At 41.9% G+C, this 144,179-nt stretch overlaps 2 protein-coding genes and 1 pseudogene across 4 annotated transcripts; 2 read left to right on the forward strand and 1 right to left on the reverse strand.

Moving 5' to 3' along the window:
* Positions 1 to 1,092: 1,092 nt before the first annotated feature.
* Positions 1,093 to 55,677, forward strand: LOC147004218 (palmitoyl-protein thioesterase 1-like). Of its 3 annotated transcripts, none has more exons than XM_085838397.1 (5): positions 1,093 to 1,318; positions 49,906 to 50,003; positions 50,626 to 50,741; positions 52,026 to 52,100; positions 55,367 to 55,677. In XM_085838397.1, the coding sequence occupies exons 1-5, from the start codon at positions 1,228 to 1,230 to the stop codon at positions 55,395 to 55,397; spliced, it is 411 nt and encodes a 136-aa protein (XP_085694523.1). In that variant the 5' UTR covers positions 1,093 to 1,227; the 3' UTR covers positions 55,398 to 55,677. The 3 variants fall into 3 exon arrangements, with proteins under 3 accessions (XP_085694523.1, XP_085694524.1, XP_085694525.1); XM_085838398.1 differs by lacking the exon at positions 1,093 to 1,318 and adding an exon at positions 16,682 to 16,803; XM_085838399.1 differs by lacking the exon at positions 1,093 to 1,318 and adding an exon at positions 40,787 to 40,908.
* A 46,327-nt stretch (positions 55,678 to 102,004) lies between these two features.
* Positions 102,005 to 103,775, reverse strand: LOC147004219 (protein regulator of cytokinesis 1 pseudogene; annotated as a pseudogene).
* A 16,304-nt stretch (positions 103,776 to 120,079) lies between these two features.
* Positions 120,080 to 137,648, forward strand: LOC147004220 (palmitoyl-protein thioesterase 1-like). Its single transcript, XM_085839518.1, has 4 exons — positions 120,080 to 120,212; positions 135,953 to 136,048; positions 136,715 to 136,835; positions 137,429 to 137,648. Exons 1-4 carry the CDS (start codon positions 120,080 to 120,082, stop codon positions 137,646 to 137,648), a joined length of 570 nt encoding a protein of 189 aa, XP_085695644.1.
* The last annotated feature ends 6,531 nt before the right edge of the window (positions 137,649 to 144,179 follow it).

Raw genomic sequence — 144,179 nt, forward strand, 5'->3', positions numbered from 1 at the left:
GAGGGGGAGTTGACTTGAAAGGAGTAGGCTTTTTTGGAGCCTAGTCTGTGAGAAGAAGGTGGGACTGTTGTGGTGCAGCTGGAAAAATTTTGGGAACCCATGGAGGCAGCTAGGTGGGGGAGGCTTGTGGGGCAGGTCACAGTAGCATTTCATGGCAAGGGGCTAGGAAAGCTGTAGTTCTGGAGGGACAGAAATGACAAGTTGAGGAGTGCTGGAGAGCATTGAGGCCTGGGGTCAGTCAGGGGTGGGAAAACCTTGGAAAGGAAGACTCAGAATCCAAAGGTTCCCCTTTGTTCCAAAACTGACAGGTGCAGCCATGGCTTGGCTGGGGATCCTAGGGGCCCTTGACCCCGAAGAAGCACCCGGTACCTCTTAGGCTATGGCTAGGAAATGGCTGTTTACTAGGAGCCAAAAGTTGATCTTGTCAGGTGAAGGGGGACGGAGAGGAGGAGAGGTCCCCACAAAACAGGTGAGGATGGGGGGGGACCCAGGCTTGGTGCTCAGCTCCTCTGGGGTTTCCACACCAACAAGATAAACTTTTTCTCTGGGTCTGTTATAGTACAGATTAGACCAGATTACAAGTAGATAAAGGCTGGTTTATTAGGAGGCAGTTCTCAGGTGGGTTTACCAATCTCACAGGTGGAGGTCAGTGAAGTCATACATCCAAGCTTAAAGCAAGGGAATTTTATGTGTCTTGGGTGCAAGAATAATGATGTGTGAGCTAGGAGCTGGGATTGTGTCCATATAGGTCAAAAAGTGAACTGCTGGGTAATAGAGGCAGAGAGAGAGAGAGAGAGAGAGAGAGAGAGAGAGAGAGAGAGAGAGAGAGAGAGAGAGAGAGAGAGAGAGAGGAAGGGAAGAGAAGAGAAGAGAGGAGAAAGAGAAAGAAAAAGAGAAAGAGAAGAGGAGTAGAGGCCAGCCATGAGCAACAGAGAGAGGGAGGAGAAAGGAAGGGGAAGAGGAGAAGGAAGGGAAACAGGAAAAGAGCCAGGGAGGAGCTAGAGACCAAGAGGGCAAGAGAGAGAGGAGGGGCAAACACACCTTTTATAGTGGATCAGCCTACCTTGCTGTTGCTAGGTAACTGTGGGCAGAGTTTAGACAGAGGCTGCTTGGACATGGGTTTCAGTCAATAGAAAGTCTTTATTAGCCATTCAGAAATGGCACTGGGTATTCAGGATGCGGTCTAGCCTCTAGCCTTTCCCAGGTTAGCTTTGAAAAACAAAAGCCATGCCCTGGGTTGACATACTTCAGTTAAAACAACAACAACAACAACAACAAAAACCAGCCAGAAGCAAAACTCCAGAAGCCAAAAAGCAAGGTTAGTACATGCAGAGTCTTTTTTTTTTGTAACTATGGACTTTGATGAATCAGGCCTTTGTTTTCATTTTGGTTGGTTGTGGGGCAATGAGCTATGCACAGACAGGTTGGACTCTAGTCGAGTTGAGGTCTTAAAGCCCAGTAGGACCCAGTGGTGATAATTTTCACCTACATGGGACAGAAGGCATTCCCTCAAGTCTCCTGGACCCCTGGCTCCTGTTACCGCCCCCACATCCCCCCACAGGAGAGGCTTGTGGCTTTCGTACACAATGTCCCAAGCTTGTGACTTTCATGCTAGACTCCTCCCAGTTACCTAGCAACAGCAAGATAAGACTCCCACTATAAGAGGGGCTGTTTGGCCCCTCCTTGCTCTCTTAAGCTTTTACTTTCCTTACTCTCTCTCTTACTCTCTCCCTCTTACTCTCTCTCTCTCTCTCTCTCTCTCTCTCTCTCTCTCACTCTCTAAGCTTTTACCCCTCTCTCTTTAAGCTTTCTTACTCTCTAGCCTTTCTTCTCTCTCTCTCCTTTTCCCCCTTCTCTCCTCTTGGCCATGGCCGGTCTCTTTCTCTCTCTCTTTCTACTTTTTCTCTTTCCCCCTGTCTTTCTACAATAAAGCTCTTAAACCATAGACTGTCTCTGTTCACCAAGACCCGGACTAAAGACTCTCACCTGTGTGGGAACCTCTCTCCCTCTGGGCCTAGAGTGTCACCCCAGGGTCTCTATTTTGTTTTTAGCTCCTCTGCAGTATCCAGCGTGGGATGCCAGAAACTGAGAACTTGGTACTGGGGGCTGCCCCTTGTCCACCTCCCTCCCCCGCCGTGTGGTGGTCAGTGGCTTTACACAGCCAGATGCCCACCTGGGGCCACATGCAAAGCGTCCAGCAGTCTTCCCATGTCCACCTGCCCAGAGCACAGGAAGTCTGGCTGGACTCGGGCTCTCTCACTTCCCCTTCTTTCCCCTACACCCACAGCCCCACAGTTGGTGGCACTGTCTACATGCTGAGTTTTACAGCCTAAAAGGTACGTCCACCATGGAGTCAGTTGTGTTAAGGTCTGGAGCCCTGTTACAAAACCCATCTACAAATACAAAAGAATAAAGTATGTATTTTGTCTGGTTTAGCCCTGGTGATCCTTCCTGCTTCTCAGTCTGATCTGGCTTCATATCTGTATGTCCCTTATGAGTAAATATTACTATTTTGTATTATAATAAGAAAACTAAAGTTCAGGAGACTAGGCCTAAATCTCTGTTTCCAAGAACTGGGCAAGTCCAGGCAACACCAGGCCTCAGAAGCTGCCCCACCACCTGGCTTGAGGCAAGGACAATGGGTCAGCAGCAGTTTCCAGACTTCCCCAGCAACAGTTTCCAGCCCGCACCCCCCTTCCCCCTGCCTGCCCCAGCAATGGTTCTGGAATATCCCTAGAGATAGAGCCAAGATTAAGATCGAGGCCATCTATCCCTCCACAGAACTCCCTTCATGTGCCTTAAATCTGGCCTGTGAGCTCACTTCAGGGTCTCTTCATCATTGTACATGGTAGACTCCAGCATGCTAGACTTCTGCAGAATAAAATGCTCTTTGCATTTACACACTGTTTTAGTCCAGGGTATCATTCTTCAGCGAATCATGGACCCACCCTTACACTTTGATAAAGGGAATCTTCCATTTTGTGCAAAGCTCAGAGAGCTGTTCAGACAATGGTAGACATCAACCTTAATTAACAGGGCCCAATAGGGGTCCTGATCCACAAGTTGAGAAACAGTGGCCTAAACTCTCATTCCCTGGTACTTTCTCCAAGCCTTTGCAGGGTGTATCAGCCCTCTTTCTCTGAGCTGTCTCTTACCTACCTGATTTAGATCCTGATTTAGTCAATTTTGTTTCAAAATGGGTTTAATCTTCATAACTTTCATTATATTTGTCATTGTGAAAGTCAGGACAAAAACAATTTTAAAATAAAAATTAAAAAAAATAACACCTCCAGAAAGCTCAAACGGAAAAATATTTCTTTCAAAGATATCAATGTTTTATAAAATCGAAAATGGCTAGAGGATTGCAAGTCAGAAAAAGCCAGCCTTTGCTCTCAGATTTGACACCAGCTTTCAAAGAACTGAAAAATTCTAGGAATTACAGCAATTACTACTGCTTGCAGTAGCTGGGTGGGTGACTGTAGAGAAATGTGTGGAGGTTCCTCAAACTCTCTTGTTTTCCAAGAATGGTCCCAGGAGCAATGCCATGTGGAATCTCCTCTTTTGCTTTCCAAATCTCATCCCTGATGCCTTTCACTGGTGGGAACTAACCCACACTCTACCCAAAACGAATTTTGGAAAATACAGAGCTTAAATTTCCAGTCATTGAGTAATATAATTAAACATAGAAAGGCTTAAATAGTACGGATTGTCAATACACACTTGATACAGACATTCCCTGTAAATGGAATAAACCATTCCCACCCTCCACAGTCCCCCCCCCCCCCGTGTTATATTTTTTGATACAGTGTGTATATATATTTTATATATTTGTTTTTTTTTTTTTTTGTTTATCAAGACAGGGTTTCTTTGGGTAGCCCTGGCTGTCCTGGAACTCACTCTGTAGACCAGGCTGGCCTCAAACTCAGAGATCCACCTGCCTCTGCCTCTGCCTCCCAAGTGCTGGGATTAAAGGCGTGTGCCACCACTGCCCAGCCAGTATATATTTTTTTATAGCATAGGTTGCTTGGAACTCAGCCACCCACATGCTGAGATTGTTGGGCCCTGACTCCCTCTCTTAAGATGAGTTGCTCTGCTTGCTTGCCGCCCAAGGCATCAGTTTTTAACCAAACTGCAATAGCCTTGAGTCATTTCCTGTTCCTGCCGGGCCCATGTAAACAGGAACTTGTTTACTGGACACTTTTCCACTGTGCTTCGGCCTGGAGATACACACACACACACACACACACACACACACACACACACACACATATATATATATATATATATATATATATATATATATATATATATGAATGAGTTGAGTTGAATTCCTAAGTAAAGATGGCATTCTCTTCTCACAAATGACCAGTGTCTGTGTTTTCTTTCAAATCCTCAGGTCTTTGCTCATTTCTTGGTAACATCGAAGGGGTGGGCACCATCAAGTGGAGGGTCTACTGAGATGGGGAAAGAAAGGAGTACTTGAAAGATTGCCCACCCCACCCTCCTGCCCCCAAGGCTGGCCAGCAGGTTAGGAGAACAGGGTGTATTTGAAGATGGGCACCACTAGCTCAAGTCTACTGCTTGTAAACCAACTAGTGGATTTATTAAAACAGCAAGGAACTGGTATTAAGATAAAAACAGCCAAAGAGTTTATTAAAACCTTGGAAAAGACAAGTCCGTGGTTTATCCGCATGGGAGGACTTAATATTCTCGATTGGGAACAGGTTAAAACTGATTTGCAAAAAAGACTTCAAAAGGAGGGTCCCGAGACTCTCCCTATAGCATCATTTTCTTTGTGAAGGATGCTTTATTAAGTGAAAATGAGAAAGTGAAAAAACAGATGGTTGAAATTAGTCGAACTTTTGAAACAGCACAGGATGACTGTTCTAAGAAGTCTTTACAGGCATCTGAGGACTCTTCAGACGAATCCTCCTCGAATGAGGAAAACAGAGAAGGAATTAGAGGAATTGTCTGAGAAGGTGAAAGAGTGTAAGGCGAGGAGAAAAGAAAGACCTCCTAAGACTAATCCCTTATACTCTGATTTAGAAAAACTGGCTTCTGTTCCTTTGGAGAGTGTTTCTGGGGGAGTAGTGTATCCTGTAATTGAGACTCAGAACCCCAAAGGACAGTTGGTAAGGGAGCATATGTAAGACCCCTGAAGCTGGGCCTCCGCTCAAGTCCCGGGATGAGCTGGCCAGCACCCCAATGACTGAAGAGAAAACCACATCTGATGCAAATTGCAAGAGGTTTTATTATCAGCTAGCTGAGGACAAAGTCCTCCTCGTGCAGGGGAGCGGTAACAGTAGGGGGCTTTTAACAGCTAGCTGAGGAATTGGGAGGAGTTGGGAGGAGAGTTGGCTACAGCTCCTTTTCTGGCGAGGGGTTGGGGGAGTGAGCTGTAGCTCCTCTCCAGTGTCTATCTCCATGTCCTTGTAGGTCTTCCTACAATTATCGTATCTCTGGCTGTAAGGAACAGAAACAAAAAGGCTTTTTGCTGGCTATAGAGAACAAAGAGCTTCTTTCTGGCTGTATTTTTAGAGACCAGGGAAAACAAACTTGGGGAGCATCCAGGGGCTTTACCTTCCAGGGAGAAACGCTCTAAGTTGGGGTTTCACACACACTCCCCTTAATTTTAGAGACATAAAACAACCAAAGGAGGCAGTGACTGCTTATGGGCCTCATGCTCCCTTCAATAGTGCTATTTTTGAATCCTTTGCAATTTTAAATTGTACTCCCTCTGATTGGCCACAGTTATGCAGAGCAGTGTTATCTGGAGAAGACTATCTTCTATGGAGGAGAGAATATCAAGAACAGTGTACTCAGACAGCCCAAAGAAATGCTGCTGCTGGATTCCCACAGAGAAATCTAGACATGCTTACTGGCACTGGACCATATGCTGCCTTGGCTGCACAGATTGTGTATGATCCTGCCGTGTATGGACAGATTGCAGCAGCAGCTACTTGTGCTTGAAAGGCACTTCCTAACCAAAACTGCTGGAGAGCCTCTCTCTAAGGCTTTACAAGGTCCCTCTGAACCATTCCAAGAATTTGTAGATAGGCTTATGCAATTAGCTAGCAGAGTATTTGGAGATGCAGATACTGTCATGCCTATAGTTAAACAATTAGCTTTTGAAAATGCCAATAAGTAGCCAGGCTTGGTGGTGCATGCCTTTAATTCCAGCACTTGGGAGGCAGAGGCAGGAGGATCTCTGAGTTTGAGGCCAGCCTGGTCTACAAAGTGAGTTCCGGGACAGCCAAGGCTACACAGAGAAATCCTGTCTCGAAAAACAACAACAACAACAACAACAACCAAAACAAAACAAAAAAACAAACCAAAAAAAAAAAAAAAAAAAAGAAAGAAAGAAAGAAAGAAAAGAAAATGCCAATAAGTATTGTAGAGATGCTATAAGACCTCATAAGGCTAAAAGTTTGAATGATTATATTAGGATATGTAAGGAAATAGATGGAAACTATGTTATGGGACAGGTTATTGCCTCTGCCATTAGAGGAAGCCCTAGAGGTTCTAGCAGAGAGTGAACCCAACCAAAGTCATGTTTTTGGATGAGGACAACTGGGACACTTTCGCAGGTATTGTCCTAAGGAGAGGCCACAGGGTGGGGGCCGTATTGCAGGATTATGCCCACATTGCCGTAAGGGTCATCATTGGGGAAATGAATGCCGTTCAAGAGCTGATGTTGAAGGCAATCCTCTCCCGCAGTCGAGAAATGGGGCACAGGGTCCGCTCTGAACCCTTCAAGCCAGAGTATACAGAGCCATGGATACCCCTGTGACTTTCCCTATCCAGTTTGTTCCACAAAAGAAATCCTTTAATATCGAAGACCTTGTCCGAGGTACCCCAGGAAGCGGAGGACTGGACCTCCGTGCCTCCTCTTGAGCAGTGCTGACTCAAATGAGACCATAAGCCCTTGGTACGAACGTTTATGGGCCCTTCCCTAAAGGAAGCTCTGGCCTCATATTAGGAAGTAGTGCCCTGTTGAGGGGCCTAAGAATTTTACCTGGTGATGTAGATGCTGATTATTCTGGAGAACTTAAAATTATGGTTAGTGCAAAACGTGGAGTCGTTGTTATTCCTCAGGGGGATAGAATAGCTCAGTTGACTTTATTACCCATGCTTCCTACCAATAATCCCAGTCTTAAATCAGAAAGAGGGAACGGAGGATTTGGGTCCACGGGTAGCAATGTTTTTTGGGTCTCTACCTTGGAAAGACGGCCTACTTTAACATTAGAAATTGAGGGAAAAACATTTGTTGGATTGTTGGATACTGGGGCAGACATATCGGTATTATTCAAATCCTGTTTGCCTAAATCTTGGGCATTGTAAAGATCACCTACAGAATTACGAGGTGTAGGGATTATGGCTTCATTGGAGTGCAGCAGCAAACTCTTTAGATGGGAAGATGATGAGGGTCATGTAGGGCTTTTTAGACCTTTTGTTTTGAACTATATCCCTGTTAATTTATGGGGGCGGGATATATTACATGATATGGGAGCTGTAATTACTACCCAACCCATCCAACATATGCTAGGGATTTGCTCCGGGGAAAGGCCTAGGAAAATATTTACAAGGAGATCCTCAACCCATATCTGATAAAGACCTTATTACCCAGGATAGCCAAGATAAAATAGGATTAGGAAATTTATCATAAGGGTCACTGCTCAATTGCCTCCTACTTTAAAACTCATACCCATCTTGGGGAAGTGATGATCTGGTGTGGGTGGGGCAGTGGCCTCTCTCTTCAGAAAAACTGGAGGTTGCACATAAACTTTTACAAGAACAATTATAAGCAGAGCAATTCATTTTAGAGAGGGGGTCAGGGCCCAACATGGGATTATGCAGTGTTGCTCCTGATTTACATTTTTATTTTATTTTATTTAATTATATTTCATTTTTTGAGTCATGGTCTCACTATGTAGCAATGACTGGCCTGGAACTTAGATAAGCAGACTGACTTTGAAATCACTTAGCCTTGGTGAGATTATAGGTTCAGCTTCCTTTCTCCAAATAAGAATCTGTCCAGCAAGCACTTGAAATTCCTGAAGTGCTTCTTCATGCAAATGAGGTACCCTAAGCTACAGCCAATGATATGTATCCACCCTAGAAATCCCTACCCTCAAAGACTGTATAGCACTTGATTCACCCTGAGTAAAGTTGAGTTGCCTCTCTGAAGCTGATCCTGAAATCTGTCTTCTCTATTGTACACATAGACTATCTGAGACCCTATTAATTGGCTCTGCTCCCTTTTGTCCTCATGGGCTGGTGGCCAACAACCTCAGTTAGAAGTAAGGACAACAGACCTTTTTGGGGTGCTTGAACAATTCTTTCACTTGGGCCACCTAAGACCATTGTAAAACACAGATACTTACATTACAATTCATAACAACAGCAGAATTGTGGTTATAAAGTAGCAACAAAAATAATTTCATGGTTCGGTGTTACCACAATGTGAGGAGCTGTATGACAGGGCCAGCTACAGCATTAGGAAAGTTGAGAACCATTGCTCCAGATTGAAGTCTTCTCAGTTTTGGTCCCTGTATTGTTTGCATAGCACAGGGTCATAGGTACTTGGAGTAGGCTAAACATCTCTCTATTGTGATCTGTCCCTTTCTCTGCACTTCCAATGCTTTTGGCTGTGATAATGCAAAGTCCAACTCACACTAGCTCAATCAATAAGGAGAATTTATTAGCAGGACATGGTAGTGTAAACCTAGACTCAGGAAATTGGGACGGAGGAGCACAAGGTCTAGGCCAGCCTGGTGTTTATGCTGATAGTGCACCTCAAACAAAACCAAAATAAAATAAAACAAAACTGGGCCAGCAAGGTGGCTCAGTGGGTCTAAAAGTAACTTGCTGCCTGAATTTGACCCCCAGATCTCACATGGTGGAAGGAAAGAACCAACTCCCATATCCTGTTTTCTGGCCTTCATATGCATGTATGTGCTGTGCCATGGATATATCACCCCTGACCCCATATATGCACACAGATTTTTTTTAAATGTAAGAAAAAAATAAACCAAACAATAAACAAACAAGTAGACATTATTACTTCGCAGGACTGAACAATGCCAGAGCTCTGTTGAAACTTGAAATTTGAGCTTTTGAGAAAGCTTGATCTAGCAGTTTAATGAGGATCTAGTTGATTTTCATCTGTTAACTGACTACTTATGTGATTCTGTGACTGATACACATACCATCAGGGATAGGGCCATCTTTCTTTCCTATTTTATAGCACAGATGTCTTTGGCATAGCATTCCCTTAGAAGAACAGAAAGTGCTTGGGTTGAATCAGAACACACTTACATGAACCTGAACCTATCACTATGGCCAAATATACCTGAAATAGTCTACCCTTGAATTAGAGACTGCATTCCCTGGACAAAATAAACACGATAAAGGAAACTTTTTTTTTTTATTTTTTTATTTTTTTGAGACAGGGTTTCTCTGTGTAGCCCTGGCTTTCCTGGAGCTCACTTTGTAAACCAGGCTGGCCTCAAACTCAGAAATCTGACTGCCTCTGCCTCCCGAGTGCTGGGATTAAAGGCATGCACCACCATGCCCGGACCTTTTTTTTTTTTCATTTTTTCTTTATATTTAAATAATCGATTAACTCAACTTTATTGCTAATTCCCAAGAAATTCACCTTTTTGAAATCTGATGGTTGGTCAAAGGAACCGCTTATAGTGAGATGACTGCATAGGTGTAAATTCCACAGTGAACATGGTAGTTATATTAGTGACAGACATCTCATTTCTCTCAATGGCAGGCCCTGGTTGTTCCCTGGAACTAATAAGGAACACTTGCAAGGAAGGGCAGATGGTGCTGCACCCAGGCAGACACATAAGAGACAGGGTGTAATTCTTTATATTTCTTGTGTTGGAATGGGAGTGTAGCTCAGTGGTAGAGCATACACTTAGCATTTACAGGGTGCTGGGTTTGATCCCCAGAACTGGGAGAAAAAAATCCCAGTGGCTATTGAAAAGATGACTCAAATTAGGAGGACTTATTTTTAATTCCTTCCCTCTTCTTTCCCTATAGATGGAGCACACTGGGTTAGAACACATACAAATATGAACCTATCACGATGGCCAAATACACCTTGCTTTCTTTCTCTGATCTTAAACATTCATTTCCCTAGAAGGACATGATGGCACACATCTTTAATACCATCACTCAGGAGGCAGAGGCTGGAAGTTCTCTGAGTTCCAGGACAGTCAGTGAGATTCTATCTCAAAAAAAAAAAAAAAAAAAAAAAAGAAAAGAAAAAAAAAAGCAAGCATTTCCTCTAAAGTAGATACATCTACAGTAGTAACCAGAGACACAGTTATTTTAACTAAAACACTCTGTGGGTCAGCTCTTTTAGAACCTGAGATGAGGATTCCTTGAGTCTAAGAGTCTACAGACTAAATAACATATCAGACTCTGCCTGTAAAAAAAAATTTAGAGGCTTTAATTAGTTACTGTAGCTGTGATTAAAAAACATGCCCAAGGCAGATGGCAGGGTTTATTAGGGCTTATGGTTCCAGTGGACGAGTCCATAATGGTGGGAGAGGCATGACAGAAAGCAGCTATAACAGGAAGCTGAGGAATTGCATCTTCATTGTGAGTCTTTTGTTTATTTATTTGAGACAGGGTTTCACTATGTAGTCCTAGCTGGTCTGGGGACCAGGCAAATCTCAAACTCACATAGATTACCTGCCTCTGCCTTTCAAGTGCTGGGATTAAAGGTGCCTGCACCAAGCCTAATGCTATCATGTCTTCAACCACAAGTGTAGCCTCCCCCTCACCCAGCCTGGAACCTGTCTGCTCAGGGGTGGAGCTTCCTGCTCATTCGTTCTGCCACGCCTACTGCTGGACCATGCCGCCGCTTGGAGACACACACACGTGGTCACCCTGTTACTTACTTGATCCTGAGATTGTTTGGAGGGAAATCGGGTTCCCTCCCCCTTCCTTTTATAACTGGATGTCGGAACTAGTAAAATTGGGCTTTGAACAGGATGATCTTGCCTTGGCCTCATTTCTCCTTCCTCCCCGTCTAGCTTCCTCTCTTTTCAGCTCAGAGCTGCCATCTCAGTGGAACTGTTCACGTTGCGGGCTGCTGGCTGGCCCCCAACAACAAGCACAAAACAGAGCTCAAAGTGGAAACAGGGCGATGGTTAACACACTTCCTCCAGCAATGCTGCACTACTTAAATCTCTCCAAACACTGCTGCCAACTGGGGACTACTTGTTCAAATATCCCAGCCTATGGGCGATATCTATCTATCTATCTATCTATCTATCTATCTATCTATCTATCTATCTATCTATCTATCTATCTATCTCTACAGGATCTCACTATGTAGTTCTGGCTGGCTTGTAACTCACCATGCAGACTATGGTTTTCTCAAACACACAGATGCCTCTGCTTCTTTAATGCTGGGATTAAAGGTGTGTGCTGCCAGGCCCAGCCTTGGGAACCTCTTTTTATTCAACATACTCTAAGGCTTCAATACTTCATTCTAAAAAACAGATAGGACTAAGCCAGCTGTGTTAAAATACACCTTTAACCATAACAGTTTGGAGGCAGAGACAGGTGAATTTGAGTTTGAGGCCAGACTGGTCTACAGAGTGAGTTCTAGGACAGCCAGGGCTACAGAATGAAAACCTGTCTCATATACATATACATATACTTTATAAATATATACTTATGTATATATATTTGTATATAATATATATGTATTTAGTTATATGTATATATACATATACATACATACATACACACACTAGAAGGTAAATAAATAAAGGTTTGAAAGAAGGAAGATATTCAGAGGCTAAAATTTGTCAAAAATGTACATATCAAACAATGACCTTTCTCAGTTACAGTTGAAGGGACTAATATCTACACAAAGCACCCTAAGACCAAGTTCTTAGCACAAAGGTGTTTTATTTGTCCCAGGGGACACAGGGCAGGGACAGACATAGAGACAAAGATAGGAGATAGAGGATATAGGAGAAGGGGAAGGGAACAAGGGGGCGGGTGAAGGGATATTTGTGCCAGGGTTCAGTGGACAGCACAGATGGACAAAGGACTGCCTCTGGATAGAGAGGAACAAATGGTTTATCAAGGTAAATGGGAAAACCCTGTGTTAGAATGAGGTGTTTGATTTTAATTTGGTATGTTAATTAGGGCAGCCAAAGGAGGCTTTTGATTGCTGGACTTCAATACTTTGATAGCTGGACCTTGGTAGTCAGCCTCAGGAGGAGGAAGTGGCCAAATAAGGAAATAGGCCTTGGTGGCTAGCTTTGAGAATGAAATCTGACAGTTTTTAGTAAGGCAGAAGGAATGGGGAGAAGGGCAAGACCTGCCATAGCCATGCTTGCCATGTTCAGGCTGGTTAGAGTTCCTTCAATAGTCCACCTATAAAGAATAGAGACAGTGTTGTCAAATGAGTTTCTATCAGCTTGTGTTTGAAGAAAACAAGAAAGTAATCCTTACTCAACCACAGACCACTGTGACGAAGTTACACATGCTGAGTAATGTTTTCCCTTCAGGCTCTGTCTTGGGGATGTTGGGGTTTCTTTACAGGGCATGAAATGTATTCAGCTGCTGAGCCATACCCTCAACCTTTCTGAAGAATGATTTTTGAGAAGGACAATTTAATACCAGAGACATGTTTTAGCACAGACAAGTTTCTCAGTGCCTGGAGGCACTTGCTACATAATTGATGATAATTTGAGTTTCATCCTCCCAGCCCATGTAAAGGTGGAAGGAGAAAACTGACTCCACAAAGCTGTCCTGCCACACGCACCCTGCTCCTTACCTTCATGATAATAAATAACATACAGTTTTCAAAAAGGATAACTGTTTTAGAGGGAAGACAGAAGCTTGCTGGGCTTAGAGGAAGGCGTGCTGATGGACAGTTTTAGGACACACTAATATATAAAGTAAGTTCTAAAATGGAACCCGCACTCCATCCTCCCTCCCCTTTGCCTTTAAGAGGGTGCTTCCTTATCCACCTATCCTCTCCCATCTCACCCCTGGGATTGCAACCCCATAGGAAGAACAGTATCAACCAAATGGATCTCTCTGAGCTCCCAGAGACTAAGCCATCAACCAAAGAGCATACATGGGTTGGTCTGTGGCTACCGCTACATATGTAGCAGAGAACAGGTCTTTTCTTAACAGCAAGGGAGGCTAGTCTTATGAAAGAGGACAAAACATTTTTTTTCTTACAGACTTGGGTTTAATTCATTTAGCAATAAGGTAGAATAATAAGGTAGAAGGTAGAAGCCGTTTCTTTCTCTAAGCAATAAAGACTGGAGCTCATTTTTCAACCAATTCTTTCTGCACTGGCACTTGGGTTTTTGCTCCATATGCATGTATATGGATGTGTGTGTGTGTGTAAGTATGAAATATGAGATAAGTAGGTAGTTTGAACCAACAGGAGTGCTTGAGAATGTACATGAATTTGTATATGAATGTATGTGAATTTATACATATTTGCTTGTGTAAAAGTTTTTCCTTTTTGAGTGTGACTCTCTTCTCCTTGTTCAACGAAAGTTTATTACCCCAAACTTCTCTCTTGCCTGAAAATGGAGAGATGAGGTATTGTTGACATCAACCAACCAGACACCCCCCCCCCAAAGCTCCCAGGGACTAAACCGCCAACCACAGAGTACATATGGGGGCACCCATGGCTCCAGTTGGATATGTAGCAGAGGACTGCCTTATGTGGCATCAATGGGAGGGGAGAACCTTGGTCCTGTGGAGGCTCAATACCCCAGTGTAGGGGAATGCTAGGGTGCTGAGGTGGGAGTGGGTGGGCAGGTGAGGGAGCATCCTCATAGAGACAGGGGATGGGGGAGGAGATAGGGGGTTTGTGGAGGAGAAACTGGGAAAGGGGATAACATTTGAAATGTAAGTAAGCAAAATAATAAAAATATGAAAAAATTCCACAAAACCCCGAAATTGAAAGGAAAGCCCAGGGCCCAGGAGTCAAAGCCAGTTGTCAACCCAGCCCTGTTCCTCACTCGCGGGCCTCTTCTTTTTACTTTCGGCATGATAGATGCTGCTGTGTCCTTCACCAAGAACTTCTGGGCTGGTGGAGCGGCCTCAGCATCTTCTTTTTTTTTTTTTTTTTTGATTTTTAATATTTTTATTACATATTTTCCTCAATTACATTTCCAATGCTATCCCAAAAGTCCCCCATAGCGCCCCCCACTTCCCTACCCACCCATTCCCATTCTTTTGGCCCTGGCATTCCCCTATATTGGGGCATATAAAGTTTGCAAGTCCAATGGGCCTCTCTTTCCATTGATGGCCGACTAGGCCATCTTTCGATACATATGCAGCTAGAGACAAGAGCTCCGGGGTTCTGGTTAGTACATCATGTTGTTCCAACAATAGGGTTGCAGATCCCTTTAGCTCCTTGGGTACTTTCTCTAGCTTCTCCATTGGGAGCCCTGTGATACATCCAATAGCTGACTGTGAACATCCACTCCTGTGTTTGCTAGGCCCCAGCATCGTCTCACAAGAGACAGCTATATTTGGGTCCTTTCAGCAAAATCTTGCTAGTGTATGCAATGGTGTCAGCGTTTAGAAGCTGATTATGGGACGGATCCCTGGATACGGCAGTCTCTAAATGGCTCAGCATCTTCAAGATGGTGGTAGTACCTATCAAGCAGGTTAAACTGTTACTGCAGCACGGCAGCAAGCAAATCATGGCAGATAAACTACAAAGGCATTATAGACTGCAGGGTTTGTATCCCCAAGGAACAGGGATGATAAGTTATTTCACACTCCTACCTGAAGATGGCCCCACAGCCTGGACAGCAGTGAAACAGCCAGCTCTTCCTGGACTTGGCCAACAAAGGAGTCCTGTCCTTCTGGTGTGGTAACTTGCCAATGTCATCAGATACTTCTTCATTCAGGCTCTTGACTTTGCCTTCAATACAAGCAGATCTTTCTGGTTTATAGAGCAAATTCCAGGACAGCCAGGACTACACAGAGAATCCTTGTCTCAATAAAAAACCCAGTCCAACCCAACCCAAAACGGAGAAAGAAAGAGAATTGAGTACCACACAGGGAAGACACATAAAAGGCCACACAGGTCTCCCATGGCATGACCTTTCTTTGTCCACCATACTGTGGTACCTCCAGATGATAGCATTCCAGAATCTTTTCAGTATCTATACTTCTTGTAGTGTATGTGTATAAGTGCATATCTCTATGCATTGGTGTGTGTGCAGGTATCCATGTTTGTGAAGAACAGAGGTCAACCTCAGATGTCATTCCTTAGGAGCCACCTGCCATCATCTTTATTATTATTATTATTATTATTTTTTTTTTTTTATTTTTTGAGACAAGGTCTCTCATAGGGAACTGGGGCCCACCAATTAAGCTAAGGTGGCTGGCCAGTCAACTCCAGGGATATTTCTGTCTCCATTGTCCTATCATTGGGATTATACAAGCTAGCAATCATATCAGAGTCCCTCAGTTGTAAAAACAGAATTCTTACGAAGTTTCGGCTGGCCTTACCCAACAGTTATCAGTCAGCCACAGAGAGGAATGTTTACTGAGACAGTCATTTCTCAAGATAGTCTGTCTCAGCTGATCAAACAATTCCAGGAAGAAGAGACCACAAACCTGCACATATCCTTTTATAGCCTCATCAACTTCCTTATTCCCTAGCCCCTGACCTACTCCTATAAAGGGTCCCAGCCAGCCTTTTCCCTTGGCAGAACCCCATTACCATGGGAGAGTGCCTGTCCTTTGCTGTTAAAAATAAACAGTCTCATCTGCTGTGGTCAGATTCTGATCTCCTGCTGCCTTCTGTATCTTTAGTCTACCCCACAGTCTAACACATGCTATCCAGTTTTTGTTGTTTTCCTCCATAAATGCTAAAGATGAAGGGAAGGTCTAAGTCCAGACTGAACTATATTTCCAGACAACGTTCTTGGAGTTTTAATGATTAACTCAATCTCCTCTCTCTTAACTACTTGTATTACTCCGTCTCCTCAATGTATAATTAGGGTGAGGCTGAACGTTCCAAACTTCTAACCATGGTTTGGTCTTTTTGTGATCATCCCCTCTGAAGGAGTTCATTAAGAATCATCTCATTAGAATCAAAGATGCTTCTTTTTTTCCCAATTTTTTGTTAGATATTTTCTTCATTTACATTGCAAATGCTATCCTGAAAGTTCCCTATACCCTCAGCCTGCCCTGCTCCCCTACCCACCACTCCTACTTCTTGGCCCTGGTGTTCCCCTGTACTGGGGCATATAAAGTTTGCAAGACCAAGGGGCCTTTCCTCCCAATGATGGATGACTAGGCCATCTTCTGCTACATATGCAGCTAGAGACATGAGCTCTGGGGGTACTTGTGGAGAGCTGTGCCGTGAGCAATTGCCATTATAAGATGGCGCTGGCCTCACTAGTAAACAAGCCTTGTACGCAAGTGCGAGAGTGAACTCACTCCTAGTCACTGTCCATTCTCGGGGCGTAATAGTGGGGTGATGGCCGAGCAACAAATCAGGAGCTGACACGCCATATCAGGTGCTGAAACGCCATGGCAGAGGGCTATATAAACGACTCCATTTTCTGGGGTCGGGGTCTTCCCTCTTGAAGAAGCAATAAAGCTTTTGCTGCAGAAGATTCCAGTTGTCCCGAGTGTGTTCTTGCCGGCGGGAACAAAAGCTTGGGATACGTGGCGTCGAAGGACCCAGGAACTACCATCACACCGGCGCAAGGGAGATCCCCCGTTCACGGGGCGGAACCAGAACTGCAGGACATTACAGCTCTCTGTAAGGTACGTACAGTCTTGAAATTTCTCCAGAGTTAGACGCCCTTTTGATTGTTTGCACGGCGATTGCACTTTCCCTTTCGGTTTCGTTTTGCTTCCACCACTGGAACTGCTGACTGGTTCCCAGTCACAGTCAGGCCTGGACAGCAGCAGTATGGGAATCTCCCACTCTGTAGTAGTGGCGTTATGGTCGGTCCTGAAGCAGTGTGGCCTGAAAATCGCCACTAAGACTATAGAGGGATTTGTCAGGGAAATAGACTGTGTGGCACCATGGTATGCTTGCTCAGGGTCGTTAACTGTCGCCTCTTGGGACAAACTGAAAGGAGATCTAGTTAGGGAACAGCAGAATGGCAAACTTAAAGCAGGGATCATGCCGTTGTGGAAATTGGTGAGATTGTGCTTAACAGACGAGGATTGTCAGCAAATGGTAGAAGCGAGGCAGAAAGTTTTGGACGAAATTCAAGACAGTCTATCAGAGGCAGAGAGGGGAGAGAGAGTAAAAGTAGAGAGGAAACAAAGTGCACTGAAGAATATAGGCCTTTCCACAGGCCTTGAGCCCGAGGAAAAGAGATATAAAGGAAAAAATGCCTTGAAAGAGATTAGAAAAAGGGATGGAAAGGGAGAGAAGAAGAGAGATCGAGCTGGGGAGGCACATAAGGAAAGGAGCCTCTACCTGCCATTAGATGAGTTCAAGGCACTAGCTGTCAGTAGCTCAGAATCGGATAAGGAACTTAGCAACTCTGAGGAAGCAGACTTAGAGGAAGAAGCGACAGGCTATGAGGGAGAAAAGTACCAGCCAGATGAAAGACGAGCTAATCAGTTACAGAATAACATGAAAGTAGCTAGAGACAAATGTCAAATTGCTATGTGGTCTTCGAGTCCGCAACCTCTGGGTCCTAGCACACCTCTGCCCTATGTGCAGAGGTATCATTCAGACTCATTCATTTCAAAAGAGGAACAGAGAAAAGTGCAGCAAGCGTTCCCAGTCTTTGAAGGCGCTGATGGCGGACGCGTTCACGCCCCGGTGGAGTATATACAGATTAAAGAACTTGCGGAGTCAGTCCGTAACTATGGAGTCAATGCCAACTTTACTGTAGCCCAAGTCGAAAGGCTTGGCACTCTGGCAATGACCCTGGCGATTGGATGACCATAGTAAAAGCCGCATCTCCTAACATGGGAATGTCTTTAGAATGGAAAGCTTTGTGGCAAGACTCCTGCCAAGCATAGGCAAGGGCCAATGCCAATGTTGAAGGGGACCAAGGAACATGGACTTTTGAGTTGCTTACAGGTCAGGGACAACACGCTAATAACCAGACAAATTATCATTGGGGAGTGTACGCCCAGATCTCAGCTGCTGCCATTAAGGCATGGAAGGCACTCTCTAAAAAGGGAGAGGCAAGTGGGCATTTGACAAAGATTACCCAGGGCGCCCAGGAGTCGTTCTCAGACTTTGTGGCTAGAATGACAGAAGTGGCAGGGAGAATCTTTGGGGACCCAGAGACAGCTATGCCTTTAATTGAACAGTTGATCTATGAACAGGCTACCCAGGAAAGCAGGGCAGCTATTACACCTAGAAAGAGCAAGGGACTGCAGGACTGGTTGAAGGTTTGCTGTGAGCTTGGAGGGCCACTCACTAATGCTGGTTTAGCAGCTGCTATTCTATAAGGGCAAAAACGCCCTGACATGGCTGAGCTCAAACTCTGCTATAATTGTGGCAAACTGGGACACTTAAAAAAGGATTGTAGAGCCCTTGTCAAAAGGAGAGCGCCAGGACTGTGTACTAAGTGTGGAAAAGGATATCATTGGGCTAGAGATTGTTGTTCAGTCAGGGACATTCGAGGCAGGCCCCTGCAGCCAGGATTCCCTCAAGCAGTAGATAATGAGACCATTCCAAAAAACCAGTACAGGGCCCCCAGGTCTCAGGGCCCAAAAACATATGGGACCTCGACAGGCAAAAGGTGGACCCCACAGTCTGCAGGCAACAGAAGGGTCAGCTGGGTTGGACCTCCGTACTACCACCCGATTCATGCTAATGCCTCAAATGGGGGTGCAGCCTATTCCTACTGACTATAAAGGACCTCTGCCATCCAGGAGTGTCGGCCTAATATTTGGCCAGGCCTCCCTTACCTTACAAGGTCTTATTGTTCACCCTGGAGTCGTAGATCAAGATTATGAAGGGGAACTTCAAGTTCTCTGTTCCTGTCCTCAGGGTGTCTTTTCTATTTCACAAGGGGATAGAATAGCTCAGTTAATAATTTTGCCAAGCCTACATGGCTGTTTTCCTTCCTCTGGTGTCTCCTGAGCAACCAGAGGGATTGGTTCTACTGGAAATGATTCTGCTTACTTAGTAATGCCTCTTGACTCCAGGCCATTCTTAGAATTAGTTATAGAAGGAAAACAATTTAAAGGGATTTTAGACACAGGAGCAGATAAAAGTATCCTGTCCCACTATTAGCTCCCATTCTTTGAGCTGGACAGCGCCTGAAGGTCAAACTGGACGATTCACTCCCTATGTTTTACCACTCCCAGTAAATCTCTGGGGGAGAGACATCTTACAGGCACTAGGACTGACCTTGACTAATGAATACTTGCCACAAGCTGTTCAAATGATGAAGAAAATGGGCTATAAAGAAGGAAGGGGATTAGGGAAAGGAGAGCAGGGTAGACTTGAACCTATCCCTCAAAAAGGTAATAACGGGAGACAAGGTTTGGGTTTTTCCTAGGGGCCGTTGAGGGCTCCACCATGGCTTACAGAGGAAGTTGTATGGGTTCCTCAATGGCCTCTCTCCTCTGAAAAGTTAGAAACAGCCACAAAACTAATTTCTGAACAGCTACGCTTGGGTCATTTAGAGCCCTCTACCTCACCCTGGAATACACCTATTTTCGTAATTAAGAAAAAAATCTGGCAAATGGCGCTTATTACATGATCTTAGAGCAATTAATGCACAAATGCACCTGTTTGGACCAGTTCAGCGAGGGCTACCATTGCTTTCTGCCTTACCCAAAAATTGGGAAATTATAATTATAGATATTAAAGATTGCTTTTTCTCTATACCTTTATGCCCTCAAGATAGGCAAAGATTTGCATTTACCATCCCAGCCATTAATCATGTAGAACTGGATCAAAGATACCAATGGAAGGTCCTATCTCAGGGGATGGTGAATAGTCCCACCATGTGTCAACTGTATGTGCAATTGGCACTTAAGTCAGTTAGAGAGCATTTTCCATCATTACAGGTGATAATTTATATGGATGACATTTTGATTTGCCATAAAAATACACAGTTACTGCAAGGTGCATACCCTATATTTATAAAAACGTTAGGGCAATGGGGATTGCAGGTGGCCACCGAAAAGGTGCAAATTGCTCCAATGGGAGCCTTCCTAGGGTCACTCATTTATCCTGACAAAATTGTTCCTCAAAAATTAGAGATTCGCAAAGATCAACTACATACCTTGAATGATTTCCAAAAATTGCTAGGAGATATTAATTGGCTAAGACCATTTTTGAAAATTCCATCAGCAAAATGAAAGCCTTTATTTGACATATTAGAGGGAGATACCCACATCTCCTCCCACAGAGCACTTACCCCAGCTGCATGTCAAGCTTTACAAACTGTAGAAAAGGCCTTACAAGATGCTCAATTACAAAGCATTGACGAGTCAAAGTCATTTGAATTGTGCATATTAAAAACTGCACAGTTACCAACGGCAGTCTTATGGCAAAATGGACCCTTATTGTGGGTCCACCCTAATGCTTCCCCTGCAAAAATCATTGAGTGGTATCCTAATGCAGTTGCTCAACTTGCACTTAGGGGGATAAAAGCAGCCATTACTCATTTTGGGAAAGAACCACATATGCTAATTGTGCCTTAACTTCTGCTCAAGTTCAAACCCTGGCAGCAACAACTAACAATTGGGCAGTCTTGGTTGCCTCTTATTCAGGACAAATTGATAATCATTATCCAAAGCATCCAATTTTACAGTTCGCCTTAAGCCAAGCCATAGTGTTTCCAGTAATAACAGCCAAACATCCACTTCCGAATGGGGTAGTAGTGTATACAGATGGATCCAAATCTGGTATAGGTGCATATGTAGTAAATGGCCAAGTAACATCTAAACAATATAATGAGACATCACCCCAGGTTGTAGAGTGTTTGGTAGTTCTAGAGGTCCTTGAAACTTTTCTGGGACCGCTCAATATTGTATCTAATTCCTTATATGTGGTTAATGCAGTTAATATGCTTGAAGTTGCTGGCTTAATTAAACCCTCTAGCAAGCTTGCTCACATTTTTCAGCAAATTCAGTCAGCCTTGTTACATAGAAGACATCTTGTGTATATTACTCATGTCAGGGCTCATTCTGGCCTTCCTGGCCCCATGTCTCATGGAAATGACTTGGCAGACAAAGCCACTAGAATCGTGGCTGCTGCTCTGTCCTTGCAGTCAGAGGCTGCAAGGGAGTTTCATAAACGCTTCCACGTGACAGCTGAAACATTACGCCGCTGATTCACTTTAACCAGGAAAGAAGCTCGTGACATTGTCACCCAATGTCAAAACTGTTGTCAATTTCTGCCTACTCCTCATGTAGGGATAAACCCCTGAGGCATCAGGCCATTACACGTCTGGCAAATGGATATCACTCATATTTTCTCCTTTGGAAGAAATCAATATTTACATGTTTTCATTGACACCTGCTCTGGTGTTATGTTTGCTACACCTTTAACAGGTGAGAAAGCCTCTCATGTTATACATCACTGTTTAGAAGCGTGGAGTGTTTGGGGCAAGCCCACAATTCTTAAAACTGATAGTGGGCCAGCATATACCTCTACTAAATTTCAGCAATTTTGTCATCAAATGGATGTCACTCACTTGACTGGCCTTCCTTATAATCCTCAAGGACAAGGCATTGTGGAACATGCCCACCGTACACTCAAGTCTTATTTTATAAAACAAAAGGGGGGAGTTGATGAGACTCTGCCCTCAGTGCCAAGAGTAGCTGTATCTATGGCACTCTTTACACTTAATTTTTTGAATCTTGACGAGCAAGGTCGCTCTGCAGCTGATTGACATAGCTCAGACCCCGATAGACCAAAAGAAATGGTCAAATGGAAGGATGTCTTAATTGGTCTGTGGAAAGGCCCGGATCCTATTTTGATAAGATCCAGGGGAGCTGTTTGTGTTTTTCCACAGAGTGAGAACAACCCATTTTGGCTGCCGGAACGACTCACCCACAAGATAGTAATCAAGGATGGTGTGGAAGATGCTGACCTCCCGAGGACTGCTCCTGATCATGACAATGCTGAACTTGTCTCAGGTTCCTAGTATGAGGGGTGAACAGAGATGGGCCATTATCTCGACTTTCCCTAAACCAATGCCAGTTCGCCATGATGCTATAGTTTTTCCAAAATTCTTTACTACTAATAAAACATTAGATTTACCATATCTACCCTATGATCCCACCTGAGCACCATTAGAAGAAAATCGCTCTTTATTAGAACATGGTTCTTTATGCTTTCAAATTAATGGACCAGGAAAATGTATCAACCTCACAGCCTGAGCTTTGGGGATGTTTAATGAGCACCGAGGAGGTTGGGTAAGCACAACCCAATATACTTCCAATGCAGATATAACCTTTACAAATTGGACCTTCTGGCAGGAGGCAATTTGGGTTAATGGTACATTTCTACCACCTAACTTTTTAGACAAAGAACGTCTCCACCAACCAAAAATAGCCCCTCATTGTAGCTTAGAAGATGAAGGGCTGATCCTGCCTTGGTCTGATTGTCAATCCTCCATCACTCGTTGGGAAGATCAGAGTAAAACCTTTTCCTTTTCTCCCAACATGATAGATGACCCAGAGAAGGAATTTGTTATGAAAAAGGGACTTTTCATACAGGACTTTAGAATGCATCCCTTTCACAGGTGGGTGTTTTGTGGAGTCAATGGCAGTTTACAGAACTCAATCCTTTGATCTTTATCCAGGGAGGAGCAGTTGGAAAGGCTTCTTTTACTGGCATCTCAAGATTTGCTCAGTATTGGGGAATACATGCTGCCTCCCAGGACTCTTATGGATATACTAATACCAGTGTAGAGATCACTGGGTTCAATAAAACTTTGGTAAACCAGATTAATTATCCACCTACCCCAGTCTGTGTTTACCCCCTTTCTTGTTTATTCTTTCAAATGATTCATTTGAAGTCTGTTCCAATGATTCTTGTTGGATTTCTCAATGTTGGGATGTAACAAAGAACATCCGTGCCATGGTGGCCTGGATCCCACATTGGATCCCTGTTCCGGTGGAAACACCCTCCACCTTATCCCTGTTTCGACAAAAAGAGAGATTTTGGCATCACTGCTGCCGTGATCATAGCAATTTCAGCCAGTGCAGCTGCTGCTACAGCTGCAGGGTACGCTATGGCTAGAGCGGTTCAATCAGGCATAAAATTAAATCAGCTTTCAGCAGATCTGGCTGATGCCATCACTGTCCAAACTTCTGCTAGTACCAAGTTAAAAGGAGGGCTGATGATTTTGAATCAGTGCCTTGACCTGGCGGAGGAACAGATAGGCTTTCTATACCAGATGGCCCAGTTGGGTTGTGAAAGAAAACTGGATGCTCTGTGTATTACCAGTGTCCAATATGAAAATTTTACTTATGCAGCTAATCTGTCTAGACAGCTTTCCTTGTATATTGCAGGAAATTGGTCCGAGGGATTCGATGAGACTCTTGAGGCCCTGAGGGTGGCAGTTTTAAAGATCAACTCAACGCAAGTGGACCTATCATTGACAGAGGGCCTCTCCTCCTGGATTTCATCTGCATTTTCTTATTTTAAGGAATGGGTGGGGGTAGGTTTATTTGGTGTTGCCACCTGCTGTGGACTTGTGTTCATGCTCTGGTTGGTTTGCAAGCTCAGAACCCAACAAACAAATGACAAGGTTGTGATAGCTCAAGCATTTGCTGCCATTGAGCAAGGGGCCTCCCCCGAAATCTGGATATCTATGCTCAAAAATTAGTTGACATCGGTGGCTGGCCTCTTTTGTAGAGTTCGCCCTAGGTCATTTAGTAGTTACTGTCACATAGCACTGTGGTATCCAGGGACGGGCAACTTTCCTCATGCACAGATCAACCTAAGACATGGGGCCCGGTGGTGATAGGGTTACTTTATGACAGGAAAGGCTGTGACATTGGAGGAATGACCTAAGACAGGAGCCACAGCGGATGGGCATAATTACACAGACCTAGTCCAGCCTCAATTTAATAAAATAAAAAGGGGGAGATGTGTAGAGTCGTGCCTTGAGCAATCGCCATTATAAGATGGTGCTGGCCTCCGCTGTGCCTAACTAGTAAACAAGCCTTGTACGCAGGTGCGAGAGTGAACTCACTCCTAGTCACTGCCCATTCTCGGGGCGTAATAGTGGGGTGATGGCCGAGCAACAAATCAGGAGCTGACACGCCATATCAGGTGCTGAAACACCATGGCTGAGGGCTATATAAGCGACTCCATTTTCTGGGGTTGGGGTCTTCCCTCTTGAAGAAGCAATAAAGCTTTTGCTGCAGAAGATTCCAGTTGTCCTGAGTGTGTTCTTGCCGGCGGGACCAAAAGCTCGGGATAGGTACTGGTTAGTTCATATTGTTGTTCCACCTATAGGGTTGCAGACCCCTTTAGCTCCTTGGGTATTATCTCTAGCTCCTCCATTGGGGGCCCTGTGTTCCATCCAATAGATGACTATGAGCATCCACTTCTGTATTCAAAGATGCTTTTATCTGCAGGAAAATCAGAGTGATTTAGGAGCTATGCCAGATACTTCTATCAGTCTAGAAATTATAAAGGCCTGAGAATATTTCTGTGAGAAACTGTGGTCAAAGACTAAATATGCAATTTTTAGGTTCTTTTAGCCCCCTTATCTCCTATGCTTGTTGGAGTTTTGTTTAGAGCTGAGGCAGAATCATGCATTCCATAGTATTTACAAAGGTTAATGTTAACCCAAACCAAACCAAACCAAACCAAACCAAACCAAACCAAACCAAACCAAACCAAATCAAGTGTTGTTGAGAATGTGGACAAACTACAACCTTGCATATTATTGGTAATAATGTAAAGAGATACAGAGAATATAGGAGACAATCTGGTACTATCCTGCAAAATTAAAAAGATTACAGGGCTAGAGAAATAGCTCAATGGTTAAGAGCACTGGCTCTTTTTCCAGGGGACCTAGGTTTGATTCTAAGTACCCACCTGTCAGCACACAAGCATCTGTAACTTCAGTTACAGGAGATCCAATTCCCTATTATTGCGTCTGTGGGCACTAAACACCCACATGGCACACACAGATAATGCAGCTACACGTAGATATGTACCCATACATGCAAAATGAAATAGAAAAGAATTTAAAAATAGAACCACTCTATGACTCAACACTTGCACTTCTTGGTATGGGCTCAAAGGCAGGTATTGAAGAAATACTTGGAGATACATATTTGTAGCAGCTTTCATATTTAATTTAACACTTCATCTCTATGAGGTACTTAACAGCAATCAAAATTATAAAGACAGGAAGTAGATAGAATGGTGATTGCCAGGGAGTACAGAGAGGTGGAGGGTGTCAGTTACTTTTCTCATTGCTTGAAAAAATACCTGAGAAAAACAAGGAGGAAGGATTTATTTTGACTCATGACTCCAATTAGTCTGTCTGTCTGTCTGTCTGTCTGTCTGTCTGTCTATCGACAGTCTCACTATATAGCTCTGGAACTCACTATGTAGACCCAGCTGGCTTGAACTCATAGAGATCTTCCTGCCTCTGTCTTTTGAGTGTTGGGATTTAAGGTGTACACTACCACACTTGGCCTCTTGGCTCACAGTTTGAGGGTACAGTCCATCATGGCAGGACAAGCATGGTGGCAGGAGCTTGAGTCAGGTTGTTTCATTGCATCCACAGCCAGTAGGCAAAGAGAATGATGAAAGCTGTTGCTCAGGTTTTTCTCTCCTTTACCCCCAGCCCATGAAATAGTGCCATCGACATTTAAGGCAAGTCTTCCAACCTCAGTATGCTCAGTCTAAAATCCATCTCAGGCATGGCAAGATGTTTGTCTCCTAGCTGAATGTAGATTCTGATGAGTTGACAATCAGTATTAACCATTACAGGGAATAAGGAGTCATTGTTTAGTGGAGTGTTAGGGTGACTATTGCTGTGATGACCAAAAGCAGCTTGGAGAAGAAAGAGTTAACCTTACTTATAGTTCCATTGTCACTGAAGGAAGTGAAGGCAGAAACTCAAATAGGGCAGGAACTTGGAGGCAAGAGCTGATGCAGAGACCATGGATGAGTGCTGCTTACTGGTTTGATCTCCATGGCTTGCTCAGTCTGTTTTGTTATCGAACACAGGACCACCAGCCCAGGGTGGCTGGGCCCTCCAATGTCAATCACTAAGAAAATGTCCTACAGGCTTGTTTGCAGCCTGATCTGATGGGGGCATATAGTCAGTTGATGTTTCCTCTCAGATGTCTCTAGCTTGTACCAAAACTAGTTAGCATAAGTTGGTACTGAGTTTGAGTTTGGCAAGAAGGACCCTGGAGGTGGATGGTGGTGGCAGTTGTACAGTGTGGACTCAAGAGCTGAAAAGATGTCTCAGCAGTTAAGAGCACCAACTGCTCTTCCAGGAGACCATAGTTCAGTTCCCAGTACCCATGTTAGGTGGCTCACAACCACCTGTCACTCTAGCTTCAGGGGATCTGACACCCTGGTTTCTGTGGGCACCTGAACACATATTTGCTCACTTCCACACAGACACATACAGCTGCTACACATAACTAAAAATAATAAAAATAAAATTTAAAACAATAGCATGGAGTCAATACCTCTGAGTAATACACTAAGAAATAGTTAAGAGTGATTCCTAAGCTAGCACAGGACCTGCAGAATCTACATAAAAGCTGCACGTGGTCTACACACACCTATAATCCAGTTATTTTTGGGGAAAGATTGCTGGGGCTTGCTGGCCACCAGTCTGCTCCAGATTCAAGAGAATTAGGTAGAATGTGATAGAGTGGAACACCTGATGTCCTCTAGCCTCTGCATGGAAACAGCAGAGCACACTTGCACACATGCACATACACCACACACACACACACACACACACACACACACACACACACACCAGTTAATTTTAGGTCAGTGTGATGCCATCTGTTTGTAATCTCAGTAGTGAGGAGACAGAAAGAAAAATAGGGTTTCTGTAAGTTTGAGGCTAGTTTGTACCAGGCCAGCCTCCAAACCACCCAACCACTTACCCACCCACCTAACCAACCAACACCCCGCAAAAATCAATGGCTGGAGAGATGCCTTGGTAGTTAAGAGCTCTGATCCAGATATCCCTGGTTCAATTCTCAGCACCCACATGAGTGCAACATCAGACCCAACTTCTTCATCTAGCCTCTCCCAAGCACTACACACACACATGGTGTGCAGTTATATATGCAGGCAATACACCCCCCAAAAAAACCCAAAAGAAAATATAATAATAATAATAATAATAATAATAATAATAATAATAATAATTATTTGTGTTTCTCTGTGTAACAGCCCTGGCTGTCCTGGAACTCACTCTGTAGGTCAGGTTGCCTTCAAACTCACAGAGATCTGCCAGCCTCTGCCTCCCTAGTCTGCAATTAAAGGCATGCACCATCAAGTCTGGCCTGAAAACAAACATTTATTTTTAAATGTATTCTTTCATACAATACATCCCAATGGCAGCTTCCCTTCTCCCAGATCTATTACCTCTCCATTTCTCTTCAGGAAAGAGCAGGCTTCCCAGTGATACCAGCTGAACTCAGCATAGCAAGATTCAATAAGACTAGGCACAAACACCCATATCAAGGCTGGACGAAGCAACTCATAGGAGGAAAAGGGTCCCAAGAGATGGCAAAGAGTCACTGATATCCTTTCTCCCTCTGTTAGGAGCCCTACAAAAAAAAAAAAAAAAACAAAAAAACCCAAGTTAAATAACCACAGCATGTATGCAGAGGACCTAGCACAGACCCAGTGTAGGCTCTGTGATTGCCACTGCAGTCTCTGTGAGTCCCTATGAGCCCTGCTTAGTTGATTCTGTGGACTGTGTTTTCCTGGAGTCCTCAACCCTTCTGACTCTTATAATCCTTCCTTCTCTTCTACAGGTTTCCCTGAGCTCCAGCTAATGTTTGAGTGGGTCTCTGTATCTGCTCCCTTAAGCTGCTGGAAGGAGCCTCTCTGATGTCAATTGGGCTAGGCACCAGTGTATGAACATCATTAGGAATCATTTCAGTGACTTTTCTCTCCCTTTTCAATTGTGTTTGGTTCTACCCTACGTATCTGAACCATTCAGTTTCCAGTTCCTGGAATCCATGCAGTGTTGGGCACGGTCTCCCTCTTGTGGTTTGGGCCTGGTTATACCAGTCTTTGGTTGGCCACTCTCACAAGCTTTGAGCCACGATCTTGCAGGCAGGACGGGTATGGGTTGAAGGTTTTATGGCTGGATTGGTGCCTGGGTCCTGCCACTGGGAGCCTGCTAGGTTGTCAAAGATGGATGATTCAGGCTTCATATACTCCATTACTAGGAGTCCTTGCTAGGGTCATCTTCATGGGTGAAGGAAGTTTCTGCTGTGTTCCTAGAAATGTTTCAGGATTCTGGTAATCTTTTCCTGTACTCCTTCCTCTGTCCCTCACTTCCTCACCCGATTCCCTCCTGTTTCCGTCCCCACCCACCAAGTCTATCCACAAATTATATTTTCCCTCCCCAGGGAGAACCCTGCATCCCCCTAGCCTTGTTACTTAGACTCTCTGGGTCTGTGGATTGTAGTGTGATTATTTTTTATTTAACATCTAATATCCACTTGTGAATCAAAATCATGTTTGTCTTCCTGGGTCTGGGTCACCTCACTCTGGATGTTTTAGTTCCATCCATTAGCTTAAAAATTTTATAATGTCATTTTTTTCTCTAACAGCTGAGTAACACTCCATTGTGTAAGCATACCACATTTTCTTTATCCATTCTTCTGTTTGAAGGGCATCTAGGTTGTTTCCAGTTTCTGGCTATTAGGAATAAAGCTTCTATAAACATAGATAAGCAAGTGTGAGTGTGGTAGGATGGGACATCTTTTGTGTATGTGCCTAAGAGAGGTAAATCTGGGTCTTGAGGTAGATTGATTCCCAATTTTTTCTGAGGAACAACCGTATTGATTTCCATAGTGGCTGTGACCTACCAGCAATGAAGGAGTGTTCCCCTTGCTCCACATCCTTGATAGCATAAGCTGTCACTTATGTTATTGATCTTGGTCATTCTGACAGGTGTAAAATGAGATCTGAGTAGTTTTGACTTGCATTTCTCTGATGGCTATGTACAATGGAATCAAACTGAAGCCAGTTTTGAATAGAGCTTCCATTTTGAATAGGAGTCAAATACATTTTAAGTTCCAAGACCTCCCTGGATAACAGACATCCTGCTTGGTAGAAAGAGACATTACTGTGGGTAGCTGAAATCACAGTTGGCAAGCTGAGATGAGACTGCAAGGCAAATCATCCTTCCAGATCTGTTGTCTTAGTTAGGGTTTTATTGCTGTGAACAGACACCATGACCAACGCAAGACTTATAAAGGAAATCATTTTAATCCTTTATAATCCTGACTTACAGGATTCAGAGGTTCAGCCCAGTATCATAAGGTAAGGGGAATGGCAGTGTCCAGGCAGGCATGTCACAGGAGGATCTGAGAGTTTTACATCTTCATCCAAAAGAAGCCAGGAACAAATTGTGAAGGGTCTCAAAACCCACACCTACAGTGACACATTTCCTCCAACAAGGCCACACCTCCTAATAGTGCCACTCTTTGGGCCAAGCATATTCAAACCAACACAGCTGGATAACCCAGCCAGTGGGAACAGGATAAGTGTACCACAAAGACATGTTCCAAAGAAGTCACCTATTCTTAAATCATGTTTGGTGGGATAACTTGGCACAGATGTTTGTGTATTTCGAGCTTAAACTCTGACTCAGGGTCGCAGTTCAGCTTCTGAGTCTATTTTATGGCTCTGATCAATTGCTAGTGGATTGAGTACAATAAAACAAATCAGTAGCCGTCCTTTATAGAAAGGATAAATGGGCTGAGAAAAAAATTAGGGAAACAATTCTCTTCACAATAGCCACAAATAGTATAAATATCTTGGGATAACTCTAACCAAACAAGTGAAAGACCTGGCTGACAATAACTTCAACTCTCTCAAGAAAGAAATTGAAAAAGATCTCAGAAAATAGAGAGATCTCCCATGTTCATGGATTGGCAGAATTAACATAGTAAAAATGGACATCCTACCAAAGGCAATCTATAGATTCAATGCAATCCCCATCAAAATCCCAACACAATTCTTCAAAGACATGGGAAGAGCAATTCTCAAATTCATCTGGAAAGGCAAAAAACCAGGAATAGCAAAAATAATTCTTAATAATAAAAGAATAGCTGCGGGAAACACTATCCCTGAACTCAAGCTTTACTACAGAGCAATAGTGATAAAAACTGCATGGTATTGGTACAGAGACAGACATGTTGATCAATGGAATAGAATTGAGGACCCAGAAATAAAACCTCACACTATGGTCACTTGATCTTTGACAAAGATGCCAAAAATATACAATGGAAAAAAGAATTCATCTTTAATAAATGGTGCTGGTCTAACTGGCTGTCAGTATGTAGAAGAATGAAAATAGACCCATATTTGTCACCTTGTACAAAGCTCAAGTCCAAATGGATCAAGGACCTTAACATAAAACCAGATACACTGAATTTAATAGAAGAGAAAGTGGAAAAGAGCCTTGAACTCATTGGCACAGGGGGAAATTTCCTAAACAGAACTCCAGTGGCTCATGTTCTAAGATCAACAATTGATAAATGGGACCTCATGAAACTGGAAAGCTTCTGAAAGACAAAGGACATAGTCAATAAGACAAATTGGCAACCTACAAATTGGGAAAAATAATCTTCATTAACCCCACATCTGATAGAGGGCAAATATCCAAGATATATAAAGAACTCAAGAAGTTAATCATGAAAAAAAACAAAACAAAACAAAAACCAAACAACCTAATCAAGAAATGCAGGATAGATCTAAACCAAGAATTCACAACTGAGGAATCTCAAATTGCTGAGAAGCACCTAAAGAAATGTTCAAAGTCCTTAGCGATCAGAGAAATGCAAATCAAACGACCCTGAGATTCCATCTTACACCAACCATAATGGCTAAGATCAAAACCTCAGGTGACAACACATGTTGGAGAGGATGTGGAGAAAGAGGAACACTCCTCTACTGCTGGTGGGGTTGCAAACTGGTACAAATACTCTGGAAATCAATCTGGAGGCTTCTCAGAAAATTGGAAATAGATCTATCTGAAGATCCAGCTATACCACTCTTGGGAATATACCCAAAAGATGCCCCACCATGACACAGGGGCACATGTTCCACTATGTTCATAGCAGCCTTATTTGTAATAGCCAGAAGGTGGAAACAACCCAGATGTCCCATGACAGAAGAATGGATTCAGAAAATGTGATTCATTTACACAATGGAATACTACTCAGCTATTAAGAATGAGAACATTCTGAGTTTTGTAGGCAAATGGATAGAACTAGAAAATATCCTGAATGAGATAACTTAGACCCAAAAGTAAATGCATGGTATGTACTCACTAATAAGTGGATATTAGCTAAAAAAAACCCCAAAACAAAACAAAACAACAAAACAAAAAACAACTCCCCCCAAACCCTCCCAAAACATACAGAATACCCAAGACACAGTTCACAGAATTCAAAAAGCTTCACAAGCTGAAGTGCCCAAGTGAGGATACCTCAGTCCCACTTGGGAGGGAGAAGAAAGTAATCACAAGTGGGGAGGGAGGGAAGGACCTGGGACGGGAAGTGGATGGGGGGAGGGGTGGGGAGGGGTGGGGAGGGGTGGGGAGGGAGGGAAACTTGATCTGGTATTGGGTGAGGGAAAAGGACTGAAGCCCTGAGGGCCATCAGAAAGAATGTAAATAGGCAACCTCAGAAAATAGGATGTTGGGGGGACCCCCCAGAATGCACCAGAGACCTGGGAGGTGAGAGACTCCCAGGACTCAAAGGGAGAGACCTTAGATGAAATGCCCCGCCTGACAGTAGGGAGAGGGAACTTGATAGAGCCCACCTCCAGCAAGAAGATAGGGCATCAAGTGCAGGATGGGGTTGCCATCCTATAGTCACACCTTTGACCCATAATTGTTCCTCTCTGAAAGAATTACAGGGATGGAAATGGAGAAGAGCTTGAGGAAAAGAAGGTCCAGGGACAGGCCCAAAGTGGGATCCAGGTCAAGGGGAGGGTCTATTACTGAGGCTATGAAGAGCTCACATAAAGGGATCTATCATGACTGCCCTCTGAAAGATCCAACAAGCAGCTGAGAGAGTCAGATGCAGATATTTGCACCCAACCAGTGGACAGAAGTAGCTGACTCCTGTTGTTGAATTAGGGAAGGCTGAAAGAAGCTGAGGAAAAGGGTCACCCTATAGGAGAACCAGCAGTCTTAATTAATCTGAACCCCTAAGATCTTTCAAACACTGGACCACCAAACAGACAGCATACACCAGCTGATATGAGGCCCCCAACACACATACAGTAGAGAACTTCTGGGTTTGTGTTCATTCAGAGATGATCCACCTAACCCTCAAGAGACTGGAGGCCCCAGGGAGCTTAGAAGTCAGATGAGGTTGGGGGTGGGGACATCCACGTGGAAACGGGGTGTGCTGGGGAGGAGGTCTGGGATATGGGGCAGACAGAGGATGGATGGGGGGGTAATGGAATATGGAGTTTTAAAAATAAAAATAAAATTAAAAAAATTTCTCATCTGCTTAAATAATAAGATGAACATCTGAAGATACAGTCAGCTCCAGTATCTGTGCTGTTTTCCTTGACTGGTCAGTTTTTGTGCCTAATTCAAATAAAGATCTTGCTTTGCTGGACTCTTGTGACTATTTGGGTTGTTGGTTTTTTTTTTTTTTTTGGACCCCCAACAGCTAAGGATGTTGAACACTTCTTTAAGTGTTTCTCAGCCATTTGACACTCCTTTATTGAGAACTCTCTGTTTAGCTTTGTACCTCATTTTTTGACTGGATTGTTTAGTTTGTTGATGCCTAGTTTCTTGAGTTCTTTATATATTTTGGACATTAGCCCTCTATTGAACGTAGAGTTGGTAAACATCTTTTCCCATTCTGTAGGCTGCTGTTTTGTCCCCTTGACAGTGTCCTTTGTGGAAGTTACAGAAGCTTTTCCATTTCATGAGGTTGCATTGATTAATTATTGATATTAGTGCCTGCATATGTATGTTGGGGGTGCACTAACCCCTGTCTTCAGAAAGTTGTTTACTGTACCAACGAGCTCAAGGCTGTTCCCTACTTTCTCTTCTATTCAGTTCAGCGTATCTGTTTTTACACTGAGGTCTTTGATCCACTTGGACTTACGCTTTATGTAGAGTGATAAATATGGATCTATTCACATTCTTCTACACGCAGGCATCCAGTTAGACCAACGCCATTTGTTAAAGATTCTTTTTTGTTTTCATTCCTTATTTCTGACTTCTTTATAAAAAAAATTGGGTGTTCATAGGTGTGTGGATTTATGTCTGGGTCTTCAATTTGATTCATTTGATCAACATGTTTGTTTTTAATGCCACTAGCATATGGGCTTTACTATAAAAGCTCCGTAGTATAGTTTGAAATCAGGGATGGTGATACTTCAGGAAGTTATTTTATTGTTAAAGGATTGTTCTAACTATCCTGAGCTTTTTGTTTTTTCTTATGAAATCAAGTATTACCCTTTCAAGATCTGTCAAGGATTGTCAGGACCCATTTGCTGCTTCTCTGAAGCAGAGGAAAGGGAGAGAGAGAGAGAGAGAGAGAGAGAGAGAGAGAGAGAGAGAGACTTGCCAGGCAGAGTCAAGGTTGGCCAGGGTCTGCTGGCAGATGGATGGACAAGAGGATGTGCATTTGAGGCTTAAGTCGAGGGGCTGAAGGTCCTATTGACCTTGGTGGCAGGAACAGGAAGGCTTTTGGATGAGAACAGATGTTTTATGTGTGTATTTCAAGAATTGTTTCTGTTAGCTTGTGGCTTTGCTTCCCATGGTAATGTGTCATATAAAAAGGCTAAGAAAAATAAACTTGAGGCTGATGTGGTATTGATCTGCAGTTCTTCCAATTCTATATGTATCTCTTGCATCTTCTTTTTGGCCTTTCCTATCATTAATCCTCACTCCCCCTTCAGAAGCTGTTTGAGCCTGTGCCAGCAGGCTCTGGTGTAGGTGGTGCTTGAAAGGTGGAGCTCTGTGATGAGGGCATTAAGTTTTGGACATTGTGGAAAAAGCAAGCACTTGGACAAGGTAAAAGTGTGGTGAAAAATTCTTGGGAGTAATAGACATAGGAAAATACAGAGACAGGAACTCAGAAAAAGTAAGGGAGCTTGGAAAAAGTAAAAGTTGAGAGAGAGAGAGAGAGAGAGAGAGAGAGAGAGAGAGAGAGAGAGAGAGAGAGAGAGAGAGAGAGAGAAATAAGAGAAAGAAAAAGAAAAAGGAACAAAGAAGAGAAATTAAATATAGAAAATGGAAACAGTGGTATGCTTTTTGTAGAAATGCTTAAGAATATGCTCCTGCTGGGCAGTGGTGGCGCACGCCTTTAATCCCAGGACTCGGGAGGCAGAGGCAGGCGGATTTCTGAGTTAGAGGCCAGCCTGGTGTACAAAGTGAGTTCCAGGACAGCTAGGGCTATACAGAGAAACCCTGTCTCCACACACCCCCCCCCATGCTTCCCTAAAGAAGGGCAACAACAATTACATAATTTTAACATTTTATAGAAAAGGTTTGTCCTTGGTTTCCTGAGGAAGGTATAATAAATTTAGCAACCTGGAAGAAGGCTGAGGGAAGATTTGAAAATTACTACGATGTTCTTGGACAATTGAGCATTGTCCTTTCAAGGTCTGTAAAGGATTGTCAGGAGACATTTGCCACTTCTCTGCAGCAGAAAAAAACAACAACAACAACAAAAAAAAAACCAAAAAACTAAAGTTCACTTAAGCTTCAGGGAATCAGAGTCCTAAGACTTGAACCTGCCTGTCACAGATCAAATGGCCTCCAGATATGTACACATGCCTGATCTTTAAAATGGAATTTCCCTTTGGTCTTGTGATTTCTTATCTTCCCCAGTTGCTAGACAATTCTAATTTCTATTCCTAGTCTATATTTTTCTGGTGGATATAGGAGCTCACCATTTTCAGAGGCCACCGGGACCCATGATGACCCAAATTACCCTAGTTAAGGTGCTACAGGAGCCAAGCCCTATGCCTGTACTACCAAGTGGTATGGGGACTTGGGCAAAAAGACTAGTACTCACTCTTTCCTGGTGATTCCTGAATGCCCTTAACCCCTGTTAGGAAGGAACTTCCTGACTAAAACTGCAGCTCAAATTCACTTCTAACCCGGAGGTAAGATAGTGGTCCAGGCAAACCCAGCTTTGGTCTATGTTTTCTTTTTGGAGGATGGATGTATATCTCCTGTAGCTAAGGAAAAAGAAACCTGACTCTCTACCATCCCTCCTGAAAAGGCATATTGCCCAGATATCTCAAGTATGGGCTGAAAATAACACCTCTGGCCTTGCTTCTCACCTACCCTGGTTATGGTAGATCTAAAAGGATGTGGGCTGCTATGATTCTAGGACAACTTGGCCAACCCTCTGCACAGAATCCAGTTTCTTAGACAAATAGGCTACTGGACATTGCCAGAGACCCAAATTTTGTGTCAAGACCCCTTTGGCAACACATCTGTACCCATCCACAAACAAATGGAGAGATTTAGTCATAAATCTATCCCTGTTAGAATAAGGCAGTACCCTCTGTCACAAGAAGCTCATCAGGATGTCAGGCCCCATATTAATCGACTTCAAGAGCATGGAATCCTAGTTCTTTGTCATTCTCCCTGGAACACACTTTTGTTACCAGTTAAAAAGCCAGAGGAAAAGACCATAGACCAATCAAGATCTGAGGGAGGTGAATAAGAGGATGGAAGACATTCACCAATCATCCAGAACCCATATACACTTCTGAGTTCCTTACCACCAAACAGACAAATTTACAGTCTTAGGTTTGAAAGATACCCTCTTTAGTAGTTATTCTAGATAAGAATAGCCAGTCACTCTTTGCCTTTGAGTGGCAAGATCTGGAAAACGGGTTCAATGGGCAGCTAATCTAGATAAGACTGCTACAAGTATTCAAGAAGTTGCTCACCATCTTTGATGAGGTTCTCCCCCAAGACCTATGAGAGTATGGACAGGCCATACCTTGAATGGACTAGGGAAGCTGAAAAAGCCTTAAATGGTTTAAAATTAACCTTTTTGTCTGCCAGTTTTAGAATTTCCTGATATGACTAAATCTCTCCATTTGTTTGTGGATGGGTACAGATGTGTTGCCAAAGGGGTCTTGACACAAAATTTGGGTCTCTGTCGATGTCCAGTAGCCTATTTGTCTAAGAAACTGGATTCTGTGCAGAGGGTTGGCCAAGTTGTCCTAGAATCATAGCAGCCCACATCCTGTTGGTTAGGAATGACTTTGTGACAATCCCTTACAGTCACTACACCCATGTTATAGAAGGGCTTCTCAAGAGCCTACCTGACTGGTGGACTTAAAATGCTTGGTTCTCACACTGTCAAGCATTGTTATTGAACCATCCTCAAGTGGTCTTAAATCCCAGCTTATCTCTAAAACCTGCCACCCTGGTATCTAACCCAGACTTGGACAATCCACCAACTCACGACTGCTTGGAGATCCTGCAGGATGTCTGTGAGATTTGGCTGGACCTGATTGACCATTCTTGGCCAATGTAGACTTCACCATGTACACTGAGGGAAGCAGAACAAGGCAGTGATGGACTTGAATCAGACATTGTGAGCATCTCTCCTCCTGAGTGGGATATTGGCCCAGAAGGAAGAGCTGATAGCTCTCACAAAAGCACTCAACCTGGGCAAAGACAAAGTGGTCAATGTTTACACTGAGAGCTGATATGCATTTGTTACTGCATATGTCTACGGAGCTATATCTCTTGAAAGAGGACTGTTAACAGCAGAAGAAATGACTATTAAAAGCAAGTAAGTGATCCTAAACCTCTTGACAACACAATGGTTGCCTAAGAAGATGGCCATTATACACTGACTAGACACCAAAAGGGCCAGTCACCAGAAGCCTCAGGGGACCATAGACCAGGCACGGAAGCTAAGGAAGCAACAAAACAAACAGCACCCATACTCCTTCTGATATCCTTGTTTGACCCAGTCTTGCCCAAAGTTCTGACTTATTCTCAGGAAGATGATAAGGTCTAATAAATTTCTACCCAAAGCCTACTTTGAAGATAGATAAAGACATGAGGAAGACTGAGGAGGAATCATAACAAAGGACTTAGGAAGAATCTTAATCATGCAACTCCATGAGACCATCCACTTGGGGATAAATAAGATAAAAGTATTGATTACCCCCAAGTTTTATGTTCCAGATTTGCCTAAAGAACTGCAAAATATTACTGGGTGTCATGCTTGTTAGATGACCAGCTCATCCCTGAAAAGGACACAAGCCAAAAGAGAAAGAGGAACTGCATCAGGTGTCTTCTGGGAGATGAACTTCACAGAGGTAAAACCAGAAAAATTCTGTTATAAATACCTCTTAATATTTGTTGATTCTTTTTCAATATGGACAGAGGTATTCCCAACCAAGAAAGAAACAGCCCAAACAGTATGTAAAAAACTTATAGAAGAAATAATTCTAGGGTTCGGGACCCCAACAGCTCTGGGATGGGATAATGGTTCAGTCTTTGTCTTGCAGGGTCAGTCAGCACATGCATGGGGATAAATTGGAAGCTGCATTGTGAATATAAGCCTCAGAGTTCAGAACAGGTAGAAAGGATGAATCAGACCTTAAAGGAGACCCTAACAAAATTAGTCCTAAAAACTGGCGATGACTGGGTATCCCTTTCCCTTTGTGCTCCTACAAGTCAGGAGCACCTCCTACATAAAGGGAGTGACCCCTTATTAGATAATGTTTGGAAGACCTCTTCTAATCCTCCCAAATACTAGAACATACCTATTAGCAGATATCTCTGATCATCCTATTCTTAAGTCAATCCAGATACTCCAGAAAGTCTAGATAGGTCTCTACTCCTATGTTCAATATTTGCACGAACTGTTATCCGTCAACCCCCGTTGGTTCTCACCTGGTGACCTGGTCCGGTCAAGAGATAACAGAGGCAATTTTTAACCCCTCAATGGAAGAGACCTTACATTGTAATCCTGATCACATTCACAGCTGTAAAGGTTGATGGGACCCGAACTTGGATCCACCACTCCCAGCTGAAGTTCACCCCCTGAAAACACCAGGACTCAGATTGGTAATGGATCACCAGGACACACTAAGAGTACCCACTAAAGATAAGGTTGATTGCTGTTTCCCTTGATCCTCTTTTCTTGCTTGTTAAATATGATGTTATTCCAAAACATAGGGCCTATAAAACCAGGAAACTATAGGCCAAGGACATGGCTATAGAGACTTTAAGACACAGAATTATTGCTGAGTTTGATCACTGCTTTTCCCACAAGCCTCCCCAGATTAAAATGTCATTTATAACCAGGTCTTGGGATGCTAGGGTCTAGACTCACCACTGGGTGCTAACTTAGAAACATTGAGGAGGAAAAATCTTGTGGGGACGATCAATATTATGTCTGACTGTCTGAGGGAGCTGAGGTAGCCGAGGTAGCCTACTGCCTTAGTTAGGGTTTGCATTGCTGTGAAGAGACACCACAACCAAGGCAACTCTTATAAGGACAATACTTAATTGGGCTGGTTTACAGGTTCAGAGGTTCAGTCCATTATTATCAAAGTGGAAGTATGGCAGTGTCCAGGAAGGCTTGGTGCAGGAGGAGCTGAAAGTTCTAAATCTTCATTTGAAGGCCACTAGAAGACTGGCTCCCATGTGGTTAGGAGGAGGTTCTCATTGCCCACCCCCACAGTGACACATGTCTTCCAACAAGGCTACACCTATTCCAACAAAGCCACACCTCCTAATAGTGCTTCTCCCTGGGCCAAACATATTCAAACCACAACATTAACTGTGAAGATGAAGAAGAGTTCTATTGTCCTTATTGGTCTTGCATTACTTGAGCTTAACACTGGGAACCTGATATTGCTGATGAGTACTTAGACATAAAATTTGAAAGAAATCTTAGTTGTAAGGTACCCTGTACTTGCAACTCAGTTCCTATCACCTTAAATGGAACCAGTTACCCCCTTATGCCTACTAGGATACCTTGACCTACTAGGACACTGGTGACTTAGAGCATACCTTATGGGCCAAGATCCAGGAACCATGTTCTCCATTCAAAGGTTAACCAAAGCCTATCTCTCTAAATCCATAGGCCCTTTGGTGGACATTCCCAAGGCTCTCCTTCCCAACCAGGGTTCCTTTGCACCCCCTGGATTAGGAACCACAAATTTATCTTCCATGACCCCTTCCCTAGGACTTCCCAGACTCCATTTGTCACCTCAGTCCCTGTTAATAGACACTATTTTGGCTACCTTCAAGTTCTTAAACAGCACCTAGCCCAATATGACAGAGGACTGTTGGCTCTGCCTAGACCCTAAGCCTCTTACTATATAGGCATAGCAGCAATAGATACCAAGCCTTTCCAGACCCTCAAGCTGATTACCCTCAATGATAGCATATCATGGCCTTGGGATATTTCCTTCCCCTTGAGGGGAGATACGGGGAACTGGAACTTGTTTTAGGTCAAATAGATATTACTTACCTACTTCACCTTATTCTCAAATATGTCACGATTCCAATATGCATTTGATACATGCCTCTAATACCATTAGGCTGAAAGAGAAAAGCCTTCTGGCTGCACCAGGAGGGTTTTGGTTTGTCTGTACTTCAGGACCTACACCTTGTCTCTCTGTTAGCTATTTTATCATTGAGGAAACCCCTGAATTGTGCACATTGGTACATATTCTACCCCAGCTTTCATATTATGAAGGTATTGCAGGATGCATTCACACAAGTCTCCTGCCAAACAGTGGGCAGCCACTACTCTGTTACCAGCACTAGAAGGATTGGGGATAGCAGGCTCTGCTGTGCTTGGTATAGTAGCTCTAGTGATGGGACATCAGCAATATAAAAATACCTCAATGAAGAAGTTGATAAAAAGCTTAACCCAGTTTCACTCAGCCACCTCCTTCCTAGAGAATCAAGTAGACTCCTTTGCTGAAGTTGTCCTACAGAATCGAAGGGCTCTAAATGTACTTTTCTTAAAGGAAGGAGGATTATATATGACCCTGGAGAACAATATTATTTTTATATCAATCACTCTGGGGTGATCAGGGATACCTGGAATTAGAAAGTAACCTCTTCCATAGGGAACAACAGTGAAAGCAGTCAATGAGCTGATATAAAACCCCTTTTAATTGGTTCCCTCGGTTAACTTCACTTTTGGTACCCTGTGCTTATTTTTGCTGATTCTAAGCTTTAGGCCCTGCATTATTTACTCCTTGGTTTCCTTTGTCAAGAAAAGAATTTCCACTGCACAGCTCATGGTTCTTAAGATGCAATATGATCCTCTGCTCAGGGTGGACACTGTGGAGTCAATGATTTAACCCTGTATGCAACTCAAGGGGTGAATGTTAAATATTAAAACTTACAATAGCTCTGCCATATTCTCTCAACCTTCATTTTGTAGCTAGTAACCTTAACTTGACCTATTGTTCCTTGCCATGCAAAATCAAATTTTTGTTGTACTTTGTCACAGAGCCTCATGAACTTTGGAGATCCTCCAGCCTTCTTGAATCCCAACTCTGGACTGTATCCCTGATTAATCAGATTTGGACTATGCTCTCAATAACCATTTATACCTGATTGGGATTGGTGTTTGAATGGTTTGTGTGGCTATTCCTGGACCCTAACATTACCCAGTACATGGGTGGTGGGTATTCTAGCTGGTGGAGTCTATGAAGAGGTGCTGGCTGGTGCAGTGGGTTGTTAGTCCGAGGTAGGTGGACAAAGGAAATGGTTTCCAGCTCTGGGGAGAATACATAGAGTCAGCGTAAAGTAAAGATAAGGATTCCAGTTCTTAGGCTGAGGAGTATAAGGGTTTTAAAGTGTAAGTTTAGAAGCTAGGTGTGGTAGTGATCCAAGTACTCAGGAGGCTGAGGCAGATGGATCTCTGTGAGTTTGAGGTGTTAAGATAAGCCTGTCTAGTTTCAGGTCATCCAGGACTAGAAGGGGGAGGGGGAAAGGGGAGAGGAGGGGGAAGGGAGAGAAGAAAGGAAAAAGTGTTGAGGTTAGGACTCATGTTGGGGATCATTTAGTCCCATTTTGAACATCTGATGTTTCTAGAATCTGTGAAACCTAGGTCCTATAGGTCTGTGCCAGGGACTAACCTTGGCTTGGAGAGGGGTTCTGAGAGAAAGGGTGTCTGGGAGAAACAAAAAGAATGACTCAAAGTCAAATCATGGATCCAAGCTGATAACCTGTGTTCTGCTTAATACAGCTTTTCCAGTCTGTTTCTTTCTATGTTATGCTTACTCTCCGGAGATTTTTCTGTCTATATTCTGCTTGCTTACTAGTCTAAAAGGTCTCTCTGTCCATGTCATGCTTCTCTCTCTCTCTCTCTCTCTCTCTCTCTCTCTCTCTCTCTCTCTCTCTCTCTCTCTCTCTCCTCCTCCTCCTCCTCCTCCTCCTCCTCCAAGCAGTTCTCTCTTTTTATCCTAAAAATTCTCTGGATAGCCCATCTTCTGCAGAACACAGGTCTAGTCTTTTACTTTACATATCAATCCAGCCATTTACTTCAGGTTTTCCTTTTGACTATCTTATGAATCAATGTCCCATAATCTCAGCCCTATGATTCTTAGAAGACAACAAGCATACATTATTTTTCTTAATGTTACAAAAGAATTCAGAGATGTGTCCGCCTTTGTTAAGCACAAACAATAAGCTAGTTGGGTGGGACTCTGCCCTGAAATTAACATTTCCACCATGCCTGAGCCTAACCTTGCTTTGTCCTATGCTGATCCTAAACTCAGGAATCTATCTGCCTTTGTAAACATAAACAAAAAAAATTTAGCTGGGTGGGATCTCATGTGGTCATCACTCCCTACATTTATCTCCTTCCTTAGTAATTTTCTAATAAGTTGCCTCATAGTGCAGCTGCTTTTGTTCCTTTAGATTTGTGAAGCCCCTCATAAAACTCATATTGCATCCTTATTTTTTGCATAGTTGAGGAGTTATATATTTTCAAACTCATGTTTTTAGAGTTTTTTTCCCACAGCCTTAAGGGCTGTCCTGAAGATCCCAGCATTTACCATTTTGCTGAGACAGAGCCACACCCTCAACTCCTGCTGTTTCTATTATTGCAAAGTCATTAACATTAATAGGGAGGCCATTCCTCAGGAGGAAAGAGTCCTCCACTGCTAGTGGGTTCAGAAAATATGTACATTCTTACACAAACAAACCTTTTGCCCACAGCAGCCATCAACACTCATGGAGGCTCACACTTGGGCCCTGTCTAGGGGGCAGAACCTTGTCACTCTGTCCCCACCAAGGCCATACCAGGTATGAAGGGGAATGAGGGACATATGCTTCTTTGGAGTAGAGTTCCAGGAGCTGTTTTTAAGGAAGATTTCAAATGATGCCAATGTAGCATCCCTTGTGGTAAGGATTACCTTGGATGAAAGGGACATGGGTGCTGGGGCAAAATTTTAGTTCTTCTGTTTGGAGGGGGTACAAACTAAGTAGGATCTAAAATCATTCAGACAGCTCTTCTCTGCTAAGACACAGCTGAGAGAAAGGGGCACAGTTCATTTCCTTGAGGATCCTAAAATAGTCACATTGATGTCTTTATATATAGAATGGAAGCATTGTATAAGAGTCCCTAAAGGACAGAAGAGCAGCTTCTGGTCTGTTGTAAGCACAAAATAAATACCTGTCAAATTGGTTTTGCTGTGGGGAATGCTCATGGCACCCGCCCTGCAGGGGCGTGGTCACCTGTGTCCCTGCAAGGCACCCTGATTGCCAGCCAGGGACACAAGCAATTGTTGGTATCACTGAGCTAAGATGATGTTACCTTGCTCCCTGTGGGTCCTGTCTGTCTGTCTTCTGTCCTGGTGCTGTGATGCCCAGAATCCAGAGCTTTCGGACCTTGAGTCAAAATCAGAGCCCATACCTCTGGTGTTCTGGAGTGAGATGGGTAAGTGAAGGGTAGATGGTCACAGGGCAGGTGATCTTCTTCCTTTTGTTGAGGATTCACGTCTGCAAAGCCAAAGATGGAAGGGACAGGATTTGGGATTTGGAGTCTGCTCTGCACTGTTGGGAATGTAATCAGGTGTTTCTGGTGAGCACTCAGGGAGAACTGTGTACTGCAGGGGTCATGCTATCTTTGTTAAAATTCTAGCAGCTGTGGTATCAGCCTGGAACATCTCACAGTCAGACCAGCCTGTCCCTGCAGAGCTGGGAAGTATACTCAGGCTTTCATTCCTTCACAACTGAATAGAGATCTACTAGGCACCTGCATGTCCTTCACTCAGTTACCACAGAGCAGCTGCTATACCTGAGCATGAAGCATTCTTCATCCTTCTGGAACTTGTTTTCCAGTGGGGGAAACATATTATAAAGAAATACGGGAAACTTGTCAAATGGCCATGGGTGCAGTGAAAACAGGCATAAAGCCTAGAAGGAGATAGAGCCTGAGGTGTGCTTGTGCTTCTACAGAGCAAGGTTAGGGCAGGATTCACCTAAGAGTGACAACTGAAGTGGACGAGGAAAGATGCCATATGGATGTGTGGTCAAAGGAACAGCAGATGCAAAGGCCCTAAACTTGGTGTTATCAGTGTGTAGATCAGTGTAGGTCCAGAGGGAGCAAGGGAAAAGAGGGTAGACACATATACTCGGGCTTTTAAGACTTGTGTCAGACTTGGAATTGGACTAGGAACTTGTGAGGAAATGAGTAGCAGAATGTGCCTACTTTTATTTGTAAAGAATTGTTCTAAGCCCATTGTGGTATCCAGTGCCTATAGAGAGCTAGTTTAGGAAAGCATTTCCCCATCACAAAGGAGTCAGAGATAGGATGGTCTCTGTAAAACCGAGGCCTGCCTGATCTTCACTTCGAGTTCCAGGTCAGCCAGAGCTACACGAGGAGATCCTGTTATATACAGTTCTAATTAAAATTAAACGTAAGGATTGTTCCATTTGTGACACTAGATGCCCATGCAGACCCTTCCAGTGGTTGCTGAAACAAAAGCTGTATCTTTGAGCTCAACCACCCATAATAAGATCTGATGCCCTCTTCTGGTGCGTCTGAAGATAACTACAGTGTACTTATGTATAACAAAAATTAAAAAAAATTATTAGATATTTTCTTCATTTACATTTCAAATGCTATCCCAAAAGTCCCCTATACTCTCCCCCTGCCCTGCTCCCCTACCCACCCACTCCCACTTCTTGGTCCTGATGTTCCCCTATACTGGGGCATATAAAATTTGCAAGACCAAGGGGCCTCTCTTCAATAAATCTTTGGGCTGGAGTGAGTGGGGCCAACTGGATCGAGCAGAGGTCCTAAAAATTCAATCCCAAACAACCACATGAAAGCTCACAACCATCTGTTCAGCTACAGTGTACCCATATACATAGAATATATAAATAAATAAAAAAAAGGGATTGAGGGACAGTCAACTGAGATCCCAGGGAATTCCAATGTTTGTCAACAGAGACAACAAAAGGCATTTTCTCATGTTTCTTGAAGGGCTCAGATTTATTAGCTATCAAGATTCATTTCTTCAAGAAATGAATCAAGGAGATTCCCCATGTAAGATTTAGCTCAGTGGCCTGTTTGTCCTGGAGACTCCCTGTAGCTAGTCTGTTGCTTTTCTTTTCTCCCATGACAGGTGAAGAGGGATCAGGGCCAGGCACATTCCAGGAACCTCAGAAATGGAGGAGAGAGACTGTGTAGTATCAGAATTTATGAGTTATAGGCATGAGAACCTGTCGGTTTTCTCACACTGTCCTTGTTTCTGTTGTAGTTGCTATGTTGAGAATAGATTGTAAATGTCACAGGGGGATAGTGTAGACCTTAAACCTCCTTATGACTCAGAGCTGTATGGTGACAGCTGTGTGGTGTCATGAAGTTTGGTAGAACTTTGACATACTTAAGGGTGGTATCAAGGAATTAGATATGCTCAGAGAGATGAAGGGGGCAGAGATAATACCATAGCTGTTTGCTTGGACAATTAGAATGTGAAGTTGTTTTAATCAAGATGGGCTAGCTTGGAGGGTGAGCACATCTGAGGTGTGTGTGTGTGTGTGCGCACAGATCAGCACATGTAGAGATCAGAGGACATTTTTTGGGGAGTCAATTTTTTGTTTTTCACATGTGGATCCCAGGGATTGAACTCAGGATATTATACTTGGCAGCACAAGTCTTTATCCACTGTAGCACCATGCCAGCCTTGCCTCCTGCCTTCTTAATCCCATATAGTCCATGGCAACCTAGAATTTTCTATGTAGCCAAGGATTCCCTTGAACTATTACCTCCCAAGTGTTGGGTTTAAAATCATATGCTACTATGCCTGGATAACTTGATTTTTGAAGATAGTGTTTCATGTAGCACAGGTTGTCCTTGATATATGGCCAAGAATGTCCTTTCCCCCTTTTTCTGTCTATTTTATTTGAATTTGTTATTTTATTTTAAGATAGGGTTTCACTGTGTAGCTAAGGCTGTCTTGGAGCTCATTATGTAGTCCAGGCTAGCCTCAAATCCCTAGTGCCTTCACCTTCTGAGTGCTGGCATTACAGGAACTATTAGTCCAGGGTTCTAAAGATAACTTTGGACTCTTGTTCTTCTTCTGCTTTCCAAGTTGTGGGGTTAAGAAAGTGTACCATTATGCTGAGATCATTTTATTTTCTGGGTAAGGGGCACTTTGTTTCAAAGCCAGGCTCACTGGTGTGCAGTCCAGGCTGATGTGAACACAGGATCCCTTTGTCCCACCTCTGGTGTACTGGGATGTAGGCATGTGATGGCACACCCAGCTTATGAATCAGTCAATCTGATTCCCTTTTCAGACAACTGGACAGTGTTATAGAGGTGTTTGCACAGTGGGGACTTTATTTCAGATCCATTGGCCTCTGGCTAATTTAAAGTCCTGTGGCAGGGTGAAATCATCCCAGGAGTGAATGTGCCAGGAGTAGGGACACCTCAGCTTCTGGAGAAGGAGTGGTCAACCAGGAAACAGCCCAGGACAGAGACAGTGAGGAGCTTCCTGACAGGTGGAGGGAGGTCAGGAGAGCTCAGTGTCCTGGAAGCCACTGAAGAAAATGTTCCCTGAAGAAGGAAACAAGCCAAGTCTGATGGCTCACACCTACTGTCCCAGGACGGGGGATGTGGAGGAAGGTAGTCGCCTGAAAGTTCAAGGCAAAGGTGGATTATCTAGTCACTAATGAGATTTTAGGGAGTTCCTGCACAGTACTGAATGATAACCCAACTCCAAAACTAACAACAAAACAAAACAAAACAAAACAACAACAACAACAACAACAAATCACACCACCACCATAAAAGGAAGATAGCAGGTCATCAGACCACATGTGCATAGGTCGGTTATAAGCAGCCTAGGAACTGATTACTGGAATTAGCCAAGTGAAGACTGGTGTCCATTTTAACAGAACAGTTTGAGGCTGATACTTTTGAGTGGTTTAAAGAAACCCCAGAGAAGAATTAGAGGCAGTGAATATAGACAGCTCTTACGAGGCTGCTTCAGATTCCAGGACTACTAAAGTCAGGCTCAAAGAGGATATGAGATGGATGCTCCCCTCTGCAGCACTCAGGCTGCCACTCACCAGATTGGTTTGTGCTGGGAATGGCCAGTTTGTGGTGCAGAAGTAAAAGAATTCACCAGACCAGAACTGACATGAAAGTTTTAATGAAGAATAGACACTATGTATGGAAACACAGAGGCTTATTTTTAAAGACAGAGAACCACATCCCAGCAGGAGTGGGGCACTTGTAACACAGTTAAGAGAAGTTATCTGGCCTTGCTTCATTTTGCATTTTGTGTGCTTTTTGAGCAGACAGAGTGGGCAGCTCACTATTTGTTAAGCAGTGACTCATGTAACAGCATTTGAGCTCCAAGAGGCTGGACCTTTGTGGTGCAGGCTCTTTAAGCTCTAGTTGTTTGCTAAGTGTCACAGGATCTGAAAATTAGGAGATCTTGTTTTTCATTTCTAGCCTTTGCCTGTGTGTGCCTCAGGCACTTCATGTACCTCCTCCCGCTATAATCCTCCTGCCCTCCTGCTTCAGTTTCCAGTGATGACATTATAGATTTGTGTCACCACATCTGCTCCTCCCCCCTTTTTAAAAATTTGCTAAATAGTGAAGAGTAATCTTGAACTTCTAATCCTTCTTCCCCTGTCTTCCAAGTCCTGGTACCATATGTGTGCACCTCGAGTGTAGGTTATACAGTCATGAGGCTTGGTGCATGCTAGGCAAATATTTATCAGTGGGGCTACTCTCCAGCCCCATGTGACCTTCTGAAGCTTGTTAGAACCTGATAGACAGAGCTGAGCAAGGAGTGCTCTTTTGTCTGTTACTATGAAGTTCATGTTACCTCAGGGTCACTGTTTTCAGTGTACAATTGGGGGCATTGAGCCTGTTCACAAGCTGAGGTATTCACAACTTCTCTCTGGTTTCTCTAGTTTGGGAAAACTGTCATATGATTTGTTTCCTTCCCTCTCCTCTCATTTCTAATAACCTCTAGGATATTTTTAATGCTTGTGGGGTGTCTAATTCTGGACACAACAGATAAAAGAGATACATAATTTACATGTTTTGTTTAGGGTTATTTTACAGAATATGCTTTGAGGTTCATCCAGGTTTTAGCATCTCCCAGTACTTTATTCCTATGTGTGACTAGTAGTATTCTATTGTATGAATGAACTACAGATTATTTATCCAGTAATGGACATTTGGCTCTTTTAAAACCTTCTGCTATTACCAACAATACTACTTATAAACATTCGTGTCAGGTTTTATAGGGCGAATGTCTTCATTTTTCTTGTGTGTAAAGTTAGGAGTGGAATTGTGGAGTCACCTGCTAATTTAATTTCATACTTAATTTTTAAAAAATTCACTGCTATACTTTTCCACAGGGGTTGCATTGCTGCTTGTACACCAATAGGGCATACGTGTTCTTATTTCTCCATGTCCTCAAAGTCTGTCTAGGTTTGAGTCAGAACGTTGCTGTTTCACCTTGCATTTCAGTAAAGACCAATGGTGCTGTTGGACATTTCCTGTCTTCTTGTAGACATGTCTCTTTTTTCTTTCCCATTAAAATGATTTTATTTATTAATTTTGGTGTTATATTGAGATTTACTAATTTCATTGTTTTATGTGCATGAGTGTTTTGTCTGTGCACCACATGCATGCAGTACCCACAGATGCCAGAGGAGGGGGATAGATACCCTGGAACTGAAGCTACAGACAACTATGTGCCACCATGTCCGTGCTGTGAAGAACAATCCTTGCTTTTAACTGATGAACCATTATTTTAGCCCTATTTATTTATTTATTATTTGGACTTGAATCCACAGAGAATTCCCTGCCTCTGGCTTCAGAATGTTGGAATAAAGGCACCCACCATCATGCAAGATTGCATTTAAAAAAATTATTGTTTTTAACTGACTCTAGAGTGATGGTTGAGTGGTTAAGTGTATTAGATGCTCTTGCAGAGGGTCCAGGTTGGGGTCTTAGCACTCACATGCGGGCTCATAACGGCTGGTGCCTTAAGCTCCAAATGATTTAGCACCATTTCCTTTACTCTTCAGGCACCAGGCACACAGGTAGTATATATATATATATAATTGCAGACAAAACATTTGCACACATAAAATGAAACTGAAAAAAATTAAAATTTATTTAGGTATATGTATTTGTGTGATTTTGTTGTGTGCATGTACCCCTAGAGGCTAGAAGAAAGTTGAACCCCAAGAGTCAGTGTTACAGGTGAGTGTCTGTCACCTGACCTTAGTGTTGGGATTTGGGTTCTCTGAAGAAGCAATACATACTATTTTAACCAGTTAAACATCTCTTCAGTGTACCTACCTACCTACCTACCTACCTGCCACGGCCACACATACACATCATTTCTTAATTATACTGTTTGTCTTGCTATATTGTAGGTTTTTTTTTTTAACATATTTTGGACATTGACCTCAGATATATGTTCCACAATATTGTCCTTTATTCTGAAGGATGGCCTCATCTACTAGGTTCCAGCTACATTTACTGTGGTATACAACCAGATATGGCAGGTCATGGAACTGAATGTGGAGCTTGAGAAAAATGTGGCAACACTATTCTGAATACACAGTGGAAAAACATTAATTCAAAATCAAGGGTTAAGTAAATGAAATTGTCCTGGCAGTGTGCGCATCTCCCACTCCATTGTAGCCTTCCTTCTCAACACCAAACATGTGCACTGGGCACTGTACGTGCTGTTCCATCAGGAACACTAAACAAATGCTGCCTCAGACCCTCTGCTCAGACTGCAGGCCCATGTGTGTTACGAACTTCAGATCTTTTATTGTGCATACAAAGTTCATGGTCTTATAGAAACAGTGGTTTAATTATAAGAATCAAGGACTTTTAATATTTTCTTCAGTGAGTAAACACCAAATTAACATCTCTTTCTTTTATATTGTGTTGCAATGTTAGATTTTAGAAATTGCTTTTTTTTTCATGGTTGGATAGATATAGCTTTATGGTTAGGAGACTAGAGGACCTGGGTTCAGTTACCAGCACTCACATGAAAGCTTACAATTGTTTGTGGCTCCAGTTCCTGAGGACCCGAGATCCTCTTCTGGCCTCTGTGGTTACTGCACACAAGAGATGCACAGACATACAAGTAGGAAAAATACTAATACAGCAAGATAATAAGTTAAATAAATCTTTTAAAGGTAACGTTTTGACTCATGTGTTTCCATCATTGATTTTGTTGGCTAGAAGACACCACAGTCGCGACTAAATTTAAAACGTTTATGGAGAGGACAGTACCTGGAATTTACATCCTGCCACTACAGATTGGGAAGAAAATGATGAAGGTAAGATGCCAGCTGTGGGGTTTGCTGAGGGCTTTGATAGACAGAGATATTCTTGCTGAGGGCTTTGATAGTGCTATTTGAAAGCTCCACCTTGCAAAACCCCACTGGTTTTGTTTCATTTTATTTTGGGATGCAGGAATTTTTTTTTTTATAGCTCAACCTCCTGAGTGTTAGGATTGCAGGCATGGAGATATGAGAGTTTCAGCCTTATGAGTTACTTTTCTGTTGCTGTGATAAAAACCATGATGAGAAGCAACTTATGTACAATTTATATGGGCTTATGGTTCAAAGGGGAAATAAGAGCTCATCATGGCAGAAAGGCATAGCAGAAGGTAAGAGAGCACAGCTTCAACTGTAAGAATGAAGCAAGAGAGCAAACTGGAAGTGAGGCAAGCCTGTGAACCCTTCAGTCCCACCCCAGTGATATATTTCTTCCAGCAAGGCTGAACTTCCCCATAACATTCCCAGAAATTACTGCCAGCTAGGGACCACATGTTAAATACCTGAGCCAATGGAGGACATATCATTCCAACCCCCAGCCACAGCTTAAGTCAGTTCTCTCTGAGAGAAGTTCCGGTTACCAACAGTCCCATTCTTTCATTTCTCACTGGTCACTTTTTAGGATTTGGAGAACCAAGCCCTGGATGCCACTTCCTACGTGTGTCAGATTCTTGCTCAGGATCCTAGATTGCAGGACGGCTATATTTCTGTCACATTCTCCAAGGGAATCCAGTTCCTGTAAGTATCCTTCTATGACATGCTAACAGTTACAAGGAATCACTGTTTCTTCTATTCACATACATTGGCTGTAATTATTTAGAGATCCTCCCATATCAATGCAAAGAAGTTATCCTTAAGATGTTCCTGCAACCCTATAGGTGGAACAACAATATGACCTAACCAATACTCCCAGAGCTCGTGTCTCTAGCTGCATATGTAGCAGAAGATGGCCTAGTCGGCCATCACTGGGAAGAGAGGCCCCTTGGTATTGCAAACTTTATATGCCTCAGTACAGGGGAATGCCAGGGCCAAGAAATGGGAGTGGTAGGGGGTAGGGGAGCAGGGCAGGGGGAGAGTATAGGGGACTTTCGGGATAGCATTTGAAATATAAATGAAGAAAAAATCTAATAAAAAATTAAAAAAAAGATGTTCCTGTAAGAAGCATTGTGGAGCTTAATTTATTTGTATGTGTGTGTGTGTGCATGCACTTCTCTGTCTCTCTGTCTCTCTCTGTTTCTCTCTCCTCACTCATTCTGTGTACATGTATTAATATTAGTGTGGAGGTCAGAGGTCAGTGTTTGGTGTCTTCTTCAACTGCTTGGTACTTTAAATTTTTAGAAATTTTTTTGTTTATTTATTATGTGTGTATGGGGGTGGAGAGTTGGCTTGAGCACCTGTAAGTGCAGTGCTCACAGAGGCCAGAGGAGGGCAGCAGATTACCTTAAGATGGAGTTAAAGTTGATTGTTAGCTATCCATTATGGTTGCTAGTCAGTGAACTTGAGTCCTATGCAAGAGCAGAAAGCCCTCTTAACCATTGAGCCACCTGTCCATCCTTCTACTATATACTATATAAACTGTATTTATTTACTTACTGTGCTTGCTGGACGGTATGATGAGAATGATAAAGAATGCCTCTCCATGAACCTTGAGTGAGCTATTGAGCCAGACTGGCCGACTGATGATCCCCAGAGACCCTCCTGTCTCTACCTCCCCAGTGCTATTATTACAAGATTGTGGCTGTGCCTGGAGTTTTAATTTTTATTTTTAAATTGGAACATGTAATCCAGGCTCAGATCCTTATGCTTGCATGACAAGCACTTCACTGACTGAGCCATAACCCCAGTCTCTCTTGATTTATTTTCTATGGAATTAGACTTGTATTCAGCCTCAGGGGAGGGATATCCTGTAATTCTATGGCTTGGGTACCTATGGTATATTAAAAACAGCTCAATCTATAGTATGAAAGTTGATAACATTCTAATCTGACCATCAGAGCTAACAGGCAACTTTGTGTTTTCCAGGAGGTCAGTAGTTCAGAGATGCCCAATCCCTGTCATGAGAGACATTATCTCAGTTTCTGCTAGAAAATTTTTAAGGTAACTTCTGCTTTTGAAAAAAAAATTGGTTTTTATTACTTTATGAGTATGGGTTTTGTTCATGTTATATGTATAAGAGAATGTCTGATTCTCTGGAACTGAACTTATAGCTGTGAGCTGACAAGTCAGTTTTGGAAGTGAAACTGAAGACCTGTGGAACTTAACTAACTTAAGAACCTCATTTCTCAACTGCTGAGTTCCTCTCCAGCCCCAACTTCCGCTTCTTTATACCCATTGTTTACTTTTCTAACCTGTATCCACCTGATATGTTGATTTTCTGTTTTCTAATTGAGATAAGTCTTGCTTTGTATCCCAGTCTTGCTGCAGAATCTAGCAATGCTCCTGCATTAGATGTCCAAGTGCTAGGATAAACATGTGTGATCATATCCAGCACCCACTCATTCAAAGGAAAACATTAGTGGTTTGATGTGTGCACTAATCACCCACCCCTGTCAGGTCCCATTGTGCATAGTGTAACAAACTATCCATCACTAATGGGGAAGTAGGAAGTTTCTTGGGATTATAAAGCCCTGTGTCAGAGGAGTATCATCAGGTAGCCATCTCTCTCTCTCCAAATTAATTGACAGGATTTCATGGAAGTAAGAATGTTCTGACCATGTGGTAGGTAGTATATGAACAGTGCATGAGTGTGTGCATGTGCTGCAGGTGCCAGGGAGGCTAGAAGAGAGTGTCAGATCCTCTGAAGCTGGAGGACAGAAATCCATGAACCAACTGCTGTGGGTTGTGGGGATCCTAACTTGGGTCCTCTGTAATAGCAGTGCACACTAAGCTAAACCATAGTTCCAGCTCCTAAAATTGATTTTCATTACATTTATGTGTTTGTTGTGGTGGTTACATATGTGGCATTGTGTGCTTGTGAAGGTCAGAGGATGATTTAGGAGTCATTTCTGTCTTTCTTCCATATAGTACTCAAGGAGTGAACCCAGGTTTTCTGTCTTGGCAGCAGGTACCTTTACCTGATGTATCATCTACATAATCTAGGAGATGTTCTCAAATAAACTCCTCTGGATACTCATGGAGGGGACAATGATAGAATCAAGGAGACTAGTGAGAAGGCTTTTTTTTAAATTTAATTTTATTTGTAATTCATTTTTTACATTCCATATTCCATTCTCATTCCCTCCCCTCCCATCCTCCAACTGCTCCACATCCCACACTTTTTCCCCACCACAGCCATCTCCAAAGATGCCTCCACCCTCCACCTCACCTGACCTCTAAGCTCCCTGGGGCCTCCAGTCTCTTGAGGGTTAGGTGTATCATCTCTGAATGAACATAGACCTGGAAGTTCTCTACTGTATGTGTGTTGGGGGCCTCATGTTAGCTGGTGTATGCTATCTGTTTGGTGGTCCAGTGTTTGAAAGATCTCAGGAGTCTAGATTATTTAAGACTGCTGGTCCCTCTACAGGATTGCCCTTCTCCTCAAATTCTTTCAACCTTCCCTAATTCAACAACAGGAGTCAGCTACTTCTGTCCACTGGTTGGGTGAAAATATCTGCATCTGACTCTTTCAGCTGCTTGTTGGGTCTTTCAGAGGGCAGTCATGATAGATCCCTTTTTATGAGCTCTCCATAGCCTCAGTAATAGTGTCAGGCCTTGGGACCTCCCTTTGTCTTGGATCCCACTTTGGGCCTGTCACTGGACTTTCTTTTCCTCAGGCTCCTCTCCATTTCCATACCTGTAATTCTTTCAGACAGGAACAATTATGAGTCAGAGGTGTGACTGTAGGATGGCAACTCCATCACTTACTTGATGTCCTGTCTTCCTGCTGGAGGTGGGCTCTATAAGTTCCCTCTCCCTACTGTTGAACATTTCATCAAAGGTCCCTCCCTGTGAGTCTTGTGAGTCTCCCACCTTCAGTCCTTTTCCCTCATCCAATACCATATCAGGTTCCCTCCTCCCCATCCACTTTTCCTCCCAAGTCCGTCCGTCCATCCGTCCCTCCCTCCCTCCCTCCTTCCTCTTTATGATCACTTTCTTTGTGAGAAGGCTTTTATAACACCTCAGGGTAGAACAGCAGGGAAGTCTGCTCTCAGCAAGGTGGTGAGAGGGGTCAGACTCCAGATGTATTTGTGGATAGAATGTCATAGGGAAAATAGAGGAGTCAATGATGACTCAAATTATCAGTATGAGCAACTGGCTGAATTGTATTGTCATTTACAGAGACAGGGAGCCACTGAGGAGGAAGAGAAGGTGTGTGTTCATTTGTTTAGGCAGGCAGTTTGACTCTGGTGTGAGAAGACAGGATGTAGAGTTCATTTGTAAGTACACTCATTGAGATGGCAAACAAATAGAGCTGTATGTCAGTCCATTGGAAATACATGTCTGATTTAAGATAACAACAGGGTTAGATGCACTCAGAAGTTTTATACACACACACACACACACACATATACACATATATATGTATATATATGTTGTTTACTTTAATGTTTATTATGGGAAAATTATAAATATTTGCAAAAGCATTGGACAATAGAGTATCTCTGTTCTTATATTTATCCCTTGTTAACATTTGTTAATTTCAATCTGATAAGATGGTTCAGTGCATTAAAAATGGTTGCCAGGCAAGCTGACTTAGGTCATCAGATCCCTGGTAAAAGGAGAGACTTACTCTAGAGAGTTGTTTCTGACCTCCACATATGTGCTATGGCACTCACATGCACACTCAATCTGATTCTATCTCAGTCACCTTCTTTTCCCAGGGTCAAAGTATTTTAAATTGAAGTACCATATTGTGACCCATACTTATTTGTCTATTAAAAAGAAGACACATTTAATTTGGTGGTTGTGGCACATGCCTTTAATCTAAGCACTCAGGAGATGGAGGCAGGCGGTAGGATGTGAAGTTCAGAATCAACTTGGCTACAAAATGAATTTGAGGCTAGCCTGGGATACAAAAAAGAGTTGGTCAAAAAATAAAACCAAGAACCCAACTTGGATTTAGAAACAGTCTATTGACTGGACCCCTTGGTGTAAGAGTTTGACCAAAATTGGTTCAAAAAATAGCTGGACAACCTGGATGTAGTAACATGTACCTTTAATTCTATAATTTGGGATGCATATGCAGACAGGTCTTTGAGCTTGAGGACAGCCTGGTCTACAGAGTGATTTCCAAGACAGCCAGAAGTACATAATGAAACCTTTCATCCTTTCCCCCAAACACCCCAAGGGCTGATGTTGGAGGTTGGGATGGGGTGGATTAGAGAGATATCTCAGTAGCTAATAGCTCTTAACTGCTCTTGCAGAGACCTGAAGAAATTTCTCCGGCTATCTTAAACTCCAGCAGATGGTCTGAAGACAAACCATGGCTTGTGCAATCACTGTGGACACAGCAGTGTTCTGTACCTGCTTTGAACTCTTGAGACACAATCTAACTGCAAAATGCCAAACCTATCTGCAAAGAAGAGCTTAGTCTCCTTCTCATGCACATAGTCCCTCCCTTCTTCTCTTCTCCTCCTAGCTTGGGAAAGGTTCCTAGTCTGTAAGAGAAGCATGCTTGCTTAGTGTGAGCTCTTCTCAGATTCTCTGAAATAAACCTGTCTGCATGTCGAGTCCAGTCTCCTGACTTATTTTTCCACATGATTTCTTAACATGGTACTCAATCTCAGAACATGTTCTTGGAGCAAGGTACCCACTTGTAAGCCAAGGAGCATGAGCAGCAGCAGAGTAGCCATGGCTAACACTTGGATCCTACCTGAGGTGTCCCTGAGTTAATTCTACCCTGTCTCTGAACCTTCCCTACTTTCTCCTACACAGTATTCCTCTGTCAGTCTCCTGGATAGAGGATTACAGAATGCCTGGGGCCAAGGACCTGTTCCTCCAGTTTGGCTTGCTCTTTCAACTGCTACTAATGAACCCATTTAGCTTCTTCCTTTCTCTCCCTCTCTTCTTCCTTTCCTCCCTACTCCCCTTTCTCCCTCCTACCCTCCTTTTCCCATCCTCCTCACTCCTTCCCCACAATTTTCTCCCCCTTATTGGCCCCAGAAAGTATAAAGGTCTTTTAAAGATTCCAGTCATGGAATCCAACATGAGGCCATCATGTGACCTGTGAGTTGATGGGTGTCTTCTGTCTGAAAGACAGCTTTGGGACTGTCTCATCTGCTCTGTGCTCAATCGACATTTAAGGATTCCCAGTCTCCTGGTAAAGGCTAGGGAAGTCTCCCCTCTAACAGATGCCCTAATTTCTCACCCATCCTGGCTTCTCAAAATTCTCAGTTCCGGGGATTGATGTCAGGACATAGTGCATGGCTGCAGCTGTCTTAACCACTAAGCATTTTTATTTCAGAGCATGCCCATGTGAGACATTAGGTCTGGTCCACAGAGGCAACAAGGTTGCACTGTGCTTTACTTAGAAAAATAAGCTCTGTGGAAGGAAGAAAAGACTCCACCTTTTGTTGGAACTGGGGAAGGGAGATTTGATTTTCATCCAGGGCTAGTCATGGCAGGGTGTTTGTTCTGGATTGTAGTGGGTTAGTCTGCTCCTGCTATGTATTCAGATGGTAAGTACTAGCCCCCAAGATGTGATTGCTCCAGCCAAAAGATCCTCAAGTATACGAAGTGATGCTATGTAAACCTTCTTCAACTTAAAATTATTGGTTAACTGCCTGGGCAGACCATCAGCTTGTCTGCTCTTCTGAGGACCCCACAGTCCAAAGGCCCCCAGGAGGTCTGCTACAGCCAGGGCCACAGGTAAGGGACCTCCCAAATAATGCAGCAGCTGGGAACCATGAGGAGTCCAGTGGACTCAGGACTCATCTCCACCCAACCCCCACCCCCTGTACGAACTCCACCCACTTTCCTGACTGAGCCTTCCACCTGGGCAGACTATCAGCTTGTCTTCTCTTCTGTAGACTCCTCAGTTTGTAGGACCCCCACGAGGTCTGCTACAGCCAGGGCCACAGGCCTCACAGGAGACCTGCAGCAACCAAGGGACATAGGAGGCAGGTTCCAAACAGAGACACCCAGGCCAGTTAACACCAGAGGTAACCAGATGGCAAAAGGCAAGCACAAGACCATAAACAACAGAAGCCAATATATTCTGGCACCATCAGAACCCAGTTCTCCCACCAAAGCAAACCCTAGATACTCCAACACAACTGAAAACCAGAATATTGACCTAAAATCCTATCTCATGAAGTTAATAGAGTCATTTAAGAAGGATATAAATAACTCACTGAAAGAAATAAAGGAAAACACAGCTAAACAGGTAGAATCTCTTAAAGAGGAAACAAATAAACCCCTTTTAAAGAAATACAGGGAACACACAATCAAACAGGTGAGGGAATTGAACAAAGCAGTCCAGAACCTAAAAATGGAAGTAGAGACACAAATGGAAGCAACCTTGGAAATTCAAAACCCAAGAAAGAGGTCAGGAAATACAAATGTAAGCATCACCAATGGAATACAAGAGATAGAAGAGAGAATCTCAGGTGTAGAAGATACCTTCAAAGATATTGACACAACTGTCAAAGAAAATTCAAGACATAAAAAATTCCTAACCCAAAACATCCAGGAAATCCAGGACACAATGAAAAGACCAAATCTCAGAATAATAGGAATAGAAGAGAGAGAGAGAGAGAGAGAGAGAGAGAGAGAGAGAGAGAGAGAGTATTTCCAGCTCAAAAGACCTGAAAACATGTTCAACAAAATCATAGAAGAAAACTTCCCCAACCTAAAGAAAGAGATGGTTATAAATGTACAAGAAGCCTATAGAGCACCAAATTGATTGGACTGGAAAAGAAAATCCTCTAGTCACATAATAAAACACCAAAGGCACAGAACAAAGAAAGAATATTAAAAGATATAAGGGAAAAAGCCCAAGTAACATATAAAGGTAGACCTATCATAATTACACCAGACTTCTCAACAGAGACCCTAAAAGCCAGAAGAGCTTGAACAGAGGTCATGCAGACACTAAGAGAACATAAACGCCAACCCAGACTACTATACCCTGCAAAACTCTCAAGCTTATAGATGGAGAAATCAAAATATTCCTTGACAAAACCAAATTTAAACAATACTTATCTACCAATCCAGCCCTACAGAGAATTCTAGATTGAAAACTCCAATACAAGGAGGATACCTATACCAAAGAAAAAACAAGATATTAATCCTCTCCCTCTCCCTCTCCCTCTCCCTCTCCCTCTCCCTCCCCCCCCCCCTCTCTCTCTCTCTTACACACACACACACACACACACACAGACACACACACACACACACACAGACACACACACACCTAAAAGGAGAGAATAACATACAAGTAATGCCACCTACAACAACAAACATAACAGGAACTAACAATCATCTGTCTTTAGTATCTCTCAATATCAATGGACTCAATTACCCAATTAAAAGACATAAGCTAACAGAGTGGATATGCAAACAGGATCCAGCATTTTGCTGCAAACAAGAAACACACCTCAATGACAAAGACAGCCACTACATCAGATCTAAAGGCTGGAAAAAGTCTTCCAAGCAAGCGGTCCCAAGAAGCAAGCTGTAGTTGTCATCCTAATATCCAGTAAAATAAACTTTCAACCAAAAATTATAAAGCAAGATGGAGAAGGACACTTCATATCCATCAAAGGAAAAATGCACTAAGAGAAAGTCTCAATTCTGAACATCTATGTCCCAAATGCCAGGGCACCCACATTCATAAAAAAAACTTTATTAAAGCTCAAAAAACACATTGCACCCACACAATAATTGTGAGAGACTTCAACACCCCACTCTCTCTGATGGACAGGTCATTGAAACAGAAACTAAACAGAGACACAGTGAAACTAAGAGAGGTTATGAACCAAATGGATTTAACAGATATCTACAGAACATTTCAACCTAAAACAAAAGAATACACCTTATTCTCAGCACCTCATGGTACCTATATTAACCATATAATTGCTCACAAAACAACCCTCAACTGACACAAGAAGATTGAAATAATATCATGCATCCTATCAGATCACCATGGCCTAAGGCTGGTCTTCAATAACAGCAAAAACTACAGAAAGCCTGAATACACATGGAAACTGAACAACCCTTTACTCAGTGATAACTTGGTCAGGAAGAAACAAAGAAATTAAAGACTTTCTGGAATTTGATGAAAATGTTGACACATCATACCCAAACTTATGAGGCACAATGAAAGCAGTGCTAAGGGGAGAGTTCATAGCATTAAGTGCCCTGGTAAAGAAACTGGAGAGATCTTACAGCTAACAACTTAACAGCACACCTGAGAGTTCTAGAACAAAAAGAAGCAAACTCACCCAAGAGGAGTAGAAGGCAGGAAATAGTCAAACTCAGGGCCGAAATCAACCAAATAGGAACAAAGAAAACAATACAAAAAAATCAACAAAACCAGAAGATGGGTCTTTGAAAGAATCAACAAGATAAACAAACCTCTAGCCAAACTAACTAAAGGGCTGAGAGGCAGTATTCAAGTGAACAAAATCAGAAACGAAAAGGGAGACATAACAATGGAAACTGTGGAAATCCAAAAAATCATCATATCCTACTAAAAAGCCTATACTGAACACAACTGGAAAATCTGGATGAAATGGAAAATTTTCTAGACAGATACTAAATACCAAAGTTAACTCAGGATCAGATAAACCATTTAAACAGTCCCATAACTCCTAAAGAAATAGAAGCAGTCATTTAAAGACTCCCCTCCCACCCCCCCAAAAAAAAGCCCAGGACCAGATGAGTTTAGTTCAGAATTCTATCAGACCTTCAAAGAAGACCTAATACCAATACTCTTCAAACTAGTCCACAAAATAGAAACAGAAGGAAAACTACCCAACAGTTATGCTGATACCTACACCATACAAAGACCCAACAAAGAAAGAGAACTTCAGACCAATTTCGCTTATGAATATTGATGAAAAAATACTCAATAAAATTCTCACAAATTGAATCCAAGAACACACTGATCGAAATGATCATTCACCACAATCAAGTACGCTTCATCCCAGGTATACAGATGATTCAATATAAGGAAATCCATCAACATAATCCACTATATAAACAAACTCAAAGGAAAAAAACACACATGATCATTTAATTAGATGTTGAAAAAGCACTTGACAAAATTTAACAGCCTTTCATGTCAAAAGTCTTGGAAATATCAGGAATTCAAGGCCCATACCTAAACAATAGTAAAAGCAGTATACAGCAAACCAGTCGCCAACATCAAACTAAATGGAGAGTAACTTAAAGCAATCCCACTAAAATCAGGGACTAAACAAGGCTGCCCACTCTTTCCCTACCTATTCAATCTAGTACTTGAAGTCCTAGCCAGAGCAATTAGAGAACAAAAGGAGACCAAAGGAATACAAATTGGAAAGGAAGAAGTCAAAATATCACTATTTGTAGATGATATGATCATACTTAAGTGACCCCAATAGTTCTACCAGAGAAATCCTAAACCTGATAAACAACTTCAACAAATTGGCTAAATATAAAACTGACTCAAACAAATCAGTAGCCTTCCTCTACTCAAAGGATAAACAGTCTGAGAAAGAAATTAGGGAAACAAAACCCTTCACAATAGTCACAAATAATATTACATACCTTGGTGTGAGTCTAACCAAGCAAGTGAAAGATCTGTATGACAAGAACTTCAAATCTCTGAAGAAAGAAATTGAAAAGGATCTCAAAACATGGAAATATCTCCCGTGCTCATGAATTGTCAGGATTAATATAGTAAAAATGGCCATCCTGCTGAAAGCAATCCTCAGATTCAATACAATCCCCATCCAAATTCCAACTCAATTCTTCATTCTCTAATTCTAGTTCTAGTTCTAGTTCTAGTTCTAGTTCTAATTCTAATTCTAATTCTAATTCTAATTCTAATTCTAATTCTAATTCTAATTCTAATTCTAATTCTAATTCTAATTCTAATTCTAATAGTAACTCTCCAATTCTTCTGAAATTACAAAAAACCCAGGATAGGGAAAACAGAACTTCTGATGGAATCACCATACTTGACCTCAAGCTATACTATAGAGCAATAGTGATAAAACCTGCATGGTATTAGTACAGAGACATGCATGTTGATCAACAGAATAGAATGAAGACCCAGAAATAAAATCACAGATTTATGGACACTTGATCTTTGACAAAGAAGCCAAAAATATACAATGGACAAAAGAAAGCATCTTCAAAAAATGGTGCTGGTCTAATTGGCAGTTGGCATGTAGAAAAATGAAAATAGACCCATATTCACCACCTTGCACAAAGCTCAAGTCTAAGTGGATCAAGGACCTTGACATAAAACCTGATGCACCAAACCTAATAGAAGAGAAAGTGAGAAAAAGCCTCCAAGTCTTTGGCACAGGGGAAATTTCCCGAATAGAAGTCCAAAGGCTCAGGCTCTAAGATCAAGAATTGACAAATAGGACCTCATAAAACTGAAAAGCTTCTGTAAGGCAAAGGACACTGTCAATAGGATAAATTGGCAACCTACTGATTGGGAAAACGTCTTCACTAGCCCCACATCTGATAGAGGGCTTATACAAAATATATACAAAAATACAAAATATATACAGAAATCAAGAAGGTAACATCCAAAAAACCAAACAACCCAATTAAAAAATGGGGTATAGAACTAAACAGAATTCACAACAGAGGAATCTCAAATGGCTGAGAAGCAGTTAAAGAAATGTTCTGAGTTCTTAGTGATCAGGGAAATGCAAATCAAAATGACCCTGAGATACCACCTTACACCATTCAGAAAGGCTAAGATAAAAAACACTGGTGACAGTACATCTTGGTGAGAATGTGGAGAAAGAGGAACACAAACTGGTACAACCACTCTGGAAATCAATCTGAAGATTCCTCAGACAATTTTAAATAGATTTACCTGAAGACCCAGCTATACTACTCCTGGTCATATACCCAAAAGATGTCCCACCATGCCACAGATACACATGCTCCACTATGTTCATAGTGGACTCATTTGTGATAGCCAGAAGCTGGAAACAACCCAGATGTTCTACAACAGAAGAATGGATACAGAAGATTTGGATCATTTACACAATGGAATCCTATTCAGCTACTAAGGTCGAGGACATCATGAGTTTTGCAGGCAAATGGATGGTACTAGAAAGTATCATCCTTAGTGAGGTATCTCAGACCCATAAAAAATTCATGGTATAGCTCTTCCGGTCAGAAAAGCACCAGGGTAGCTAGGGCGCAGGGTCTGCTGACACTCGCCAGCTACCCACAACACCTGCCACAGGATCTTAAGTCTTCTGGTGAGTTGAACACAGCTTCTGCTCCAATCCAATTGCGCGCGGGACCTAAGACTGCATTAGTTAGGGAAGCAGAAACTGGCCTGAGTAGGGCCACAGGCCTCATCCGGCCGGATCAGCACCGGGGTAGCTAGAGCGCAGGGTCGGCTGACACCCGCCAGCTACCCACGCCCCCCCCCGCCACAGGATTTTGAGACTGCTGGTGAGTGGAACACAGCTTCTGCTCCAGTCCAATCACACGGGACCTGAGACTGCTCTGGTTGGGGAGGCAGAAATCCGGCCTACGTAGGGCCACAAGCCTCTTCCGGTCAGAAAAGCACCAGGGTAGCTAGGGCGCAGGGTCTGCTGACACTCGCCAGCTACCCACAACACCCGCCACAGGATCTTAAGACTTCTGGTGAGTGGAACACAGCTTCTGCTCCAATCTTTAAACAGTGACGACAACTAACCCCAGAGATTACCAGATGGCGAAAGGTAAACGTAATAATCTTACTAACAGAAACCAAGACCACTCACCATCATCAGAATCCAGCAATCCCATTTCACCCAGTCCAGGGCACCCCAACACACCGGAAAAGCTAGACACGGATCTAAAAGCATATCTCCTGATGATGGTAGAGGACTTCAAGAAGGACTTTAATAACACACTTAAAGAAATACAAAGGAACACTGGTAAACAGGTAGAAGACAGTAAAGAGGAAGCACAAAAATCCCTTAAAGAATGGCAGGAGAACACTGCTAAAGAGTTACAAATCCTTAAAGAAAAACAGGATAACCTAATCAAACAGGTAGAAGTCCTTAATGAAAAACAGGAAAACACATCCAAACAGATGATGGAAATGAACAAAACCATACTAGACCGAAAAAGGAAAGTAGACACAATAAAGAAAACCCAAAATGAGGCAACACTGGAGATAGAAACCCTAGGAAAGAAATCTGGAACCATAGATACGAGCATCAGCAACAGAATACAAGAGATGGAAGAGAGAATCTCAGGTGCAGAAGATTCCATAGAGAACATTGGCACAACAATCAAGGAAAATGTAAAATGCAAAAAGATCCTAACTCAAAACATCCAAGAAATACAGGACACAATGAGAAGACCAAACCTACGGATAATAGGAGTGGATGAGAATGAAGATTTTCAACTCAAAGGACCAGCAAACATCTTCAACAAAATTATAGAAGAAAACTTCCCAAATCTAAAGAAAGAGATGCCCATGAACATACAAGAAGCCTACAGAACTCCAAATAGACTGGACCAGAAAAGAAATACCTCCCGACACATAATAATCAGAACAACAAATGCTCTAAATAAAGATAGAATACTAAAAGCAGTAAGAGAAAAAGGCCAAGTAACATATAAAGGCAAGCCTATCAGAATTACACCAGATTTTTCACCAGAGACTATGAAAGCCAGAAGATCCTGGACGGATGTTATACAGACACTAAAAGAACACAAACTCCAGCCCAGGCTACTATACCCAGCCAAACTCTCAATTAACATAGATGGAGAAACCAAAGTATTTCACGACAAAACCAAATTCACACATTATCTCTCCACGAATCCAGCCCTTCAAAGGATAATAACAGAAAAAAAAATTACAAGAACAGGAACCACGCCCTAGAAACAACAAGAAGGTAATCCCTCAACAAACCTAAAAGAAGACAGCCACAAGAACAGAATGCCAACTTTAACAACAAAAATAACAGGAAACAACAATTACTTTTCCTTAATATCTCTTAATATCAATGGACTCAACTCCCCGATAAAAAGACATAGACTTTACACAATGGAGTACTACTCAGCTATTAAAAAGAATGAATTTATGAAATTCCTAGCCAAATGGATGGACCTGGAGGGCATCATCTTGAGTGAAGTAACACAATCACAAAGGAACTCACACAATATGTATTCACTGATAAGTGGATATTAGCCCAAAACTTAGGATACCCAAGATATAAGATACAATTTGCTAAACGCATGAAACTCAAGAAGAATGAAGACCAAAATGTGGACACTGTGCCCCTTCTTAGAATTGGGAACAAAACACCCAGGGAAGGAGTTACAGAGACAAAGTTCGGAGCTGTGATGAAAGGATGGACCATCTAGAGACTGCCATATCCAGGGATCCATCCCATAATCAGCTTCTAAACGCTGACACCATTGCATACACTAGCAAGATTTTGCTGAAAGGACCCAAAGATAGCTGTCTCTTGTGAGACTATGCAGGGGCCTAGCAAACACAGGAGTGGATGCTCACAGTCAGCTATTGGATGGATCACAGGGCTCCCAATGGAGAAGCTAGAGAAAGTACCCAAGGAGCTAAAGGGATCTGCAACCCTATAGTTGGAACAACATGATGAACTAACCAGTACCCCGGAGCTCTTGTCTCTAGCTGCATATGTATCGAAAGATGGCCTAGTCGGCCATCACTGGAAAGAGAGGCCCATTGGACTTGCAAACTTTATATGCCCCAATATAGGGGAATGCCAGGGCCAAAAGAATGGGAATGGGAGGGTAGGGAAGTGGGGGGCGGTATGGGGGACTTTTGGGATAGCATTGGAAATGTAATTGAGGAAAATATGTAATAAAAAAAACAGTGGAAAAAAAAAAAGAAAAAAAAAAGACATAGACTAACAAACTGGCTACACAAACAAGACCCAACATTTTGCTGCTTACAGGAAACTCATCTCAGAGAAAAAGATAGACACTACCTCAGAATGAAAGGCTGGAAAACAATTTTCCAAGCAAATGGTATGAAGAAACAAGCTGGAGTAGCCATTCTAATATCTGATAAGATTGACTTCCAACCCAAAGTCATCAAAAAAGACAGGGAGGGACACTTCATACTCATCAAAGGTAAAATGCTCCAAGAGGAACTATCAATCCTGAATATCTATGCTCCAAATACAAAGGCAGCCACATTCATTAAAGAAACTTTAGTAAATCTCAAAGCACACATTGCACCTCATACAATAATAGTGGGAGACTTCAACACACCACTTTCACCAATGGACAGATCATGGAAACAGAAACTAAACAGGGACACAGTGAAACTAACAGAAATTATGAATCAAATGGATCTGGCAGATATCTACAGAACAGTCTATCCTAAAACAAAAGGATATACCTTCTTTTCAGCACCTCATGGTACCTTCTCCAAAATTGACCACATAATTGGTCACAAAACAGGCCTCAACAGATACAAAAATATTGAAATTGTCCCATGCATCCTATCAGATCACCATGGACTAAGGCTGATCTTCAATAACAAAATAAATAATAGAAAGCCAACCTTCACGTGGAAACTGAACAACACTCTTCTCAATGATACCTTGGTCAAGGAAGGAATAAAGAAAGAAATTAAGGACTTTTTAGAGTTCAATGAAAATGAAGCCACAACATACCCAAACTTATGGGACGCAATGAAAGCATTTCTAAGAGGAAAACTCATAGCTCTGAGTGCCTCCAAAAGGAAACTAGAGAGAGCACACATTAGCAGCTTGACAACATACCTAAAAGCACTAGAACAAAAGGAAGCAAATTCACCCAAGAGGAGTAGATGGCAGGAAATAATCAAACTCAGGGGCAAAATCAACCAAGTGGAAACAAGAAAAACTATTCAAAGAATCAACCAATCAAGGAGCTGGTTCTTTGAGAAAATCAACAAGATAGATAAACCCTTAGCCAGACTCACTAGAGGGCACAGGGAAAGCATCCTAATTAACAAAATCAGAAATGAAAAAGGAGACATAACAACAGATCCTGAAGACATCCAAAACACCATCAGATCCTTCTACCAAAGGCTATACTCAACAAAACTGGAGAACCTTGATGAAATGGAGAAGTTCCTAGACAGATACCAGGTACCAAAGTTGAATCAAGATCAGGTTAATGATTTAAACAGCCCTATATCCCTCAAAGAAATAGAAGCAGTCATTAATAGTCTCCCAACTTAAAAAAGCCCAGGACCAGATGGGTTTAGTGCAGAGTTCTATCAGACCTTCAAAGAAGATCTAATCCCAGTTCTTCACAAACTATTCCACAAAATAGAAACAGAAGGTACTCTACCCAACTCATTCTATGAAGCCACAATTACTCTGATACCTAAACCACAAAAAGACCCAACAAAGATAGAAAACTTCAGACCAATATCCCTTATGAATATTGATGCAAAAATCCTCAATAAAGCTCTTTCTAACCGAATCCAAGAACACATCAAAACAATCATCCATCCTGACCAAGTAGGTTTCATCCCAGGGATGCAGGGATGGTTCAATATACGGAAATCCATCAACGTAATCCAGTATATAAACAAACTCAAAGACAAAAACCACATGGTCATCTCGTTAGATGCGGAAAAAGCATTTGACAAGATCCAACACCCATTCATGATAAAAGTCTTGGAAAGATCAGGAATTCAAGGCCCATACCTAAACATGATAAAAGCAATCTACAGCAAACCAGTAGCCAACATCAAAGTAAATGGTGAGAAGCTTGAAGCAATCCCTCTAAAATCAGGGACTAGACAAAGCTGTCCACTTTCTCCATATCTATTCAACATTGTATTTGAAGTCCTAGCCAGAGCAATTTGACAACAAAAGGAGATCAAAGGGATACAAATTGGAAAAGATGAAGTCAAAATATCACTCTTTGCAGATGATATGATAGTATATATAAGTGACCCTAAAAATTCCACCAGAGAACTCCTAAGCCTGATAAACAGCTTCGGTGAAGTAGCTGGATATAAAATTAACTCAAACAAATCAATGGCCTTTCTCTACACAAAGAATTAACAGGCTGAGAAAGAAATTAGGGAAACAACACCCTTCTCAATAGTCACAAATAATATAAAATATCTTGGCGTGACTCTAACTAAGGAAGTGAAAGATCTGTATAATAAAAACTTCAAGTCTCTGAAGAAAGAAATTATAGAAGATCTCAGAAGATGGAAAGATCTCCCATGCTCATGGATTGGCAGGATCAACATTGTAAAAATGGCTATCTTGCCAAAAGCAATCTACAGATTCAATGCAATCCCCATCAAAATTCCAAATCAATTCTTCAACGAATTAGAAAGTGCAATCTGCAAATTCATCTGGAATAACAAAAAACCTAGGATAGCAAAAACTCTTCTCAAGTATAAAAGAACCTCTGGTGGAATCACCATGCCTGACCTAAAGCTCTACTACAGAGCAATTGTGATAAAAACTGCATGGTACTGGTATCGTGACAGACAAATAGACCAATGGAATAGAATTGAAGACCCAGAAATGAACCCACACACCTACGTTCACCTGATCTTCGACAAGGGAGCTAAAAGCATCCAGTGGAAGAAAGACAGCATTTTCAACAAATGGTGCTGGCACAACTGGTTGTTAACATGTAGAAGAAAGGGAATCGATCCATTCCTATCTCCTTGTACTAAGGTCAAGTCTAAGTGGATCAAGGAACTTCACATAAAACCAGAGACACTGAAACTTATAGAGGAGAAAGTGGGGAAAAGCCTTGAAGATATGGGCACAGGGGAAAAATTCCTGAATAGAACAGTAATGGCTTGTGCTGTAAGATCGAGAATTGACAAGTGGGACCTCATGAAACTACAAAGCTTCTGCAAGGCTAAAGACACCATCAATAAGACAAAAAAACCACCAACAGATTGGGAAAGGATCTTCACCTATCCTAAATCAGATAAGGGACTAATATCCAATATATATAAAGAACTCAAGAAGGTGGACTCCAGAAAGTCAAATAACCCCATTAAAAAATGGGGCTCAGGACTGAACAAAGAATTCTCACCTGAGGAATACCGAATGGCAGAGAAGCACCTGAAAAAATGTTCAACATCCTTAATCATCAGGGAAATGCAAATAAAAACAACCCTGAGATTCCACCTCACACCAGTCAGAATGGCTAAGATCAAAAATTCAGGTGACAGCAGATGCTGGCGAGGATGTGGAGAAAGAGGATCACTCCTCCATTGTTGGTGGGATTGCAAGCTTGTACAACCACTCTGGAAATCAGTCTGGCGGTTCCTCAGAAAATTGGACATAGTACCACTGGAGGATCCAGCAATACCTCTCCTGGGCATATATCCAGAAGATGTCCCAACCGGTAAAAAGGACACATGCTCCACTCTGTTCATAGCAGCCCTATTTATAATAGCCAGAAGCTGGAAAGAACCCAGATGTCCCTCAACAGAGGAATGGATACAGAAATTATGGTACATTTACACAATGGAGTACTACTCAGCTATTAAAAAGAATGAATTTATGAAATTCCTAGCCAAATGGATGGACCTGGAGGGCATCATCTTGAGTGAAGTAACACAATCACAAAAGAACTCACACAATATGTATTCACTGATAAGTGGATGTTAGCCCAAAACTTAGGATACCCAAGATATAAGATACAATTTGCTAAACGCATGAAACTCAAGAAGAATGAAGACCAAAGTGTGGACACTGTGCACCTTCTTAGAATTGGGAACAAAACACCCAGGGAAGGAGTTACAGAGACAAAGTTCGTAGCTGTGATGAAAGGATGGACCATTTAGAGACTGCCGTATCCAGGGATCCATCCCATAATCAGCTTCTAAACGCTGACACCATTGCATACACTAGCAAGATTTTGCTGAAAGGACCCAAATATAGCTGTCTCTTGTGAGACGATGCCGGGGCCTAGCAAACACAGGAGTGGATATTCACAGTCAGCTATTGGATGTATCACAGGGCTCCCAATGGAGAAGCTAGAGAAAGTACCCAAGGAGCTAAAGGGATCTGCAACCCTATTGTTGGAACAACATGATGTACTAACCAGAACCCCGGAGCTCTTGTCTCTAGCTGCATATGTATCGAAAGATGACCTAGTCGGCCATCAATGGTAAGAGAGGCCCATTGGACTTGCAAACTTTATATGCCCCAATATAGGGGAATGCCAGGGCCATAAGAATGGGAATGGGTGGGTAGGGAAGTGGGGGGCACTATGGGGGCTTTTGGGATAGCATTGGAAATGTAATTGAGGAAAATATGTAATCAAAATATTAAAAATAAAAAAAAGCTAGGAAATCTAAAGAAAGCTAAAGTCTGTCCATAGTCACTCGATCTTGTTTTGAAACTATGGAAAATAAAAATAACATTTGGAAAAAAAATTCATGGTATATACTCACTAATAAATGGATATTAACAAAAAATGCACAGAGTACCCAGGATACAATCCACAGAACTCAAAAAGGTTATCAGTCAACCTGGGGAGATAGGAGGTTGGGGGACTCTCCAGAATGCACAAGAGACCTGGGAGGTAGGAGACTCTTAGGAATCAAAGGGAGAAACCTTAGATGAAATGCCCGACAGTAGGGATAAGGAACATATAGAGTACACCTCCAGCAGGAAGATAGGGCATCAAGTAAGTGATGGGGTTCCCATCCCACAGTCACACTTCTGACTCATAATTGTTTCTGTCTGAGGAAATTACAGGGATGGAAATGGAGAAGAGATTGAGGAAAAGAAGGTACAGTGACAGGCCCAAAGTAGGATCCAGGACAAGGAGAGGTCCCAAGGCCTGACACTGTTACTGAGGCTATGGAGCCCTCACAAAAAGGGACCTATCTTGACTGCCCTCTGAAAGACTGAACAAGAAGCTGAAAGAGTCAGATGCAGGTATTTGCACCCAACCAGTGGACAGAAATAGCTGACTCCTGTTGTTGAATTAGGGAAGGTTGAAAGAAGCTGAGGAGAAGGGTGATCCTGTAGAAGGACCAGCAGACTCAATTAATCTGGACCCCTGAGAACTCTCAAACACTGGATCCCCAGACAGCATAAACCAGCTTATATGAGGCCCTTAACACACATACAGTAGAGGACTTCCAGGTCTGTGGTCATTCAGAGATGATGCACCTAACCCTCAAGAAACAGGGAGCCCCAGGGAATTTAGAGGTCAGGTGGGGTGGGGGTGGGGGTGGGGACATCCACGTGGAGACAGGGGTGAGGAGGAGGTGTGGGATGTGGAGCAGTCAGAGGGTGGATCGGGAGTGGGTGAGTAATGGAATATGGAGTGTGAAAAATAAATTATTTTTTTTTTAAAAGAAAAGAAACTTAGTTACTTGGGCTCTTTAGTCTTTGACTCCCGAGCTTTAGTTGGCCAGGGAAGAGGCTCAGAGTACATTAACTCTTCCTGATACAGGGAGAAAGGAAAAGAAATAATGTCAGGCACACACACACACACACACACACACACACACACACACACACACACACACTGGATGAAGCAGAAAAGGGCCACACCACACCTTCATTGTTGCTTTCAGCTTTTTATAGCCTTTTAGACAAAAGTTCTCTATGCAAGAAAAATTGCCTCATAGACAAAATGTTACACAAAAGGTGAGTTGCAGAAGAATGTCAATAGTAAGTTTAAATCAGTGTTTCATTCTATAAGCTCATTATACACTGAAAGCAATGGTTTTACATGGCCTTGCTTTATCATGGTGTACACCTGTGGCCTCATCCTTGGACCTGACCTAGAATACAACATGTTTATTCTTGATCAAAACTCTGTCCCAAACCTCTTCTTAGAGCAACCTACGAAAGCTTTCTGTACTCCTTATTATAAAGAGGGGGAGCATTCTATTTTTTTTTGAATTAAATTTTTTATTAGGTATTTTCCTCATTTACATTTCCAATGCTATCCAAAAAGGCCCAAATACACTCCCCCCCACTCCCCTACCCACACACTCCCACATTTTGGCCCTCGCATTCCCCTGTACTGGGGCACACAAAGTTTGCAAGTCCCATGGGCCTCTCTTTCCAGTGATGACCTACTAGGCCATCTTTTGATATATATGCAGCTAGAGTCAAGAGCTCTGGGGTACTGGTTAGTTCATAATGTTGTTCCACCCACAGGGTTGCAGTTCCCTTCAGCTCCTTGGGTACTTTCTCTAGCTCCTCCATTGGGGGCCCTGTGATCCATTCAATAGCTGACTGTGAGCATCCACTTCTGTGTTTGCTAGGCCCCAGCATTGTCTCGAAAGAGACAGCTATATCGGGGTCCGTTCAGCAAAATCTTGCTAGTGTATGGAATGGTGTCAGCGTTTGGAAGCTGATTATGGGATGGATCCCTGGATATGGCAGTCTTTAGATGGTCCATCCTTTCGTCACAGCTCCAAACTTTATCTCTGTAACTCTTTCCATGGGTGTTTTGTTCCCAATTCTAAGAAGGGGCACAGTGTCCACACTTTGGTCTTCGTTCTTCTTGAGTTTCATGCGTTTAACAAATTGTATCTTGTATCTTGGGTATCCTAAGATTTTGGGCTAATATCCACTTATCAGTGAGTACATACTGTGTGAGTTCCTTTGTGATTGTGTTTCCTCACTCAGGATGATGCCCTCCAGGTCCATTTATTTGCCTAGGAATTTCATAAATTCATTCCTTTTAATAGCTGAGTAGAACTCCCTTGTGTAAATGTACTACATTTTCTGTATCCATTCCTCTGTTGAGGGGCATCTGGGTTCTTTCCAGCTTCTGGCTCTTATAAATAAGGCTGCTATGAACATAGTGGAGCATCTGTCCTTCTTACCGGTTGGAACATTTTCTGGATATATGCCCAGGAGAGGTATTGCTGGATCCTCTGGTAGCATTATGTCCATTTTTCTGAGGAACAGCCAAACTGATTTCCAGAGTGGTTGTACAAGCTTGCAATCCCACCAACAATTAAGGAGTGTTCCTCTTTCTCCACATCCTCACCAACATCTGCTGTCACCTGAATTTTTGATCTTAGCCATTCTGACTGGTGTGAGGTGGAATCTCAGGGTTGTTTTGATTTGCATTTCCCTGATGATTAAGGATGTTGAACATTTTTTCAGGTGCTTCTCTGCCATTCGGTATTCCTCAGGTGAGAATTCTTTGTTCAGCTCTGAGCCCCATTTTTTAATGGGGTTATTTGTTTTTCTGGAGTCCACCTTCTTGAGTTCTTTATATATATTGGATATTAGTCCCCTATCTGATTTAGGATAGGTAAAGATCCTTTCCCAATGTGTTGGTGGTCTTTTTGTCTTATTGACGGTGTCTTTTGCCTTGCAGAAGCTTTGCAACTTTATGAGGTCCCATTTATCGATTCTCGATCTTACAGCACAAGCCTTTGCTGTTCTATTCAGGAATTTTTCCCCTGTGGGAAGCCACATGTGCCGTTGCAAAGTGGCACAGGCTTCTGCTGGCCACCACGCATACATAGGCAGGAAAGTTTTTTGCCAAGATGAGGTTTTGAGAATTGACCAAAAGTAACCAATCAGATAAGAGAGAAAGTAACCAATCAGAAGAGAGAGAAAGTAACCAATCAGAAGAGAGAGAAAGTAACCAATCAGATAAGAGAGAACGTAACCAATCAGATGTAAGAATGCAAATGAGGTTGTAAGTATCAACCAAACACAACACAATCCGGGTGTGAGACACGCCTCTCCTAGGCCTATATAAAGCAGCACCAGGGCTGGGCTAAGGGTCTTTTCGCCTCTGCAATCAAGCTCTCCCAATAAACGCGTGCAGAAGGATCCTGTTGCAGCGTCGTTCTTGCTGGTCGAGTCGGACGCGCGCAAGAAGTGGTGCCGAGAACCCGGGACGAAACATCTTCAGGCACGAGCGAAGACCCCCTGCTACAGGGAGGATTCAGAACTGCATCGCGGGGAAGGAGCGGTTAATAAAGGTTCCCGTAAAACAGGCTGCTGAGAAGGATCCGGTGTGGGTTCAGAACTCTTCAGCTGGGGAGCGGTGTTAATAAAGTGTTCCTGCAAAACAGGCTGCTGAGAAGGATTCGACTGCGTGGATTCAGAACTCTTCAGCTGAGGAACGGTGGTACTGGTAAGTATAAAGAAATTAAGGTAAGTCTCTGAGAGGTATGCTTTCTTACGCAGTAGGTGTAGGAGTACCAGAAAGGCATATCAGAAACAGAGAGAAAGGAAAAAGAAGACGCGCGTAGAAAAATAAGTAACTTAAGAAAAAAAAAAGAGAGAAAAAGAAAGGAAGCTAAAAATAAAGATACAAAGGATAATATAAAATATAAAGATACAAAGGATAATATAAAATATAAAGATACAAAGGATAATATAAAGATACAAAGGATAATATAAAGGATAATATAAAAAATGAAGAACAAAAAATTAAGTCAATTTACCCTCCTCTCGAGGACTTTGACTAAAGAGGCAGCCTTCATCAAAGGCTTAACGATAGCTCTCAGGGAAAGAGGAGTAACTATTAGAAGCAGCCACTGTGCAGAATTCCCAGAAGAAAGAGAAAAAATGAAAATAAGCTATTTCAGAGCCCTCCTAGGGACAGAAGGAAAACGGGAGACGTCCTGCTTCCTCTCTGACTCCTATGGAGAGATTCTTAGCTCTGGTTAGGATATCTGTGTCCCTTTGAGCTGTCTATTGTCTGTTTTTGGTGCACCAAATTGTCTATATGTTTGTCAATTCATGCTTGGATGATTGAATGATTATTGTTCTGTGTTTCATGTTAAAAAAAAAAAGCAGTCTCAGTCTGCACAGCAAAAATTGACAAGTTAGCTGCACGGTGGCTGGGAGTCAAGTACAGCTGAAAAAGCCCTGTTGAGGGCCGATTGCAAATGGAGCTTTTAAAGGGGCAGGCAGCCTTTTGCTTGTAACAGAAAGTTAGCTTAAAATTGGAAATTCAAGTTTAGAGTTATTCTAAACAACATAAGAAAACAGGTGATATGCAAAAGCAGTGTACAAAGGGTGGAAAGAGTAGGTTTGAAAAGAAAGTACATACCTTTACAAATAGAAGGAAAAACCTTTCAAGGTATAATGGATACAGGAGCAGATAAAAGCATTATATCTAGTAATTGGTGGCCTGCTTCTTGGCCTGTTAATCAATCGTCACATAGCTTACAAGGATTAGGATATGAGGCTACCCCAACTATAAGTGCAAAATCCTTACAATGGAAAGATAAAGAAGGAAGGACAGGGCTTTTTTAACCTTATGTACTCCCTTTACCTGTAAACTTATGGGGAAGAGATGTGATGTCAGCCATGAACTTTATACTGACAAATGATTATTCTCAGAAAAGCAAGGAAATGATGAAAGGAATGGGATATATACCTGGACTAGGTCTAGGAAAAAGTTTACAAGGTAGAATTTCACCAGTTAAAGCCACAGTAAAAGCAGATAAGAAAGGGCTGGGTTTTTTCTAGGGGCCGCTGAGGAGCCTTTGCCCATTCCGTGGTGTACAGAGGACACGGTGTGGGTGCCTCAGTGGTCTTTATCCTCTGAGAAATTAAAAGCAGCTAAAGAATTAGTACAAGAACAATTAGACTTGGGACATGTAGAGCCCACACAATCACCCTGGAACACCCCTATTTTTGTTGTAAAGAAAAAGTCAGGTAAATGGAGATTGTTACATGACCTCAGAGCCATTAATGCACAAATGCAAGTTATGGGTCCCGTACAAAGAGGACTCCCCCTACTTTCAGCTCTACCTAAGGATTGGAAATTTATAGTAGTAGATATTAAGGATTGTTTCTTTTCCATTCCGTTAAACGAGAAAGATAAACCTAGATTTGCATTTACCCTACCTTCTGTTAATCATATGGAGCCTGATAAAAGGTATCAATGGCGAGTGTTACCCCAAGGAATGGCGAATAGCCCTACCATATGTCAATTATATGTAGGAAAAGCTTTACAACCAGTCAGAGATGGTTTCCCCTCCTTAAAAATTTGTCATTATATGGACGACATTGTGATTTGTGGACCTGAAGAAGAAAGTATACAGCGAGCTTATGGCTTTCTTAATGAAACTTTAAAAAATAATGGCTTGATTATTGCGCCAGAAAAGGTGCAGCAGTCTAATGTTAGTCAATTTTTAGGAGCCACTATTACTTTACAGTGTGTTACCCCACAAAAGATTAGTATAAGAAAAGATCATCTAAAGACATTAAATGATTTTCAAAAATTATTAGGAGATATAAATTGGATTCGACCTTATTTAAGGATCCCTACTTCGGAATTAAAACCTCTATTTCAAATTTTAGAAGGTGAATCACATATTACCTCATTGAGACAATTAACACCTGAGGCTTCTGATGTTCTTAGGAAGGTAGAAGAAGCAATCCAAACAGCACAGCTAAATCATATAAATGAGCAAAAACCTTTTTGCCTATGCATATTACGAACCATAAACTTGCCAACTGCTGTATTATGGCAAGATGGTCCTCTGGTATGGATACATCCACATATATCCCCTAATAAGACTATAGAACATTATCCCACCATGGTGGCAAATATGGCCCATAAAGGCATAAAAAGTTCAATTACTCACTTTGGAAAAATGCCGGATAGCATAATTGTCCCCTATACTGCTGCACAAATGCAGACGTTGTTTGCGACTATAGATGAATGGGCTATTCTTAGATGCAGTTATTCTGGTTTAATTGATAATCATTATCCTAAACATCCTTTATTACATTTTCTGTTATTACATCCAGTGATATTTCCAAAGGTAACGGCTAACACTCCTATAAAGGGAGCCATTGATATTTATACGGATGGATCCAAAACAGGAATTGGAAGTTATGTGATTAATGAAAAGGATGTAAGGTTGCAATTTACACCAGGAGCCCCTCAATTGGTAGAATGTTTGGTGGTTTTGGAAGTCTTTAAAAGATTTCTTATGCCCATAAATATTATCTCTGATTCTGTTTATGTGGTTAATGCTGTACTAATGTTAGAGACTGTTGGAAATTTTAAGCAGTCTAGTCCAGTAACTGAAACTTTGAGGAAAATACAAAATTGTATTTTGATGCGTGAGCATCCCTTTTATATTCAACATATTAGAGCACATACATCATTACCTGGACCTATGGTTAAGGGTAATGCAATTGCTGATTCAGCCACCAGAGATACGGTTTTCCTATCACAAAATTCTATAGAAAGTGCAAAAAATTTTCATCAACTTTATCATGTCCCTGCTTCTACATTACGACAAAAGTTTAAGCTCACACGAACAGAAGCTCGAGATATTGTCCTCCAGTGTGGTAGGTGTGTAGAATTCATTAATGCACCTTCCGTGGGCGTTAATCCTCGCGGAGTGCGACCCCTAGATGTTTGGCAAATGGACGTCACGCATATCCCAGCTTTTGGGAAATTACAATATGTACATGTGTCCATCGATACCAGTTCTGGTGTCCTACATGCCTCTCCCTTGTCAGGGGAAAAAGCAGTTCATGTCATATCTCACTGCTTAGAGGCTTGGGCTGCATGGGGTAAGCCCCTAGTGCTAAAGACAGATAATGGTCCTGCATATACTTCTTCTAAATTTAGCCAATTTTGCAAACAAATGCAAGTGAAACATATTACTGGACTGCCCTATAATCCACAGGGCCAAGGCATCATTGAGAGAGCTCATCATACTTTAAAACAATATTTGCAAAAACAGAAAGGGGGAATAGAGGCTATGACGCCAAAGATGGCTCTATCCCTTACAATATTTACTCTTAATTTTTTAAAATTGGATGATGCTGGAAGATCACCAGCCGAAAGGCACGGACAATGGCCTCAATCGCCCAATGAAATGGTCAAATGGAAAAATGTCCTTGATAATAAATGGTATGGCCCGGATCCTATCTTAATCAGATCCCGGGGAGCTATTTGTGTTTTTCCACAGGGTGAAGAAAATCCACTTTGGGTCCCGACGCGACTGACAAGGACCGTAAAAGAGCAAGATGAATCCCAAGATGATCCTGCTATTCCTGCTCCTGATGATTGAGACCGGGATAAGTATACCTTTGTGGGCCATAGTAAGATCATGGCCAGTACCTTTACCGGTACATTCCAATTCTTCCACCTTGCCTTTGTTTTATGCAACAGAATGTTTTCTGGATGCGCCTTGTGCACGACAAACTCCTCAAGAGCCACGGGTGTATAATAGTACGAGTTTTCATTTAAATTATACACTATGCTTTGTGCATGATGTGGATAGACCTTTTACACCCTGTATATTTTTAAAGAAAAAGGTTATCTCTAATTGGGCAGACCCCATTATCCAAAATAAAGTGAGCTCTGAAGTGTTACTTAATGCTTTAACGCAAGTCGTCCAAGGAGAGCAATTAGGCTCAGGTGATGTTGGAAATAATATAACTTCACCTATAAACATCACCACTATTATGACAAAGGGAAAGGTGACTATTCCCAAAAGATCACGATGGCCTGTTGGCAATGCTACTGCTAAACGCAGCGTGCCCTGGTGTCATCCGGACCTCACATTTCCTATAGTTTTTTCACCTTGTCAATCAAAAAATTTTCCTCGAAAAGAAATAGCAAAGGGTTTTGCTTTGTCACCTCCTTTAGATTTTTCTGTAATGAATGATAAGGAAGATGCTACAGGAAAAGAAAATATTTGGCCATATTACCAATGGATTTTAAGTAATGAGGCAGATGCTAGTACCAGTCTGTCAGCCTTTGCACTGCTGACTGGCACCTTTCATGAGATACTGAATGTTTCTGCCACACTTTCCAATACCTCTGCTCATTTAGATAATGTGACAACTAATAGAATTATCAGAAATATGACTTCCTCTCCAGTAGAAGTTTGTGTTAGTCCTCCATTTTTCTTTATATTGGCTGAATTCCAAAATGATACAGAATGGTTAGATTGTACAAATATCACTTGTTTTTTGACACAGTGCTGGAATGGAACCAAATCCTTAGCCTTAGTGGTACAGCTACCAATCTTGGTCCCTGTATCTGTTGAGGCAGATCCAGAGAAGTTCCCAATAATGAGTCTAATTAGGCAGAAGAGAGATTTTGGAATCACAGCTGCCATTGTCACTGCCATTGTAGTGTCTGCAGCATCAGCGGTTACCGCAGGAATTGCTATGGCCAATCAAGTTAATAGTGCTGATACCATAAGTCAGATAGCAGAAAAAACGTCTGAGGCATTGCTCACTCTGCAAAGGGTGGATTCTCATATCGCCTCAGGATTAATGTTAGTGAATCAGAGAGTGGATATTTTACAGCATAACATGGAACAGATGATGGATGTCATTCAAATGAGTTGTGTGGCATCCACTCCGCATGTATGCATTACTCCCAATAGGTATATTAATAATTCTTTTATTAAAAGTACAGACCTATTGAATTATCTGAAGGGAAACTGGTCGCAGGAGCTGGACAGGCTGCAGAAGAGGCTGCAGATACAGATCCTGAACCTTAATGGAACCAGAGTGGAACCTGTGACCTTTGGAGACTTTACCTCTTGGCTTTCCTCTGCTTTCTCTTACTTTAAGGAATGGGTGGGAGTGCTTTTGTTTGGTGCTGCCATATGCTGTGGACTGGCGCTCATGCTCTGGTTGGTATGCAAATTTAGAACACAACAAAAACGTGACAAGGTGATTATATCTCAGGCACTATTGGCTATTGAAAACGGCGCCTCCCCCAAAGTTTGGTTATCTATGCTCAAGAATTAGTAGGCATCTGAGTTCTCTGCTCTTGCGCATGAGAGAGACTCAACAATCATTGATCAGCCCTTGCACATTGATGCATACGACAGGGTGATCATGATTTCCCCACTAATTCATTTTTTGGCTGGCCTCTTTTGCAGAGTTCGCCCTAGGTCACTTAGCAGTTACTGTCACACAGCACTGGGGTATCCAGAGACGGGCAACTTTCCTCATGCACAGACCAACCTAAGGCACGGGGCCCGGTGGCGATAGGGTTACCCTACGACGGGAAAAGACTGTGACATTGGAGAAACGACCTAAAACAGGAGCCACAGCAGATGGACATAATTGCACAGGCCTAGTCTAGCCTCATTTTATTAAAACAGAAAAGGGGAGATGTGGGAAGCCACATGTGCCGTTGCAAAGTGGCACAGGCTTCTGCTGGCCACCACGCATACATAGGCAGGAAAGTTTTTTGCCAAGATGAGGTTTTGAGAATTGACCAAAAGTAACCAATCAGATAAGAGAGAAAGTAACCAATCAGAAGAGAGAGAAAGTAACCAATCAGAAGAGAGAGAAAGTAACCAATCAGATAAGAGAGAACGTAACCAATCAGATGTAAGAATGCAAATGAGGTTGTAAGTATCAACCAAACACAACACAATCCGGGTGTGAGACACGCCTCTCCTAGGCCTATATAAAGCAGCACCAGGGCTGGGCTAAGGGTCTTTTCGCCTCTGCAATCAAGCTCTCCCAATAAACGCGTGCAGAAGGATCCTGTTGCAGCGTCGTTCTTGCTGGTCGAGTCGGACGCGCGCAAGATTCCCCTGTACCCATATCTTCGAAGCTTTTCCCTACTTTCTCCTCTATAAGTTTCAGTGTCTCTGGTTTTATGTGGAGTTCTTTAATCCACTTAGATTTGACCTTAGTACAAGGAGATAGGAATGGATCAATTAGCATTCTTCTACATGATAACTGCCAGTTGTGCCAGCACCATTTGTTGAAAATGCTGTCTTTTTTCCACTGGATGGTTTTAGGTCCCTTGTCGAAGATCAAGTGACCATAGGTGTGTGGGCTTATCTCAGGGTCTTCAATTCTGTTCCATTGGTCTACTTGTCTGTTGTTATACCAGTACCATGCAGTTTTTTTTTTTTTTTTTATCACAATTGCTCTGTAGTACAGCTTTAGGTCAGGCATGGTGATTCCACCAGAGGATCTTTTATCCTTGAGAAGAGTTTTTGCTATCCTAGGTTTTTTGTTGTTCCAGATGAATTTGCAGATTGCCCTTTCTAATTCCTTGAAGAATTGGTTGGAATTTTGATGGGGATTGCATTGAATCTGTAGATTGCTTTTGGTAAGATAGCCATTTTTACAATGTTGATCCTGCCAATCCATGAGCATGGGAGGTCTTTCCATCTTCTGAGATCTTTAATTTCTTTCTTCAGAGACTTGAAGTTCTTGTCATACAGATCTTTCACTTCCTTAGTTAGAGTCACGCCAAGGTATTTTATATTGTTTGTGGCTATTGAGAAGGGTGTTGTTTCTCTAATTTCCTTCTCAGCCTGTTTATCCTTTGTGTACAGAAAGGCCATTGACTTGCTTGAGTTAATTTTATATCCAGCTACTTCAATGAAGCTGTTTATCAGGCTTAGGAGTTCTCTGGTGGAATTTTTAGGGTCACTTATGTATACTATCATATCATCTGCAAAGAGTGATATTTTGACTTCTTCTTTTCCAGTTTGTATCCCTTTGATCTCCTTTTGTTGTCTAATTGTTCTGGCTAGGACTTCAAGTACAATGTTGAATAGGTGGGGAGAGAGTGGACAGCCTTGTCTAGTCCCTGATTTTAGTGGGATTTCTTCCAGCTTCTCACCATTTACTTTGATGTTGGCTACTGGTTTGCTGTAGATTGCTTTTATCATGTTTAGGTATGGGCCTTGAATTCCTCATCTTTCCAAGACTTTTATCATGAATGAGTGTTGGATTTTGTCAAAGGCTTTCTCAGCATCTAATGAGATGATCATGTGGTTTTTGTCTTTGAGTTTGTTTATATAATGGATTACATTGATGGATTTTCGTATATTGAACCATCCTTGCATCCCTGGGATGAAACCTACTTGGTCAGGATGGATGATTGTTTTGATGTGTTCTTGGATTTGGTTAGCGAGAACTTTATTGAGGATTTTTGCATCGTTATTCATAAGGGAAATTGGTCTGAAGTTCTCTATCTTTGTTGGGTCTTTTTGTGGTTTAGGTATCAGAGTAATTGGGGCTTCATAGAGTGAGTTGGGTAGAGTACCTTCTGCTTCTATTTTGTGGAATAGTTTGTGAAGAACTGGGATTAGATCTTCTTTGAAGGTCTGATAAAACTCTGCAGTAAACCCATCTGGTCCTGGGCTTTTTTTTGGTTGGGAGACTATTAATGACTGCTTCTATTAATTTAGGGGATATGGGACTGTTTAGATCATTAACCTGATCTTGATTTAACTTTGGTACCTGGTATATGTTTAGAAACTTGTCCATTTCATCCAGGTTCTCCAGTTTTGTTGAGTATAGCCTTTTGTAGAAGGATCTGATGGTGTTTTGGATTTCTTCAGGATCTGTTGTTATGTCTCCCTTTTCATTTCTGATTTTGTTAATTAGAATACTTTCCCTATGCCCTGTAGTGAGTCTGCCTAAGGGTTTATCTATCTTGTTGACTTTCTCAAAGAACCAGCTCCTCGATTGGTTGATTCTTTGAATAGTTCTTCTTGTTTCTACTTGGTTGATTTCACCCATGAGTTTGATTATTTCCTGCCGTCTACTCCTCTTGGGTGATTTTGCTTCCTTTTGTTCTAGAGCTTTTAGGTGTGTTGTCAAGCTGCTAATGTGTGCTCTCTCTAGTTTCTTTTTGGAGGCACTCAGAAATATGAGTTTTCCTCTTAGAAATGCTTTCATTGTGTCCCATAAGTTTGGGTATGTTGTGGCTTCATTTTCATTGAACTCTAAAAAGTCCTAAATTTCTTTCTTTATTCCTTCCTTGACCAAGGTATCATTGATAAGAGTGTTGTTTAGTTTCCACGTGTGTGTTGGCTTTCTATTATTTATTTTGTTATTGAAGATCAGCCTTAGTCCATGGTGATCTGATAGGATGCATGGAAAAATTTCAATATTTTTGTATCTGTTGAGGCCTGTTTTGTGACCAATTATGTGGTCAATTTTGGAGAAGGTACCGTGAAGTGCTGAGAAAAAGGTATATCCTTTTGTTTTAGGATAAAATGTTCTGTAGATATCTGTCAGATCCATTTGTTTCATAACTTCTGTTAGTTTCACTGTTTCTCTGTTTAGTTTCTGCTTCCATGATCTGTCCATTGGTGAAAGTGGTGTGTTGAAGTCTCCCACTATTATTGTGTGAGGTGCAATGTGTGCTTTGAGCTTTACTAAAGTATCTTTAATGAATGTGGCTGCCCTTGTATTTGGAGCGTAGATATTCAGGATTGATAGTTCCTCTTGGAGGATTTTACCTTTGATGAGTATGAAGTGCCCTTCCTTGGACTTTGGGTTGGAAGTCGATTTTATTAGATATTAGGATGGCTACTCCAGCTTGTTTCTTCCTACCATTTGCTTGGAAAATTGTTTTCCCGCCTTTCATTCTGAGATAGTGTCTATCTTTTTCTCTGAGATGAGTTTCCTGTAAGCAGCAAAATGTTGGGTCCTGTTTGTGTAGCCAGTCTGTTAGTCTATGTCTTTTTATTGGGGAGTTGAGTCCATTGATATTAAGAGATATTAGGGAGAAGTAATTGTTGCTTCCTTTTATTTTTGTTGTTAGAGTTGGTGTTCTGTTTTTGTGGCAGTCTTCTTTTAGGTTTGTTGAGGGATTACCTTATTGCTTTTTCTAGGACGTGGTTTCCGTCCTTGTATTGGTTTTTTTCTGTTATTATCCTTTGAAGGGCTGGATTCGTGGAAAGATAATGTGTGAATTTGGTTTTGTCGTGGAATACTTTGGTTTCTCCATCTATGGTAATTGAGAGTTTGGCTGGGTATAGTAGCCTGGGCTGCAATTTTTTTTTTCTCTTAGTGTCTGTATAACATCTGTCCAGGCTCTTCTGGCTTTCATAGTCTCTGGTGAAAAATCTGGTGTAATTCTGATAGGCTTGCCTTTATATGTTACTTGACCTTTTTCCCTTACTGCTTTTAGTATTCTATCTTTATTTAGTGCATTTGTTGTTCTGATTATTATGTGTTGGGAGGAATTTCTTTTCTGGTACAGTCTATTTGGAGTTCTGTAGGCTTCTTGTATGTTCATGGGCATCTCTTTCTTTAGGTTTGGGAAGTTTTCTTCTATAATTTTGTTGAAGATATTTGCCGGTCCTTTGAGTTGGAAATCTTCATTCTCATCTACTCTTATTATCCGTAGGTTTGGTCTTCTCATTGTGTCCTGGATTTCCTGGATGTTTTGAGTTAGGATCTTTTTGGATTTTGTATTTTCTTTGATTGTATTGCCGATGTTCTTTATGGAGTCTTCTGCACCTGAGATTCTCTCTTCCATCTCTTGTATTCTGTTGCTGATGTTCACATCTATGGTTCCAGATTTCTTTCTTAGGGTTTCTATCTCCAGTGTTACTTTGGGTTTTCTTTATTGTGTCTACTTCCCTTTTTAGGTCTTGGATAATTTTATTCAATTCCATCACCTGTTTGGTTGTGTTTTCCTGCAATTCTTTAAGGGATTTTTATGCTTCCTCTTTAATGTCTTCTACCTGTTTAGCAGTGTTCTCCTGTATTTCTTTAAGTTAGTTATTAAAGTCCTTCTTGATGTCCTCTACCATCATCATGAGATACGATTTTAGATCCGGGAGTCACCAAAGTAAGTCCCTTAGTTCTGGGACTTGGGTCTTCTGCAAAGTCAATACACACTCTTTCTTTCTTTCTTTCTTTCTTTCTTTCTTTCTTTCTTTCTTTCTTTCTTTCTTTCTTTCTTTCTTTCTTTCTTTCTTTCTTTCTTTCTTGACTCTGAATTTCTCTGGGCTTTGCCATTTCTGTTCCTACATGCCTCTCTCCATCCTTCCTACCTGGCTGAATATTGTTCAATTGTATAAATATATCACAGGCTATTTATGCAGTAATGGACATTTGGCTTGTTTTTTTTTTTTTTAACCTGTTACTATTACCAACAATACTACTGTAAACATTTGTGTAAAGTTTTATCTGGATGTGTATTTTATTTTTTCTTGGGTGTGAAGGTAGAATTGGAATTTCTGGGCCATTTGACAATTACATACATATTTTCAGCACTGCCATCCTTTTTTTTTTTTTTTAGCTTATTGCAAACTTGCCTTATTGGGTCTGTGATGTTCTCATGGAACTTGCTAATTTTTTTCTTGGATATCTTCTTTATTTACTTTTCAAACGTTTCTCTCTTTTTTTAGGTCTCCCCTTCAGAAACCCCCTATCCCATTCCCCCTCCCCTTGCCTCTATGAGGGTTCTCCCCCCACCCACTCCCATCCTCTTGCCTTGGCATTCCCCTACAATGGGACATTGAACACACTTAGGCTCAGGGGCCTCTCCTCCCACTGATGTCCAACAAGGCTATCTTCTGCCACATATGTGACCAGTACCATGGGTCACTCCATGTGTATTCTTTGGTTGGTGGTCCAGTCACTGGGAGCTCCGGGGGAGGGGGGTGGGGGGTCTACTGCCATACTTTTTCACAATGGTTTTATTGTTATATTGCAACACTACGGCACAAGTGTTATTTCTCCATGTCCTTGAAGTATGTCTGGGTATGAGTCAGAACTATGTTGTTTTAATCTGCATTTCTATAAAGAACAATGGTGCTGTTGGCACCTATATTCTTGGAGACATATCTTTGCATCTTTTCCCATTCCTCTTTTTATGATTTTATTCATTTATTTTGAAGACTTTTGAGATTTATTGGTTAATTATTTTGTCTGGATGAGTGTTTTGCTTGCATGTTCATTTGTTCACCATGTGCATGCAGTGCCCATATAGGCCAGAGGATGTGTTGAATTCTCTGGAACTGTAGGTGTAGAGACTTGAGAGCCACCAAGTGGGTGCTGAGAAGAGCAGTCATTGCTTTTAACTGCTGACCCATTTCTTCAGCCTTATTTATTTATTTTGAGACAGGGTCTCACTATTTAGCCCTGATTGAACTGTGCCTTATTTAGTGTTTTACTGTTGTGAACATGTTGGGAGCCATTAAGACAACACAATTGTCCTGATCTCTGAATTGGGCCTCTCCCCCCGAGAAGAAAAGGGGGTCAAAAGCGGGCCACGACACACCATTCCGAAAACAAACACAGGATGTTCCAGCCCTAAGTCAGCGCCAGATGTCCTGACCACATCCTGATACCACCAAGTTCCTGCTTCCCCGTGTAGCTGCCTAAAGAATGTGCAATTCTATTGCCCCACTCCTCCCGCTGATAAGTACCTGTACTTCCCCTTTTGCTTGTGCAATTCTACTGCCCCATCCTTCCTGCTGAAAGGCACTTCCCCTTTTGCTTGTGCATTTAAACCTTGGGCCTGGCTAATACATTGGAACCTTGATGGCACTCAGAATGTTTCCGTGTCGTTATTCACACAAGGTTCTCATCTCTCTCTACCCCCCAATTTGGTTCTTAGGAGAAGGTCCCCTCGAGACCCTCGAATAACTGGACCTGCTGGACGGGTCATGAACAGACACCAGGACCAAGGCAACTCTTATAAGAACAACATTTAATTGGGGTTGGCTTACAGGTTCAGAGTTTCAGTCTAGTATCATCAAGGTGGGAGCATGGATGCTTCCAGGCAGGCATGGTGCAGGAGGAGCTGAGAATTCTACATCTTTCTCTGAAGGCTGCTAGGAGAAGTCTGGCTTTCAGACAGCTAGGATGAGGGTTTTAAATCCCAAGCCCATAGTGGCACACCTACTCCAACAAGGCCACTCACACTCCAACAAGGCCACACCTTCTAATAGTGCCACTCCCTGGACCAAGCATATACAAACCATCACAGACTGGAACCAGATTTGTAGTCAAGGCTGGCCTTGAACTTATAGAGATCTCCCTCTCTGCCTTCAGAATGTTGGAAGAAAGGCATCCACCAACACATAAGATTGAATTTTAAAAATTTATTCTACTGGGCTGGAGAGATGACTGTGTGGTTATGAGCATTAGATCCTCTTGCAGAGAACACAGGTTAGGTTTCCGGCTTTCACAGTCATCTTACAACTGCTGTACTTTCATCTTCAGAGGATTCATCACACTCTTCTTGACTTTTCAGGCATCAGATATACAGTGCACACACATATATACAGGCAACACACACATAAAATGGAAAATAAATTAATAAAATTTATTTATGTGTGTGTGTTTGAGTGAATGCCTTGTGTGCAGGTGCCCACAGAGGCTAGAAAAAAATACTTGAATCCCCAAAGTTGGAGTTTCTTGGTGCTGGAGTCACCAAAGTCCCCTAGTTCTGGGACTTGGGTCTTCTGTAAAATAAATACACATTATTTCATTTCTGTACTTCTTTTTTTTTTCCTTGACACTGGGTTTCTCTGTGAAAGAAATAGTCTTGACTGTCCTTGACCTCACTTTGTAGACCAGGCCAGTCTCAAAATCACACAGCTCTTTATGTTGAAGTCATGAGTCACTTGCTCCTGGCTACAAAAACCTCTCTTAATCAGTTAACCATGTCTTCAGTCTCCCTGATCCTCTCCCCCACATATTATCACTTAATTATACTATTTGTCTTGCTAAGTTGTAAGAATTTTTTATATCTTCTGGAGATTGAACTCACATACATGTTTTACAAATATTGTCCTTTATTCTGGAGGCTGGACTCATCATCTAGTGTCCAGCTTCTTATACTGTGGGTTTGAGACCCCATGGAGGGTTTTGGGACTCAATGTGGGGCTTGAGAAAAATGTGGCAACAGTATTCCAAACACACAATGAACACACATTAATTTAAAATCAAGGGGAAGTGAACAGAGTAGTACACCAGTGTGTCCATCTCCCACTGCAATGCAGCCTTGGTTCTGAACACCAAACACTTGCCCTGTGCATTGTACAGGCTGTCCCATCAGAAATGCCAACAAATGCTGCCTCAGATGCTCTGCTCCAGGCCCCTGTACACTATGAACTCTAGATCTTTTACTGTGAATAAGATGTTTGTGGTCTTATATAAATAGTGGTTTAGTTGCAAGAATCAAGGTCTTTTAATACTTTCTTCAGTGTGTAAATAGTGAATTAAGGTTTCCTTCTACTATACTGTCTTGTAATGTTGAATTTTATAAATTGCTATTAGCAGATCTGAGCATATGGCTCAGGAATCAAGGGAAGAGAGGACAGGAGTTTAGTTCCCAGCACTGACATAGCAGTTTATAACCAATTGTAACTCTAGTTTTATAGAACCCAAGATCCTCTTCTGTCTTCTAAGGTTACTGTTTACAAGTGGTGCACAGATTTCAATGTAGGAAAGCATCCATATATAGTTAGACTTGTGGCTGTTTAAAAAAAAAAACAGAAACATCCAGCTACACCCATTCATACAAAATAAAATATTAAGTAAATATTTTAAAAGTAATATTTCGATTTATGAAGTACCATCATTGATTTTGTTGGCTGGGAGAAAATTTAAGTGTGGATGACCATAAAATGATGGTTCAACTGGAAAAACCTGAGCTTACATCCCACCTGTAGAGACTGACAAGGGTGACATGGACATAAAGTGTCAACTGGTTTTCATGAGGTATTTGCTGAGGGGTTTGGTAGACAATACAATGTGAATGCTCCCCCTTACAAACCATATCCTCATCTATTTTTTCTAACTTGTTTTGGGATGAAGGGTTTTGCTATATAGCCCAGGCTTTCCTGGAACTTGATCTTCCTGCCTGAGTGTTGGGACTGCAACCATATGCTATCATGCTCATGAACTCTAATGGACATATGATGGTCTCAGCTTGAGTTACTTTTCTATTGCTGTGATTAAAACACAACGATGAGAAGCATCTTACTTAGAATTTATATGGGCTTGTGGTATCAAAGGGATAAGAATTCATCATGGCAGAAAGAGATGGCAGCAGAAGGATGTGAGAGAGCACAGCTTCAACTGCAAGCATAAAGCAGGGAAAGGGAACTAGAAGTGAGGCAAGGCTGTGAACCCTTAAAGCTTACTCCAGTGATACACTTCTTCCAGCAAGACTGCACCTGCCAAAAACATCACCAAACTGTACCATGAACTGGGAACCACATGTTTAAACACCTGAGCCTAAGAGCGACATTCTCATTCATGCCCCCTGCACTGCTTAAATAGGTAAGCTTCTTAGAGAAGATTCTGATACTATCAGTTTCATCCTTTGATATCTTCTTTTCCTTTTTTATTAGATATTTTCTTTATTTACATTTCAAATGTTATCCCTTTTCCTGGTTTCACCTCTGAAAACCCCCTTCCCCCTCCCTCTGCTCACCAACCCACCCACTTCTGCTTCCCTGTCCTGGCATTCCCCTACACTGGGGCATCAAGTCTTCACAGGACCAAGGGCCTCTCCTCTCATTGATGACCAACAAGGCCACCCTCTGCTACATATGCAGCTGGAGCCATGGGTCTGTTCATGTGTACTCTTTCATTGGTGGTTTAGTGCCTGGGAGCTCTGGAGGGTACTGGTTGCTTTATATTGTTGTTTTTCCTATGTGGCTGCAAAGCCCTGTGAGGGTTTTTTTTTTTTTGGATGTGTATAACAAAGTCTTGTGGGTCAGTTCCCATGTGTATAAGATTCTTGCTACTGATCCTGAGTTGAGGCATGGCTACATTGTTACTTTCCCCCCAGAACACTGGAGTTCATGTAAGTATCCTTCTGCTTCATGTTAAACTTTCAGGGATTTGATGTTTCTTGTATTCAAATAATTTGAGTGTAATTTTTAAATTAATTATTTGAATAAATTATTTGTGTATGGGGGCATGGGCACATATGTATGGAGTGTCCATAGAGTTCAGAAGAGGGCATCCCATCATCTTAGGCTGGACTTATAGGTTATTGTGAGCTAGCCACTGTGGATGCTAGGAATTGAATTTGAGTTCTCTGCGAGAGAAGCAGACACTCTTGACCAATGAGCTATCTGACCAGCCATCTGCTTTATGTAAATGAATAAATAAATAATTCTGGCAGTGTTTGCTCTGTTCTGTTTTCCAGACAGATTTTCTCTGTGTGGCCCTCACTGTCCTCGACCTCTCTATATAGACTGGGCCTGTCTCTATCGTAGGAGCTCTGGGATTAAATTAATATGCCACCACATCCTGGATACTTTAACAGTTTTAAGCTATATTTATTTCCTTAGTGTGTGCTTCCTGCACAACAACAGCATGATGATGATGATGATAATGATGATATTGGTAAGGAAAGTCTCTCAAAGAACCTAGAGCACACTATTGATCTAGATAGGCTGATTGTCAATCCCCAGAGACTCTCCTCTCTCTATCTCCCCAGTGTAGATATTTCAGGCTATAGCTCTGCCTGGATTTTTCTTCCTTTATTCATTTTAAAGGAGGAACATAGAATTCAGGCTTAGTTTCCCATACTTGCATTGCAAACACTTCAATGACTTAGACACCTCCCCAGCCTCTCTTGACTTTTTTTTTTTTTTTTTTTTTTTATAAAATAAGCTTTGTATTCAACCTGTTAGGAGGAAAATCTTGTAACTCTGTGGTTTGAGGATGATGGTGTATTAAAAAAATTAATCTGTGAAGTAAATGTTGATACATACTAAACTGACAGTCAGGGCTGACAGCCACCTTTGATTTCTCCAGGAATACAGTTGCTCAGAGTTGCCCAATACCTCTCATGAAATATATGTTTCAGTTCTGCTAGAAATGTAGTAAGGTAACTTCTGATTTTTAAAAGTAGTTTTTCTTATTTTATGTGTATGCTGTTTTTTTTTCCTGCATGCCTTTCCAAGAGAATGCCTGATTCTCTGAAATTGGAGTTACAGACAGCTGTGAGCTGCCAAGTCAGTGCTCCGGGTTGAACTGAAGACCCGTGGAATTCAACTAAGTTAGCCTCAGCTCTCAACAGCTGAAATTCTTTCCAGTGCCAACTTTCACTTCTTTATCCCAATTGTTCTCACTTCTAACCCATACAAACCAAATATTTTGAATTTTTGATTTCTTATTGAGATATAGTCTCTACCAGGCTGGCCTCAACTCCAGCAACCATTCTGTCTCAGCCTTCTGAGTGCTGGATAATAACAATGTGCCATCATAACCAGTAACGATTCATTTAAAGAAAAAACTTAGTAGTTTGACTTATACACTAAATCAATGGCTATTATCAAATTCCATTTCTGTATCTCATAAAAGTACCCACCACTAAGGAGGAAGTAGAAAGTTTCTTGGGATTCCAGAGCTCTATGGCACTGGCGAATCATTAGGTGTCCATCTCTTTCCACAATAGTTCAAAGGGTTTCATGGAGGTAAGATAGATTCAGCCATATGGCAGGTGGTATGTAAGGAGCATACATGTTTGTGAATGTTGATGGCAGGTGGCAGAGGGCCAAAAGAGGGTGTTAGATTTTCTGAAGATGGAGGACAGGCATTTGTGAATCAAATGATGTGGGTGTTGGGACCCTAACATGTGTTTCTGCAAGAGCATACACACTAAAATTAGCCATATTGATACCTCCTAATATCAATTTCCATTACATTTATGGTTTATTGAGTGTGATCACATACATGTAGTGGTGTGCTTGTGTAGGTCAAATAACAATTTACAGGAGTATGTTTTGTCTTTCTTTCATATGACAATCAGTGTCTGAACTCAGGCTATCAGTCTTGAGAGCAGGTGCCTTCATTTCTACATCCCAGGTGATTTCTTCTTCTTTCTTCTTCTTCTTCTTCTTCTTCTTCTTCTTCTTCTTCTTCTTCTTCTTCTTCTTCTTCTTCTTCTTCTTCTTCTTCTTCTTCTTCTTCTTCTTCTTCTTCTTCTTCTTCTCCTTCTCCTTCTCCTTCTCCTTCTCCTTCTCCTTCTCCTTCTCCTTCTCCTTCTCCTTCTCCTTCTCCTTCTCCTTCTCCTTCTCCTTCTCCTTCTCCTTCTCCTTCTCCTTCTCCTTCTCCTTCTCCTTCTCCTCTCCTCCTCCTCCTTCTCCTCTCCTCCTCCTCCTCTCCTCCTCCTCCTCCTCCTCCCCCTCCTCCTCCTTCTCCTCTCCTTCTGCTCCTCCTCCTCCTTCTCCTCTCCTCCTCCTCCTCCCCTCCTCCTCCTCCCCCCCCCTCCTCCTCCTCCCCCTCCCCCTCCCCCTCCTCCTCCTCCTCCTTCTCCTCCTCCTTCGAAACCAGAAATCAACCTACCTCTGCCTCCCAAGTGCTGGGATTAAAGGTGTGTGCCACCACTGCCCAGATCCTAGGTGATGCTCTTAAATGAACTCCTCTGAATACTTATTGAGGACAAGTGAGAAGACAAGTATAGAATCAAGGAGACTAGTTAGGAAGCTTGCTGGGAGCTTTGCTCTTGGTTGGGTTTTCTCTGGAAGGCAGCCAAGGCTGAAGAACATTGGTAGAAGCAAGAGTTGGTCATGTGAGTGTAAAGATTGCTTTGTATGTAGAAGAATGCACACAAATCTATTCTTTTTTTTATTTTTTATTAGGTATTTTCCTCATTTACATTTCCAATGCTATCCCAAAAGTCCCCCATACACCCCCCCCACTCCACTACCCACCCACTCCCACTTTTTGGCCCTGGTGTTTCCCTGTACTGGTGCATATAAAGTTTGCAAGTCCAATGGGCCTCTCTTTCCAGTAATGGCCTACTAGGCCTCTTTTGATACATATGCAGCTAGAGTCAAGAGCTCCGGGGTACTGGTTAGTTCACAATGTTGTTCCACCTATAGGGTTGCAGATCCCTTTAGCTCCTTGGGTACTTTCTCTAGCTCCTCCATTGGGGGCCCTGTGATCCATCCAATAGCTGACTGTGAGCATCCACTTCTGTGTTTTCTAGTCCCCAGCATAGTCTCACAAGAGACAGCTATATCAGGATCCTTTCAGTGTATGTAATCTTGCTAGTGTATGTAATGGTGTCAGCGTTTAGAGGCTGATTGTGGGATGAATCCCTGGATATGGCCGTCTCTAGATGGTCCATCCTTTCGTCTCAGCTCCAAACTTTGTCTCTGTAACTTCTTCCATGGGTGTTTTGTGCCCTATTCTAAGAAGGGGCAAAGTGTCCACACTTTGGACTTCGTTCTTCTTCAGTTTCATGTGTTTTGCAAATTGTATCTTATATCTTGGGTATTCTAAGTTTCTGGGCTAATATGCACTTATCAGTGAGTACATATCATTTGAGTTCTTTTGTGATTGTGTTACCTCACTCAGGATAATGCCCTCCAGGTCCAACCATTTGCCTAGGAATTTCATAAATTTATTCTTTATAATAGCTGAGTAGTACTCCATTGTGTAAATGTACCACAGTTTTTGTATCCATTCCTCTATTGAGGGGCATATGGGTTCTTTCCAGCTTCTGGCTATTATAAATAAGGCTGCTATGAACATAGTGGAGCATGTTTCTTTCTTACTAGTTGAAACATCTTCTGGATATATGCCCAGGAGAGGTATTGCCGGATCCTCCGGTAGTACCATGTCTAATTTTTGGAGAAACCGCCAGACTGATTTCCAGAGTGGTTGTACAAGTTTGCAATCCCACCAACAATTAAGGAGTGTTCCTCTTTCTCCACATCCTCACCAACATCTGCTGTCACCTGAATTTTTGATCTTAGCCATTCTGACTGGTGTAAGATGGAATCTCAGGGTTGTTTTGATTTGCATTTCCCTGATGATTAAGGATGCTGAACATTTTTTTTCAGGTGTTTCTCAGCCATTCGGTATTCCTCAGGTGAGAATTCTTTGTTTAGCTCTGAGCCCCATTTTTGAATGGGGTTATTTGATTTTCTGGAGTCCACCTTCTTGAGTTCTTTATATATAATGGATATTAGTTCTCTATCTGATTTAGGATAGGTAAAGATCCTTTCCCAATCTGTTGGTGGCCTTTTTGTCTTATTGACGGTGTCTTTTGCCTTACAGAAGCTTTTCAATTTTATGAGGTCCCATTTGTTGATTCTCAATCTTACAGCACAAGCCATTGCTGTTCTATTCAGGAATTTTTTCCCCTGTACCCATATCTTCGAGGCTTTCCCCTACTTTGTCCTCTATAAGTTTCATTGTCTCTATCTAAACTTAGAATACCCAAGATATAAGACACTATTTGCAAAACACATGAAACTCAAGAAGAATGAAGACCAAAGTGTGGACACTTTGCCCCTTCTTAGAATTGGGAACAAAACACCCATGGAAGGAGTTACAGAGACAAAGTTTGGAGCTGAGACGAAAGGATGGACCATCTAGAGACTGCCATATCTGGGGATCCATCCCATAATCAGCTTCCAAACGCTGACATTATTGCATACACTAACAAGATATTGCTGAAAGGACCCAGATATAGCTGTCTGTTGTGAGACTATGCTGGGGCCTAGCAAACACAGAAGTGGATGCTCACAGTCAGCTATTGGATGGATCACAGGTCCCCCAATGGAGGAGCTGGAGGAAGTAACCAAGGAGCTAATGGGATCTGCAACCCTATAGGTGGAACCACATTATGAACTAACCAGTATCCCTGGAGCTCGTGTCTCTCGCTGCATATGTATCAGAAGATGGCCTAGTTGGTCATCAGTGGAAAGAGAGGCCCATTGGTCGTGCAAACTTTATATATTCCTCAGTACAGGGGAATGCCAGGGCCGAGAAGTGGGAGTGGGTGGTTAGGGGAGTCAGGGAGAGGGTATGGGGGACTTTTGGGATAACATTGGAAATGTAAATGAAGAAAATACCTAATAAATAAATAAATAAATAAAAGAAAAAAGCCAGAAAATCCTGGATAGATGTTATACAGAATATCGAAGAGAACACAGATGGCAACACAGAAAAATTATGCCCTAGAAAAAGCAAAAAAGTAATCCTACAACAAACCTAAAAGAAGATGACCACAAGAACAGTACCCCAATTCTAACAACAAAAATAACAGGAAGCAACAATTACTTTTCCTTAATATCTCTTAATATCAATGGACTCAATTTCCCAATAAAAAGACATAGACTAATAGATTGGCTACATATACAGGACCCAACATTTTGCTGCATATAGGATACCAACCTCTAGGTCAAAGACAGAAAATACCTCAGAGTAAAAGGCTGTAAAATAATTTTCTAAGCAAAAAGTCCGAAGAAACAAGGTGGAGCAGCCATTCTAATATCGAATAATATTGACTTCCAACCCAAAGTTATCAAAAAAGACAAGGAGGTGCACTTCATCCTCATCAAAGGTAAAATTGTCCAAGATGAACCCTTAATTCTGAATAATTATGGTACTAATGCAAAGGCACCCACATTTATTAAGGAAACTTTAGTAAATCTCAAAGCACACATTGCACCTTACACAATAATAGTGGGAGACTTCATCACCCAACTCTCATCAATGGACAGATCATGGAAACAGAAACTAAACAGAGATACACTGAAAGTAGCAGAAGCTGTGAAACAAATGGATTTAACAAATATCTACAGAAAATTTTATCCTAAAACAAAAGGATATACCTTTTTCTCAGCATCTCATGGCACCTTCTCCAAAATTGACCATACAATTGGTCACCAAACAGTCCTCAATGGATACAAAAATATTGAAATTATCCCATGCATCCTATTAGATCACCACGGAGTAAAGCCGATCTTCAATAACACCACAAATAATAGAAAGCCACCATTCACGTGGAAACTGAACAACTCTCTACTCAATGATGACTTGGTCAAGGAAGAAAGAAAGAAAGAAAAAGAGAAAGGAAGGAAGAAAGCAAGCAAGCACTTAAAGACTTTTTAGAGCTTAATGAAAATGAAGCCAGAACATACCCAAACTTATGGGGATAAAAGGAAGGCAGTCCTATGAGGAAAACTCATAGCGCTGAAAGAAATTAGAGAGAGCATACACTAGCAGCTTTACAGCACACCTAAAAGCTCTAGAACAAAAGGAAGAAAATTCACTCAAGAGGAGTAGATGGCAGGAAATAATAAAACTCAGGGCTGAAATCAACCAAGAGGAACAAAAAGATCTATATAGAGTCAACCAAACAAGGTGCTGTTTTTTTTTTTTTTAGAAAACCGACAAGGTAGATAAACCCTAGCCAGACTAACCAGAGGGCACAGGTACAGTATCAAAATCAACACAATCAGAAATGAAAAGGCACACATAACAACAGAACCTGAGGAAATCCAAAACATCATCAGATCCTTTTACAAAAGACTATACTTAACCAAACTGGAAAACTTGGATGAAAGGGACAACTTCCTAGACATATACCAGGTACCAAAGTTAAATCAGGATCAGAATAATGATATAAACAGTCCCATATTCCCTAAAGTAATAGAAGCAGTCATTAATAGTCTTCCAACTAAAACAAACAAACAAACAAACAAACAAACAAACAAACCAACCAAACAAACAAAAAACCCCAGGTCCAGATGGGTTTAGGGCAGAGTTCTATTAGACCTTCAAAGAAGACATAATTCCCATTCTCGTCAAACTATTCCCCAAAGAAAAATTAGAAGGTACTATAACAAATTCATTCTATGAAGCCAAAATTACTCTGATATCTAACCCACATAAAGACTTAACAAAGAAAGAGAGTCTCAGACCAATTTCCCTTATGAATATCGATGCAAATATACTCAATCAATTCCTCACAAACCGAATCCAAGAACACATCAAAATGATCATGCCTCAGGATCAAGTAGGCTTTGTACAGGGATGCAGGGATGGTGTAATATATGGAACTTCATCAGCTTAATCTACTATATAAACACACTCAAAGAAAAAAAACTACCTGATCATCTCATTAGATGCTGAGAAAGCATTTGATAAATCCAACACCTCTTCATGATAAAAGTCTTGGAAAGATCAGGAATTCAAGGCCCATACTGAAGCATAATAAGAGCAATATACTGCAAACCAGTAGCCAACGTCAATCTAAATGGAGAGAAACTTGAAGCAATCCCACTAAAATCAGGGACAAAACAAGGCTGCCCATTTTCTCCTTACCTACTCAATATAGTACTTGAATTCCTAGCCAGAGCAATTAGACAACAAAAGGAGATCACGGGGATACAAGTTGGAAAGGAAGAAGTTAAAATATCATTATTTGCTGATGACATGATAGTGTATATAACTGACTCTAAAATTTCCACAAGAGAACTCCTAAACCTGATAAAAAAAGGTTCACTGCAGTAGCTGGATATAAAATTAACACAAAGAAAGCAGTGGCCTTTCTCTTCACAAAGGATAAATAGGCTGAGAAAGAAAATAGAGAAACAACACCCATTGCAATAGTCACAAATAATATAAAATACCTTGGTGTGATTCTAAGAAAGTGAATGATCTGTATTATAAGAACTTCAAGTCTCTGAAGAAAGATATCGAAGAAGATCTCAGAAGATGGATCTCCCATGCTCATGGATTATTAGGATTAGTATAGTAAAAATGGCCATCTTGCCTATACTGGATAGTTTTGTGTCAAATTGACACAGGCTGGAGTTATCACAGAGAAAGGAGATTCAGGTGGGGAAATGCCTCTATGAGATCCAGCTGTAAGGCATTTTCTCAATTAGTGATCAAAGGGGAAGGTCCCCTTGTGGGTGGTGCCATCTCCAGGTTGGTAGTCTTGGTTCTATAAGAAAGCAGGCTGAGCAAGGCAGGGGAAGCAAGCCAGTAAGTAACATACCTCCATTGCCTCTGCATCAGCTCCTGCTTCCTGACCTGCTTGAGTTTCAGTCCTGACTTCCTTGGTGATGGACAGCAATGTGGAAGTGTAAGCTGAATAAACCCTTTCCTCCCCAACTTGCTTCTTGGTTATGATGTTTTGTCCAGGAATATAAACCCTAACTAAGACATTGCCAAAAGCAATCTACAGATTCAATGCAGTCCCAATCAAATATCCAATTCAATGCTTCACCGAATTAGAAAGGCCAATTTGAAAATTCATCTGGAATAACAAAAAACCTAGGAAAGCAAAAATTGTTCTCAACAATAGAAGAACTTCTGGGGGAATCACCATGCAGACCTCAAGCTGTACTACAGAGATTTTGTGATAAAAACTGCATGGTACTGGTACAGTGACAGACAGGTAGATCAATGAAATAGAACTGAAGACCCAGAAATGAACCCACACTCTTATGGTCAGTTGTTCTCTGACAAAGGAGATAAAACCATCTAGTGTAAAAAAGACAGCATTTTCAACAAATGGTGCTGGCTCAACTTCCTGTAAGCATGTAGAAGAATATGAAGTGATACATTCTTATCTCCTTGTACAAAGCTCAAGTCTAAGTGGATCAAGGAACTCCACTTAAAGCACAGACATTCAAACTTATAGAGAAGATATTGGGGGGAAAGCCTCGAAGATATGGGTTCAGGGCAAAAATTCCTGAACATACAGAACAGCAATGGCTGGTGCTGTAATATCCAGAATTGACAAATGGCACCTCATAAAACCTCAAAGTTTCTGTAAGGCAAAAGACACTGTCAATAAGGCAAAATGGCCACCAACAGATTGGGAAAGGATCTTTACCAATATTAAATACAATAGCAGACTAATATCCAATATATAGAAAGAACTCAAGAAGGTGGACTCCAGAAAATCAAATAACCCCATTAAAAATAGGGCTCAGAGCTAAACAAAGAATTCTCAACTGAGGAAGATTAAACGGCTTAGAAGCGCCTGAAAAAAAATGTTCATTATCCTCCATCAGCAAGGAAATGCAAATTAAAAGAACCCTGATATTCTACCTCACACCAGTCAGAATGGCTAAGATCAAAACCTCAGGTGGCAGCAGAGGCTGGTGAGGATGTGGAGAAAGAGGAACTCTCCTCCATTGCTGGTGGCATTCCAAGCTAGTACAACCACTCTGGAAATCTGTCTGGCAGTTTCTCAGAAAATTGGACATAGTACTACTGAAAGATCCAGCAATACCTCTCCTGGGCATATATCCAGAAGATGTTCCAACTTGTAATAAGGACACATACTTCACTATGTTTATAGCAGCCTTATTTATAATAGCCAGACACTGGAACGAACCCAGATTTCCCTCAATAGAGGAATGGATACAGAAAATGTGGTACATTTACACAATAGAGTAGTACTCAGCAATTAAAAACAATGAATTTATGAAATTTCTAGGCGAACGGATGGATCTGGAGGATATCATCATGAGTGCCGTAACACAATCACAAAAGAACACACATGGTACACACTCACTGTTAAATGGATATTATCACAGACACTTAGAATACCCAAGATAAAATTTGCAAAACACAAGAAACTCAAGAAGAAGGAAGACCAAAGTGTGGATACTTTTTTTCTTCTTACCCATGGAAGAAGTTACAGAGACAAAGTTCGCAGCTGAGACAGAAGGAAAGAACATCCAGAGTCTGCCCCACTTGGGATCCATCCCATAATCAACCATGAAAAACAGACACTATTTTATATGCCAGCAAGATTTTGCTGACAGGACCCTCATATAGCTATCTTTTGTGAGTCTATGCCAGTGCCTGGCAAATACACAAGCATGTGCTCACAGTCATATATTCGATGTAACACAGAGCCCCCAATGAAGGAGCTAGAGAAAGTACCCAAGATATAAAGCTGTCTGCAACCCTATAGGAGGAACAACAATATGAACTCACCAATATCCCCCAGAGTTTGTGTCTCTAGTTGCATATGTAGCAAAGGATGGCCTAGTCCCCCATCAATGGGATGAGAGGCCCTTGGTCTTGCAAAGATTATATGCTCCAGTACAGGGGAATGCCAGAGCCAGAAGTGGGAGTGGGTGGGTTGGAGAGCAGGGGGAGGGGAGGGTATAGGGGACTTTCTGGATAGCATTTGAAATGTAAATGAGCTCAGCATCAGCTGGAGCCATCTTGGTTCCGGGTCCTTCACCGAAAGTAGTCTGCACAGGTGAGAGTGTGCACTACAGAAGCTAACAGTTTTTGGGACAGGCGGGAGCCACAGAGCTTCTGAGGCAGCGCCCTTTTCGGGCTCCAGACATTCGGCCACTTTCCCAGACAAAGGACAGGTGACTCCCCAACCCTGGAGGGCTTTCCCTCAGCATCGGCTGGAGCCATCTTAGATCCGGGACTCCGCCAAAAGTAGTCTGCATAGGTGAGAGTATGCATTATAGAAGCTAACAGCTTCTGGGACAGGCAGGAGCCACAAAGCTTCTGAGGCAGCCCCCTTTTCGCGGTCCAGACATCCGGCCACCTTCCCAGGCAGAGGACAGGTGTCTGCCCAGCCCTGGAGGGCTTTGCCTCAGCATTGGCGGAAGACATCGTGGTTCTGAGACTCCACCAAAGGTAATCTCCACAGGGGAGAGTGTGGACTACAGAAGCTAACAGCTTCTGTGACAGGCCAAAGCAACACAACTTCTGGGAAAGGTTCTGTTTTGGGCCTTCATTTTTGGCCAGGAGGGAAGTTCAAACACCAAATATCTGTGCACCTTCCCTGTAAGAGGAGAGCTTGCCTGCAGAGAATGCTATGACCACTGAAACTCAGAGGAGAGAGCTAGTATCCCAGGTCTGCTGATAGAGGGTAACGGAATCACCAGAGGAACAATCTCTAAACAGAGATTACTATAACAACTAACTCCAGAGATTACCAGATGGCGAGAGGTAAACGTAAGAATCGTACTAACATAAACCAAGACCACTCACCATCATCAGAACCCGGCACTCCCACTTCTCCCAGTCCAGGGCAACCCAACACACCCGAAAAGCTAGACTGAGATTTAAAAGCATATCTCATGATGATGGTAGAGGACATCAAGAAGGACTTTAATAACTCACTTAAAGAAATACAGGAGAACACTGCTAAACAGGTAGAAGACATTAAAGAGGAAGCACAAAAATCCCTTAAAGAATTGCAGGAAAACACAACCAAACAGGTGATGGAATTGAATAAAATCATCCAAGACCTAAAAAGGGAAGTAGACACAATTAAGAAAACCCAAAGTGAGGCAACGCTGGAGATAGAAACCCTAGGAAAGAAATCTGGAACCATAGAAGCAAGCATCAGCCAATAGATGGAAGAGAGAATCTCAGGTGCAGAAGACTCCATAGAGAACATCATCACAACAATCAAAGAAAATGGAAAATGCAAAAAGATCCTAACTTAAAACATCCAGGAAATCCAGGACACAATGAGAAGAAAAAACCTATGGATAAGAGTAGTAGATGAGAATGAAGATTTTCAACTCAAAGGACCGTCAAATATCTTTAACAAAATTATAGAAGAAAACTTCCCAACCCTAAAGAAGGAGATGCCCAAGAACATCAAAGACCTACAGAACTACAAATAGACTGGACCAGAAAAGAAATTCCTCCCAACACATAATAATAAGAACAACAAACACACTAAATAAAGATAGAATATTAAAAGCAGTAAGGGAAAAACGTCAAGTAACATATAAAGGCAAGCCTATCAGAATTACACCAGATTTTTCACCAGAGACTATGAAAGCCAGAGGATCCTGTACAGATATTATATAGACACTAAGAGATCACAAATGCCCACCCAGGCTACTATACCCAGCCAAACTCTCAATTACCACAGATGGAGAAACCAAAGTATTCCATGACAAAACCAAATTCACACATTATGTTTCCACGAATCCAGCCCTTCAAAGGATAATAACAGAAAAAAAAAAAAAAAAACAATACAAGGACAGAAACCACGTCCTAGAAAAAGCAAGAAGGTAATCTCTCAGCAAACCTAAAAGAAGACAGCCACAAGAAGAGAATGCCAACTTTAACAACAAAAATAATAGGAAACAACAATTACTTTTCCTTAATATCTCTTATGTCAAAGGACTCAACCCCCTAGTAAAAAGACACAGACTAAAAGACTGGCTACACAAATAGGACCCAACATTTTGCTGCTTACAGGAAACCCATCTCAGAGAAAAAGATAGACACTACCAAAGAATGAAAGGTTGGAAAACAATTTTCCAAGCAAATGGTCTGAAGAAACAAGCTGGAGTAGCCATTCTTTTTTTTTTTTTTTTTTTTTAAAGGTAACTATACACATTTTATTTTCATATACTTAAAAACAACATATATATGTGTGTGTGAAGAGGAGACTGACACAAGTTTTCAAGATCAATGTGTTGGCAGAACTGGCACAGACAGACAGATAGACAGACAGAATAAATAATAGTGCTTTGGGGGAGAGTAGTGACGAATTTGGAGCCACATTGTGGGCGTGACTACAGAGAACTTGCAGATGTGCAAAGTTGCCGACTCCATGACAGAAATGGCCCAGCCCACCAGACAGCCTCTCTATGTGTGGTTGTCATCTACAGGGTTACAGACTGGGCCTAATGAGCACAGGGATGGGAGACTGGAGAAAACCTCAACAGGTCAGACAAGAAGCATGTGTGTTCACACACATACCTCAAGAAATTGCACTACAGAAACGACTGCTACTCTTTTTTGGCAGCAGGTCAGGCCATCTCATACTGGAACTCAAGAAACCCTCACTGGGATAGTGCCATCCAGGTACAGGCCTCTGGGTGACATCAAAGCTTCCATAGCTATAGCATTAATCAAATGTCCGTGAACAAAAAAATATATATTTTTAGATGTTATACTTCATGTCTTGTACCCCTGTTTGCCAAAGCTGGCCACAGTCGTTTTTTCATTTTCTAATATATAATATTGAAATAAGTAGAATTAAAAAATATTTCTGCACACCAGAAGAGGGCATTGGATCCCATTATAGATGGTTGTGAACCACCATGTGGTTGCTGGGATTTGAACTCAGGACCTCTAGAAGAGCAGTCAAAGTAGAATTATGGGGTAGAGAAAAAAAATAGCTACCAGATGTTAAAACTTGTACTTAACTATCATAACTAGCCTTTAAGGTCTCTCTTGAATCCAAAGCAAGTCTTTGTGACCTCAGTCCGCCCAGGACAGCTTCCTTTTGTCCTACTCATGTCTGAGTTAGGTGCTGTTAACAGAACCTGCCCAAGGTAGTTTCAAACATCTAAACAGATGGAAATGTATACGTCACTCCTTGTATACGTATCCGTCAGTCCAGTCTAGGCACAGGAAGCCCCAGCTGCCTAACTGGACAAGGATTCTCAGGACTGGATGTTGGTTGAATTGAGGATTCGAGACGTAGCATCAGATCTGGAAGCCTTTGAAAGTTCTCGCGCTCAGGATGCTGCCATTGAGGTCCAAGTTCTCCTTGTTGGCCCTAAGCTGGGCAGCTCAAGGTGTTTTCTTTCCAGAACACAGAGAAGTGACTACTGACTTGTTGCCAGAAGGGGGCAGTCGAGACATAGGTGACTGGTACACTGATCCACCAAAGACAGGCCCAATGCTACTGTTGGGTGTAGCACTAGACATGGTGGTAGTGTTCATCTTGTGTACTTTGCCAGACTTCTTGGGAGTCTGTCCTAGTCTTTTGCTAGGTGTCCAGGGAGTACTGCCATACAGCATCTCTGCCTCTGTCTGTTTCTTGTTCTTCAGTTGCCTCTCCTGTTTGGCTCGCTCTTTCTCCAACCGATGTAATTTCCACTGTTCTGTAACATACTCCATGAATTTCTGCCCATTCACCATAAATGCTGTTGAGTGTTCCTGTTCCCACTGTTCAATCCATGCTTTCAACTCCTCTTCCAGCTTAGGGAGTGTTTTCTGGAGCTTTGCGCGTTCCTTTTCTTCTTTTAAAAGGTTTCCCCCTCGCTTTGTAAACCGACCTGGGTCTGAAGCTTTTCTCTCAAACTCTAGGAAGTTTCCAGCTCTCTTCCCACGTCTGGACGCCTTGGAACAGCTCCTTGTGAACATCATAGTAGTTCCTTAACCGGACAATCTCAGCATCATGAAGATGGAGCAGGTGTTCTGTGTAGTCCTCAGAATAGTAAGGGGCAAAAGCCTGCCTCTGTTCCTGGCTATAAAAACACTGGTCCCAGAACTGAGCCAGCTCCACTCGGTTTTCTCAATCACTTGCTTTATGTTTTGCATTTTCAGTTCTTCTAACCGATCCACTTCTAATTTCAGCGCATTCCTGATTTTGGTTTTTGACCCAGTCATAATTGCCTCCACAGGCTTTCTCTCTTTTTCAGGTATTTGTAACCTATCCCAGAGCTCTCGGATTTGAGTGCGGAGCCCCTCACATTTTGCTTCATTTTGTGATTTTTTTTCATTTCCAGTTGCTTTAGCAACTTCTGTAATGTTGCAATATTCTCCAGTGATAAACAAAAAGCACTTTCATCTTCACACACTACATCTCTTTCAAAGCTTGTATCCGGAGTGTGTTCTAATTCTTCCATACACAGTATGATTTGTTTCTTAATGTTGACAAATTCTTCATGCCTTGATTCCTTTGTTTCCCTCAGAGTTGCCACACGCTGTCGGAATAGCTTCAGCTCTTCTAAGGTGGGGACAGAGGTGCTATCCACATCGCAGGGCGGCATACAGAGGATGTCACGGAGTTCTTGCTCCTGTTCCTGAAGTAGCTTCAGTTCCTGCTTTCTCTCCTTTTTCTGTTTTCTCATCAATTCTACTTCAGTGTGCAAATCTTTTTCTAGTTGCAAGATGGTTGTATCTTTTTCTTCCTGAAATGGCTTCACTTGTAGCTCACTGCACAGGCTACTCAGCTCCTTCTGACAGATGGATATGCTTTTGAGAAGCCTTTCCGGCAGACTCTCCTCTTCAGCAATCATTCTATCCAGAAAATCCTTTATATGCTTCTTTACAACCTCGGTTCTTTGTAGCCTCTGCTCCTCTGGAATCCCAATTAGTTCCCATATTTCCCGGAGGTGAGTTAGAGCTTTCTGCAGGCATGTGATAGACTCATCTGCTAGCACCTCACTTCTCCTCATGGTGGACGCTCCAAGCCGTCCAGAATCGAGACCCTCCACTTGCCACGTGCAGGACGGAGAACGGTAACCAGCCGCCGCAGACTTCACCCTGAGTCCGTCTCCCGAGCATTTTTAAGGTATATGCCCAAGAGTGGTGGTACAGCTGGGTCTTGAGGAATATCTATTCCCAATTTTCTGAGAAACTGACAAATTGATTTCCAAAATGGTTGTACAAATTTATACTCCCACCAGCAATGGAGGCGTGTTCTGCTTGCTCCACACTGTTGCCAGCATGTGCTGTCCTTGATTTTTTTTTTATCTTAGCCATTCTGATTGGTGTAAGGTGGAGTCTCAGGGTCATTTCGATTTGCATTTCTCTGATCACTAAGAATGTTGAGCATTTCTTTCTTTTTTTTTTTTTCATGTTTAAATTAAATTTTATTATTTGTGAAGGATCAATGACAGAATAAAAAGGGAACAAAGTTTAGCATTAGCCACAGGTGAATTAAAATCTGACTGAAATAATGGCCTGTTTGTCTATATTTCCTAGACTTTTTTTTTTTAATATTTTTATTACATATTTTCCTCAATTACATTTCCAATACTATCCCAAAAGTCCCCCATAGCGCCCCCCACTTCCCTACCCACCCATTCCCATTCTTTTGGCCCTGGCATTCCCCTATATTGGGGCATATAAAGTTTGCAAGTCCAATGGGCCTCTCTTTCCATTGATGGCCGACTAGGCCATCTTTCGATACATATGCAGCTAGAGACAAGAGCTCCAGGGTTCTGGTTAGTACATCATGTTGTTCCAACAATAGGGTTGCAGATCCCTTTAGCTCCTTGGGTACTTTCTCTAGCTTCTCCATTGGGAGCCCTGTGATACATCCAATAGCTGACTGTGAACATCCACTCCTGTGTTTGCTAGGCCCCGGCATCGTCTCACAAGAGACAGCTATATTTGGGTCCTTTCAGCAAGATCTTACTAGTGTATGCACTGGTGTCAGCGTTTAGAAGCTGATTATGGGACGGATCCCTGGATACAGCAGTCTCTAAATGGTCCATCCTTTCATCACAGCTACGAACTTTGTCTCTGTAACTCCTTCCCTGGGTGTTTTGTTCCCAATTCTAAGAAGGTGCACAATGTCCACACTTTGGTCTTCATTCTTCTTGAGTTTCATGCGTTTAGCAAATTGTATCTTATATCTTGGGTATCCTAAGTTTTGGGCTAATATCCACTTATCAATGAATACATATTGTGTGAGTTCTTTTGTGATTGTGTTACTTCACTCAAGATGATGCCCTCCAGGTCCATCCATTTGGCTAGGAATTTCATAAATTCATTCTTTTTAATAGCTGAGTAGTACTCCATTGTGTAAATGTACCATAATTTCTGTATCCATTCCTCTGTTGAGGGACATCTGGGTTCTTTCCAGCTTCTGGCTATTATAAATAGGGCTGCTATGAACATAGTGGAGCATGTGTCCTTTTTACCGGTTGGGACATCTTCTGGATATATGCCCAGGAGAGGTATTGCTGGATCCTCCGGTAGTACTATGTCCAATTTTCTGAGGAACCGCCAGACTGATTTCCAGAGTGGTTGTACAAGCTTGCAATCCCACCAACAATGGATGAGTGTTCCACTTTCTCCACATCCTCGCCAGCATCTGCTGTCACCTGAATTTTTGATCTTAGCCATTCTGACTGGTGTGAGGTGGAATCTCAGGGTTGTTTTGATTTGCATTTCCCTGATGATTAAGGATGTTGAAAATTTTTTCAGGTGCTTCTCTGCCATTCGGTATTCCTCAGGTGAGAATTCTTTGTTCAGTTCTGAGCCCCATTTTTTAATGGGGTTATTTGACTTTCTGGAGTCCACCTTCTTGAGTTCTTTATATATATTGGATATTAGTCCCTTATCTGATTTAGGATAGGTGAAGATCCTTTCCCAATCTGTTGGTGGTTTTTTTGTCTTATTGATGGTGTCTTTAGCCTTGCAGAAGCTTTGTAGTTTCATGAGGTCCCACTTGTCAATTCTCGATCTTACAGCACAAGCCATTACTGTTCTATTCAGGAATTTTTCCCCTGTGCCCATATCTTCAAGGCTTTTCCCCACTTTCTCCTCTATAAGTTTCAGTGTCTCTGGTTTTATGTGAAGTTCCTTGATCCACTTAGACTTGACCTTAGTACAAGGAGATAGGAATGGATCGATTCGCATTCTTCTACATGTTAACAACCAGTTGTGCCAGCACCATTTGTTGAAAATGCTGTCTTTCTTCCACTGGATGTTTTTAGCTCCCTTGTCGAAGATCAAGTGACCATAGGTGTGTGGATTCATTTCTGGGTCTTCAATTCTATTCCATTGGTCTATTTGTCTGTCACTATACCAGTACCATGCAGTTTTTATCACAATTGCTCTGTAGTAGAGCTTTAGGTCCGGCATGGTGATTCCACCAGAGGTTCTTTTATCCTTGAGGAGAGTTTTTGCTATCCTAGGTTTTTTGTTATTCCAGATGAATTTGCAGATTGCACTTTCTAATTCGTTGAAGAATTGAGTTGGAATTTTGATGGGGATTGCATTGAATCTGTAGATTGCTTTTGGCAAGATAGCCATTTTTACAATGTTGATCCTGCCAATCCATGAGCATGGGAGATCTTTCCATCTTCTGAGATCTTCTATAATTTCTTTCTTCAGAGACTTGAAGTTTTTATTATACAGATCTTTCACTTCCTTAGTTAGAGTCACGCCAAGATATTTTATATTATTTGTGACTATTGAGAAGGGTGTTGTTTCCCTAATTTCTTTCTCAGCCTGTTTATTCTTTGTGTAGAGAAAGGCCATTGATTTGTTTGAGTTAATTTTATATCCAGCTACTTCACCGAAGCTGTTTATCAGGCTTAGGAGTTCTCTGGTGGAATTTTTAGGGTCACTTAGATATACTATCATATCATCTGCAAAAAGTGATATTTTGACTTCATCTTTTCCAATTTGTATCCCTTTGATCTCCTTTTGTTGTCGAATTGCTCTGGCTAGGACTTCAAGTACAATGTTGAATAGGTATGGAGAAAGTGGACAGCCTTCTCTAGTCCCTGATTTTAGAGGGATTGCTTCAAGCTTCTCACCATTTACTTTGATGTTGGCTACTGGTTTGCTGTAGATTGCTTTTATCAAGTTTAGGTATGGGCCTTGAATTCCTGATCTTTCCAAGACTTTTATCATGAATGGGTGTTGGATCTTGTCAAATGCTTTTTCCGCATCTAAGGAGATGACCATGTGGTTTTTGTCTTTGAGTTTGTTTATATACTGGATTACGTTGATGGATTTCCGTATATTGAACCATCCCTGCATCCCTGGGATGAAACCTACTTGGTCAGGATGGATGATTGTTTTGATGTGTTCTTGGATTCGGTTAGCAAGAACTTTATTGAGGATTTTTGCATCAATATTCATAAGGGATATTGGTCTGAAGTTTTCTATCTTTGTTGGGTCTTTTTGTGGTTTAGGTATCAGAGTAATTGTGGCTTCATAGAATGAGTTGGGTAGAGTACCTTCTGTTTCTATTTTGTGGAATAGTTTGTGAAGAACTGGGATTAGATCTTCTTTGAAGGTCTGATAGAACTCTGCACTAAACCCATCTGGTCCTGGGCTTTTTTTAGTTGGGAGACTATTAATGACTGCTTCTATTTTTGGGGGGGATATAGGGCTGTTTAGATCATTAACCTGATCTTGATTCAGCTTTGGTACCTGGTATCTGTCTAGGAACTTGTCCATTTCATCCAGGTTCTCCAGTTTTGTTGAGTATAGCCTTTGGTAGAAGGATCTGATGGTGTTTTGGATGTCTTCAGGATCTGTTGTTATGTCTCCTTTTTCATTTCTGATTTTGTTAATTAGGATGCTTTCCCTGTGCCCTCTAGTGAGTCTGGCTAAGGGTTTATCTATCTTGTTGATTTTCTCAAAGAACCAGCTCCTTGATTGGTTGATTCTTTGAATAGTTTTTCTTGTTTCCACTTGGTTGATTTCACCCCTGAGTTTGATTATTTCCTGCCGTCTACTCCTCTTGGGTGAATTTGCTTCCTTTTGTTCTAGTGCTTTTAGGTGTGTTGTCAAGCTGCTAATGTGTGCTCTCTCTAGTTTCCTTTTGGAGGCACTCAGAGCTATGAGTTTTCCTCTTAAAAATGCTTTCATTGTGTCCCATAAGTTTGGGTATGTTGTGGCTTCATTTTCATTGAACTCTAAAAAGTCCTTAATTTCTTTCTTTATTCCTTCCTTGACCAAGGTATCATTGAGAAGAGTGTTGTTCAGTTTCCACGTGAAGGTTGGCTTTCTATTATTTATTTTGTTATTGAAGATCAGCCTTAGTCCATGGTGATCTGATAGGATGCATGGGACAATTTCAATATTTTTATATCTGTTGAGGCCTGTTTTGTGACCAATTATGTGGTCAATTTTGGAGAAGGTACCATGAGGTGCTGAGAAGAAGGTATATCCTTTTGTTTTAGGATAGAATGTTCTGTAGATATCTGCCAGATCCATTTGATTCATAATTTCTGTTAGTTTCACTGTGTCCCTGTTTAGTTTCTGTTTCCATGATCTGTCCATTGGTGAAAGTGGTGTGTTGAAGTCTCCCACTATTATTGTATGAGGTGCAATGTGTGCTTTGAGCTTTACTAAAGTTTCTTTAATGAATGTGGCTGCCTTTGTATTTGGAGCATAGATATTCAGGATTGATAGTTCCTCTTGGAGGATTTTACCTTTGATGAGTATGAAGTGTCCCTCCCTGTCTTTTTTAATGACTTTGGGTTGGAAGTCAATCTTATCAGATATTAGAATGGCTACTCCAGCTTGTTTCTTCATGCCATTTGCTTGGAAAATTGTTTTCCAGCCTTTCATTCTGAGGTAGTGTCTATCCTTTTCTCTGAGATGAGTTTCCTGTAAGCAGCAAAATGTTGGGTCTTGTTTGTGTAGCCAGTTTGTTAGTCTATGTCTTTTTATCGGGGAGTTGAGTCCATTGATATTAAGAGATATTAAGGAAAAGTAATTTTTGTTTCCTGTTATTTTTGATGTTAAAGTTGGCATTTTGTTATTGTGGCTGTCTTCTTTTAGGTTTGTTGAGGGATTACCTGCTTGTTGTTTCTAGGGCGTGGTTCCTGTCCTTGTATTGGTTTTTTTCTGTTATTATCCTTTGAAGGGCTGGATTCGTGGAGAGATAATGTGTGAATTTGGTTTTGTCGTGGAATACTTTGGTTTCTCCATCTATGTTAATTGAGAGTTTGGCTGGGTATAGTAGCCTGAGCTGGAATTTGTGTTCTTTTAGTGTCTGTATAACATCCGTCCAGGATCTTCTGGCTTTCATAGTCTCTGGTGAAAAGTCTGGTGTAATTCTGATAGGCTTGCCTTTATATGTTACTTGGCCTTTTTCTCTTACTGCTTTTAGTATTCTATCTTTATTTAGAGCATTTGTTGCTCTGATTATTATGTGTCGGGAGGTATTTCTTTTCTGGTCCAGTCTATTTGGAGTTCTGTAGGCTTCTTGTATGTTCATGGGCATCTCTTTCTTTAGATTTGGGAAGTTTTCTTCTATAATTTTGTTGAAGATGTTTGCTGGTCCTTTGAGTTGAAAATCTTCATTCTCATCCACTCCTATTATCCGTAGGTTTGGTCTTCTCATTATGTCCTGTATTTCTTGGATGTTTTGAGTTAGGATCTTTTTGCATTTTACATTTTCCTTGATTGTTGTGCCGATGTTCTCTATGGAGTCTTCTGCACCTGAGATTCTCTCTTCCATCTCTTGTATTCTGTTGCTGATGCTCGTATCTATGGTTCCAGATTTCTTTCCTAGGGTTTCTATCTCCAGTGTTGCCTCATTTTGGGTTTTCTTTATTGTGTCTACTTCCCTTTTTAGGTCTAGTATGGTTTTGTTCATTTCCATCATCTGTTTGGATGTGTTTTCCTGTTTTTCTGTAAGGACTTCTACCTGTTTGATTATGTTATCATGTTTTTCTTTAAGGATTTGTAACTCTTTAGCAGTGTTCTCCTGCAATTCTTTAAGGGATTTTTGTGCTTCCTCTTTATTGTCTTCTGCCTTTTTATCAGTGTTCTCCTGCATTTCTTTAAGTGTGTTATTAAAGTCCTTCTTGAAGTCCTCTATCATCATCAGGAGATATGCTTTTAAATCCGTGTCTAGCTTTTCCGGTGTGTTGGGGTGCCCTGGACTGGGCGAAGTGGGGGTGCTGGGTTCTGATGATGGTGAGTGGTCTTGGTTCCTGTTAGTAAGATTATTACATTTACCTTTCGCCATCTGGTAATCTCTGGGGTTAGTTGTTATAGTTGTCACTATTTAAAGATTGGAGCAGAAGCTGTGTTCCACTCACCAGCAGTCTCTAAATCCTGCGGCGGGGGTCGTGGGTAGCTGACGGTACCCCGGTGCTGGTCCAGCCGGAAGAGGCCTGTGGTCCTACTCAGGCCGTTTTTCTGCTTCCCTAACTAATGCAGTCTCTGGTCCCGCGTGCAATTGGATTGGAGCAGAAGCTGTGTTCCACTCTCCAGAAGTCTTAAGATCCTGTGGTGGGTGTTGTGGGTAGCTGGTGAGTGTCAGCTGACCCTGCGCCCCAGCTGCCCAGGTGCTTTTCTGACCGGAAGAGGGTTGTGGCCCTATGTAGGCCGAATTTCTCTCTCCCCAACCAGAGCAGTCTCAGGTCCCGCGTGATTGGACTGGAGCAGAAGCTGTGTTCCACTCACCAGCAGTCCCAAAATCCTGCGGCGGGGGTCTTGGGTAGCTGGCGGGTGTCAGGCAACCCTGCGCTCCCGCTACCCTGGCGCTGATCCGGCCGGGTGAGGCCTGTGGTCCTACTCAGGCCGGTTTCTGCTTCCCTAACTAATGCAGTCTCAGGTCCCGCGCAGTTGGATTGGAGCAGAAGCTGTGCTCCACTCACCAGAAGTCTTAAGGTCCTGTGGCGGGTGTTGTGGGTAGCTGGCGAGTGTCAGCAGACCCTGCGCCCCAGCTGCCCAGGTGCTTTTCTGACCGGAAGAGGGTTGTGGCTCTATGTAGGCCGGATTTCTCTCTCCGCAACCTGAGCAGTCTCAGGTCCCGCGTGATTGGACTGGAGCAGAAGCTGTGTTCCACTCACCAGCAGTCCCAAAATCCTGCGGCGGGGGTCGTGGGTAGCTGGCGGGTGTCAGGCAACCCTGCGCTCCCGCTACCCTGGCGCTGATCCAGCCGGATGAGGCCTGTGGTCCTACTCTGGCCGGTTTCTGCTTCCCTAACTAATGCAGTCTCAGGTCCCGCGCAGTTGGATTGGAGCAGAAGCTGTGCTCCACTCACCAGAAGTCTTAAGATCCTGTGGCGGGTGTTGTGGGTCGCTGGCGAGTGTCAGCAGACCCTGCGCCCCAGCTGCCCAGGTGCTTTTCTGACCGGAAGAGGGTTGTGGCCCTATGTAGGCCGGATTTCTCTCTCCCCAACCCGAGCATTCTCAGGTCCCGCGTGATTGGACTGGAGCAGAAGCTGTGTTCCACTCACCAGCAGTCCCAAAATCCTGGGGCGGGGGTTGTGGGTAGCTGGCGGGTGTCAGGCAACCCTGCGCTCCCGCTACCCTGGCGCTGATCCGGCCGGGTGAGGCCTGTGGCCCTACTCAGGCCGGTTTCTGCTTCCCTAACTAATGCAGTCTCAGGTCCCGCGCAATTGGATTGGAGCAGAAGCTGTGTTCCACTCACCAGCAGTCCCAAAATCCTGCGGCGGGGGTCGTGGGTAGCTGGCGGGTGTCAGGCAACCCTGCGCTCCCACTACCCTGGCGCTGATCCGGCCGGGTGAGGCCTGTGGCCCTACTCAGGCCGGTTTCTGCTTCCCTAACTAATGCAGTCTCAGGTCCCGCGCAATTGGATTGGAGCAGAAGCTGTGTTCCACTCACCAGCAGTCCCAAAATCCTGTGGCGGGGGTCGTGGGTAGCTGGCGGGTGTCAGGCAACCCTGCGCTCCCGCTACCCTGTCGCTGATCTGGCCGGGTGAGGCCTGTGGCCCTACTCAGGCCGGTTTCTGCTTCCCTAACTAATGCAGTCTCAGGTCCCGCGCAATTGGATTGGAGCAGAAGCTGTGTTCCACTCACCAGCAGTCCCAAAATCCTGCGGCGGGGGTCTTGGGTAGCTGGCGGGTGTCAGGCAACCCTGCGCTCCCGCTACCCTGGCGCTGATCCGGCCGGGTGAGGCCTGTGGTCCTACTCAGGCCGGTTTCTGCTTCCCTAACTAATGCAGTCTCAGGTCCCGCGCAGTTGGATTGGAGCAGAAGCTGTGCTCCACTCACCAGAAGTCTTAAGGTCCTGTGGCGGGTGTTGTGGGTAGCTGGCGAGTGTCAGCAGACCCTGCGCCCCAGCTGCCCAGGTGCTTTTCTGACCGGAAGAGGGTTGTGGCTCTATGTAGGCCGGATTTCTCTCTCCGCAACCTGAGCAGTCTCAGGTCCCGCGTGATTGGACTGGAGCAGAAGCTGTGTTCCACTCACCAGCAGTCCCAAAATCCTGCGGCGGGGGTCGTGGGTAGCTGGCGGGTGTCAGGCAACCCTGCGCTCCCGCTACCCTGGCGCTGATCCAGCCGGATGAGGCCTGTGGTCCTACTCTGGCCGGTTTCTGCTTCCCTAACTAATGCAGTCTCAGGTCCCGCGCAGTTGGATTGGAGCAGAAGCTGTGCTCCACTCACCAGAAGTCTTAAGATCCTGTGGCGGGTGTTGTGGGTCGCTGGCGAGTGTCAGCAGACCCTGCGCCCCAGCTGCCCAGGTGCTTTTCTGACCGGAAGAGGGTTGTGGCCCTATGTAGGCCGGATTTCTCTCTCCCCAACCCGAGCATTCTCAGGTCCCGCGTGATTGGACTGGAGCAGAAGCTGTGTTCCACTCACCAGCAGTCCCAAAATCCTGGGGCGGGGGTTGTGGGTAGCTGGCGGGTGTCAGGCAACCCTGCGCTCCCGCTACCCTGGCGCTGATCCGGCCGGGTGAGGCCTGTGGCCCTACTCAGGCCGGTTTCTGCTTCCCTAACTAATGCAGTCTCAGGTCCCGCGCAATTGGATTGGAGCAGAAGCTGTGTTCCACTCACCAGCAGTCCCAAAATCCTGCGGCGGGGGTCGTGGGTAGCTGGCGGGTGTCAGGCAACCCTGCGCTCCCACTACCCTGGCGCTGATCCGGCCGGGTGAGGCCTGTGGCCCTACTCAGGCCGGTTTCTGCTTCCCTAACTAATGCAGTCTCAGGTCCCGCGCAATTGGATTGGAGCAGAAGCTGTGTTCCACTCACCAGCAGTCCCAAAATCCTGTGGCGGGGGTCGTGGGTAGCTGGCGGGTGTCAGGCAACCCTGCGCTCCCGCTACCCTGTCGCTGATCTGGCCGGGTGAGGCCTGTGGCCCTACTCAGGCCGGTTTCTGCTTCCCTAACTAATGCAGTCTCAGGTCCCGCGCAATTGGATTGGAGCAGAAGCTGTGTTCCACTCACCAGCAGTCCCAAAATCCTGCGGTGGGGGTCGTGGGTAGCTGGCGGGTGTCAGGCAACCCTGCGCTCCCGCTACCCCGGCGCTGATCCAGCCGGATGAGGCCTGTGGTCCTACTCAGGCCGGTTTGGAGTAGCCATTCTAATATCTAATAAAATCAATTTCCAACCCAAAGTCATCAAAAAAGACAAGGAGGGGCACTTCATACACATCAAAGGTAAAATCCTCCAAGAGGAACTATCAATTCTGAATATCTATGCTCCAAATACAATGGCAGCCACATTCATTAAAGAAACTTTAATAAAGCTCAAAGCACACACTATACCTCGCAAAATAATATTGGGAGACTTCAACACACCACTTTCACCAATGGACAGATCATGGAAACAGAAACTAAACAGGGACACAGTGAAATTAACAGAAGTTTTGAAACAAATGGATCTAACAGATATCTACAGAAAATTTTATCCTAAAACAAAAGGATATACTTTCTTCTCAGCACCTCATGGTACCTTCTCCAAAATTGACCATATAATTGGTCACAAAACAAGCCTCAACATATACAAAAATATTGAAATTGTCTCATGCATCCTATCAGATCACCATGGACTAAGGCTGATCTTCAATAACAAAATAAATAACAGAAAGACAAAATTCACGTGGAAACTGAACAACACTATTCTCAATGATACCTTGGTCAAGGAAGGAATAAAGAAAGAAATTAAGGACTTTTTGGAGTTTAATGAAAATGAAGCCACAACATACCCAAACTTATGAGACACAGTGAAAGCATTTCTAAGAGGAAAACTCATAGCTCTGAGTGCCTCCAAAAAGAAAATAGAGAGAGCACACATTAGCAGCTTGACAACACACATAAAAGCTCTTGAACAAAAGGAAGCAAATTCACCCAAGAGGAGTAGACAGCAGGAAATAATCAAACTCAGGGGTGAAATCAACCAAGTGGAAACAAGAAGAACTATTCAAAGAATCAACCAAACGAGGAGCTGTTTTTTTGAGAAAATCAACAAGATAGATAAACCCTTAGCCAGACTCACTAGAGGGCACAGGGAAAGCATCCTAATTAACAAAATCAGAAATGAAAAGGGAGACATAACAACAGATCGTGAAGAAATCCAAAACACCATCAGATCCTTCTACAAAAGGCTATACTCAACAAAACTGGAGAACCTGGAAGAAATGGACAAGTTTCTAGACAGATATTAGGTACCAAAGTTAAATCAAGATCAGGTTAATGATCTATACAGTCCTATATCCCCTAAAGAAATAGAAGCAGGCATTAATAGTCTCCCAACCAAAAAAAGCCCAGGACCAGATGGGTTTAGTGCAGAGTTCTATCAGACCTTCAAAGAAGATCTAATCCCAGTTCTTTACAAACTATTCCACAAAATAGAAACAGAAGGTACTCTACCCAACTCATTCAATGAAGCCACAATTACTCTGATACCTAAACCACAAAAAGACCCAACAAAGATAGAAAACTTCAGACAAATTTCCCTTATGAATAACGATGCAAAAATTCTCAATAAAGTTCTTGCTAACTGAATCCAAGAACATATCAAAACAATCATCCAATTTGACCAAGTAGGTTTCATCCCAGGGATGCAGGGATGGTTCAATATACGGAAATCCATCAATGTAATCCAGTATATAAACAAACTCAAAGACAAAAACCACATTATCATCTGTTAGATGCCGAGAAAGTATTTAACAAAATTCAACACCCATTCATGATAAAAGTCTTGGAGAGATCATGAATTCAAGGCCCATACCTAACCATGATAAAAGCAATCTACAGAAAACCAGTAGCCAACATCAAAGTAAATGGTGAGAAGCTGGAAGCCATCACACTAAAATGAGGGACTAGATGAGGCTGTCCACTGTCTCCCTACCTATTCAACATTGTACTTGAAGTCCTAGCCAGAGGAATTGGACAACAAAAGGAGAACAAGGGGATACAAATTGGAAAGGAAGAAGTCAAAATATCACTTTTTGCAGATGATATGATAGTATATATCAGTGACCCTAAAAATTCCACCAGAGAACTCCTAAACCTGATAAATCGCTTCAATGATGTAGCTGGATATAAAATTAACTCAAACAAGTCAATGGCCTTTCTCCACACAAGAACAAACAGGCTGAGAAAGAACTCAGGGAAACAACACCCTTCTCAATAGTCACAAATAATATAAAATATCTTGGCATGACTCTAACTAAGGAAGTGAAAGATCTGTATGACAAGAACTTCAAGTCTCTGAAGAAAGAAATTAAAGAAGATCTCAGTAGATGGAAAGATATCCCATGCTCATGGACTGTCTGGATCAATATAGTAAAAATGGCTATCTTGCCAAAAGCAATCTACAGATTCAATGCAATCCCCATCAAAATTCCAACTCAATTCTTCAATGAATTAGAAAGGGCAATCTGCAAATTCATCTGGAATAACAAAAAACCTAGGATAGCTCAAAATCTACTCAAGGATAAAAGAACCTCTGGTGGAATCACCATGCCTGACCTAAAGCTGTACTACAGAGCAATTGTGATAAAAACTGCATGGTACTGGCATAGCGACAGACAAGTAAATCAATGCAACAGAATTGAAGACCCAGAGAACAACCCATTCACCTATGGTAACTGATCTATGACAAGGGAGCTAAAACCATCCAGTGGAAAAAAGACAGCAATTTTAACAAATTGTTCTGGCACAACTGGTGATTATCATGTAGAAGAATGCGAATTGATCATTCCTATCTCCTTGTACTAAGGTCAAGTCTAAGTGGATTAAGGAACTCCACATAAAACCAGAGACACTGAAACTTACAGAGGAGAAAGTAGGGAAAAGCCTCGAAGATATGGCTACAGGGGAAAAATTCCTGAATAGAACAGCAATGGATTGTGCTGTAAGATCGAGAATCGATAAATGGGACCTCATAAAGTTGCAAAGCTTCTGCAAGGCAAAAGACACTCTCAATAAGACTAAAAGACCACCAACAGATTGGGAAAGGATCTTTACCAATCCTAAATCAGATAGGGGACTAATATCCAACATATATAAAGAACTCATGAAGGTAGACTCCAGAAAATCAAATAACCCCATTAAAAATGGTGCTCATAACTGAACAAAGAATTCTCACCTGAGGAATACCGAATGGCAGAGAAGCACCTGAAAAAAATGTTCAACATCCTTAATCATCAGGAAATGCAAATCAATACAACCCTGAGATTCCACCTCACACCAGTCAGAATGGCTAAGATCAAAAATTCAGGTGACAGCAGATGCTGGTGAGGATGTGGAGAAAGAGGAACACTCCTTAATTGTTGGTGGGATTGCAAGCTTGTACAACCACTCTGGAAATCAGTCTGATGGTTCCTCAGAAAATTGGACATAAGTACTACCAGAGGATTCAGCAATACCTCTCCTGGGCATATATCCAGAAGATTTCCCAACCGGTAAGAAGGACACATGCTCTAGTATGTTCATAGCAGCCTTATTTATAATAGCCAGAAGCTGGAAATATCCCAGATATCCCTCAATAGTGGAATGGATAAAGAAAATGTGGTACATTTACACAATGGAGTACTACTCATCTATTAAAAAGAATGAATTTATGAAATTCGTATGCAAATGGATGACCTGAGTGAGGTCATCCTGAGTGAGGTAACACAATCACAAAGGAACTCACACAATATGTACTCACTGATAAGTGGATATTAGCCTAGAAACTTAGGATACCCAAAGTATAAGATACAATTTGCTAAACATGATATTCAAGAAGAATGAAGACCAAAGTGTGGACACTTTTCCCCATCTTAGAATTGGGAACAAAACACCCATGAAAGGAGTTACAGAGACAAAGTTTTGAATTGTGACAAAAGAGTGGACCATCTAGAGACTGCCATACTTGGGATCCATCCCATAACCAGCTTCCAAACGCTGACACCATTGCATACACTAACAAGATTTTGCTGAATGGACCCAGATATAGCTTTCTCTTGTGAGACTATGTTGGGCCTAGCAAACTCAGATGTGGATGCTGACAGTCAGCTATTGGATGGATCACCGGGTCCCCAACGGAGGAGCTAGACAAAGTACCCAAGGAGCTAAAGGGATCTGCAACCCTATAGGTGGAACAAAATTATGAACTAACCAGTACCCTGGAGTTCTTGACTGTAGCTGCATATGTAACAAAAGATGGCCTAGTCAGCCATCACTGGAAAGAGAGTCCCATTGGACTTGTAAACTTTATATGCCCCAGTATAGGGGAATGCCAGGGCCAAAAAGTGGGAGTGGGTGGGTAGGGGAGTCGGGGTGAGGGTATGGGGAACTTTTGTGATAGCATTGGAAATGTAAATGAGGAAAATACCTAATAAAATATATAAAAATGTAAATGAAGAAAGTATTTAATAAAATTGTTAAATTAAAAATAAATAAATAAATAAATAAATAAATAAATAAATAAAGAGGGCAAGGGGAATCAGTGTTGAATTATTTTCATTGAAGATCACTCGTGTCTCTATCTGCATATTAACAGAGGATTGCCTATTGGGTCATCAATGGGAGGAGAGTCCCTTTTTCTTTCGAAGAATATATGCCCCACTACAGGGCAATGCCAGGGCCAGGAAGAAGGAATGGGTGGGTTGGGGAGCAGAGCTGGGTTGGGTGAATGTATGGGGCACTTTCAGAGAGGAAAGTAGGAATGGGGAAGCATTTGAAATGTAAACGAAGAAAATATCTAATTAAAAAAGAAAAGAAAGGAAGGAAGGGATAAAGAAGGAAAGGTGCTGTTTGTATTTTTATGCTAATTCCATTATCATGGGAGGGGCTGCATAGAAGGAGTGAGTCACAAATACTCAGGTGACTTCTTGTGAATCAGTCCCCTAATGAATAAGGAACCAATCTCTGGGCAAGTAGGAGTGAATTCCTGGTTGGACAGAGGAAGAGAGGAAGCAGGAGAGAGTAATGTCTTTTTCGGCTGGGGATAGCATTAGGACAAGAGGTAATTACCAGTGCCTCCTGGTTTCAATGATGGATCCATCAGGATTTTCCACGAGAGGATTCAGATTTAATAAGGCATACAAGATTAGGATTCTAGTTCTTGTGTCCAGAGATTGAGTTACCATTGTTTTTGGAAAAAAAATCAGCATCAGCAAGGACCAATGAAGACCAGCTGAGAACAGTAAGACAAACCAATACCATACAGCATCATCCACTGTCTGTTGGGTTATTTTATACCCTTTCTAAATATCACGTATTCTCTCAGAAATGTCTGTTCTAGGAAAACATCTGATGCCATTTTTCCATGCATCATCCAGTAAAGCACCACATGTCTTTTCTCAGCAAAATATCCACCAACGTGTCTGCTTCCACAAAAGATCCTCTCAAAATCCAGTTTCCAGAAAAATAGTACATGATGCAACTGATTCTCCAAAGCAACCAGACATTTCTATTTAAAAATACTATGAACTCTTGATCCATATTTCTATTCCTATTATTAAGTGTACTGCTTTTCTGGCTAAGTTGTACATTTATTCTAATTTCTCAGATATTCATTTATTTTCTGTACTGCAGATTGAACTCGGGCCTCACACATGTTATGAAAGTTCTGTATGACTAAGTTATGCTTCATCCCTATATTTTGTTTGTTCATTTTGTTTTGTTTTCAGATACATTTTCTCTGTGCAACCCTGGTTGTCCTGGACTTAGCTATGTAGACCATGCTGAACTGTAACTCAGAGATCTACATACCTCTGCCACCAAAGTGCTGAGATTAAAGACACCTTACTCAACTGACACTAGTTTCTTCACAAAGACACTGAAAGAGTGGCTTTAAAAGTATGATGAGATGCAAAGTAGGGATTCAGAGGAGAGGACAGTCTGAGTAGAGAGGGTCCTAGTGGGGAAGTGAAGCTGATTCCAGAGAGATGTAAAAAAGGCCCATGTACTTCACAGCTGTGAGGCAGATAGGGATGGGAATGATACAGTAGTGTGTATGAGCTGCAAGGGCTCATTTTCTATGTGCCTGTAGGTCTCGGCTACAGAGATAACAATAATGTCTGTGAATTGAATTTTGGGCATTCCAAACTTTTGTGCTAATATCCACATATTAGTGAGTACATACTTTAATATTCTCTTGTGAGTGAGTCACCTCATTCAGGATGATTATCAAGTTCCATCCATTTGCCTGTGAATTTCATGAAGTCTTTGTTTTTAATGGTGACAATCCCTGACAATATTAATCAGACAGGAGTCAAGCATAACTGTCCTCTGAGAGGTTCTACCCAGCAGCCAACTGACACAGATGCAGATACCCACTGCTAAATATTGGATGAATATACGAGACTCTTATGGAAGAGTTAATTGAAGGGTCGAAGGCCCTGAAGATGATAGAAACTCCACAGCAAAACCAATAGAGTCAAACAACCTGGATTCTTGGCAGCTCTCAGAAACTGACCTACCAACCAAAGAGCCTACGTGAGCTGGACTGAGGTCCTGACACACAGGACTTCCTTTTCTGGCTGGCGTGCCAGAGTATGAACATAGTCCTGCAGAGATTTGATGAGCCAGGGTGGGGGAATTACAAGGGGGCATACTCTGAGTAGATACAGGGAGTAGGGATGGGAAGGGACTCTGGGAGGATGAACTTGGAGTGGGGACAGTGTTTATGATGTAAATCTATTAATCAAATAAAATGGGAGCCTTTATTATTGTCTAAATGACAGAAGAGTACCATCTGTTCTGTTGTAAGAACAAAATAAACACATGTCAGTAATAGTTTTGATGCAGTAAGTGCTCAGCCTGTGGCACCCGGTAGGGGTGTGGACACCTGGGTCCCTGCAAGGCATTCTGATTGCCAGCCCGAGATGGAAGCACCTTGTTGTTATCATTGAGCTGAGATGGTGTTAACTTGCTCCCTGTGGCAGATGACTGTCTGTCTTCTGTCCTGGTGTTGTGATGCCAGGTCACTAGGTCCTCAGGATCTACAGTTAGAATCATGGCAACTAACTTTTGTGTTCTTGTATCAGAAAGGTGAGTGAGGGGCAGATGAGAACATGGCAGGCAATCATCTGCCTTTCCTGCCTGGGTTTACATCTGCAAATCAAGAGCTGTACTCAACAGTATTTGGGATTTGGAAACTTCTCTGTACTGCAGGGAAAGTTGCCAGGGGTCTCTGGTGAGTAATCATGGAGAACTGTGCATTGCTGGGGCTCGTGCTATCTTTGTTAAAATCCTAGCAGCTGTGGCATCATCTTTGTGTATCTCACAGTCAGACTAGGCTGTCTCTGCAGATCTGGGCAGCACACACAGACATTCACTACTTCACATGTGAATAGAGATCTACCAGGCACTTGCGTGTCTTTTATACCATTACCACACAGCATCTGCTCCATCTGAGCATGAAGCAGACTGTCTTTTTTCTCCTTCTGGAACATGGTTTCTACTGGGGAAACATACTATATGGAAATGAAGGAAAAGTCAAACAGCTGGGGGTGCAATGGAGATGAACATAGCACCAGGAGAGGACAGAGCTTGAGCTGTGAGCTTGTGCTTGTAGAGAGCAAGGTTAGAACAGGATGTACCAGGAGAACAATACCTGAGTAGAGGTGAAGTAGATGAATGAAGACTCCATATGGATGCATGGTGGTATATAAGTGTCCAGATCAGTTTATCAGGGGCAGAGTGAAGAGAGGGTAGACATATATTGGGGATTTTAGGACTAGTGTAAGGACTTGGAATTCTACTAGGAACTTGTGAGGAGATGGGTTGGTAAATGTGCATATCTACTTTTGTAAAGAATTGTTCTGAGAATATTTTCATAGTTAGAACCTGTAGAGAGCTAATATAGAAAAGTAATTCACCAGCATTCATGAGGTAGAGGAAGGAGGAAATTTGCAAGTTGAAGCCTGTGTGATCTACATGGCAATATTTGTGTCAGCTAGAGATACATGGGGAGATCCATAAATAATCATATATATTTAGTTAAAATAAAAATGAGGTAAAAGCACCTTTCTATTTGTGACACCAAGTGGTCATACAGACTCTTCTCTTGTTCTCTGAAACAAAAATTGTGGCTGGGAGCAATGAGGAGAAGTTGTCATTAGAGAGAAAGGGATTGAGGGACAGAGCACTGAGATTACAGGGAATTCAGACTGTTTGACAGCAAGGACAGCAACAGATATTTTTCTCAGGTTCTTCAGGGAACTGAACTATTACCTGTGAATATTAATTTTCCTAAATAATGTTTTCTTCCCATTAATCACTAATTTATTTATTTTTGCCTCTTGACTGTAGTCCCCCCACCTCCTCAGAAACACACAAACAAACCTAAGACCAATATTGGGAAGAATTGTGGAAGAGTTGAGGAAAGGGCTGAGAAAAAATCTTCAAAAATACCTTGTGCATGATGCAGGTCAGTGTCCTGTTTGTCCCGAGACTCTCTAGCTTTATCCTGTAGCTAGTTAATTGTTTCTTTCTCTTGTGAGAACAGTGCCAGGGAAATTCCATGAACTGTAGGAAGAGTAGAGTGAGAGCTTATAGGATCAGGATTTATGATTAAAGGCATAAGTCCCTGTCTTTTATGTTCCAGTAGGTTCCTTATTTTTTATTTGCTGTTTTTGGAATAAATTATAGATGTCACAGGTGCTGCAAGCTGATATTGCAGAATTAAATCCCAGAGATGCCTGTGGATTAGAGTTGTATAGTCACAGCTGTTGGTATCATGAAGTGTGGGGAAGTAAAGTGGTGGAACTTTGACACATGTGAGAATGGCTTCGAGGGATTTAGATATTCCTGAGAGATATAGGGAGTAGAGTTGACACCATAGTTTTCAGCTTCAACAATCAGAAAGTAAATTTGTTGTACCAGTTGGTGTAGTTTGGAGGGTGAACATTTTAAGGTGTACTCAGTGTATGTATATGTGTATGTGTGTGTGTGTGCATGTGTAGGTCAGCACATGTATATTTCAGAGGACAATATATGAGATACATGCCTTTTCTTTTTCTATGTTGGTTCTGGTGATCAAACTCAGGTCATTATGCTTAGCATCAGGTGTCTTTTCTCATAATAGTAGCATAGAAACCTTAACTGTTCCCTTCTTTAATCCCATATAGCCAATGATAACCTAGAATTTCCCATGAGCCATAGATTCCCTCGAACTCCTGATCATTTTTGCCTCTACTTGCTAAGAACCAGGATTGCTGTAACATGTGTTACACCTGATTAATTTGATTTTTGGTGGTAGTGTCTAATGTAGCCCAGGTTGTTCTTTTAATCTTAATATATATCGACAGAGGAATTTTTCATTTTCCCTTTTCTCTATTTTATTTTTCTTCCTTCATTATTTTATTTTAAGGCAAGGTCCCTCTCACTGTGTAGCCAAGGCAGTTTTGGTTCTGACTTCTTAGTTCAGGCTACCCTCAAATTCACAGTGGTCCTTTTGTGTTCTGAGTTCTGACATTACAGGAGCCACAAGTTCAATTTTGGATAGGTAATTTTGAACTACTGATTCTCCTTCTACTTTCCGAGTTGTGTGGTTACATATAGTTTATAATGCTCAGTGTGGAATCCGTACTGACTTTGAACTCAGGATTCCTGTGTACCCCCTCTGGAGGGCTGGGATCACAAGCATGTGAGCACATGCAGGTTTTGCATTCTGTAACTCTGATATTTGTTTTCAAAACCTAGAAGGTGATTCAGAGGTGTTTCACAGGTAGGGAATTTTGGTTCATGGGTAAGGTTAGCCCTGGTGTCAATATTTTATGAACAGGGTGTCCTGTCCAGCAGGACCCAGTTATTCGTGAGTGCGAGGGGACTGTGGGAAAGAAGAGCAGAGACCAAGGAGGATTCCTGTCAAGGTCTCAGTTTATTAGGCTGAAACGCCAGGTTATAAGCACACAGCAAGAGGAAATAGGGAGGGGCTGAGGGGGAATTAACAAGGAACAAAGAAGTGGGCATCTGGGAAAATGAAGGCCTAATTCAGACTGCAGGCGGGAGGCACTCTGTGTCTTATCTCCGGAATGTAGATTCCTCCTTAACAGTCCCGGGTGTCAGGCTAGGCTCAGCACATAACTCATGTCCTTAGAAGTCTTGGGAGTCAGGAAGAGATAAGGAAGAGGGGACTATAATTCAATCTTTTAGGGTCTTTGGTGCCATCAAGAGATAGGGAGGAGGAGGTGACCAGCTCATTAACACAAGGCCATTTGGCTTATTAGGGTGGGAAGCTGCCAAAGGCTTACTTTCTCACGGTATTCTCCAACAACAGGGCACCTCATCGTCTGTTGGTGGACTGTATGACCTGATCAGGAAACAGTCAAAGAGAGATAGTGAGGTAACATTCTGAGGGGGGCAGGGAGGTTATGACAGTTCAGTGTCCTGGATGCCACTGAAGAAACTGTTCCAAAAGAAGGAATCATGCCAAGAATGATATCCAAAGATAACACTTGCAGCCTCAGGTCTGGGGAGGCCTGCAAAGGTAGACCCTTAAATTTGGCTATAAGTTCGATGCCAGGGTAGATTAGCTACTCACTAGTGAGATTGTAGTGAATTCCTGAACAATATTGAGCAATAATCCATCTCAAAAACAACAAACCATCCAACCAACCAACATCATATGCCACCATCACAAACAACAGAATAGAAGAGAGCAGATCTTGTCGCCTCACATAAATAAATCTGTTATGAGCATATTGGGAGTTGATTATTGTACTCATCCATGTGTATTTGTGTTGACAAAAGCAGTTTGAGGGTAATATTTTTGGAGTGGGTTAAGGAAACCACAGAGTTGAATTAGAGTCTGGTGATACAGACAGTCTTATGAGGCTGTATTAGTCTCCAGGGTTACTAGGGTCAGACTAAATGGGAATGTGAGTTAGATTTTGTGGCTCACAGAGTTGCATTGTTCTGGGAATGTCCAGCTCCTTGGGCTGAAGTAAACATATTCAGCAGACTAAAACTGAGAAACATTTCATCGATGAACAGACATATAGATAGAAATGGAGCAGGTAGATTCTTTGAGAGAGCCAGGATGATACTCCAGCTGGGAGTATTTGTATCATACTGGGCATTTGTATCATAGTTCACAGAAGTTACCTGGCCTTATTCATTTTGCATTTTGTGTTCTGTTTTGAACAGACAGAAAAGGGCAGCTCATAATTTTTTATCAGTGGCTCATGTAACTCTATTTTTCCTCCATGAAACTAGATAGTGTAGGCCCTGTTAGCTCTAGTTGACTATAAAAATACCATAGCTTACTCTATCAGGATCTGAAAAGCAGGGGAGATTTTTTTTTCATTTTTAGCCTTTGCTTCTGTGTTGGGGTCCAGTCCTGACTGTTTTTCTTTCTTATTGGTTCTTTTTGAGGTAGCAGAGCAGAAGAGCATTGCTGTGTAAGAATTGGTTTTAGAAGATGTTTAGGGTTCTTATAATAATAAAGTGATTATTTATTATAAGCCTAAGTCACTATGGTTCAGTAGGTGATCTGCCTTCTGAGGTCTTCTGAGGCATAAAACTTTTTAGTACTGCATGGTAAAATTGCAGGGGATTAAGTAAAGTAGCCTTTGTTTTTATCTCTTCAGGAACTGTGTGGCTCCAACTCCAAGCTTGCTAGTTGATGTTGCAGTTAGAAAAAGGGACATGTTGAAAACTGATTTTAGCTTTTATTTCTATGTTCTAAAACGTTTCCTATGAACATTCTCTAAGAAAGAGTAAAAAGTGACTTTAAGTGTTCTCTCTTTTCACTTTCCTCAGCACCTATGCACCTTTCAGAATATATCATCATATGGTAAAAAGTTCACCACAAGTTTATGCATAAATTCAAATCATAAATCAAGTAAGTTTAGAACACAGAATATTTACATGAACATCTGGCTAAACATTCATCCTCTTTCATGAGTTTTATCAGTACTTTGAGAGTTAAATACCATAACTTTTTTTTACTAAGTTATTAGTGAATAGTTAAACCCAGGCAATATATTTTCTCCTATCCTTTCACTTATAGTAAATCTTTAGTTCCTTTTTAATTAACCTTTGGTTAATGGTTTTGCAACCTCTTGTAATGTGGTCTAAGTTACAGATACATGTTTAGTATCTCAGAAGTAATTAAATTATGACACTTGAAGACTGGCAGGATTCTCATTGTAGTATTGATTATCAGAGATGACTTAATAGTCCTATTATAAAAGAGCTTAACAATTACTAATATAATTTTAGCAATTCTTATAAGCTTATCATTAATAATTAAGAAAATATTTACTTTTCTATATAGCATCACTACAAGACAGTGAATCTTTGTTGTTCTGAAGAAATCTCCTCAAATGGTGGACTAATACCTAGTTCTTCATATATATATATATATATATATATATATATATATATATATATATATATAATAGGAAAAGCATATTAATAGCTGTTATCTTTCCTAAAATAAAATTTCTTCTGGGCCTTGCATGCAGAAGCAAATCTGTCAACTGTACAGTCCATGGCAGAACCATCTCATGAAGGTCAACTGATACTTTTTCACCTCTCTTTGTAGGTTCCTGGCACTTTTGTATGCCTCAGACACTTCATGTCGTTCATCCTGTTCCTAACAATCTTCTTGCTTCAATTCCCAGTCATCACCTTATAGTTTTTTTCACTGCACCTGTCCCTTGGTTTGTTTTAAATTTGCTAAGTAATTCAGGAATAACCTTGAGCTTCTAATCCTCTGCTCTCTGCCTTCCAAAGTTCTAGGTCCCTATGTATATACACTTTGTCTAGTTTATACAGTGCTGGGTTCCTATCTAGAGCCTGGTCCATGCTGGGCAAAAATTCTATCAGTAGGGCTAATCCTCCAGCCCCACATCGCCTTCTGAAGCTTGTTAGTTCCTGAGAGACAGAGCTGGGTAAGAAGTGTTCTTTCCTCTGTTACTGTTGAGGTGAAATTAATGTAACATCAGGCTCACTGTTTTCTACGCATAATTTGCTTCTTTTAAACCTGTGCACAAGCTAAGGCATCCACAACTCTTATGTAGTTACAGAACGTGTCAGGACCCAGGAGACCCTCCATTTGGCTTATTGTTTAGTTACCCTGCCTTACCCCTGATAAACTCCAGTATATTTCTACATCACTTGATAATTTCACTAATTTTTTGACACTGCTATACTTTTTAAAAAGGGTTGCATTGTTACATTTCCTGCAATAGTGCACAAGTATTCCTGTTTCTCCATATTTTTGAGGTCTGTCTGGGAATCAATCAGAACTTCATTGTTTTACTTTACATTTTACTATAAAGACCAATAATGCTGTTGTCCCTTTCCTATCTTCTTGGTAATATGTCTTTTTGTTCTATCCAATTTCATTTTTATGATCTTATTTATTTTAATATTTTGAGGTTTATTTGTTACTTATTTGTCTGTGAGCATGTTTTGCCTGCATATATATCTGTGAAATTTGTGCGTGCAGTGCCCATATAAGGCAGAGGAAGATGTTTGATTCCCCTGGAACTCAAGTTACAGAGTGTTGTGAACCACCATGTGTGTGCTGAGATGAGCAGTTCTGCTGACCTGTTTCTCTTTCCCCATTTAATTTGAGACTGGGTCTCACTCTCTAGCCCTGATTGGACTGGGACTTGATATGTAGCTCAGGTTGACCTTGAATAAAGAGAGCTCTCTCCCTCTCTTTCTTATTCCAGATTGTTGGAAGAAAAGCATCTATGAGCAGTCAATATTAAATTCTTTTATTTCTTTTAAGGAGGCTGGAGAGATGACTGAGTGGTTATGAGCATTGGATGCTCTTTAAGGATGCAGTTTTTGTTTCCAGCTTCCAAAGTCAACTCACAACTGCATGAGACTTTACCTTCAGTGTATTTAGCACACTCTCTTTGACTTTTCAGGCAGTAGGCACCTAGGTAATGCTCACACATCCATTCAGTCAACACAAACAAACACACATAAAATAAAAGCAAGTTTAATAAAATTATTTCATGTATATTTATTTGTGTGAATGTCTTGTGTACTGGTGTCTACAGACGCCAGAAGAAATAATTGAACCACCAGAGCAGGAGTTACAGATAGTCTCTTGTGAGACACCAAACCTTAGTAGTTAGACATGGGTCTTCTGAAAAATGAATACACACCCTGTTTTTGCTTGTTTGTTTGTGTTTTTTTATTGGTAACAATTTTGGTTGTTCTTGAACTCAGTTTGTATCCCAGCCAGCCTTGAGGCACACATTTTAGCCTGTTAAAGGCATATGCCTTTGCAGTCCAGATTCAACACATATTCAACTATTTAAGCATTTTTTCAACACATACACACACACACACACACACACACACACACACAGCATTCTTAATCAGAAATGAAAAGTGAGACATAAAAATAGAAATTGAAGAAACTAAAAAAAAAAGTATCAGAATGTACTATAAAACCTATACTTTTTTTTTTTTGAGACAGGGTTTCTCTGTATAGCCCTGGTTGTCCTGGAACTCACTTTGTAGACCAGGCTGGCCTCAAACTTAGAAATCCACCTGTCTCTGCCTCCCAAGTGCTGGGATTAAAGGTGTGCCCCACCACACCTGGCTTTAAAACCTATACTTAACAAAACTGGAAGTCTAGATAAAATGGATGATTTTGTAGATAGATACCAGCTACCAAAGTTAAATCAAGATCAAGTAAGCTATATAAACAATCCCATAATCTTAAGGAAATAGAAATGATGTCACAATTACTATGATGCCTAAACCACACAAAGACTCAATAACGAAAAAGAACCTCAGGACAATTTCACTCATGAATATTGATGCAAAAATACTCAATAAAATTCTCACAAACCAAATCCAATATCACATAAAAAGCATTATTTGCAATGATCAAGAAAGATTTCTTCCAGGAATACAAGGATGGCCCGATATGCAAAAATCTACCAATGTAATATACTACCTAAACAAACTCAAGGAAAAAGTCCCATTTCCCTATTACACTATTTGTTTTGCTAAGTTATAAGATTTTTGTTGTATCTTCTGGACATTGAACCCATATACATGTTTTACAAATATTGTTCTTTATTCTGGAGTTTGGCCTCATCATCTAGCTTCCAGCCTCCTATATTGTGGGTTGAGACCCTGTGGGGGGGGTCTGGAACTGAATGTGGACCTTGAGCCAAATTTGGCAGCAGAATTCTGAACACACAATGGACAAACATTAATTCAAAATCAAGGGTGAAGTGAATAGAGTTGTTCTGCTGTATGTGTGTCTTCCATTGTGCTGGAGCCTTGGTTCTGAATACCAAACACCTGCACTTTGCTGTTCCACTCAGAATACTAACAATTGCTGCATCAGACATCCAGTCAAGACCCCAGGCCACTGTATGTTATGAATTCCAGATCTTTTTGTGTGTGTGTGTGCCTACACATTTTATGTTCTTATAGAAACAGTGATTTAGCTGCAATATTTTATTCAGTGTGAAAATATCAAATTAATGTCCCTTTCTATTATATTGTTTTGCAATGTTGAATTTTAGAAATTGCTTTTGGTTGGGCTGGATAGATGGCTTGATGGTCCAGAGAACAGAAGATCTAGAGTCAGTTCCCAATAACCACATGGAAGTTTACAACTGTTTGTAACTGCAGTTCCAGAGGACCTGAGATTCTCTTCCGGTCTCTGTGGCTACTGCACACAAGTGGTACATAGACATCCATGTTGGAAAAATAATCATATGTAGTGAGAATTTTGGTTTCTTTGAAAATAAAGAAGTATTATAGGACCATGTTTTCATTTAAATCCCAGTCTGTGGGATTTGGGCGTGGTTCAGACTGTGCACAGCAGCTAACTATGAATTGTGTTCTCCTATAGCATGGCAGAAATTTATCACCTGCAGATAGTTTCTGCAGTTGTGTGACATTTTGAATTCTGGGGACCTTTCACGGGATAAATAAAACGCTAGGGCCCTCACAGACAGAGAGGGTTGTTAGTTGTGATTGTTCATGTTGGTATGCAAATGAGAACAACAAACAGAAGAAATTAGAAATCCTGATGGTGGAAATCAACTGCCTCTAAGGAACTTAATACCCCTAAATCAGCAGGAAGTAGTCCATCAATAATTTTACCATATTACCTTTCTATATTTTCCCTTTTATATCTAGTTTTAGGGGTTGAATTGGTTTCAAAATGTGGAAGAACAACCCATAAAGGATCCAAAGACTAGTCATCCGGCCGGATCAGCGCCTGGGTAGCGGGAGCGCAGGGTTGCCTGACACCCGCCAGCTACCCACGACCCCCGCCGCAGGATTTTGGGACTGCTGGTGAGTGGAACACAGCTTCTGCTCCAATCCAATTGCGCGGGACCTGAGACTGCATTAGTTAGGGAAGCAGAAACCGGCCTGAGTAGGGCCACAGGCCTCATCCGGCTGGATCAGCGCCGGGGTAGCGGGAGCGCAGGGTTGCCTGACACCCGCCAGCTACCCATGACCCCCACCGCAGGATTTTGGGACTGCTGGTGAGTGGAACAGAGCTTCTGCTCCAGTCCAATCACGCGGGACCTGAGACTGCTCTGGTTGGGGAGAGAGAAATCCGGCCTACATAGGGCCACAACCCTCTTCCGGTCAGAAAAGCACCGGGGCAGCTGGGACGCAGGGTCGGCTGACACTCACCAGCTACCCACAACACCCACCACAGGATCTTAAGACTTCTGGAGAGTGGAACACAGCTTCTGCTCCAATCCAATTGCACGCGGGACCAGAGACTGCATTAGTTAGGGAAGCAGAAAAACGGCCTGAGTAGGACCACAGGCCTCTTCCGGCTGGACCAGCACCGGGGTACCGTCAGCTACCCACGACCCCCGCCGCAGGATTTAGAGACTGCTGGTGAGTGGAACACAGCTTCTGCTCCAATCTTTAAACAGTGACAATGATAACAACTAACCCCAGAGATTACCAGATGGCGAAAGGTAAACGTAATAATCTTACTAACAGAAACCAAGACCACTCACCATCATCAGAACCCAGCACCCCCACTTCGCCCAGTCCAGGGCACCCCAACACACCGGAAAAGCTAGACACGGATTTAAAAGCATATCTCCTGATGATGATAGAGGACTTCAAGAAGGACTTTAATAACACACTTAAAGAAATGCAGGAGAACACTGCTAAACAGGCAGAAGACAATAAAGAGGAAGCACAAAAATCCCTTAAAGAATTGCAGGAGAACACTGCTAAAGAGTTACAAATCCTTAAAGAAAAACACGATAACATAATCAAACAGGTAGAAGTCCTTACAGAAAAACAGGAAAACACATCCAAACAGATGATGGAAATGAACAAAACCATACTAGACCTAAAAAGGGAAGTAGACACAATAAAGAAAACCCAAAATGAGGCAACACTGGAGATAGAAACCCTAGGAAAGAAATCTGGAACCATAGATACGAGCATCAGCAACAGAATACAAGAGATGGAAGAGAGAATCTCAGGTGCAGAAGATTCCATAGAGAACATCGGCACAACAATCAAGGAAAATGTAAAATGCAAAAAGATCCTAACTCAAAACATCCAAGAAATACAGGACACAATGAGAAGACCAAACCTACGGATAATAGGAGTGGATGAGAATGAAGATTTTCAACTCAAAGGACCAGCAAACATCTTCAACAAAATTATAGAAGAAAACTTCCCAAATCTAAAGAAAGAGATGCCCATGAACATACAAGAAGCCTACAGAACTCCAAATAGACTGGACCAGAAAAGAAATACCTCCCGACACATAATAATCAGAGCAACAAATGCTCTAAATAAAGATAGAATACTAAAAGCAGTAAGAGAAAAAGGCCAAGTAACATATAAAGGCAAGCCTATCAGAATTACACCAGATTTTTCACCAGAGACTATGAAAGCCAGAAGATCCTGGACGGATGTTATACAGACACTAAAAGAACACAAATTCCAGCCCAGGCTACTATACCCAGCCAAACTCTCAATTAACATAGATGGAGAAACAAAAGTATTCCACGACAAAACCAAATTCACACATTATCTCTCCACGAATCCAGCCCTTCAAAGGATAATAACAGAAAAAAACCAATACAAGGACAGGAACCACGCCCTAGAAACAACAAGAAGGTAATCCCTCAACAAACCTAAAAGAAGACAGCCACAAGAACAAAATGCCAACTTTAACAACAAAAATAACAGGAAACAACAATTACTTTTCCTTAATATCTCTTAATATCAATGGACTCAACTCCCCGATAAAAAGACATAGACTAACAAACTGGCTACACAAACAAGACCCCACATTTTGCTGCTTACAGGAAACTCATCTCAGAGGAAAAGATAGACACTACCTCAGAATGAAAGGCTGGAAAACAATTTTCCAAGCAAATGGTATGAAGAAACAAGCTAGAGTAGCCATTCTAATATCTGATAAGATTGACTTCCAACCCAAAGTCATTAAAAAAGACAGGGAGGGACACTTCATACTCATCAAAGGTAAAATCCTCCAAGAGGAACTATCAATCCTGAATATCTATGCTCCAAATACAAAGGCAGCCACATTCATTAAAGAAACTTTAGTAAATCTCAAAGCACACATTGCACCTCATACAATAATAGTGGGAGACTTCAACACACCACTTTCACCAATGGACAGATCATGGAAACAGAAACTAAACAGGGACACAGAGAAACTAAGAGAAATTATGAATCAAATGGATCTGGCAGATATCTACAGAACATTCTATCCTAAAACAAAAGGATATACCTTCTTCTCAGCACCTCATGGTACCTTCTCCAAAATTGACCACATAATTGGTCACAAAACAGGCCTCAACAGATATAAAAATATTGAAATTGTCTCATGCATCCTATCAGATCACCATGGACTAAGGCTGATCTTCAATAACAAAATAAATAATAGAAAGCCAACCTTCACGTGGAAACTGAACAACACTCTTCTCAATGATACCTTGGTCAAGGAAGGAATAAAGAAAGAAATTAGGGACTTTTTAGAGTTCAATGAAAATGAAGCCACAACATACCCAAACTTATGGGACGCAATGAAAGCATTTCTAAGAGGAAAACTCATAGCTCTGAGTGCCTCCAAAAGGAAACTAGAGAGAGCACACATTAGCAGCTTGACAACACACCTAAAAGCACTAGAACAAAAGGAAGCAAATTCACCCAAGAGGAGTAGACGGCAGGAAATAATCAAACTCAGGGGTGAAATCAACCAAGTGGAAACAAGAAAAACTATTCAAAGAATCAACCAATCAAGGAGCTGGTTCTTTGAGAAAATCAACAAGATAGATAAACCCTTAGCCAGACTCACTAGAGGGCACAGGGAAAGCATCCTAATTAACAAAATCAGAAATGAAAAAGGAGACATAACAACAGATCCTGAAGACATCCAAAACACCATCAGATCCTTCTACCAAAGGCTATACTCAACAAAACTGGAGAACCTGGATGAAATGGAGAAGTTCCTAGACAGATACCAGGTACCAAAGTTGAATCAAGATCAGGTTAATGATCTAAACAGCCCTATATCCCCCAAAGAAATAGAAGCAGTCATTAATAGTCTCCCAACTAAAAAAAGCCCAGGACCAGATGGGTTTAGTGCAGAGTTCTATCAGACCTTCAAAGAAGATCTAATCCCAGTTCTTCACAAACTATTCCACAAAATAGAAACAGAAGCTACTCTACCCAACTCATTCTATGAAGCCACAATTACTCTGATACCTAAACCACAAAAAGACCCAACAAAGATAGAAAACTTCAGACCAATATCCCTTATGAATATTGATGCAAAAATCCTCAATAAAGTTCTTGCTAACTGAATCCAAGAACACATCAAAACAATCATCCATCCTGACCAAGTAGGTTTCATCCCAGGGATGCAGGGATGGTTCAATATACGGAAATCCATCAACGTAATCCAGTATATAAACAAACTCAAAGACAAAAACCACATGGTCATCTCCTTAGATGCGGAAAAAGCATTTGACAAGATCCAACACCCATTCATGATAAAAGTCTTGGAAAGATCAGGAATTCAAGGCCCATACCTAAACATGATAAAAGCAATCTACAGCAAACCAGTAGCCAACATCAAAGTAAATGGTGAGAAGCTTGAAGCAATCCCTCTAAAATCAGGGACTAGACAAGGCTGTCCACTTTCTCCATACCTATTCAACATTGTACTTGAAGTCCTAGCCAGAGCAATTCGACAACAAAAGGAGATCAAAGGGATACAAATTGGAAAAGATGAAGTCAAAATATCACTCTTTGCAGATGATATGATAGTATATATAAGTGACCCTAAAAATTCCACCAGAGAACTCCTAAGCCTGATAAACAGCTTCGGTGAAGTAGCTGGATATAAAATTAACTCAAACAAATCAATGGCCTTTCTCTACACAAAGAATAAACAGGCTGAGAAAGAAATTAGGGAAACAACACCCTTCTCAATAGTCACAAATAATATAAAATATCTTGGCGTGACTCTAACTAAGGAAGTGAAAGATCTGTATAATAAAAACTTCAAGTCTCTGAAGAAAGAAATTATAGAAGATCTCAGAAGATGGAAAGATCTCCCATGCTCATGGATTGGCAGGATCAACATTGTAAAAATGGCTATCTTGCCAAAAGCAATCTACAGATTCAATGCAATCCCCATCAAAATTCCAAATCAATTCTTCAACGAATTAGAAAGTGCAATCTGCAAATTCATCTGGAATAACAAAAAACCTAGGATAGCAAAAACTCTTCTCAAGGATAAAAGAACCTCTGGTGGAATCACCATGCCGGACCTAAAGCTCTACTACAGAGCAATTGTGTTAAAAACTGCATGGTACTGGTATAGTGACAGACAAATAGACCAATGGAATAGAATTGAAGACCCAGAAATGAACCCACACACCTATGGTCACTTGATCTTCGACAAGGGAGCTAAAAACATCCAGTGGAAGAAAGACAGCATTTTCAACAAATGGTGCTGGCACAACTGGTTGTTAACATGTAGAAGAATGCGAATCGATCCATTCCTATCTCCTTGTACTAAGGTCAAGTCTAAGTGGATCAAGGAACTTCACATAAAACCAGAGACACTGAAACTTATAGAGGAGAAAGTGGGGAAAAGCCTTGAAGATATGGGCACAGGGGAAAAATTCCTGAATAGAACAGTAATGGCTTGTGCTCTAAGATCGAGAATTGACAAGTGGGACCTCATGAAACTACAAAGCTTCTGCAAGGCTAAAGACACCATCAATAAGACAAAAAAAACACCAACAGATTGGGAAAGGATCTTCACCTATCCTAAATCAGATAAGGGACTAATATCCAATATATATAAAGAACTCAAGAAGGTGGACTCCAGAAAGTCAAATAACCCCATTAAAAAATGGGGCTCAGAACTGAACAAAGAATTCTCACCTGAGGAATACCGAATGGCAGAGAAGCACCTGAAAAAATGTTCAACATCCTTAATCATCAGGGAAATGCAAATCAAAACAACCCTGAGATTCCACCTCACACCAGTCAGAATGGCTAAGATCAAAAATTCAGGTGACAGCAGATGCTGGCGAGGATGTGGAGAAAGAGGAACACTCCTCCATTGTTGGTGGGATTGCAAGCTTGTACAACCACTCTGGAAATCAGTCTGGTGGTTCCTCAGAAAATTGGACATAGTACTACCGGAGGATCCAGCAATACCTCTCCTGGGCATATATCCAGAAGATGTCCCAACCGGTAAAAAGGACACATGCTCCACTATGTTCATAGCAGCCCTATTTATAATAGCCAGAAGCTGGAAAGAACCCAGATGTCCCTCAACAGAGGAATGGATACAGAAATTATGGTACATTTACACAATGGAGTACTACTCAGCTATTAAAAAGAATGAATTTATGAAATTCCTAGCCAAATGGATGGACCTGGAGGGCATCATCTTGAGTGAAGTAACACAATCACAAAAGAACTCACACAATATGTATTCATTGATAAGTGGATATTAGCCCAAAACTTAGGATACCCAAGATATAAGATCCAATTTGCTAAACGCATGAAACTCAAGAAGAATGAAGACCAAAGTGTGGACACTGTGCCCCTTCTTAGAATTGGGAACAAAACACCCAGGGAAGGAGTTACAGAGACAAAGTTCGTAGCTGTGATGAAAGGATGGACCATTTAGAGACTGCTGTATCCAGGGATCCGTCCCATAATCAGCTTCTAAACGCTGACACCATTCCATACACTAGCAAGATTTTGCTGAAAGGACCCAAATATAGCTGTCTCTTATGAGACGATGCCGAGGCCTAGCAAACACAGGAGTGGATGTTCACAGTCAGCTATTGGATGTATCACAGGGCTCCCAATGGAGAAGCTAGAGAAAGTACCCAAGGAGCTAAAGGGATCTGCAACCCTATTGTTGGAACAACATGATGTACTAACCAGAACCCTGGAGCTCTTGTCTCTAGCTGCATATGTATCGAAAGATGGCCTAGTCGGCCATCACTGGAAAGAGAGGCCCATTGGACTTGCAAACTTTATATGCCCCAATATAGGGGAATGCCAGGGCCAAAAGAATGGCAATGGGTGGGTAGGGAAGTGGGGGGCGCTATGGGGGACTTTTGGGACAGTATTGGAAATGTAATTGAGGAAAATATGTAATAAAAAAAAAAGTAAAAAAAAAAAAAAAGGATCCAAAGACTATCTATACCCATACACCCAGAGTAAATATTAAGTAACTGTTTTAAAAGTAATGTTTTGATTCATGATTTTCCACCCTTGATTTTGATGGCTAGGAGAAACATTAAGTATGGATGACATTGAAATGATGTTTCAAATGAACAAATCTAGAGCTTATGTCCCATCTGTTGAGACTGAGAAGGCTGTGATGGAGGTAAGATGCCAGCTTATTCCATGAGGGGTTTGCTGTGGGGTTGGATAAGGAGTGTCATATGAATGTTTCCCCTTGCAAACCTTCTCCACATTGACTTGTACTTCATATTTAGATGCAGAATTTTCGGTTTATCCCATGCTTGCCTGTAACTTGATCTTCCGGCCCCAGCCTCCCGATTGCTGGGATTGCAGGCAGTGCCATCGTGCTCATGAACTCTCATAGGCATATGATGATCTCAGCCTGTATGAGTGATTTTTCTGCTGCTTTGATAAAAACAGCATTGTGAGAAGCAACTTAGGTAGAGTTCACAGGGACTCATAGTTTCAAAGTCATAGAAGTTCATCATGGCAGAAAGGGGTATTATCAGGAGAAGGAAGGTGAGAGGGCACAAACTCAACTGCAAACATGTAGCAGGAGAGAAAATTGGAAGTGAGGCAAGGCTGTAAACCCTTGAAGCCACCCCAGTGATATGCTCTTCCAGCACGTCTTGACCTCCACCAATAACACCCAAGTGCACCCCAACTGGGTACCCTATTTTGAAATATGTGAGCTAAAGGGGGACATTCTCATTCATACCATGATTCAACCTAAACCACTAAGCTTATGAAAAAAAACATCCTATTCCCAACAGTCCCACCATTTGATTTCTCACTGCTTGAATTTTAAGATGTGGATAACAAAGTCTTATATGTCAGCTCACATGCATTTAAGATTCTCCCTAAGCAGCCTAAGTTGAGGCATGGCCACTCTGATTTTAAATTTCCTGAAGCATTCCAAATGTGTAAGTATTCTTATATTTCTTGGCAACACTTTTCATGAAATCAATATTCCTTATATTCAAAAACTTAACACTAATTAATTGGAAATTGTCCTATATCAATGAAAAAAATAAGTTTTAAAATGTGCCAGTAAGAAGTTTTGTGGAACTTAATTTAATTTCTTAGTTTTTTCCCTATATGGGTGAGCATGAGCCCATATATGTGTAGTGGCCATAGAGACCAGAGGTGGTTATCACATCCTCTGAGGTTGCAGGTGATTGTAAGTTATCAGTTTTGGATTCTAGGAAATGAAGTTTAGTCCTGTGCAAGAGTAGTAAAGACTCTTGACTGCTGAGCCGTTTCTCCAGCTTTCTTCTACTTAAGTACATGACAGACTGACTGACTGAATGAATGTATTCTGGTTTTTTGTTTGTTCATTTTGTTTTCCATACAGACTTTCTCTGTGTGGTCCTTTCTATTCGGGGACTGTTTTTCTTCTGCAGGCCTGCCTCTGCCTTGTTTGTTCAGATTAAAGTCATTTGCTGCCACCTCCTTTTAAATATAGTATAGAATTTTAAACTATATTTATTTCCTTAATGTGTGAATGCTGAATAACACAGTGATGATGATGATGATAATGACGATGAAGACAAAGATGACGAGAAAAGTCTCTCAATGTACCTGAACCACACTGTTGATTACACTGCTTTACTGTCAAGCCCCATAGACCTTCCTGTCAACAGTGCAATGCTGATTTTGCCAGATTACTTCCATGCTACAGTATTTTGCATTTTAACAGGGGAGCATGTAGTCCATGCTCAGTTTTTTATGCTTGAATGAAAGCACTCATCTGACTAAGCCATCATCTTTCTTAGTTCCCTTTTTAAAAATATTTTTATTAGGTATTTTCCTCATTTACATTTCCAATGCTATCACAAAAGTCCCCCGTACCGTCACCCTCCACTCCCCTAACCACCCACTCCCACTTTTTGGCCCTGGTGTTACCCTGTACTGGAGCATATAAAGTTTGCAAGTCCAATGGGCCTTTCTTTCTAGTGATGGCCAACTAGGCCATCTATTGATACATATGCAGCTGGAGTCAAGAGCTCTGGGGTACTGGTTAGTTCATAATGTTGTTCCACCTATAGGGTTGCAGATCCCTTTAGCTCCTTGGGTATTTCTCTAGGTCCTCCACTGGGGGCCCTGTGATCCATTCAATAGCTGACTGTGAGCATCCACTTCTGTGTTTGCTAGGCCCTGGCATAGTCTCACAAGAGACAGCTATATCTGAGTCCTTTCAGCAAAATCTTGCTCGTGTATGCAATGGTGTCAGCATTTGGAGGCTGATTATGGGATGGATCCCTGGATATGGCAGTCTCTAGATGGTCCATCCTTTCATCACAGCTCCAAACTTTGTCTCTGCAACTCCTTCCATGGGTGTTTTGTTCCCAATTCTAAGAAGGGGCAAAGTGTCCACACTTTGGTCTTCCTTCTTCTTGAGTTTCATGCGTTTAGCAAATTGTATCTTATATCTTGGGTATTCTAAGTTTCTGGGCTAATATCCACTTATCAGTGAGTACATAGTGTGTGAGTTCCTTTGTGATTGGGTTACCTCACTCCATGTCTATCCATTTGCCTAAGAATTTCATAAATTCATTCTTTTTAATAGCTGAATATTACTCCATTGTGTAAATGTACCACATTTTCTGTATCCATTCCTCTGTTAAGGGGCATCTGGGTTCTTTCTAGCTTCTGGTTATTATAAATAAGGCTGCTATGAACATAGTGGAGCATGTGTCCTTCTTTCTGGTTGGAACATCTTCTGGATATATGCCCAGAAGTGGTATTGCTGGAACCTGTGGTAGTACTATGTCCAATTTTCTGAGGAACCGTCAGACTGATTTCCAGAGTGGTTGTACAAGCTTGCAATCCCACCAACAATGGAGGAGTGTTCATCTTTCTCCACATCCCCGCCAGCATCTGCTGTCACCTGAATTTTTGATCTTAGCCATTCTGACTGGTGTGAGGTGGAATCTCGGGGTTGTTTTGATTTGTATTTCCCTGATGATTAAGGATGTTGAACATTTTTTCAGGTGCTTCTCTGCCATTCTGTATTCCTCAGGTGAGAATTCTTTGTTCAGCTCTGAGCCCCATTTTTTAATGGGGTTATTTGATTTTCTGGAGTCCACCTTCATGTGTTCTTTATATATGTTGAATATTAGTCCCCGATCTGATTTAGGACAGGTAAAGATCCTTTCCCAACCTGTTGGTGGTCTTTTTGTCTTATTGACGGTGTCTTTTGCCTTGCAGAAGCTTTGCAACTTTATGAGGTCCCATTTATTGATTCTCGATCTTATAGCACAAGCCATTGCTGTTCTATTCAGGAATTTTCCCCTTGTACCCATATGTTCGAGGCTTTTCCCTACTTTCTCCTCTATAAGTTTCAGTGTCTCTGGTTGTATGTGGAGTTCCTTGATCCACTTAGTTTTTTTTTTTTTTTTTTTTTTTTTTTTTTTGGTTTTTCGAGACAGGGTTTCTCTGTGTAGCCTTGGCTGTCCTGGCACTAACTTTGTAGACCAGGCTGGCCTCGAATTCAGAAATCTGCCTGCCTCTGCCTCCCAAGTTCTGGGGTTAAAGGCCTGTGCCACCTCGCCCGGCTGATCCACTTAGTTTTGACCTTAGTACATGGAGATAGGAATGGATCAATTCGCATTCTTCTACATGATATTCGCCAGTTGTGCCAGCACCATTTGTTGAAAATGCTGTCTTTTTTCCACTGGATGGTTTAGCTCCCTTGTTAAAGATCAAATGACCATAGGTGTGGGGGTTCATCCCTGGGTCTTCAATTCTGTTCCTCTGGTGTACTTGTCTGTCGCTATGCCAGTACCATGTGGTTTTTATCACAATTGCTCTGTAGTACAGGTTTAGGTCAGGCATGGTGATTCCACCAGAGGTTCTTTTATCCTTGAGAAGAGTTTTTGCTATCCTAGGTTTTTTGTTATTCCAGATGAATCTGCTGATTGCCCTTTTTAATTCATTGAAGAATTGAGTTGGAATTTTGACTGGGATTGCATTGAATCTGTAGGTTGCTTTTGGCAAGATAGCAATTTTTACTATATTGATCCTGCCAATCCATAATCATGGGATATCTTTCCATCTTCTGAGATCTTCTTTAGTTTCTTTCTTCAGAGACTTGAAGTTCTTATCATACAGATCTTTCACTTCCTTAGTTAGAGTCATGCCAAGGTATTTTATTTTATTTGTGAGTATTGAGAAGGGTGTTGTTTCCCTAATTTCTTTCTCAGCCTGTTTATCCTTTGTGTACAGGAAGGCCATTGACTTGTTTGAGTTAATTTTATACCCAGCTACATGATTGAAGCTGTTTATCATGTTTAGGAGTTCTCTGGTGGAATTTTTAGGGTCACTTATATATACTATCATATCATCTGCAAAAAGTGATATTTTGACTTTTTCCTTTCCAATTTGTATCCCCTTGATCTCCTTTTGTTGTCTAATTGCTCTGGCTAGGACTTCAAGTATAATGTTGAATAGGTAGGGAGAGAGTGCACAGCCTTCTCTAGTCCCTGGTTTCAGTGGGATTGCTTCCAGCTTCTCACCATTTACTTCGATGTTGGCTACTGGTTTGCTGTAGATTGCTTTTATCATGTTTAGGTATGGGCCTTGAATTCCCGATCTTTCCAAGGCTTTTATCATAAATGGTGTTGGATTTTATCAAATGCTTTCTCTGCATCTAATGAGATGATCATGTGGTTTTTGGCTTTGAGTTTTTTTACGTACTGGATTAAGTTGACGGATTACCATGTATTGAAATATCCCTGCATCCCTGGGATGAAACCTACTAGGTCAGGATTGATGATTGTTTTGATGTGTTCTTGGATTCGGTTAGGGAGAACTTTATTGAGGATTTTTGCATCGATATTCATAAGGGAAATTGGTCTGAAGTTCTCTATATTTTTTGTATTTTCTTAGGTTTAGGTATCAGAGTAATTGTGGCTTCATAGAATGAGTTGGGTAGAGTACCTTCTGTTTCTATTTTGTGGAATCGTTTGTGAAGAACTGGTATTAGATCTTCTTTGAAGGTCTCATAGAACTCTGCAGTAAACCCATCAGGTCCTGGGCTTTTTTTGGTTGGGAGACTATTAATGACTGCTTCTATTTCTTTAGGGCTTATAGGTCTGTTTAGATCATTAACCTGATCTTGATTTAACTTTGGTACCTGGTATCTGTCTAGAAACTTGTCCATTTCTTCCAGGTTCTCCAGTTTTGTTGAATATAGCCTGTTGTCGAAGGATCTGATGGTGATTTGGATTTCTTCATGATTTGTTGTTATGTCTCCCTTTTCATTTCTGATTTTTTAAATTAGGATGCTTTCCCTGTGCCCTCTAATGAGTCTGGCTAAGGGTTTATCTATCTTGTAAATGTACTCAAAGAATCAGCTCCTCGATTTGTTGATTCTTTGAATAGTTCTTTTTGTTTCCACTTGGCTGATTTCACCCCTGAGTTTGATTATTTCCTGCTGTCTACCCTTCTTGAGTGAATTTGCTTCCTTTTTTTCTAGAGCTTTTAGGTGTGTTGTCAAGCTGCTAATGTGTGCTCTCTCTAGTTTCCTTTTGGAGGCACTCTGAGCTATGAGTTTTCCTCTTAGAAATGCTGCTAAAGTTGACATTCTGTTCTTGTGGCTGTCTTCTTTTAGGTTTGTTGAGGGATTACCTTCTTGCTTTTTCTAGGATGTGGTTTCTGTCCTTGTATTGTTTTTTTTTTTTTCTGTCATTATCCTTTGAAGGGCTGGATTCGTGGAAAGATAATGTATGAATTTGGTTTTGTCGTGGAATACTTTGGTTTCTCCATCTATGTTAATTGAGAGTTTGGCTGGGTATAGTAGCCTTGGCTGGCATTTGTGTTCGCTTAGTGTCTGTATAACATCTGTCCAGGATCTTCTGGCTTTCATAGTCTCTGGTGAAAAATCTGGTGTAATTCTGATAGGCTTGCCTTTATATGTTACTTGACCTTTCCCCCCTACTGCTTTTAATATTCTATCTCTTTAGTGCATTTGTTGTTCTGATTATTATGTGTTGGGAGAAATTTCTTTTCTGGTACAGTCTATTTGGAGTTCTGTAGGCTTCTTGAATGTTCATGGGCATCTCTTTCTTTAGGTTTGGGACGTTTTCTTCTATAATTTTGTTGAAGATATTTGCCGGTCCTTTGAGTTGAAAAATCTTCATTCTCATCTACTCCTATTATCCGTAGGTTTGTTCTTCTCATTGTGTCCTGGATTTCCTGGATGTTTTGAGTAAGGATCCTTTTGCCTTTTTATTTTCTTTGATTGTTGTGCTGATGTTCTCTATGGAATCTTCTGCACCTGAGATTCTCTCTTCCATCTCTTGTATTCTGTTGCTGTTGCTCGCTTCTATGGTTCTAGATTTCTTTGCTAGGGTTTGTATCTCCAGCGTTGCCTCACTTTGGGTTTTCTTTATTGTGTCTACTTCCCTTTTTAGATCTTGGATGGTTTTATTCAATTCCATCACCTGTTTGGTTGTGTTTTCCTGCAATTCTTTAAGGGATTTTTGTGCTTCCTGTTTAATGTCTTCTACTTGTTTAGCAGTGTTCTCCTGTATTTCTTTAAGTGAGTTATTAAAGTCCTAATTGATGTCCTCTACCATCATCATGAGATATGCTTTTAAATCTGGGTCTAGTTTTTCGGGTGTGTTGGGGTGCCCTGTACTGGGCGAAGTGGGAGTGCTGGGTTCTGATGATGGTGAGTGGTCTTGGTTTCTGTTAGTAAGATTCTTATGTTTACCTTTCGCCATCTGGTAATCTCTGGAGTTAGTTGTTATAGTTGTCTTTGTTTAGGGATTGCTCCTCTGGTGATTCTGTTACCCTCTATCAGCAAACCTGGGAGACTATATCTCTCCTCTGAGTTTCAGTGGTCAGAGCATTCTCTGCAGGTAAGCTCTCCTCTTACAGGGAAGGTGCACAGATATCTGGTGTTCGGACTTCCCTCCTGGCCGCAGATGAAGGCCCAAAACAGGACCTTTATTAGAGGCTGTGTTGCTTTGGCCTTTCCCAGAAGCTGTTAGCTTCTGTTGTGCACACTTTCACCTGTGCAGACTACTTTCGGTGGATCCCGGAACCATGATGGCTCCTGCCGATGCTGAGGGAAAGCCCTCCCAGGCTGGGCGGACACCTGTCCTCTGGCCGGGAAGGTGGCTGGATATCTGGAGCCCGAACAGGGTGCTGCCTCAGAAGCTCTGTGGCTCCCGACTGTCCCAGAAGCTGTTAGCTTCTGTAGTTCACACTCTCACCTGTGCAGATTCCATATTATCTTCTGACCACCTGTTTCTGTGATAAATCCTTGATCAAAGTGAGCTCGGGGCAGGGAAACTTTATTTCATTCCACACTTGTAGCTCACAGTCCGTCCTCCTTAGCGCTCTTAACTTATGTTCTATAAAATAAGATTTGTGTTCAGTCTTTTTGGGGGAAGATCTTGTTACAATGTGGTTTGCGGAACCATGATGTCTTAAATAGCTTAATCTGTCAAGTGACTGTTTATACATTCCAATGTGGCAATCAGGTTTAACAAACACCTCTGAATTTTCCAGGGAAGCAGCAGATGCAGTATGCCTCATAACTACCACAATCTTAAATGTTGACAAAGACCTTGTAATGTAACTTATCTTTTTAAAAATATTTGTTTTATGATTTTATTGTGTATTGATATTTCCTGTATGTATTTCTAAGAGAATGTCTGATTTTCTGAAATTAGAGCTCTAGATAGCTGTGAGCTGCTTAGTCTGTCCTTAAAATTGAACTGAAGACCTGTGGAATGTAACTAAGTTAACAGCCTCAGCCCTCAACTGCTGAGCTTTTGTCCAGGCTCAACTCTCACTCTTTCATCCCCACTGTTCTCATTTATGAATTGATCCATCTAATATATTGAATTTCTGTTTTCCTATAGAAATAAAATCTTTCATTGTATCCCAGAATGGCCTCAAAGACCAATAAATATCACACAATCCTCAGTCTTCTGGGTGTTGGAATAAAAAACATATATTATTACAATCAGCACCTACTCATTTAAAAAATGTACTGCTTTGATGTGTATACTTGTCGACAACCCTCGTCAAATTTCATTTGTGCATAGTTGAAGAAACAAGTTATAAATAATGAGGAAGATGGAAGTTTCTTGGTATTGCCAAGCTCTGTGGCACAGACAAATTAGGTGGGCATTACTCTTTACAACTTAATTGACGACATGGTTCTATTGAAATGAGGTGGTTCCAGGCATATGGCATATAGTAATTGGAGAGAGAGAGAGAGAGAGAGAGAGAGAGAGAGAGAGAGAGAGAGAG

This window comes from Mus caroli, unplaced genomic scaffold, assembly GCF_978045245.1.
Source record: "Mus caroli unplaced genomic scaffold, Mus_caroli_1 scaffold_6, whole genome shotgun sequence".
Classification (NCBI taxonomy): domain Eukaryota; kingdom Metazoa; phylum Chordata; class Mammalia; order Rodentia; family Muridae; genus Mus; species Mus caroli.

Coding starts and splice junctions, on each gene's coding strand:
- LOC147004218 (XM_085838397.1), top strand. CDS start 1,228: ATGCCCTGGGTTGACATACTTCAGTTAAAACAACAACAACAACAACAA. Junction 50,004..50,625: donor TTGGGAAGAAAATGATGAAG/GTAAGATGCCAG, acceptor GTCACTTTTTAG/GATTTGGAGAACCAAGCCCT. Junction 52,101..55,366: donor TCTGCTAGAAAATTTTTAAG/GTAACTTCTGCT, acceptor CTGCTCTTGCAG/AGACCTGAAGAAATTTCTCC.
- LOC147004220 (XM_085839518.1), top strand. CDS start 120,080: ATGGTGTTAACTTGCTCCCTGTGGCAGATGACTGTCTGTCTTCTGTCC. Junction 120,213..135,952: donor TGTGTTCTTGTATCAGAAAG/GTGAGTGAGGGG, acceptor TTTGATGGCTAG/GAGAAACATTAAGTATGGAT. Junction 136,049..136,714: donor GACTGAGAAGGCTGTGATGG/AGGTAAGATGCC, acceptor TGCTTGAATTTT/AAGATGTGGATAACAAAGTC.